The sequence below is a fragment of the Pezoporus flaviventris genome, unplaced genomic scaffold, assembly GCF_033815535.1.
Source record: "Pezoporus flaviventris isolate CSIRO_AGI_PZ_B2104156 unplaced genomic scaffold, CSIRO_AGI_Pfla_v1 ptg000009l, whole genome shotgun sequence".
In the NCBI taxonomy this organism is placed as follows: Eukaryota; Metazoa; Chordata; class Aves; order Psittaciformes; family Psittacidae; genus Pezoporus; species Pezoporus flaviventris.
In genome coordinates, this window is record NW_026892557.1 from 3,410,394 (window position 1) to 3,522,549 (window position 112,156).

At 46.8% G+C, this 112,156-nt stretch overlaps 5 protein-coding genes across 7 annotated transcripts; 3 read left to right on the plus strand and 2 right to left on the minus strand.

Moving 5' to 3' along the window:
- Positions 1-3,667: 3,667 nt before the first annotated feature.
- On the plus strand, positions 3,668-5,011 carry LOC133267726 (lysophosphatidic acid receptor 6-like). The gene has a single exon (XM_061450241.1). It carries the CDS (start codon positions 3,803-3,805, stop codon positions 4,871-4,873), a length of 1,071 nt encoding a protein of 356 aa, XP_061306225.1. The 5' UTR covers positions 3,668-3,802; the 3' UTR covers positions 4,874-5,011.
- A 2,178-nt stretch (positions 5,012-7,189) lies between these two features.
- On the minus strand, positions 7,190-19,527 carry INTS11 (integrator complex subunit 11). The gene is made up of 17 exons (XM_061450242.1): positions 19,485-19,527; positions 18,201-18,298; positions 16,387-16,460; positions 15,969-16,197; positions 15,752-15,850; positions 15,630-15,664; positions 14,970-15,108; positions 14,330-14,394; positions 13,530-13,719; positions 13,132-13,215; positions 11,632-11,721; positions 10,868-11,030; positions 9,867-9,974; positions 9,171-9,232; positions 8,777-8,919; positions 7,976-8,105; positions 7,190-7,376 (listed from the first exon to the last, which is right to left on the minus strand). Exons 1-17 carry the CDS (start codon positions 19,510-19,512, stop codon positions 7,311-7,313), a joined length of 1,803 nt encoding a protein of 600 aa, XP_061306226.1. The 5' UTR covers positions 19,513-19,527; the 3' UTR covers positions 7,190-7,310.
- Positions 19,528-19,811: 284 nt separating this feature from the next.
- Positions 19,812-20,605, plus strand: CPTP (ceramide-1-phosphate transfer protein). The gene is made up of 2 exons (XM_061450243.1): positions 19,812-19,966; positions 20,054-20,605. Exons 1-2 carry the CDS (start codon positions 19,848-19,850, stop codon positions 20,574-20,576), a joined length of 642 nt encoding a protein of 213 aa, XP_061306227.1. The 5' UTR covers positions 19,812-19,847; the 3' UTR covers positions 20,577-20,605.
- Positions 20,606-24,233: 3,628 nt separating this feature from the next.
- Positions 24,234-30,178, plus strand: TAS1R3 (taste 1 receptor member 3). The gene is given in 8 exon segments (XM_061450245.1): positions 24,234-24,346; positions 24,349-24,416; positions 24,418-24,644; positions 25,481-25,781; positions 26,488-27,267; positions 27,619-27,822; positions 28,126-28,243; positions 28,688-30,178. Coding segments are annotated over 8 exon segments (2,682 nt in total). The 5' UTR covers positions 24,234-24,327; the 3' UTR covers positions 29,653-30,178.
- A 3,814-nt stretch (positions 30,179-33,992) lies between these two features.
- DVL1 (dishevelled segment polarity protein 1) lies at positions 33,993-103,869 on the minus strand. Of its 3 annotated transcripts, XM_061450248.1 has the most exons (16): positions 103,361-103,869; positions 76,679-76,748; positions 70,602-70,723; positions 65,834-65,946; positions 55,698-55,836; positions 50,124-50,217; positions 48,687-48,756; positions 47,808-47,947; positions 47,444-47,520; positions 46,900-46,967; positions 45,742-45,891; positions 42,834-42,965; positions 41,946-42,113; positions 41,322-41,528; positions 39,991-40,037; positions 38,336-38,475 (listed from the first exon to the last, which is right to left on the minus strand). In XM_061450248.1, exons 1-15 carry the CDS (start codon positions 103,528-103,530, stop codon positions 40,027-40,029), a joined length of 1,731 nt encoding a protein of 576 aa, XP_061306232.1. In that variant the 5' UTR covers positions 103,531-103,869; the 3' UTR covers positions 38,336-38,475; positions 39,991-40,026. The 3 variants fall into 3 exon arrangements, with proteins under 3 accessions (XP_061306231.1, XP_061306230.1, XP_061306232.1); XM_061450247.1 differs by lacking the exon at positions 39,991-40,037 and having other exon boundaries at positions 33,993-38,475; positions 45,814-45,891; XM_061450246.1 differs by lacking the exon at positions 39,991-40,037 and having other exon boundaries at positions 33,993-38,475.
- Positions 103,870-112,156: the final 8,287 nt, after the last annotated feature.

Sequence of the window (112,156 nt, forward strand, 5' to 3'; positions counted from 1 at the left end):
TGAACTGTAGTGACTTTTACATTATCCTGGTACAGAGTGATGTCTGTTGCAGCGAGGATGTGGTGTGGTACAGACCAAAGTTCCTTTGAGGTCCCTTAAAACCTATTTTAATGGTCACAGCCTGGACTAGTAGCACAGGAACAACTCTATGAGCCTGACCATGAAATGAAACCTGTGTGGGACCAGGACCTAGAAGGTGGCTGCCACCGTTGCTAGCTTCAATTTGCTTGTTGCTTGCTACCTTCTGCTCTTTCAGAGCTGGTGAGCAGTGAGCAAAGGGTGGGTGAATCATGGTGTGGAGTACGGAGTAGAGAGATTTCTTTATTCCTTTTCCCCCCTTTTTCTTTCCAAACCACTTTAACCTCAGGTCTCGCCTGCTGGCTCAAGCAGTCGAACACACATTGGGTAACCTGTGGGTTGTTCTTCTCATAAAGGATACCAGAATCTGTTTTGGTTATACAATAACTGTTTTTAAAGTACCAGTTACAGGAAAGATGATGACGATTTTGACTTCTGAAGCTCAGAGAAGAAACAATACTTGGTGTAAGCACTCCACAGTGGAAACAATGTGCAGCTGAGGTGCCTGATACCACCATAACTGACCTCCCCTTTGTCCATGGGAGGAGGAGAGTTACAGAGCAGACAGCACAGTTGAGGACTCTGGAGTTTTGGGTCTCTTTGCTTGGTGGAAAGCCACAAGGTAAGCAGAGGAAAAGGCAGTGGTTCTTTTTGACCACTCTTAAGGCCACCCTTGCCTTGGTGATGGGGATTGAGTTAGTTGGTAGCCCTGATACAGAGCATGAGGACAGCCTGTTTCTGGGTGTCTCTTCATGAGAAGGGATTCATCTTTTTCCAGCTCTGTTCCAGGTAGCAGTTTTGCCAGAGACCTGCTTTTGACAGCATGGGAAGGAAAGGCAGGATACCTCCAGTTACCCTCCCTTCCCACAGAGGATGCCAGCTGGTAGCTGCTTTACTCCCACAGGGACCAACTCCCAAAGAAGACAACAGAACCTTGGGGGAGCTCTGGGGCTCCTCCATGGAAAAGGAGGGTTGAGGCCGCTCTGTTGATGGAGTGGTACCTGTTTGTGCTTTTCTGGCCCAGCCTTGCTGGGTAAGAAGCCAAAGGTGGGCATGCTGTAACACACTGCAGTGATTTTTTCCAACATAAGCCCAGCTCCAGACCTTAAATGCATCCATGTGGTTTTAGACAGTGATTTGCCTGAGCAAAGTCTTGCTCTTCCTCCCTTTGGAGGGAAGTGAGAGTGCAGCTCCAGGCCCATTTCAGATGTCTTGGACTGAAGCACTGGTGCTTGGTTCCACAAAGGCTGGAGGGTAGGATGGGTGGGAGGTGATGGGGGAGCTTTGTGTGGGAGCGTGGATATGTGGAGAGAACTAAAGCCCACACAGGTACTGGCCATGGGCTGTGCTCTCCTGGCTCCGGGAGTGGGGCCAGTGCTCTGCCTTGGAGCTGAGTGACAGCTCTTCATCTTTGCTTCCTGTGGTTTCTTTCTCTAGAGCAGAACGCAGCAGAGCTGTGCAGTGCATCTTGCAGGGCAGCACGCTCTGCTGTTACAGCCCCTACGCGGACGAGCTCAGCAGTGACCTCGCGGTTGTGAGGACTCTTTGGAGAGCCCAGCGTGCTCATGTGCAGCTTTGGTGTGAGAGGTGATCTGAGCTCTGGTAAGTCAACTTTCAAACTAAATCTATTCTAGGACAGAAAACCAAACCAAATCCTCCTGCTGTTTGGGTGTTAATGAAGCCAGCTGCTGCTACAGGCTCAGGTACAGCTGTTTTGTGATAGTCATGGTGCAAAAATCCCTGCTATGGGATGTGTCTGGAAACGTGTCCCAGCTTCTGGTTACAATAAAAACCTGTCACTCTTTGGGCTTGTTACCAAGTCCAGTGAGTGAGCAGCAGGCTCAGCTGTGGAGGCAGTGGCCCAGACACAGACTGGCTGACTCTGCAGTTAGCACAGCGCTGTTGTCAGCTCCTGCTTTGCTTTTTAAATCCCAGAGCTACTGTTAAAAATAACCTGAAGATGTTTAATTAAAGAACATGCTCTCTTTAGCATCACAGAATGTACCAGCAGTGGGGAACTTCTGTACAAACTCAGAGACATTTCTGTCATGTCCATCATTAATACTTGTGACTTGTGATTGAGGGGAATCCAGCATTCTTCTCCTTTTTATGTCGGTGCATTACTAATTCTATTCAGTTGATGCAATCTGGACATCCAGTCCAGGGGCAGATCTCTGTGTCTGATTGTTTGACAGTGATGCTTTAGAATTAAACCCAGAAAAACCTCACACTTGAGCAGAGTTCAAAGACTCAAGCTTGGGTTTTCTATGCAAACGTGTCTAATAATTTAATGCACTCAGGATCCAGTGGAAACTTTGATGTAGGCTTTTGTGTGGTTTTGTAAATCAAATAACTTTGTGCAGAAATAGTTCAGTGATGCTTTCTGGGTTGTCTGGAAGAAATAACAGCCCTCCCTGCCCCAAAAATCCAGACAAGCCCCACCAGAACCACGCTGAGGAGGCAAGGCTGGATTTGGGACTGATCAGAGTAGATTTTAACATGGTGGGTGAAGGGTACATTACAAGAAGAGGTGGAAGTGGCTGTGTACTTGGCAAATACATGCTTATTATAGACTCTGTCGCTTCTATTGCCTCTTACAGAGAGCAAAAGTGTTCTCAAACAGATGGATGTGCATGGTGGGGTCCTGCAGTGTGTATGTGACTGTTTGGGACAGGGTAGAAGAATGACTTGTAAATGACTTGTGCTTGACTTGTGGGGCGCAGCAGCCAACCCATCCCCTGGGCCTGTCCTGCCCCATTAATGGCTCCACAGACCACCTCTTTCCCTAGTTGCAAGGCTTTACTCTGGCACTAGACAAGATGGATGTTCAGTGGCTCTTGCTCTGGCAAAACCCAGGGATAAAGGTTGTTTCAAGCGCTGTGCTGCTTAAGTTACAGCTGACCTGTGCCTGGTTTTGTGTTCGTTTTCCTGTGTGTGCACAACCCCTTTGCTATGAGGTGCAAGACCTATGTAAGCACATACATAAAGTGAAACCTCATCTTTTCCCTTTCTGATCTTCCACATATTTTGGGTGCTTTTGACTTCACCAGATAAACAGCTCTTGGAAGGAAGTGTGATTTCAGAGTTTCCTTTGGAAAGCACCCAGCACCCTTTGTGGGTTTGTGCTGGCCATGGCTCAGTTTAGCAACATTGTGCGTACTGGAGCTGGGTTTAATGTCTCTGTTAGTGACATCTGTTCAGGTGTCTGTGTTTGGCTCAGTTACTGAAATGTCTTTTATATTTGATGGAGAGAAACTGCTCTGCTGGAGCAGCATTGCTTGCATGATGCGAGTGACCTGGATGAGGAGTCTGCTCATACAGCGCCTCCTTCCTGTATGTCAGACACACAAACCAGTCCTTACCCTACACCAACTACCTGTTTCTGTTCTGTGCTTTAAATACTGATTCTTAGCAGGAAGGTTCCACACATGCAGCACAAGGTAAAGCAGTTCAGCGTGGCTGCTTCTGGTGTTTCAGTGTTGCCACCTTGTGATGGTTTTAATGCCAGTGTCAAAGCAGAGTTGCTGCTGTGCAAACTTCAGATGCTTGTGGTTTAAATTAGTTCTTCTCTCTTCCAGCAACACCACCTCCCACCTGAACACACTGAGCAGAGACATCACCAAGGCTTCACATAGCTGTTGAGAGGCTTCAGCTCTTACCCACTCAAGATGAAATCACACACAAGAACCTCTTGAGGTAAGGGGTGGTTTAAGACTCATACCCCATGTTGGATGTCCCCCCAGCAGAAATCATGGCAGGCATTTCCTGGACTGAAGGAGTCTCCAATGAGACAGGTGCCAATTCCAGTGCAGAATTCCATTTGGAAGCAGACTTCCAGTATTCCTTGTTTACTGTCATCTACAGCTTCGTCTTCGTGCTGGGTCTGATAGAGAATGTGTTGGCTCTGTACCTGCTGTCCTGCAGGGCAAAGCACACTTCCCATTCCTATGTGTACATGATTAATCTAGTTCTGGTGGACACCTTGTTTGTGTGTGTGTTGCCTTTCAAAATTCATTACCACCTGAATGGGAACAACTGGATCTTTGGGGACGTAGCCTGTAGGATAACGGGGACTCTGTACTACATCAACATCTGCCTCAGCATCGCCTTTTTCACCTGCATCTGCGTGGACCGCTACATCGCGGTGTTGCACCCCTTCACGTACATCCAGATCAGGGTCATCCATTACGTGGTGGTGGTCGCAGTGCTCTGGGTGGTCGCTCTGAGCATCATGGTCCCACTCATCCTCGGAGGTCCCCTCCACAGCAGGGGTGTGGGGAACACAGTAGTATGTTTTGAGAACTTTGCCACCAGCAGCTGGACTTCCCGCATGACAACTTACAACATCCTGGCCTTGGTGTTCGGGTTTGTGATCCCATTTTCCATCATTCTGATCAGCTACCCTCTCATTGCCAAGAGGATCTCCCGCATCAAAAGCAGCATTCACAAGAGGAAGGCCCTGAGCACCATCTACATCATCCTGGTCATTTGTACTTTGTGCTTTCTCCCCTATCACCTCACTCACCTGCTCCACTTCCTGATGAGAACCCAGGTCATCCAGAACAAGGCATTTGCCAACTTGATCTACAAGATGCGGAAGGTCACCCTGGCCCTGGTGAGCTTCAACTGCTGCCTTAACCCACTCCTGTACTACTTCAACTCCTCCAGCAGGCAGTGGCACTTCAACTTCAAGCTCAGATCCAGGCCTCAAGTGGTGTTTACCATCTGCGACCAGAAACTTGGGGAGTTCTCCTATGTTTATAAACTTCATCAGAGAGACGGAGATGGAAAATAGAGATGGAATCAACTGAGCTGCTTGCAGTAAGTACACTGTTCATCTTTCGAACTGTCCCTTCAAAACCGAGCCTGTAACCCTACCCTTTCTTCATACAGGGCTGTTACATCCAAGGCCACACTGGAGGGAGGTGCCTAACAACTTAGTATTTGGATTAGCCAACCGGAGCTGTGTTCTTTGCAGTCCTGCCTAGCACACACTGTGTTTATGTACACTGATGTTTTGGTCTCCTTTTTATTTAACACTGGGTTGGTAGGAGAACACAAGGCTCTTCTGGAATGCCATGCAGCCCAGGAAAGGCTTATGTGAAAGAAACCAGCCTGCTGCTGGAGTGGATCAGGGCTGTCCTGCTTGGCTTTTCCCATTTTGGAGGGATCTTCCCTCCCGGGGGGCACACCAGAGCCAGCTGGGTTCACAGACTGCTTTCTGCTTACATTCCACAGCCAAATAAGGGCTTCTCATCCCTCCTTCCCAAGGAGGACAGGGTTTCCAGGGTTGTGCACCCGTGGGTTCAAGCTGGACATCTGTTAACACAGGTTTAGCTGATGGCAGATCCAAGCAGTTACCGGTCAGTTAACCCTGTGCAAGACCAGCAGTGAACAGGCTGCTCTGACCACATGGTCGTCAAGGGAAGGCCTCGATGCCAGCACAGCTCCTGCTGCAGTGCAGTCCTGTGCAGCCATCACAGTTTGTGATTATAAACCACAACACCTAACCTATCTATCTCCTCCCTTCTGTTAACAGCCACACAGCTTCTGAGAACTGCTGCGTTTTTTCCACCCTGTGAGACTGTGGAGAGAATGTATCATGTGGGGGTTTCAGAAGCACCAGGAACCCACTGGCCAGGCTGATAAACTGCTTAACAGCCAACAAGATTCTGAAGATGATGTTGATTTGGTAACAGATACAGACTGTGTGCTCTGTTCCTTCCCACGCCACTCCCAACTCTATGAAGTGTGTGTATGTACTGACTGCTGAGCGGAGGACTGCAAAGGGAAGGTGGCCTAGGGCCTGCTGACCAGGGCAGGAGGAGGGCCTAGCTCTGGCAATGGGCTGAATCCGTGTTTCCATTTCCAAATGTGCAGACTGCAGGTTGAAGGTGACACTTGGACCTGTGAATGTCACAACAAGCGTTGGGGTTCGTGGGTTATGCTGTGTTATTGGAACAGGAACTGCTGTGGACCTTAAAGGAGGGAGGGAGTGGGATCATGGGGCAGAATGGTGTGGGGAGATCAGTGATTGTATGTGTCTATATGATGTTGTAACTTCTCTTTCCACAATGGTTGCTCTGCCCATTCTCTGATGGCAGCTGCTACTCTGCTTCAGGTCAGAGGTAAGAGGGTTGGAAAATAAGCAGCATGGGTGTAGGGGTATGTTGGGGTCTTGGGTGATGGGAAACCATCCATGCACGATGGTGGTAAGCCAAGGGTCTTGCATTTGGAGGCTGTATTGATCAGCTAAAGCTGATCACTGAACCACTTCAGCAATAGAAGATGGATGCAGCAAGCAAACCAAGAACAGATGTGAAATCACTGTAATAGAGCTAAAGCTTTGTAACAAATGGCTTTTGTGGATGCATTTGTTGGGATGGGCCTGACTTGCATTAGTTATGAGTTATTGCTACCTGCAGTTTGAATCCCATAGAGTGGGTCTGTGTTTAATGATGGGTCAGTGACTGACCTCCCCCTTCCCGTGCTCTGCTTTTAGCCTGGAGGAATTATTAAGTATCAGTAGCAAACCTGCTCAAACTCTTCTAAAAAGCTGAGGATTCCTGACTTCCTGTGCTTGATGGGGTTGGAAAGACAAGTGCAAATCCTGGCACTTGGAAATGGAGCCGAGGAAAGCCTCCGTGGGAGTATTAGAACAAACTAATCCTTTACCTTTCATGAGAGACTGCTATTTTTGTCCCATTTATAGGCTATGGAGAAGCCTCCCAGCACTGGAGGGACTGTTCCTTCCACCTAAGCACAGTCTTTATGTTCTGCACAAAGGCAAAAACTAATTCTTAGCCTCCATCCAGAAGTGCAGCTTTCCTGCAGGCTGGCAGCTGCCATGGAGGGAAGTATGGGTAAGGAAATGTTACACTGCTGGGTAAAGAGCAGGGTTAGGGGGTTATTCTCTTGCCTCCATTATAGGGTGCATGTTAGTTGTGATGCTTTGAAAGCTCCTTGTTTCACTGCTGAGGGTTTAAGGGAAAGGAGCTTAAAGAGCATCTCTTACAGCGTGAGCAGCACTAAAGGTGTCCTCACGACTCTAAAGCTGCAGTGACCCCTGGCCCAGGTCTCCAGCGTGGTGCTGCTGAAGGGTGTAGGCAGGCACTGCACAAACACTGTAATTCCTTTACTAAAACAAAGCCATTAAAAAGCATTGACAGGGTAATAACCAAAATAAACCTGACTCTCTGAAGCACCCCTGAGAGTGGTGCCCTCGGGGGGGCTCACGCTGTGCTCTGGGGGAGTCCTTTCTTCAGAAGGGAGGTGAGATAGCTGCCCAGTTCTTCGTCCTAGAGAGAGCAGAGCAGAGAGAGACGGGATGAAAGCAGTCATCTGCTTGACTTGGCCCTGTGGGCAGTAAATTCAACTCTGGTACCTAGAAATAGACTGAAGGAGTTCTAATGTTAGCAGTGTTCATAAATGGAAGCAGTCTGGGCAGCACAGATGTATTTCTGGGTGTTCTTTCATAATAACAATGCAAAACTCCCTTTGGCAAAGCAGGTGTCTGGGCTTGAGGTACCCCTTTTGAGGAAAATGACCTTTTGTCTTGAAAAAGGATATAGAACCATTGATTTTTTTACCTTTTCCTTTTTTTGCCCTCAAGAAGGCAGCTCTTTGCTGTAAAAGCATCTAAAAATATAGCCTGAGAAGTACACTTTTGAAAGGAAGAAAGTTCAGACTACAGCTGATGTTACCACTGGTTTGTGTTATCCTGCTTTCTGCTTGTTGTTCACACCTAACAGATACAATGTCAAATACCTCCAAGCTATGGCAGTACTGGTGTAGTTCAGATTAGAAGCTGGGTACTGTAATGTCCTCAAACCACAGATATAATTGCAATTAACATGTAATTAAATAATTGGTTAAGTACATCTTGAAGAATTCCAACCTGGTAGGTCCAGGACACGAGCAGAACTTTGGTTCCTTGATCCTCGGAGTGTGCCGTGGCTTGGATAAGAATGGACTCCACTGTTATAGACCCATCAGGGAGATGCTGCACTGAGTAATCTTTCAGGACCCTGGTAAGAGAGAAGATAGAGGATTTAGTTTGGATGGGACATGTGTGCAGGCTGAAGGGTGGTCTCCCCTGTACCTCTGAATCCCCAACACCAATGTGTTCACAGTGGAGAATGGGGCTGATTTATAACTTATTTTGGTGCTTATATTAATCACGTAGCATTTCCTACAGAACTTATTTCTGGCTCTCATGATGTGTATGGCTCCAGGCTGAACCCTGTTCATCCAAGCAAGGGACTACTCAAAACTGACCAGCTGCCTGTAGGAAGTGTTTAAGGTTCATGTGCTGCAGCTACTGAATAGCTGTAAGAGGCGTCTTGACCCTGCACTTGACACTCTCTCTCTAAACAACTGTACTGACTTCAGGTAGAAGCAGCAGTGAGAGCAGCAAGGCAACAGGAACAAAGATTTGGGGTGTTCTGCCTATAGCCTGGTAAAGAGCAGGAGCTGGAAGTGACGACCAACCTCTGCCACTGCAGTGTATCCACTGCTCTGGTTATGGGATCTACACAGGCTCAAATCTAGAGCAGTTGAGTCTTTTGGGCTGCAGAGACTTTTCTCCTTGTAACTCAGGGGCAGAAAGGAGGGAGCATTTGAGCTTATCACTCTTAATACAGGTGGTATAAGTCCATGGCTAGCGGGGAGAACCACAGAGAGGTGAGGCTGGCCTCACCCTTTGAGGTGGTTGTACACACGCAGCACCGTCTCGTGCTCCTTCCGCGGGTCCTGGATGTGGACGCGGCAGGTGAAGCGCAGCTGATGTTCCGCCAGGCCCAGCTCCTTCAGAGCCTGCTCGGGGGAAAGCAGGCGGAAGCTCTGCAGAGGGAAAGCACAAACCATTACAGGGTGTTTGTGAAGCTCTGGTCCTCCTCGTGTCCGTCACTGGGAACCCCAGCAGGTACCATCGCTCCCTTTCAACCTCTCAAATGCCTCGGGCAGCAGTAACAGCGAGGCACGAGCCTATGACAGGCAGTGAAGGTAAAGGTAAGGTGGTGGCAGGATGTCCACCTAAAATGCCATATCAATTCTTTAGTTCCCAAAATTAATATAAGAATCTTTTTACTTACGTTATCCTTCATCATTAATGTGCCGTGCATGAGCTTTGGCTTCTTGACATCTGGTAGGAGACCTAAACCAAGGCCAAAGAAAGAGACCATGGTTAATGATGAAGTACTTACTTTTCAGACAGACACCTGCTATAGGACTTAACAGTTTGGATTTCTGAGTCTTGCTGAGGTTCAGAGACTAGTATTTTACATCTCTGTTCTCCTGTTAAAGTGCGTGGTGCTTATTAAACCATCATCAGAACTTCAGACACGGGAGAAGCCATGCTCAGCGATACAGACCTGCAGCCTCTTCCCACCTCACCTCCTGATCTGAGAGGTTTCAGATTTTTCTTAAATATATTTCCTTAACTTTACAAAATTTATCCAATTTTATAAACCTTATAAAAAGGTTTATCAAAGCAGTTCAGACCTAGCAAGTAAAAACTTGCATGGGTTTTGTTTCTTAGCAGTGGGCAATGAGCAGCAAACAAGGCAGTGTGTGTTAAACACTACTGATCACACATTCACAGCACAGTAGCTGCTGCGTGTCACAGGAAGCCCTCCCAACCTCTAAATGCTGATAAACCCTCTTCTTGTACAGGAAGCTCTGTTGTATGTCCTCATAGGTGTTCCCAATATGCAGCTATTGCCACCTAATACAAGTACAATACGGTGGCAGGGCCCAACAGATGAACTTCTTGGTTGAAAGTGTGTCACCTATGGCCGTTTCTCTCTTCAGGAGTCCCAGGGATATGTCCACGGGAATGCTGGGATTGGTGAATATTGTTGTGGTCTCTCCATTGGCAGGCATGTAGCAGCTGACATCTGCAATGTAAAGAACCAGGGTCAGAAGGACAGCGGCTGCTGCAGCCGTTCCAAACCCGGACCAGCGCTTCAGCCCTGAGCAGATGGAGCCGAGATTTATGGCAGAAGAATGTTGCAGCTCTCTGAAAGGGGCTGAAAAGCACAACTGCTGCTCAGGCACCTTTACCAGAGCCACCAAACCCCCTGTGAGCCCAGCTGGCCTGGGCAGAACAGACTGCACCAGAACTGCCTGCCCTCCGATGCTGACAGACTACTGCAAAGAAACCTGCAGGCAGTAAGTAATCATCCAACGTGAACTCTAGGCTTTCCCTACTCACTCCTTCCAAGGCAGTTGTTTCCAAGGAATTATTGCTTTTCCTGGAGCTCATTCCCCTTAACTAAAGTTGCCAAAGTTACAGTTTCAGATGTACCCTGCCTGCCTTGGCTTGTAATAGGATTATGAGCTTCTATGATTCTAATACAAATTCACTAAGTGAATAATGATAATAATGATAAGATATATATAATGATACAATAATGATAAGCTATAATGATACAAACATCACAGAGCAACTTACACTTCAAGTCCAAATGGGCATTAGAATTACATGGGCTTAACCTGTTAAATAAGATATGTTATGGATACTAGTTTCCTGAGGGTGACTGGTCCTATAAATTACATTATGCCTAATCCTGTGCTGAGGTCCAGTGGATTAAATTTAAAGCCAAGTTGGACACAGGGGCTTGGAGCAAGCTGCTCTAGGGGAAGGTGTCCCTGCCCGTGGCAGGGGTTGGAACTGGATGAGCTTTAAGGTCCCTTCCAACACAAACCAGGCTGGGATTCCATAAAACATGTGAACGTTCCTGCCTGCTTCCTGCCACCACTCCCTCTTCAGTACCAGCACCATACGTACGAAATTCCTGTTCTATTTTCTGCTTCAGAAACTCCATTTTCTTTGCTTCCCCGTGGACCAGGAGAACATTCCGAGGCTCAGCCTGGCGAATCAGCTGCATGATCCCCTTGGCATCTGCATGCGCACTGAAGGACATGTACTCCACCTGCATCTTCACTTCCAGCTGGGGAGGAGCAGAAAGCACTGACTTTGTGCATCTGGAACAGTGAGTGTAACACACACACACACAGACCCCAACTCCTACTGAATTTAGTTTAAAGAAGGAAACACAACTGAGTTTCCCAATGGACTGGGAATGAACCTCATTTCCCAATGAAGTGAGGTTGGAGTCAGAGCTGCTTGGCAGCAGATGCTGAATATGATGCTGCACAGAAAAGCTCTTAATGACTTAAAGGCTCAAAGTACCCAGTTTCAGAGCACAAGACTTGGAGCACGTTTGCCAAAACAAATGAATACTGAAGGACAGCTGGTATCAGTTTAATGCCACCTAAAAATGTATACTTTTTACCTGACTTAATGGGGCCTAATTATTAATTGGTATAAATATGCCCTGACAAAAGCTTATGGCAGAAAAAGACAAGCTGTTGGCAATGCAAAAATGCAAAAGGGAACCCCCCCAGTCCAATACCAAAGAAAATGTCCCTTGGGTGTTTTCAGTGCTGTATGTGGCATATTCCCAATACATGTACATGGTGTTTAACTACCACCTCCAGTTCTGAAGAACTTACTTCCCCCAAATGATCCTCTTTGAAAATCAAACCTACTATTTGTCTTCCTTCCATCTCCAGCTTGCGCTGCCCGCTCAGGATCTTGTGGCCTACGGTTCCCTGCACGCAGTAGCCAGGCATGATCACCTGAGGAGGAGAGCAGAAACACTCCAGACTCTACACATGGACTGTGTTGTTATCATAACCACATCAGCATTATGCATTTGTGGATGTAAGTTTGTGTCCTTCCTATCTCAGATGGGACCATCCTCTGCCCCCGGCTGGTTCTCTACAGGACTCACATCATGTAAAGAGGAAAAGCTTTCCTGCAACATTTGTTCTTATCACAACCACTCATATGATAATACATATGGTTTAATATATATATCATTATATATACCCATCATATCCTATTATAACATTAAATTATGATAGGTTACAATATGCCATTTTATATTATGATCTACAATAGGTTATAATATAATGAGATTATGTGATAGAATGTAACAGAATATAATAGCATATGATAGGATATATATTTAGAATATAACAAAATACAAGACTAGGATATATAATATGATAGGATATAATAGAATATGATATAGTATAATATACCACATTATATATCATATTCTATTAGATTGTTACATTCTATAATCTCATTATATCATATTCTAGTCTAGCGTATCATATCAATAAATTCATTTCATATTATATCATCATATATAATGTATGGTAAAAAATATATTCTGTTATATTTTGTTACATTCTATTAGATTCTATCATTCTGTAACATTCTATTACATTCTATTATATTCTATCAGATTGTTATATTCTTAAACATTAACATTATATTCTCTTACAAGCTATTATACTCTATCATATTCTATGACATTGTTACACTCTATCGTAATTATTATAATCTGTTTATATCCTATTAGAGTCTATCATATTCTGTAACATTCTAGCATATTCTGTTACATTGTTATATTCTAATGATATTCTGTTGGATTCTATCAGATTCTGTAACATTCAATTATATTTTGCTAGATTCTATCAGATTCTGTTACATTCGGTTATATTCTGTCAGATCCTATAATATTCTGTTGCATTATGAAAAGCTATTATATATTATGTGTATGTATATATTATATAACATTATATTCTGTTACATTTTATCAGATTCTGTTACATTCTACCATACTCTGTTATATTCTGTTACATTCTATTGCATTCTCTCATATTCTAGCATCTAGTTTGTTACATCCCATTATGTTACATTCCATCATATTCTGATATACTCTATTATCTTCTGTTATAGTCTATTACATTCTGTTGTATTCTGATAATATCTAATATGATACAATATAACATACCATGTAATATATATATAATATGACCTAGATATCTTGATATACCATGGCAAGGTGGTTGGAACTAGATGATCTCAAGTCCTTTCCAATGTATTCTATGATTCTCTATATAATATGATAACAGAATGCATATAATGTTATCACATTAATATAAAACATCACAGAAGGAAACAGGATTTCTCACCATATTCTTTTCATTCCCAGCCCACTTCCTGAAGATCTGAAGGGACTGTCCTGCATGGAGCATGCCAGGGGTTGCAAACACCACCTGCAATTCAAAGATACCTCAAGAATCACCACAGGAAACGGGGGGTTCCCCCATTATTTATAATATAGAAATACCCTGAAACTGTGGAGACTATCCAGTGATACCCATTGCAGCACATTAACTACACCTGTCACATCAATTCAGCTGCTTTTTAGGAGATTCTGTGAGCATCCACAGTGTGCTAACACCTTCAGATGGTTTTATCTTGGTCCTGTTCATGCTCAACAGATTCCTCTTTCAGCTGCTGCCTAAGACACGTGTCAGAAATAAAGCCAGTAATAAATCCTGTGTTGTAAAGGATCATGCCCACCTACCATAGGCCCTGGGTTGTCCGCAAAGGCCCGATCAAAGGCTTTGATGTGTTTGAATTCAAACATGTTCCTCTGCACAAAGGTTTTCCGAATCTTCTGGTTGGTCCAGGTGATGAAGAGCTTGTAGTAGTGATTGGCCTTCTCCGTCAGGCCCGTGGAGAAGTAAATTGGAGCCTTCAAGTTCATCCTTTCCCTGTAGGAAGAAGAGTTCCAGATATCAGTGAGGGACTAATTAGCATCCCAACGGTCCAATGCTGGAAGTCCATAAACATATAAGGTCTCCATAGGCTTTCTGCACATACCCTACTCTCAATGAGCTACATGATAAAACAACTGCATGCAAGTTATAACACTGCCACATCCCTGTGCATTCACTTACTATAAAGTAGCTTAAGTCTAATTTTCCTTCCACCCACTACAGCCACCTTCTTTCCATTACAAATATTAATCATTCTGCTAGGGCTTTTAATACCAAATGATAATGCTTATAATTACATGTTATAAGTTTCATATTCATCCCTCCTTCTGCTCCCTTAAAACCAGTTTTACAGTGCAGCAAAGATGCAATCCATGGTTTAAAGGACAGTAAACTGATCCAGAGTGTTTGGGGAGTAGTAGAGAATGACCAGGGAGAAGGAAATGGTTAACTTGCTGCTTAGAGTCAGGAACGCTGGGAAGTAAATGGAAAGAAGTAATTCCATAATCAATCTCCAGCGTGGGCTGACCTGCAGAGCCATCTTACGTCCTAAACAGACATGAAGAGGACAAAAAGGAGGTGGGAAATGCAAAGAGACCGCACTCACCAGAAGGTTTCCAACAAAATGCAAAGTTCCTGGGCACGTCCAAGGGCAAAAACAGGGATGAGAACCTGCAATTGAGGGATGATTTAATCTGTGAAAGCCAGACTGTGTGTAAATGGTTATCAGTCCTGAACAAGTCCCTCTCACTGTCTGACACTCTCTGTCCTTTCCACAACTGAGGTGCTGAAGCATCATTTACTAGGTGCTAAGTGTGTATCTTCCCTGCACTTGGAGGGGCTTATGGTAACAAAACAGTGCTGAACACCATGCAGCAGGATACTGAACAGACCTGGCTACACTGGAGGGCATTCCTGATCAAGTTTAAAAGCAGTAACTGAACAGTCAGTCTTAGTTCCTTCATTTACAGGACCAAGAGGATGGTTCAGGGTTCAGATGCAGACTAGTTTTGCCTTTATATCTGCAGACTAAGCACTGCATTTCCCTTCCTGCCTCACGAACTCAGTCTGGTTTCCTCTCGGTGTAGTTTAAGTGTTCAATAGTCTCTATTTTAAAATACAGATGGAGGATTACAGAAATGCCTTGTTTCAGGTGGTGGTCTCATGTAGGTGCCCAAGTTAATCAGTAGGCAACAAGAGCTTCACAAAGGAAAACCCGCCCCACTTAGGTTATCAACCCTCGGTACCTTTCCTCCTCTTTCCACAGTCTCATGAACTTTCTTCAGGAAGTCTCTTTCTCTGCAGCGTTTGGAGTCTCTGATGGTTGTGGCATAGGTGGATTCAGTGATAAGTAAATCTGGGCGACACTTATCGATCCAGGCAGCACTAGAACAAGAGCAATTCAAGCAAATGAAGAGCTGGTATCTGGCATTTCTGAGCCACGGAGAACGGCGCAGGCTCATCTGCAGACGAGAACAGGTACGCAGATGTGCATCAGCCTGCCCAGTCACAGAACAGACTTGCAAAGCCAGTCTTCTCCAGGCTATTACTTGCTTTAAATGCATTGAAATAATACTCTAAATATCACTAATAATATAAATCTCCCATATATAGCAGTAAAATTAAATGAACATCAAAGTTTGTGATTGGCACTCTAAAAACTAAACACATTTAGAAGACATCATGACCAGAAGTGTTTTAAACACAGAAGTCCAATTATTATGCAGCCTTAAAAATGTATTATGATGATGATACAGAAGAAGTTTACATTAAGGTCCTTGTGGAAGACTCAATGCAATCCGTTCACTAAATGTTCCAGTCTCCTAACAAAGAACCAGTGCTGAAAGCCCCTGGTATGAACAGAACACAGCAATACCCACAATTCAGCAACTCAGCTTCCTACTTACCCTAAATGTCTGTCTGGTGTCATGTTATAATCACCCTAATGGAAGAGGAGAAATCCATTAATATTCTCTAAGTAGTGACACAGGGCATTAGAAGGGCTCTGTATTTAGCTGTACATACTCACAGTGTACACGACTGACTCGCACCCAACCTTGATCTGGAACATGGCTGCTCCCAGCACGTGGCCTGCGTAGTAGGCCTTGATCTCCAGCTCCTCATCCACCTGCACCAGGAGGCAAACACTGTGTTAGTGCAAACACCTTGGAGAAACCCAAACCTTCCCTGCCTTCCCCAACCACCCAGCTGGTACGACTCGCGAGGGTGCAGAAGCCATCCCTCACCTGCACTGTCTGGTGCAGATGCACAGCAACCACTTTTTTCATGCAGTCTTTAATCATTTGGGAAGTGAAGAAGTTGGTTTCCCCTTTCTTGTCTACAGTAATTTTCCTGTAGTCCTCCAGCAGGATGGGGCAGATAGCCTTGGTAGGATGCGTCATGTAAATGGGCCCATCGTAACCCACCATCTCACTGAAATAGGGTAAAGCTCCACAGTGGTCCAGGTGGAAGTGGCTGCAAAAAGACACAGAGGATAAGGGGGATGCACAGGCACCCAGCCTGCCTGGCTCTTGGATCGCCAGGTTTTTAAATGGCCAAAAGTCAGTGATCAGCTCACAACACGCTTGGGTTGCTAGGGACAGTGCCCAAAGCTTTCCCATTTCCCATGTGAGCTCTGACAGGGAAGGGAGGCAGCTGTCTCACCTGATGATCACGCAGTCTAGGAAGTCCGTCAGCCTCCCATTCTGGGTGATGTAGGAGAAGTCAGGAAAGCGCCTCTGCAGAGACATGAAAAAACAGGTTATCCATTATAATACATTATAATGTATTATATCCATTATAATAATGTATTATATCCATTATAATACAAACCCAGCTACTACCACGTTACTAACCCAACACAACCACCACGTGTAACATGACTGGGTGTAACCCAACATGACTGGGTGTAACCCAACACAACAACCGTGTGTACCCCAACACGACTGTGTGTAACCCAACCCAATGACTATGCATAACCCAACACAACAACCATGTGTAACCCAACATGACTGTGTGTACCCCAACACAATGGCTGTGTGTACCCCAACACAATGACTGTGTGTAACCCAACACGACTTATGTGTACCCCAACACGACAACCGTGTGTACCCCAACACGACAACCGTGTGTACCCCAACATGATAACCGTGTACCCCAACATGACAACCGTGTGTACCCCAACACGACAACCGTGTGTACCCCAACACAATGACTGTGTGTACCCCAACACGACAACCGTGTACACCCCAACACAATGACTGTGTGTACCCCAACACGACAACCGTGTGTACCCCAACATGATAACCGTGTACCCCAACATGACAACCGTGTGTACCCCAACACGACAACCGTGTGTACCCCAACACGACAACCGTGTACACCCCAACACAATGACTGTGTGTACCCCAACACGACAACCGTGTGTACCCCAACATGATAACCGTGTACCCCAACACAACCGTGTGTACCCCAACACGACAACCGTGTGTACCCCAACACGATAACTGTGTGTACCCCAACATGACAACCGTGTGTACCCCAACACAATGACTGTGTGTACCCCAACATGACAACCGTGTGTACCCCAACACAATGACTGTGTGTACCCCAACACGACAACCGTGTGCACCCCAACACAATGACTGTGTGTACCCCAACATGACAACCATGTGTACCCCAACACGACAACCGTGTGAATGACCCGAAACACTGGGAACGTGCTCTATGGAGCATTTATGTGCAGAGAGAGTCAAAGAACAGGACAGGGGCGACCAGAGGAGAGACCTTGCAAACAAACAATCACAGCCAGGTTTATGTTCCAGGTAACAGAGGTGACCAATGCTTCAGCTCACCCATGGGCACTACGGCAGGAAGCCTCCAAACCTTGCCTATAGTGGCACAGTTGCTTTAACTCTATCTCACCTTACACAATAGTTTTGCCGTTATTCCAGGCAATACCAGCTGACCGAATATCAGGAGTTATTTCCTAGCTCTCTCTAAAGCATCAGAGATGGTGGTGCAGATCCCACAAGTAATTCACTGCCCATAACCAAGCATCATGTTAAGAGCAGTCTAACTACTGACAGCAGTAATGCTTTCAAGCATAGAAGATGCCTGCCCATTGTGAAATACAGAAAGACCCAAGCCACCTGGAACGCAGCATCCACAGCCCAGGGAAAGGGTGGCTGGATGGTGGCACTTCACAGCCCAGGAATACACGAGGGGATGCACCTCTTGCACAGAAGGTTCTGAAGGGGCAACAGTTCATTCTCTGCCATAACTCAGCTCCAGCAGTGGCTGGTAACAGCCCAGGGACACCCACCCTGCTCTTGTCACCCCTGTGTCACACCGGATGAGCCAGGCAGTGCTCAAGTAAAAGGGAATAACAGCAGAACACTGACCCAAGAGCTGGGAACGGGCAGGCACATGCACCTGGAGAGCAGCTCTCCACCTAATCCAGGCTTCTCAGTACTCACATCATCGTTGTAGCCCATGTGCATCCCGCAGTCCAGCATGACGTTCTTCCCGGCAATAGACACGAGGATGCAGCTGCGGCCCACATCCTGCCCAGCTCCTGGACCAGACACAAGTAAGAAACCTCTGCTGTAGCTGCAGTCACTTCAGGAAAGCAGCACTAAAGGCCCATGAAAACCTCGTGGCCCTTTCCCAGCGCAGGAAAAGGCTCCATCCCTTCTTCCAAGCAGCGGATCTGCCAGAGGGCAGCAAATGTGAACTGGTTTGTCCCATTTATCCCATGGACTCACAAGAGACCGCCCAGTTCCAAACCTGCAGTAAATGCAGACAGGGATCCAGCCCGGAGCAGTTCAATGCAGGACGTGGCTGCTCTCTGCCCACCGCTCACAGCTGCACCACTTCAAGAGCAGCGTTTAGGATGGAACTCGAGGCTCCCAGGGCTCTGCACCTCCCCAGGGACTCTGCTTCCCACCGCAAGCACCAGAGACCTTCATCAAGCTCCAGTTATGCCCATACCAAGCTGGAAAGCTGCCTGTGAGGATACAGCAGCACATCCTCTGCCCTCTCAGTACATGAATGCATCCCAACAGATTCCATGCAACCCATAAAGGAAAAAAGGTGGGGGGGGAAGAGAGCAATGTGCTTCCTGTGGATCTTCAGCACTGTTCAGTGACTGAATTACCTGTTCTGTACAACACATTGACTCCTTTCCTAGTGTGTATTAATCATAGAATAGTTCGGGTTGGAAAGGACCTTAAGATCATCCAGTTCCAACCCCCTGCCATGGGCAAGGACACCTCACACTAAACCATGTCACTCAAGGCCTTGTCCAACCTGGTCTTGAACACTGCCAGGGATGGAGCATTCACAACCTCCCTGGGCAACCCATTCCAGTGCCTCAGCACCCTCACAGGAAAGAATTTCCTCCTTAGATCCAATCTAAACTTCCCCTGTTTCAGTTTGAACCCGTTACCCCTTGTCCTGTCACTACAGTCCCTAATGAAGAGTCCCTCCCCAGCATCCCTATAGCCCCCCTTCAGATACTGGAAGCTGCTCTGAGCTCTCCACGCAGCCTTCTCTTCTCTTCTCCAGGCTGAACAGCCCCAACTCTCTCCCTGAACCCGGTAACTAGAACAGAGCCACCGGGCTGTTTGAGTCTTACTTGCTTGGGAGCCAGGAGGAGGGCAACGAGGCACTGCCAAGGCTCGGGCGGGCACACCGCACACCCGCACATTACACACGGTGCTGTGCACGGCCAGCCCCAGCGTCCCTGCCTCAGCACTTACCCAGAGGAGTCACTTTTATCTCAGGCATCTGAACAGGATTCACATCCCGGGCTGGGCGGCGCAAATCACCTCAGAAACGGCCACAAGCAGGCGACTTCACCGCCGCCATCTCAACGGCCCCTCAGCGCCAGGCCGCAGGCTCCCGGCTGCTTCCTGGAGGGGGAGAGAGGACGCAGCTGAGCGCCAGCCACGCACAGGCCACTGCCAGCCCCTCGGCTCCCGCCCCGCTCGGCTCCACCGTCCCCCGGAGGGCCCGGCCCGACCCGGTCCTTCCCTTCCCTTCCCTCACCCGTCCCGGCGGCTCGGGGTCCGTCTCCCCTGAGCGCAGGCGCGGCGCGGGCTCCGCCCCGAGGTGATGGGGCCATGGCGGCGCCGGCCGCGTTCAGCCTGCGGGAGGTGCTGGGCGCCTTCGAGGCCTGCGTGACGGAGCGGCGGGAGGTGCTGCTCGGGCCCTACCTGCGCGGCTGGCGGGGGCTCATCCGGTGAGTGCCGGCGGCGGCGGCTGCTGCGACCCCGGCCCCGCTGCTGCCGCCGCCGCCCGTAACGGGGGTGCGCTGTGTCCGCTGCAGGTTCCTGCACAGCCTGGGCGCCGTCTTCTCCTTCATCTCCAAGGACGCGGAGGCCAAGGTGCAGCTGATGGAGGGGTACTGCTGCGGCGAGCGGCGGGAGCGGTACGTGTCCCTGCAGTCCATGGTGCAGTACGAGCTGGCCGACGGCCTGGTGGACCTGCACAAGCGGTCGGGCCGGCCCGACTCCGGCTGCCGCACGGTGCTGCGGCTGCACCGCGCCCTGCGCTGGCTGCAGCTCTTCCTGGAGGGGCTGAGGACGGGCGGGGAGGACTCGCGGCCGTCCGCGATCTGCACGGACTCGTACAACGCCTCCCTGGCCGCCTTCCACCCCTGGGTCATCCGCAAGGCCGCCACCGTGGCCTTCTGCGCGCTGCCGCCGCGCAACGCCTTCCTGGAGACCATGAACGTGGGCTCGGCCGAGGAGGCCGTGGCCGTGCTGGGGGAGGCCTTGCCCCACATCAGCGACGTCTACAGCATCACCCAGGAGCTGTTCGCGGAGCACCGGCTGCTCGACCTGCCCTAGGGCTGCTCGGGAGCCGCGTCCCCGCGGGAGGAGGGTGGACGCGATGCTGGCACGGGCAGGCGGGGTCGGGGTCGCGTTCCCTTTCCTTTCCCAGTGTGGAGCTGGTGAAGCTATTCGGGATGCCTCACTTTGTAAGAGGACGCACACCTCCTGGTTTTATATATGTGTGTGTCTGTGTTGGCTCTGCAGGAAGAGAAACACAGCGTGCTCATGGGATAGAACAGCCTGGGGAGGAACTGACCTTAAAGATGCTCTGGGTCCAGCTCTCCCAGCAGGGCTGGGTTTGCTGCTTCTTTAAGCCAAACTCTGCAACTGCAGCAGCTTCTGTGCCCTTGCGTGGCAGCGCAGCTCCAGGAGCGGTGGCTGAGCACATCCGCTCCCCCTGAGCTCACCTTGTTTACAACCTGTTCCTTAACTGATCAGGGCGGGGGGGTTGCCCCTCTTTTGTTTTAGCCTTGGAAACAGAGCCCTGAGCGATGCATGGCTGAAAGGAAGCGCTTTTCCATGTGGTCAAAGACTCATTTGCTTACTGCTGCTCATCCTGTGTGCCCTAGAACTGAAGGAGGAAGGGGTGCTGTGTGGTGGTGCTCTGAGAGACCGTTCCTCTTGGTGCACGGAGCCATTCAGCAGGATCTTCCTTCCCTGTAGCTTCCCCTGCCCATTCATCTCTGCTTTATGCACCTTGCGATGTAGAACAGCTTTAGCAGGTACTGCTCAATCCTGCCCATCCGGCCACGCTCCTAAATGTGCTCTCATTAATTCTGCTTAATGAATGTGTCAAACACTCACAAACCAACTTCTCTTGCTTGGTTGGGGGCAAATCTGAACTGGAAATCACTGCTCTGGGAGGCTCCTATTGCAAATCACTGTATGTAGTCGCCAGTGTGTGTGCATATACACACCGCCAAGTATGTGAAATCGTTTGCTTCAGCTTTCTAAATGCTGGAAAAGCACTCCAGGATGTGAGGAATATCTGGGGGAGGAGGGGGAATCTCACAGGAGTTGATTGTATCTCAGTAGTGCCATTGTGGCCTGCTGGAACACCAAGGGATTCAGGAAATCGCGGTTACCTCATGGAGATTAAACTGACTGGACATTAAATTGTGGGAATCACACCGTGCGTCTGCAGTGTCCTTTCTAGGAGCGCTTGCTGGGTTCAGGGTGTTGGATGGAGCAAGACTTGGTGTTCCCCATTCAGGCCTTGTCCTTCACTAGCAGAGTCTGTTTCATTGGGTGGCCAGATGTGAGTCCGTCAGGAGTAACCCAGATGTGAATCTGTCAGGAGTAACCCAGGTGAAGCCAGATGCTGTGCACTGAGCTCCTGTTCTGACTGCTCACATCTGCCAATGCTGTCCTTTGCCTGAGCATAGGAAATGGAAGTTCCTTGTACGTCCTACCAGGAGGTTCAGTTGCTCTGCTGTGAACACACAAATACCATTCCCTTTCTGCTAAGACCACCTTAAAATGATTAAATAGCTCCATAGGATAAATCCATGTATTCAAATGGAGCAGTTCCACGGTACAGACTACAAAACGCTGGGCCTCCCATGCTGTCTGATAGAGATGCAGGTGGTATTTCACCTGTGTCATGTACTAAATGCCTTAAGTTATGTCAGCTAATGTCTGTCAAGTGAAAGAATGGTTCTGCTCTCTTTAGGTTTAGTGCAGAAATGGGAGTTATGGCCACATGGGAAAACTGCTTTTCCTCCCAACTGTTCCTCTTACGAGAGAAACAAACATTCATGTTCAGGATGGTTTCTGCCATTACCGAATCAAACTTGCTCAGCAGAGGAAAGAACTCAGTAGTTTACATCCAGTCATTCTGGGCAAAGGATGCTTCCAAGTAAAGCAGCTTTCCCTCAGCTCATTTACACAAGGCACTGCCTCGTGCTCATTCTGTTTCCCTGGTGCCCTGCCCTGTCTCCAAACAGAAACCTTTGTAACAGCCCCACTTTAGTCACCACTGAGTAGAACTGAGGGTCCTGCACTGGGCTTTGGGCAATTCAGTCTGGAGCTTTCATGAATGGGGCCAAATCCAGACGAGTAAAACCTTCCCCTACAGAGAGCAGTGTTACTCGAGAGCTGCAGCAAGGGACACATTCACTAGAGGGAGGTGGGATACCATGCACACAAATCCATCACATGAACTCTGTCCTTGCCACTTGATTCCACATGGAAGCACGGATGGCAGTAAATAATTCCCTGTGGCTTCTACACTTCCTTTTCTCTATGCAGCTGAATTTGTGTTAGAACCTTTTACAAGTGACACGGTTAAAGCTAATACTTAAATATCCCATTAAGGGGAAGATAACCTTAAAAGGATGTCACTATAAACTTACCTATAGAACATATATAAATGTATCCATGTAACATATAGAAGCATATCTATATAACGTATATGAACATATCCATATAACATATATGAACATATCCATATAACATATATGAACATATCCATATAACATATATGAACATATCCATATAACATACGAACATATCCATATAACATACCTGAACATATCCATATAACATACCTGAACATATCCATATAACATACCTGAACATATCTACATAAGATATATGAACATATTTATAACATATATGAACATACCTATATAACATGAACATACCCATATAACATATATGAACATATCCATATAACATATATAGGAACCTACAACTGTTGTTGCCTGCAGTACTCGTATACCCTTCATACATACTCTACCCTCGCAGCAGAAGAGGGCCATCACTTTGCCACTATCAGCAGGTTTTGTCATACAGTATAAATATACCATAAGCCAATAAAATGCAGCAAATGGAACTTTCCAGTTCAGAGCAAACCTGATACAATGCAAACCGTGACACAACCTGAATCACACCCTGTGCAGCCTGTACCCAAACCAAAGGGTTTCAGCTGAAGTTACCACCCCAGCTCAGTGTCAGAAAACTTCAGATGAGGCAACAACAGCTGCCTACAGGCAGCAGTAAGGCTGGGTAAGAGCTCACCTGCCTCGGAGTGCAGGGTCCTGCTCCAGATGAGTCCTTGCAGTGCTCCGAGGAAGGGCTGGTGATGCCCATGATGAGGTGACCTTGAATTAAACACAACAACAATAAAAGTGACTGCTGGGTAAGCCTCTCACCACCACCCTTTAGTTCACAGTGTATGCTGAGGTGCACTGAAAACCACATTATATGGCATTCTTTCAGTGCAGGCTGCTTGCAAGTAGCACACAAGAGCACACTCAGCTAACAGCAGGAAGCGATGCTGGTGAGCGATTCCTTCTCATCCTCCCTGTGTGTGATGCTTGTATGATGGTAACGGGCCCCATTCTCCTTGGCACACCTGGATTCTGCTCCTACCCAAGCTCATTCTCCTTGGCAATGCTTTTAGATGAGCAGCCCGCATGGATTAAGATCTGCTCCCACTGTTACACAAGTCCCAAACCCAGTTGTTTTGGAAAACCATCAACAGGGACAGCTTCTACAACCATATTCCATTCAAGATGATGCTTCTTGTTTGGCTGGGGCAATGGGAGTTAATACAAAGGCTGCGTGTCCTAACTAGGGTTTACCACCAACCTACAGCAGCCCAACGTCCAGAGCTGCAGCAGTGAATTCAGCAAGTCACTGCTCGAGTAAAGGCTACTCACTGAGTAAGGAAAACAGGATTAGGCCAGTGGTTTGCAACCACACTCACAGGGTACTGGTGCATATTTGACTATTGCCCACTAAGCAAGCAGTGACACACTTGATGCATTTTGCTAACCAAATCCTTCCCTGACATTTTCATCTCTCCAAGTTCTATTTAAAGAGACTGAACTGGAGCTGGGGAGATGGGATCCCCCTTCCCCACGTCTCTGTGATGGGTTTTCCCCAAACCAGACAAAGAATGGTCCTGGAGCTGCTGCTCTGCTTGAGCTTTGCCTGTGCAGCAGCCCTCGAACCCACGTGCCTCTCAGCTCAGTTAAGAAAGCCTGGTGATTATATCCTAGGAGGCTTGTTCCCGTTTGGAATGGACATCCTAAACCTGACGGCGCGGTCAGAGCCCTCCTTAGTTGTGTGTGAAAGGTAAGAGGAACAGCAGCTTCGTAAGTACACATTGTTTGGTCACTTGGGCTGGGAGGAGAAAGGGAAACAGTTCTGGTAGTGACTGATGGGCTCATAGCTGATCATTGAAGGGGAGATGGGAACAGAGGTGCTGGAGCTGTGCCTGTTCTGGACCATCCACTTCTGAGTCTGAACTGGGAAATGGGTTTGTGTCTGCTTGGTGCAGTCAGACTTACAAGCAGCACCAATCTGATGACAGCTTTTAGTGCACTGGCTTCCTTAGTGTTTGGAATCTAACACTTAAAGTTGCTTTTGCTTCCAGATGGAATGAGAAGCATTCACTGCACTCCGCAGGCAGATGCCACATGGTGAGATTGTGCTATTTATTGCCTTTTATGAGGCAAAGGACACTCAAGTACTGTGCACAAGGTCACAACATCACCTGGCTTGTAGGCTTGCTGCTGTGCAGTGTTTCCTGCTCAGTTACACCAAGGTGGTTCACACCATCACATTACAAGCTACTTACAGCTCTTACAGTGGGAAGCACTGGCTTCATGGCAGCACAGAAGGATAAGGGCAGCAGTAAACATACTACAGGTCTCTCTGTACCTCTGTTTCTCCTGTGAAGCACAGATGTCTTTGTGGACAGACAAGACTAATCAGCTGTGAAAGGCGCTCAGAGGCCCTCTACTCACAAGACAAGACTCACAAAGGCTGTGGGTACCAGGATGCTCTGACAGTGCCATGTACATCTGCCTTGGCAACAGGCAGGATGCTGAACCGTCAGTGTGGAATAAGCTGATCAGCACATTAACAGCCCTGATAAACCACGTAACTCCTGTCTCCTCTCACTGCAGGCTGTATGTAGACGGGCTAATATGGGCTCTAGGGATGAAGTTTGCCATCGACCAGATCAACAACTCCACTTCCCTTCTCCCGGGAGTGAAGCTGGGCTATGACATGTACGACACGTGCTTTGAGCCAGCCATGGCCCTGCAGCCCAGCCTGCTGTTCCTGACCCAGAACAGCACCACAGGCATCGGGGTCCTCTGCAACTACAGCGACTACCAGCCGCGAGTGACCGCTGTCATCGGGCCGTACAAGTCCGACCTCTGCCTGCTAACAGCCAAGCTGTTCAGCTTCTTCTGGATCCCACAGGTAAAGAAACGCCCTGGAGAAGCAAGAAATCCCCTTTTAGGTAGGCAAAGGGCTTGGATCAACAACTCTGTTGATGCTATTGGTCTCTACACTAGGACTGTTGAAGCAGGTTCCAGCCTTTCCTCTGCTAAAGATTGCCTGGATAAGTCATTAAGCTTCCCTCCTGGACACAGTCCAGTGTCTGACATCCCAGAGAGAGAAGAGGTATAACTCAGGTTGCTGTGTGATCCATGTAAAATGGGAGTAAGAGAGCTCCCAGCATAAACTGGGAGGATCCCATGCAAATACATCTGTGACTGCAAGTTCTCAGTTCCCACAATAGAGCCAGCTGGAATGGTCAGGTAAACGCAGCCCTGAGCCGAGATATTCCTGAATCCTGGCTGCATCCCCCTTTGCACAAAGCAGCAAATTACTGTTGTCATTAATGATAAGGGCTGGTGCTGTGATGATGGACACAAATGACAGCAGAAGGAGATGGCCATGTGGGACAGCGCTACCAGAGACAAGTGATGGACCAGTTTACGGTTCTCTTGGTAAAGGCAGCCATGGTGGATGTTATCCCTTTAGATGAGTTCTTCCTTCCCATCACTGTTTAGAATCTAGTGCACCAAGACTAAGCAAAGGAGGTGGAGAGTGATCTGGGCTGTGGACACTTCCCTTCACATTACTCTTTGCCTTGCTTTCCCTCTTACCCTCTAACTCACAGGTCAGCTACGGAGCCAGCAGTGAGAAGCTCAGCAACACCGAGCTGTACCCAACCTTCTACCGCACTGTTCCGGGTGTTAAGAACTTGGTGAAAGCTGTGGCCCTGCTGCTGACCAAGTTTGGGTGGAACTGGATTGCTGTCATTGGAAGCGACGATGAACACGGCCGAGGAGCCCAGGAGCAATTCCTAAACATCGCTGAAAACCACAGCATCTGCATTGCATTCGAGGGGATCATTCCTACAGACCTGGCAGACCCCAATGCCAAACAATACCTGGAATACACCATTAACTTAATTAACAGGACCCAAGTCAACATCATTGTCCTTTTCTCTCATAGTCTGTCAGCCCAGGCCTTGCTGGAGCTCAGCATCAAGATGGGACTGGGCAAGAAGGTCTGGATTGGCACTGAAAGCTGGCTGTTGTCTGACATAGCCGCCTCCATCCCGCATATCCAGAGCGTCGGGATAGTCTTAGGCTTCATTACGAAAACCAGCCCAGTCCCTGGCTTCCAGGAATACGTTGCTGACCTCTTCACCTCTGTCCAGCAGGAGGACTTCTGCCAGGAGTCCAGAGAACTCAACCAGCTCCTGAGCCCGGACACGCTGGGCGCGCGCTGCAAGCAGTGCAACCGCGTCTCGCTGCGGGCCGTGGCGTCCTCGCTGAGCCGAGCCCAGGTAGAGCCCGTGCACGTCGCCGTCTACGGCGTGGCCCATGCGCTGCACCGAGCCCTGGGGTGCAGCCAGCACGAGTGTCCCAGGGCACCCATCAGGCCTTGGCAGGTGAGGAAAGGGGAACGCTGCAGGTTTACACCCGGTCTGCACACAGGCAGATGGGGAAGGGACCTTAAAGCTCATCCAGCTCCAACCCCTGCCATGAAGAGGGACACCTTCTACCAGAGCAGCTTGCTCCAAGCCCCTGTGTCCAACCTGGCCTTGAACACTGCCAGGGGTGGGGCAGCCACAGTAAGGTTCTGGCTCCCACTAATCACACAGTTGGTAATGCAGGCAGAAGGCCCATAACCACCATCACAGCCCTCATAAGGGACAACTGATTTCAGCCAGACACCAGCTTGCTGCATTGTGAACATCACCTGTACCAGTATTTACTGTCTATTTTCATGTTCTCCTCAGCTGCTGCAGTTCATGGATAGCTTCCCCTTCGAGGTAAATGGCCAACAGTTCAGGTTTGATCAATCCCATGGCACGAGAACCGGCTACAAGCTTATATTCTGGTCCTGGGAAAACAACACCCTTCAGTATTTACCTTTGGGTGACTATGGAGAGTCCTTGTACATCAATGAGTCCCAGATGGAGCTTCACACTAAGGATTCAGAGGTAAAAACAGTGGGTAAAAGCACAAACAGTCACAAAGTGAAGTAACCCATTCTGCCGCTTCCATAGGACTGTTCACAAGGCGCTCTCTGCCTGCATGCTGCTCCCATAAGGTGTGTGTGGGACCCAGCTCCTGCTCCTCTGCAAACATGAAACCCACCTCCATTGTGCTGAACAAGGGAAAGTATTCCCAGAGCTGTCTGAATTTCAGCTATGGCTTGATCCCAGCACTGCCAGCTTCCAGTGTGTGGTGATAATAGTGCTTCTGAAAGCATCTGGCTGATGTGCGTTCTTCCTCTTGCCTAGGAGGCCACACAGTGCTTCAAACAGTGTAAACCAGGACAGGTCAGACAAACCAAAGGATTCCACCACTGCTGCTATGACTGTACAGACTGTCCAGAGAACACCTTCTGGAATGCTAAAGGTGAGGTCTGGGAAACTCAATGGATTTAACTGTATTATGTCTGTCTGCTGGTGGAGATCACAAAGGTGCACAGATCTTCAGTGGGGCACCTTCCTCTGCTGATCCCAAAGAGGATGTATAAGGGCAATACTATTACCTCAAGAGGTAGGAGACGGATATGATGAAATGCTGGGGTCAGAGGTAGAAGAGAGTCCTATGGTGAAATTTTGGGATCTTTTGGAAGTTGGTGATCCTGGGGAAGGGAAACAGAGCCAAGATGTATGTGGGTCCTTTTAGGGGGAGGGTGGAGGAGCAGAGGTGGGGGAAAGAGACTGAACTACCACAAGCTCTGGAGATCCCATACACTTAGGAAGGGGGCAAAGCAGCACCAAGTCCTGCCTGCCCCATCCTCAAGGGCAGCGCTCCCTGTGAGGTGGTCACCAGGTCCTCACTGCTGCTTTGCAGACAGCTCCACGTGCGCTCCCTGCCGCCAGGACCAGTGGTCCCCTGCCCAGAGCACGCGATGCTACAACCGCAGCGAGCGGTACCTGTTCTGGACCGAGCCCCTCGCCATTGCCTTGCTGACACTGATGTCCATCACCATGACCCTGGCCTGTCTGGCAGCAGTGCTCTTCCTAAAGAACCTCGAGACCCCCCTTGTGCAGGCCTCTGGAGGCAAACTGAGCCTCTTTGCCTTGCTCACGCTCCTCCTGCTGTGTCTCAGCTGCTGCCTCTACATAGGGAAGCCCAGCAGCAACATCTGTATGATCCAGCCCATGGTCTACACCCTGTGCCTCAGTGCTTGCTTCTCCACCTTCTTCATCAAGTCCCTTGAGATCACCCTTGTGACAGAGTTCCCCCACTGTGCCCCCACCTTCTTGCACTGGGTGACCCAGAGGAGGGCCTGGCTCCTCGTCGCCCTGTGCCTGCTGCCCGAGTGCTTGTTCTGCCTTGGCTACCTTCACTTGGGCCCTGACTACCTGGTGGTTGACTACAAGTCGCTGCCCACCGAAGTACTGCTCCTGTGTAATACCGAGTCCTGGTTTGCCTTTGCTCTGATGCACGGCTACAACGGCTGCTTAGGCTCTGCCTGCTTCCTGTGCACCTTCATGGTTCAGGCCTCTGGGAAGAAGTACAACTTTGCCAGAGGGATCACGTTTGCCTTCCTCATCTATTTCATCGTCTATATCTTCTTCGTTGCTGTATTTGTCACACTGAAATCAGTGCTGAGGGCTGTGGCGCAGATTGGTACCATGCTGATCATCAGCCTGGGTATCCTGGTGACCTACTATATCCCCAAATGCTACATCATTGTGCTTAAGCCTCACCTCAACACAGTGGATTACTTCCAGAATTCCATTGAAGAGGAGCCAGAGGACTCCTCAACAAGAGACAATAATCCAGATCCACCATCACCTGCTCCTCAATAGAAGCTGCCTGTATCTGAACGAGATAACGCTGTTTATGGTGACTCTATGGTCCCAGACACAATCACCAGACAAAATACAGCCTTATCCAGCGGGCTGGACACTAGGAGCAGAGCTTTTAAGTTGCAAAGCATAGGGCTTTACTCAATGAGCTAAAGCAAAACACCCCCAAGCAGAGCAGCATCCATCCTCTCTGTAGCTATCTGCTTGTTTCATCACTCACAAGCGTAGATAACTGCTCCAGATATATCCATGCATCCTTTCCCAGGCCTTAAAAGAACCTTCAAAGATATTCAACAGCACAGGAACTAGAACACCAAAAGGGAATCATCTGAAAAGGTGTGAGATTACAGACCATAAATAGAAATCCTTGTGATTAATGATACTAAGAGTACCTATCTACACAGCACCCTCTATAAAGATCTTCTCCTAGCAAACAACAGCAGAAAATACAGCTCCTGTGCAGGTCTGCTCCTCTTAGATACAGGAGGTAGATGAGGGGAGGGAACAGAACCAAAAGGTCCTGCACACTGCCGCTCTGTCCTTGCAATCTGTACATGTATCTAGTGTGTCTGTGCACCCACCTTATTAAATATGGAGTCAATGACATCCTAACAGCTCTGGGTCTCTTTTTTACCCTACAGTCAATGCAAATGGGCTGTGAAACTGGTTCTAGTGGCTACCAGGATCCCTGATACAACCGTCCCCACTGTCCCTGTAAATGAGATGCTGTGACAGGACACTGATCCTCTGGGCTGCCCTCTTGCTGCTATTTAAACAGCGGGGTCACACCTTCACAGTATGGTACTGAGGAAGTTCTGCTTATTTGGACTGAGGTTTAGAGGATACCTGGAAAGGTACATGGGAAGCTACGAACATAGAGGAGGACACAAAGAAACGGATGTGTCCTACACAAACTGAGGTACAGGGAAACAACCATGTTCAGACCAAGGAGCCTCTCTGGTTTTAAGATGGAAAGGCCAAGCAAAGCTTCTGATGATAACCACTGCTCATGTAGCTCATGATATCATCACTACCCCGCTGCAGCATATTCACTGGTCCTTACACATCACTGCCTATTGAAACAAAGCACAAGATGGAACCTGTATTTCTCAAGAGATTTCACAGTTTCATTCCAACTCAGAACAATTGTAGTTATTCAGGCCAGAATCCCAGTAAAACTGGGATGTTTGTCACCTAAATTATGCTGTACGAGCTTAGATACAGTAATATAAATCATTATCATCATTCACCTCTTCCAGTATGAAGTCCAGTTTGATATCTCTGCCATGACACAAAAAGCTGCACTTCCCAAACTCAATGCTCAAATTTGTGTCACGTTTTCCATGGAAAACAACTTCTTTTTGTGTTTCCTTGACTGCTTTGTCACAACAGGCACAGGAGCTGCGCTGCTCCGCACAGGCAGCTGCACGCACGAGATGAAGAGTACAGCACCCAGTCAAATTGCACTTCACCCACTGGTGCTTCATGAACGTGCGTTTGCAAAGAGCATGGAAATGAGGACGAGAGGCACGGAAACAAAGAGTGCAAAGCACACTATCCAAAGGCAGGGCACAAAGTTCCTCCCCTCTCTAAAACCACACAAAGATCAGCACAGAGGAGCAGCGATTACCCAGGGGGGCATTCCCCAAAATCAATCAATCACTTATTCCTCAAAGAAGAGTCATCACAAAGCACTTGTCAGCCTCACAGCTGCCGTGCCTTTGCTTTACTTGTCCACATTTTCTAGGTCTTGCAAAGCATTTATTAGGACTCATTAGAGCCTATGTGATGCAGCTGTGTACGCAGGTGATGGAGCTGATGGCCTGGGCCTGCTCTGCTCACCTTCACGACTGCAGGATCTTTATCCCTGCCTAACAAAGCCCAGCAGCAGCACCTTCCCTTTTGTCTTAGGTGTTTCCAGAGCCAACGAAGATGTTCACCAGTTTTGATCCTTATTATAACCTTCTCTTTAGTGTAATACACATGAATACACATTTATTACACACCTCTGCCCTTCCAAAAGGCTGGAGAGAAACCAGCCAGCCCAGAGCTTTGGCAGAGATCAAGTAAGAAAAGAGGAGATGGTCTGTTGGATTACACAGCATCACAGTACCAATCAGCATTGTCTCAATGTCTACTTATAAACCACAAGTACTACTGCAATAGGAGGTGGCTCATCAGGTACACTGTGCTACCAACTATCAGCCAACAGGTATTAAATATTAGCCATGTAGTGCCTCTTCATGTCAAGAAAGTGGCAGCCAGCGCTCAACCTTTACTTTTCCTAACAGTGCAGATGCAATACAGGAGAGGATTTATCTTTAATCATACTGAGAGGAATGATGACATCTCTCCTTCAGTTCAAAAGTAAAGGATACAACCTGATCCAACACTTTTTAACCAATACCACCATACTTATTCTTTCAAAGCACAATTAGGCTCCAACACAGTTGTTAAGAAGCTCATTGTGTGATACTGAAATGAAGCAACCAGCCAAGTGCTTCCTCCAAGTGAAACCAGAAATATCTTAGCAAAAGGCTCTTCACAGTAACTTTTTATCCTTTAAACAACCCTTATTCCACTCTCCTTCTGCACCAAGATGTGAAGTGGCAAACCATGCAAAGAGAAAATGGAGAAGCTGCACCATTATTCCACGTTGCTACCCAACAGCAGCAAGGCAATAATCAGGTCACATCACTGAGATCTTTTATCTTCCCCACTCACTTTGACAAGCAACTCTACTGCTCTTTTATTCCATACATTGAAGCTTTTCCATCTATGCACTACATGGTATTGGAAGTTTACTCATCAATTCAGCTCCATTAAGGAATCTGCAAATTCATCCAAACCAGGGAATATTCTCTTTGTTAAGTGAAGAGCTTTGTGGTGCACTGCAGAGCACTGCAGGCAGTTTTGTGGCCACCTGAAGATAAAACTCTCCTGATGTACTTGAGGAAAAACATGAGATATTTGACAAAAACAGTGCTCAGATTCATTCAAACCAGCAAAAATCTCACCTCAAGACTGGAAATCCTTGTTTCTGGAGACCTCAGCAAGTCTTCATGAGCACATTGTTGCACCCGAGGATCTCAGCAGTTCTCCTCACTCCAGTGCTGTGATTTCATAGCAGAGAAGCATTAAGTAGCTTTGGCTCATCATTCCAGAAATAGAGAAGGAAAAATGCCCTATTTAGCTCTATTGCTTCTTTCTGGCAGCAGAGCTACAGCCACCACAGACCGAGTTTTCCTTTAGGTGGAAGGGGAAGAGGAAGGAAGGGCAAAGCAGCTGATTAAAGTACTCAAGCAGTTGGAGACACCTGCAGACAATTCAAACCAGCTCAGCTGGAGTCCATTAGCCTCAGTAAAAGAACATGTCCAAAACTCTGATCATTTCATATTACCTGGGAAAATGCTGGCTAGAACTTTTTGTACCCTATGTAAATAAATATGGTTTCAGAAGGAGAAGATGGGGAATTCTTAAGGCTTTCTCATAGGCTCTTGCTATAAATCTGCTGCAGAACTGCACCATTTATAGTGGGTGCTTCCATAATAACTGCTGCTTTGTCCCTCCCTTTGCTGTTTGATCTCTACCAGCTAAGAAGAGGGAACGTGCCTCATCAAGCTGTTCTTTGTGCATGAACCACTCAGACTTTGTCCTTATGTTGCGTGACAAATACACTGATTTAAGGCTTACCAGTTAGTCTGCAAAGTGGTGTCCTAATGATCCTAGCTTGTCTCTGCTGGAGTGCATGTGCACAGTCCAGAAGAAGGGAATATTCACATGGAACAGCTGAATACACTGATGGGCTCTACCAGCAGATTCATCTCCTGGGTCTGCAGGCAGGAAAACATGTTCCAGCTCATGGTCTTTGTAACAGGATGTATCCTTTTACTTCCACAGACTTCCTCCAGCCTTTCCTGTACACCTACCCCTGCCAAGCTGTGAGAGGGAGAAGCTCAATATTAAGAAGGGCAATTCAAGAGGAAAGCACAAGCTCTGTGCCAGTGTATTAGTCATTAGCTCAGAGCTACAGCTCTGATGAACGGCAGGGCCTTGTGCCACAGGGCATTTAACCTGCATGGAAGAGCCAGGCCTCTGCACTTCAATCATCCGTGACCTGGTTTAGTGATGAACACTGATCAGGTTCCTGTCATGCTTTGAACTGGAAGCACTTCCAAAGTACCCTGGAATCCCAGAACTCCCAGTTGGTAGCTCCTGAGCATCATCTCCTGTGAAGCTTCAGTGTGGCAGGGAAAAAAGAGCAAGATTCAACCAGTATTTCATCATTCTGGTATAAAAGATAATGCAGTAGTGCAAAGAACTGAAGACATACACTGTGGTTATCACATAAAATTAAAAGCTTTTTAGTGTTTAAAATAGCATTTACACATAAGCAGCTATATATTAACTATACAGACACTTGGGTTTTAATACAATATCTACAAAAAAGAATTCAATTATGCAATAGACATTTAACAGGAACAGTGCAGTCCATGCTAATAAGAGGTCACTCTTTGAGTAGAACCAATTCTAGAATAGGCAATAGTCTGGGGTTTCAGTATTTAAAATCAGGTAACTTTGTTCCTCTACTGTACAGAAAATTCTTTACATGGATTTCTAATCACTGATTAGAATTAATAATTTTAAGTCAATCTCATTACAATCCAGTTAAATGCAAACCAAAAACAATTACATCAACTCATGAGCTGTCAAGTCTCCAGATGGGACTGCCCATTTCAACAGAACAAAAATAACAGCAAAAGTCAATGTCTGTGCATCATTGCTTGCCATCCAATAGACCTTTGGATAAAGTGTCCAGGGGATTCTTACCTTGGAGAAGTAGATTTATTAACAGGAGGTAAAAGACAATTGCAGTGCTTTTAAGACTATTTGCCAAAACACCTTACTCCTCAGAGTTAATACACTGGGTGGGTACCACTACCCCTATAGCACTACCTCCTCTGGACAGGAGACATCAGCCCAAAGTGTTTTCTCACCCTCTTCTATGATCTTCCAAACATACCTGTTAGTCCTTGTGAAGTTATTGGCATCAACACATGCAGAGCACAGGCAGGTGGGGAGGGTCTCGCTTCCAGAACAAGAATGGCAACTATTTAAGGCTCCTGTTTTGAGGCTCTTTCAGTGCCCTGTACAGCAAACCCACAACTCCTCACTGTGGTTAGAAGGCACAGGTAAAATTCTAGTGCCCAGCCAGCGCCAGTTACTTGACATTAAAAGAGTAAAGTTTTAGGTCCTGGTGAGAGAAACAGTTCTGCAGGATGCCAGCCCTCTAACTCCCTTCCACCTGGCTCAGTGCTTCCTGTTGTGAGTAGCTTCATGGGCATCAGTGGCACTTTCTTCTATAGGTAGTACTGTACCCAATAGGAGAAACTTGCACAGTTAAGCCCCCTTGTTGCAAAGACACGTGCACATGCATCGAAAGCCAAGGGTGGGATTTGGGATATCTCCTGTCTCCGTTCACTTCTGAACATTAAGAGCTAGCAATGGTTCAGGCCTAACCTTCCATTCACTCAAACCAGCCTCTCCACTATACACTACAGGGCAGGGAAATCAAGCTTCTGTTTTACACACAGTGGCCATTCTGTATTGCACTGTTCACAGGAGGGTCATTTACATACTCCTACTGCTCTCTGTAAATGGCAGGTTCTACACACTATACAGTATTACCCAACCAGCAGATCTGTCAGTACATTCAGAGCACCCAGCATTTGCCTGAAATGGATTCCTGCTTGTGGGTGAAGCTATTCCAGGCTGGATTTAGCAGCCTGATGTCCTCAGCTTTCCCACACCTATGTTAGGGACTGTCAGCCTCATCCCAGAGTTACCCACAAACACACAGGTATATAACACAGTCGTTTCAACGTAGCAGCATAGACCAGCAAGACACAGAAGAGATTCTGCCAACAGCATAACAAGAAGAAGACAAATAAAACCCCAGGAGGTGTGTAAACTCTTGCAAAGACATAAGGAAATTAAATAGGTTTCTTCCATGGGTGAAAGCTCAGCCCCCAGCTTTAATCCCTTCTGGAAACAGCTTACTAAAGAATGACACTTTTCCCCCAGCCCTGGAAGTTCTGCCTGAAGACAAAGTGGGCCAGAAACATCCTAATATAGAAGAGATGAGAGAAGTTGAAATTCATTTAAGAGTAGAACCACAAGTGATTGTCAGTAAAGTCACAGACTCCTTAACAGTGCCTCCTGGAGACACAGCACATTACAGGACTCTTTCACCCTGATTTATTCCATTGCTTTAAGCGTCAATCTGTCCGAACAACTTACTGAGTGCAGTCAGCATCTTTGCTGTGTTATTGGGAGGAGGAAGGGAAAAGAAGGATCCTGTTGCCCAGTCAAGCTTTAGGTAGCGTCATTCTTTTGAAGAAGCCACCACCACCTCTGCAGTCTGCGTTAGCACCATTTTCAGGAACATGATGTAGCTTTTGTAAAGCAAACTGCCCCCAAACCACTCAGCTCGTTTAGAAGTAACCGCAGTACCCGGCCTGAGTGCCAACAGCTTCCCAAACGCCTAGATCCCTCTGGAAGTCAGACATCAGTCTCCAGAGACATGTGAAACTGTTACTCTGACTCTTGTAAAAGGGATGGGTTTACACACAGACCTGTAGTAAGAAAAGAAGCAGTGAAAAACGTAACATACCAAATGGACAGGTGGAAGAGTGAAAGGTGAAAACCTCCATGCATGAAAGCTCCATGTACATAGTGAGAGAGACACGTTCTCTTCTGACATGCACATCGGATAGTCACACTACCCATAAAGCATGGAACAGAACAAAAAGAAGCTTCTTACCAGTGAAGAAAAGGCTTATATACAGTAAAGACTGAATTAAAAGCACCTGCCCTAAAACCTGCCAGAAGCAGGTATCTCACAAAAGAGGATTTAACTGAGGCACGGCCCCATGGTCAAATGCCACTAAATGCAGCTTAACACACAGTTCCCATTAGATGAGCCACTGGAACAGTGTGGGTGTGCTCTCACCATGCCCTCATCCAGATACTTGAGAAAGGCTTCTTAAACATCAGTGAAAGCTCCTGAACATCCTTTATCAAGCATCCATAGCCTTAGAGTGAAAAACAGAGTAATGGGGATATACAACAGCAGCTGCTTAAGTCGGAGCTTCCCAGCAGGAGCTTTAGCATGGGGCTCACTCTGTGTCAGGTATAAAGGTTCATTCATTGTACCATTTATGAACTGTTCTCAAAACACCCTCTCACCTCACTGCTAACATCTATAGCCCCCATCCCTTGGGTAACACTGCCATTGGGATTAGACATCTCCAGGTTCCTATGTCAAACAAAAAGAGAAGGATAGATACTGCTCAGAAACGAAGAGGAGAAAAAGAGGTGATCAAAATGAATAGCCATGTCCCAGTGGGAGCCAGGATTTACCTGCGTCTCTGCTAGAGTGGGATAAATGTCTGCCTTCAAAAGGGAAAAGCTGCAGCTACACTGAGAATCGTGTAGCTGCAATTGTCCTGTCGGTGTGGAAACAACTTCTACAACCTGTAAGCAAGTGCATAATATGACCAGAAGAAACAGGCACATCTGTCAGCAGGGATGTGTCTGAAATGCCCAGACTGCAGCTACAAAGTCACTATCAGGATACTCAATGAGATAACTTTACAAGTTCTGCACAATGAACACATACAGTAGCAAGACTCCAGCACTCCCTTGATAAGAGTATCTAAAACAACCCCAAAGAAAACCAAAGGAAGATCGATTTATACTCCCTAGTGAGCAGAAGAAGGTAGCCACAACTTTGCCTTCTGCTAGGAATCGGTTTGAGCCTGCTCCTTTCCAAGCACGTGTTGTCTTGCGGGTGCCACGGCTGCGTAGAGTGCTGATGTGCATCCAAGAGCGAGCATGACAAGGCAGTATCACAGATACCAGCCAGCGGTCAGTTTTTGCCTTGTAAGAGGAAAAAGCAGGGAAAAATAAAAGTGCTCCTATGCATTACTGGAAATTTAGAAGTCATGGGAAAGAAGAGTCTTTGAATCAGCCCAAAAGATACACTAATTGCATCGAAGTAGGTGCCACAATTACCAAAGCTCATTAAGATGTGAATATACACCAGCCATTCACAACCAAAAACAAGGGGGAGGGGGGGGAACAAACCCAGGATGAAGAACAGATGCCATCGATTTGCTGGTATTTAGCAATCCCAGGAGATACTGTTGTTGCTGTTGTTCCTTTTGGTGGGGATTTTGTGTGGTTTGCTGATGTTTCTGCAACACAACTGCAACCCAGGAAGGGGCGACATGCAAGACAGCCAAGGTCCTTCCATCACGCGTTCGACAATGACCAGATTGCCCACCCAGCCCCAAAATAATCCCCCATCCCACCCCAAACAAGCCCTTCCCCAAGCAGAGTCTGAAGGCACTTCCTCTCACATGATGTCAACAAAGAATTCACAAGGGTTGCCCATAGCCTTCTGGAAGGACTGCCGGCTCCCCGTCAGCTCCGGAGGCACGGAGCTCAGTTCCCTTACGGGGGGCCCTCCGGGGGGACCGCTTGTCCCATAGACTTTGGAGCCCAGCTTGGGGAGGTTGTAGAGGGGTGGCACTCCTGGAGGCCCATAGGAGTGGTGGCTTCTCTCGCTGTGGGTGGCAGAGCCGTGGCTCCGGTGGCTGAGCTGGCTGAGGGGCCGCTCGCGCCGCACGCCGCTGGCGCCGCTGCGGGCGGTGTGGTCGGACTCGCTGCCGCTGCCGTTGGACTTGCGGTCCTTGTCCCTGCCAAGAGCCCTCCTGCTGGTCTCGCTGGTGCTTCGGTTCGAGCCGCTGCTTTTGCTTCCTAAAGGCCCCGGGTGAGAAGGGATACATGGAAAAGGAGGAATTAGCTCACGTTCGCTGGCGGCTCCTGCATCAACCGATGCGGGTACGAGCATCGTGATGGCAACAGTGATGACAAAACCAGGTCCGAACGTGCTGCTGGTGGCTTAGGGGATTCAGCAATGACAGCTGGTAGAACAAAGCTGACAAGGTGGTGCCATGCACAGGTACACGTAGACACCTCAGAGCTTGCACAGTGAAAGCAGCAGCTAGCCCAGAACCAGAACTGAAAGCCATCTGCTCTGCTGCCTCCCCACTGACTGCAGGGACGGGAGGAGCAGAAACAGAAAGGAGAAGCAGGCATTTGGGTTTTGACTCAAGCCAACAAGGGTCAGTGTAGTTGTAACTGTCTCTGGTACCTTCTATGGGCAAAAGCTCCCCAAAAAGAAACTCATTTGCCTTCTCTACCATCCTTGGTCATAGCAGGGACAGACCACCTGCGGTTAACTGATGTCCTGTCAAATCATAGAATCCAGGTTGGAAGGGACCTCAAGGATCATCTGGTCCAATCTATCTTAGCAAAGTATGACTTCTGTTGGCTTCATTGGAGATCTTAATATGGATTCAGCTGCCTCCACTACAAAGATTCATTAAGGTGAGCTTTCTGAAGAGGTAAGGTGCTCCCTGAGCTGTCATTTCAAATGTCTCATAACAATCTCGTACTAACAATGAAGAGAGGAGAAACTACCTGTTAGCAGGTCAACTGGTACAGCCTGGCTCCAAAGAACAACACAGAGATCACCTCCAAGAAGGATCTCTGTAAGCTCAGTGTGGCACATGTTCACAGTGGAAGAAAATGGACAGCTTAACCCTTCCACAGCAAATATAGCCTCTATCTTTGTCTCCTGATGCGTTCTGTTGCCAAACACTGTGTTAATCTCAAAACATATGACATCCAGTGGGCTCTGGAGCAGGGCTCTTGTTCACCAGATGCATTCAGCTATGATCTAACGTGGCACATAGAAGCGAGAGTCCAGAAGAAACCCAATTCTAACACTCTGTATTGAGAGTGCCCAATGCAGTCTCATGTCCCAGTACTCTTAATACCTGCCTGAGACACCTGGGCAGTGCTCAAGTGCCTTTCAGTATATGGAGCAGTGGAAGGGCACTCATAGATAAATGCAATCCATACGGACAACATCACTAATAAATCAGGAGCTGGGATTATTCATTTATTCATTGTATGAAGGGCAGTGAGGAGAGTGGTGATGGGATATTCCCATCTCACTGACAGATGAGGTACCTGATGCCATTCCCTCTGCAGCTGCTGCAGCACAGTCACACAGGGGCCAGACAGGTTGACAGGCTAATGCCACGCTATTGGACTATTGTATTGAGACAGGTTGAGGGTCCAAGACAAGTAAAAAGGGAAAAATAAAGAATAAATAAGAAAAAAAAATACAGCTAAACATTTGGGTCACAAGAATCTAAATGATCATGCTGTGAATTCATTGTTATGGAGGCATTTGAAGCTTACCAATCCCCTAGAGTCAGCCATTCCTCTATGAATCCTTCAGTCTAACGCTTGCTCAGGACAAAACAAGGGAATAACAGTTACAGACAAGAAACAACACAGAAGTGTAGTTTCCAAAGAAGAACAAGTGTTGAAACCCTTCAAAACTGAACACCTTGGTGCCTTTCACAAGGCTCTCTTTGGCCAGTAACACAGATTGCATGGATGAAATACCAAACCTTTCCTATTCCAGCAGCAGAGATCTCATGATCCCTCAGAAACACATCATCACAGTCTTCCCAGTACAAGCAGCTTGCAGATCTGAAAGCTTTGGATACCCCTGTGAGCTTCCTCACAGACACTTCTTAGTCTGAGATAAGGTGGGCTCAATAGGCCTAAAAGTTCCTGTTAGGGAACTGTTTTGCAGCACCTAACCGGCTGTGGTTAACAAGAAGAAGCTGCATCCAAATTACTGGATGTTCACCACAAAAACACACAGAATCCTCACCCTTGCTTTAATGGCAGCATTTCCAAAAGCAAACTCACTCTGGAGATGATTTTAAACCCCCCCAGACCATCTGTACAGACAAAAACCACATCATTTTTATTTAGTGAGGTTTAAAATGAACCCAAAGTTATCCTAGGGCAGGAAAGGAGGAGGTCAGGTTTTTAATCCATGCAGTATTACCTTTTTTGCCCTGTCATGTATTACAAAAGAGACTCTCCTCCCTGTGAGCAGTGTTTCAGCCCTGTAAACCATCTGCTGGCCACCTCATGCTTGTCTCACACAAGAAAAGGGAGTGATTTTCCTTTTGTACTGAGCACTGACATGAAAGCAAAGAGCCCCTTGGTTCTAATCCCTGCTCCATCAGCAACAAAATGGCCTAATTTCTAGCAACATCAAGTGCCCCACCGTTAGCAATGGCTCTGACCTCTAAAAGGGGGGCAACAGTTTACCTGTTTTAACAGGGTGGACAACTGAGTCATTAATGTTGGCCTGATCAGCATTACCCAAGCAGTAGTTTAACATGTGGTGCTGTTGGGTAGGAAAAGAACAGATACCCATGCTACCAGCTTGGCTCTAGCTCCCACAGGCATTTTGCATGGGGTTCAGAATTCCAGCACAACTATAACGAGCATCTTTTCCATCCTATTCTGTTCTGCTGACTCGCTTAAAGCATCGCTGGCGGTTTCAATACAGAGCTGAAAGGCTAACTCACTCCATCACATACACAGAATCCATGCAGGTAGCACACAAATCCACAAGACAGGAGCACAGACAGCACAAAGGACCTCAAGCAAATGGTTAGGGGTAATGACAGCTGTAGGAATAAATCCCAGATGAATCAGCTTACCTTCACTTTGCTGGCTCCCTGCACTGCCGCTTCCATAGCTAAAGCCTGGGTCTTGGTACGCTGGCGGAAAACACGGAGGGGGCAGAGGATACTGATAGGGGTATCCTTGGCCTAATGGCCAGGGAGCAGCAGGATGTGGAAGTGGAGCAAGGGTATCCTGATCCGAGGCTCCGCTGGAACCATTGTTAAGGTTCAGTGCAGCCATATCTGGAAAAGAGAGAAAAGGTGAAGGCTCTGTCCTTACCCAGCAGCTGGCTCCTGCACATTAACAGCATCAACAGGGACCAGAGGGACTCAGCCCCCAGGGATCACTCAAAAAACTGCTAGACATTAGTATCTACCACTGGTACCAAGGTATCTTTCCAGCATTTCCATCATGAGGAATCATCCCCGTTTTACAGCTCGGAACTGGAGTCTGACTGACAAGCAGGAAGTCTGTGGCATCACCAGAAATAAATCCTGCTTTCTTGAGCCTCAGTGCAATGCCCTGTTTGCTAAGTTCATCCTCTTCCAAGTGGTCCTCTTGTCCTGTAGCTTCAGAACACCCATTTGTGGATTCCCTCTCTGTGCATCCTATGAGCAGACCACACACACCTCTTTGCCCTTTACAGACGAGGAACTTACTGCCACAGAGGTCTCCAAAGACATAATAGCACTGTTCTGAGAAGGTGATTTTGTTCACAGTGTGCCTGAGGTAGCCGTGTTTTAACATGCTGCTGGCGTATTTGCGTGCCTCTCGTCGGTCTTTGAAGCCTTCCACGTGCGTGTAAAGCCAGTCAACCACATCTGCTCCTAAAATGGGAAGACAAAGAGGAGACCCAGGATCAGCAGAGGCAAATCAAGCTTTATGGGTTTCTAATGTTCACATTATCACACAGACCCCTAGGACTGAATAAAAACATGAACAGGCAGCAATCTTGTTGCAAAGAGCTTAAAAGATCAAAGACTCAGCCTGAGTGCTGAAGTAGTTACACCAAACATCAATAAAGCAAGCAAAGAATCATCTCGCATCCATTTGAACACTACATTAACAGTGACACCAAATAAGCACACAGAAAATGCTACAGTTTCATTGTTCAACCCCTTCTGAGCTGCAGTAATGAAAATGACACAGGATTTACTGAACAAAAGTGACCGGAGAGTCATCTTCCTTCAAAGACCTGGATTTTCCTCTTTCTCAGCAAAGGGTAACTACAACCCAGACTAAATGGCAGCACTTCAGGTCACAGGGCAAAGAGAATCAAAGGCAGACCTGTGGTAATTTAATTAAGATGCTTTATTAGGGCTGTGTGGCTGCCTGGAGCATGCAGTAGCCTTGGCTGTCCAGGCTCAAACATGACCTGTTAGTTCTCTTCTGTCTTGCTTAAGAGCTGCTCACAAATCCTAAGTCAAGGGCATATAAGAGGTCACAGACAGGCAAAAAGAAGTTAATCTAAAGATAGCCCCTTCAGCCTACTTCCTAAACCCCACTGATTTCTTCCCCCCCCCCCAGCATCCCTTTGAGCTGCTTACCTATCACTGCATTGGAGATGGTAATTTTCAACCACATCCTGTCCCGAATTTCAAGGCCTGAGTCTGGTAGCTGCATCACCTTGACAATAGTAGCCATGTCACTCTTCACAGTTAAGGGAGATTCTTCTAATTCTAAAAGAGAGAAAGGTCACATGCTTCCTTGAAATGAAACGAGTCCTAAAACAACTTCTCAGCTCCCGGTTTGGATGACACGTTTCCAGTTCACCACCAGATGCAAAACCAGACCCAAAGGTTCCCAAATGCACCCTCATCAATTGTAAACTTCACACCAATTCTTCACAGATTGTGCTCAGTGTAACCAGTTCAGTCACTGAGATGCTGAGTCCCTGCACGTCTTAACTTCAGGTCAGTGCTGCACTCCTTCAACCCATGAAGGCCATGGACAGCCTCTGCCCACCCAACAGTTCAGTGCACTGAATGCAAAACTCTGCAGGATAAGGTTTTCTGGCTTGTTGTTTAGCTTTTGAGTTAACAGTCGGGACCAATGCCCATCTGCATGGAGAAAGATGACAACCACGTCTCAATCAATGTCCATTTGGGTATTTAAGAGTTGGACATCAGCATAACTGGGGAGTGTTGAAACTGGAACAGAAAGCTTCCATCATCAGGGTAAAGGCTAGGGGTTTCCTTCAAAATACAGCTTCCAGGATGCCAATGGTGGCAGCTTTACAAGGTAACAACTCACTCAGTGCAGCATTACTTTGCTCTGCACCTTTCTTGCAGAACACTTCAAATACTGCTACCCCCAACTGCAGTCATCACTGCTCAATCCATACTTCACACACTCTTGAGGCAGAGCAGCCTCACCAGGGGCTTCGTACTTGGCTTATTGATTGTCAGAACAGAACCAGAACAGGGCTGAGATTCACCCTGCTCAACTCAGGTGCCTCCCAGAGGAGTCTAGTTCCTTTAGAAACTCCTCTACCATACAAAGTGGCACCTATCTTGAAAGCCCAGTGGGATGAATCTGGGATCAACAGCCCACGAGCCTTGTGTTCTGCACAGTACTCAATCATCCTGACTATGTTCTTTGGATACAGCACCTCCTTCCTGCTCCCATCTTCTCAGCCCAGCAAAACTCATGTTTTCATGACTTGAGCACATGTACCCTGTGTTTTCAGACCGTTCCAGCAGGAATTCAGAAGCCCTCCTCCCCTCGCTTCTCCCAGCTCCCACATCACCCACCTTTCAAGGCACAAGGGAACCGATTTTGTTCTTTTCCAGCAACCCCAAACTTTGATAAGAGGCACAAGAAGCGTGAAGCAACGAGAGCTGAAAATGCTTCTTTCAGTATGTGTGCTGCTAAAGTGCACGTAAACATCCCAGAGCATCTCTGCACGCAGTTTCGGTACTTCCAAAGCTTGAATAAACAGAGTTTGCTTTTGCTTTAAGTTAGTTTGGTTAGTGGCAAAAAGCAACATGTTTGTCTGGGGGTGGAAAAAGCCCAATACACCAATATTCAAGTAAAGAATGTGGGAAGCAATAGATTGTATTTTCTTGGAGACCTGTGATCTACATATAAAGAACAACACTGGCCAAGGCAGAGTTCAACACTCACAACCCACTGCAAGAGAACATTCTCCTGCATCAGCCAGAACACTGCTGAGAAATAAGGTATTCTTGAAGCAATAATGAAACACCTCAGTCTGCCTTGGTTTGCATAGTCCTGTTTCTGAACAAAACACAGAGCTAGCACAGAGCGATTCCTACTGGGTGGTGGTGATTTGTACAGCCCCAGAATCCCAGCTGCTTTAATCACTAGCATCAATGTGATGGTGGCTGTGCAAAGGCTTCAGGTGTAACTTCACTTTGGCTCTGGAAGCTGGAGAGCAAAAGAATGCCAATCAGAAGGGAAGCAGTCCTTTAGTCCATTTGCATTACCCTGGCCTTGCTAGACAAAGTAAAACAGGAGACGTTCACAGTGCTTAAAACAAGGACCCATGAAACAGGCTTCTCTAGGATGACTCTATTAATTCACTGCCTCCCCTTTCACAGCCAGACACTGTAGAACAGACAGGCTATTTGTTTCAAACACCAGTGACTCTGGCCTCAGAGGATCTGAAACAGAGACTTCTGAACACAAAAAGCAAGAACCTCCATGCTGAAGGAAGCTCTTGGTTCTCTGAGGTATCAGTGCACAGCCTCTCCTCTCCTCCTCCATTCCTCCCCAGCTCTGTCTTTCCTGTCAAAAACAACAGGTACACTTTGTACCTGGGGCTCTGAGGTGCTGCCTGCCCTGTTCTGGGGGGTAACAGGACTGAACTGTGTTAAGCAGAGGGTCACAATAAAGGCCAGGGGTCCTCTGCATTTTCTTGCATTCAGGAAAGGAAGCGCCGTCAGTCACTGGCATAGAAATGAGAAGCTGTCTCCAGAAATGTGGTTCTGCTCCCAGATAACCTTTATTTTAAAAGTAGGATTGAGGGGCACATTACATTTGGTTTTTCCTTATTCAATTAATTGTAGAAGTATAAAAAAGTATAAAAGAAGGCTACGTGAATAGCAGTGGAAGATTTCCTATGTGCTACACCGCTACCATCATTATCCAGTGACATCTACCGGAAGTAAATCATGTCAATTCATTAAAAACCAAATGCAAGGAGGAAGCTCTCACGTTCACCTAAGGGGAATAAAGGTGGAGACCTGCCTTGTAACTTTAAAAGGGACCAGAAACCACCTCTTCCTGAACGTGAACCACTGGGTTAACTTCTGACCTTCAGAGAAAGGCTTTATACTCCCCCTAAGAATCACAGATTTAAGAAAGCATTCAAGAGTTGTGTGGTGCTGTCGTTTTCATGGTGCCTGTGGCCGGGGTTGGGTTGTGCACAGCTCTGCACTGCTGGCCCCGAGCAGAAGGCACCTGCCCTGTGCTGGCCGCAGTGTGACTTACTTTCCGAATCGGGAATTGAGCTTGTTAGTGAGGAGCTGGTAGATGTGGTGATGCTCATGGAGGGGCTCATACCGTAACGGGGGTACGCTCCCGTCATGGCTGTGGTATGAGAGATCCACGCTGCAGGATCAATTGGCCTCACTGGTTCAGCTGCAAGACAACCAGGAAGGGAGAAAGAGAGACATGGAATCAGGTCGGCAATAAACACAGAGACCTAGAGTAGAAGGAATGGTTTAGGGTACACAAGTCCTGACAGTACAACTAAGATCGTCCCAGCATAAGGGAACAAAAAGCACCTTGCCAGCAGTAGCTGGATTCCTCTAGCAATTGGATATAACACAGTAGGATAAAACCATGACATTCCTGTTCCTGTAGCTGCAGTAGGAGGTATTCCCCTGTGTGGGAAAGAAGCTATGAGTCCAGTACTAATCTCTCACTATTATTCCATACAATGAGATAGAGAGTCTCATTTCGCCATGACACAAAGTATGACCAAATGCTTTGCCCCAGGTGATGGGAAGTTCTCTCCCTACTTCTAAGGGTCTTGGATCCAAAATAACCACTCAGAAGGTGAATCAGAACAGCAGCTTTAGAGCTCTGTATTTGCAGAGATGAAGCATCACGGACTTTTCCCCTCAATGTTTTCAGCAGCCACAATGAAACCTTTTAGGACTGGCATAGTCTTTCAAGATAAACAGGTAAGACATATAAAGACCAGCTGAAGAGACCAGTGTCAGTGAAAATTACACTCAGGCCTTAAGAAGAGCACATAGCAGGTCATTTATCAAGCTGGGATTTTCCTTACGATTCCTAAGGACTTAACTGGGTGAGCTCCCACAGTCTGCACCAGGCCATTGCACTAATTTCAATGGACAATACTATCCTCATCTTCTTGGAAGGACTGGTAACACCCTGGTTTCAGTATCCTAAGCAGAGCACTCACCAGTAGGAGGCATCTGTGTGTTTGACACACGAGCATAGATGTTTTATAGCTACTGAAAGGATCTCAAACCCCTGCCTCCCAAAAAAAACACAACCCAACTTAAAAGCACCAAACTTGCAGGGAATGGCAATCTGTTAGAGGCCAAAATAGCTGAAAATACCCTGGACCTTGAGGGCTCCACAGGAACCCAGCAAAGAGCACAAGTATGTACTCACCCCTGGGGATGGTGAAATAACTCCTGGGAGTAGGGTCCCAGCATTTGGCTACTGTTAGGCTGATAGGTCTAGGAAGAAAGAAAACAAGGGTGACTCTCAACTCTCCCTACAGAGGTTGTAACTGCTACAATGAGCTCTCTAAAACGAACGTATTCCTACCCAACAGCTGCCAAGTACATTCTCAGACTGCTTTTGAGATGCTTGTCCAAGTATTTTCAGTATGAACAGGTACCAGGATGGTGGTGGTTTTGCACAGATCATGAGCACTGCTGCTGAAATCTGGTCAAACGATCAGCTCTTGAGCTATTAAAACACCCATCGCATAAACAAATAGTGCTACTGAAACCAGGCAACTCCTAGGTTGTGTTGGCTTTGGCTGGCACCTTGGAACTAGTCTCACCTACTCATCAGTTACACCAAGATGTTCAGAGTTGAGATAAGCTGGTTGCTTATTGAGCTCCAAATGCTGATTTTTCTGAGGCTTGCCCAACACCAACAACTGCAGATGGAGGAGAAGCAACGAGAGATTTGGGAAGATGCTCACCCTGGTTTGGAGACTATTTCCCGTAACACCCGAACTGCATCATCGTTGCTCATGTTCTCAAAATTGACATCATTCACCTGCAATGTTGCAGAAAGCAGAGGTCAGAAAGTGAAAGACACTTTCATTACCTCTTTCCAATGTTATCTGCCTTATAACTGTTCCCATTCCTCTGAGCAGCTGCAGAAATGCTGCTTCTCAGAGCTCACAAAGAATTAGAGTTCAGTGATAACAGTCTTTGTGCCACATTTCTCTGAGTATGACTGACTGCTGTTAACTGATCCCGAAGCCCATTGATCTGGTGGGATGTCTGAGCAGAGCCACCAGTGTACAAGCCCTCAGCATGTATGTTTGGACATGGACCAACCTGCAGAAGCATGTCTCCTGGCTCGATTCGGCCATCTGCTGCCACGGCCCCTCCTTTCATAATAGAGCCAATGTATATGCCACCATCACCCCGGTCATTGCTCTGTCCTACAATGCTGATTCCCAGGAAGTTGTACTTTTCTAAACAGATAGAAAGTGGAGGGGAGGGGGGGGGAAAGCAAACAAAGTGATTGATAGTGAATAGATAACATCATGCTACTTCAGGTTTGAAAACTCGGTTCTCTCAAAACATCAGCAAGGGTCCTGTCTGACTCACAATTAGGCTGCCCTATTGGCATGTGTCTGCCTGGCACGTTCACGGAAAGGCAGCAGGAAAACACTGCTGAAGACATTATTTTTCCATACGGGACACTGAAAAGTTACTTTCAAAACATCACCAGGAGAAACGACATTGAAAAGACATGTCTACACCTAGAAATTAGGCACCCCATCAGCATTAGGCAATTTTTTCTCCACACCTCAAAGTGGCTGGAAGGATTTGGTGTTACTGAAAGGTGCTGAGTTGGCAGCTCTGCACAATGAAATGTGTGAGCAGCAGAAATGCAAACCTTCTACTCTTGCTCTTAAATGCCTGACTCCTTACCCTTCCTAGAAACAAGAGCAGAGCTCCATATCCTGGAATTCCAGCTCCTTCCCTGGGCTTCTTGGAAACAATATTAATCTGTTTGTGCAAACAGCTCAGAGGTATCCAGTACTGGACTGGGAATTCAGTACCAACTCTCATCTGCCATTCCCTTTAGTCCAGTTGGCATCCTTTCCAATGAAGGAGCCTTCTACTGGCTCCACAGGCCACTACATAACAAAATACATCTGTGTCACTTGAAATTCATCATCAAAAAAACATTGCTTATGCTCTTACCCATGTTGAGTGTGACAGTGATGATGTTTAGGGACATAGTGGAATCAGTGATGCTGCTGAACGAAGACGACTGCAAAATACAACAAAAAATCTCAAGGTTTTAAATGGCTCAGAATAAAGACACCAAAAATAACCATTGAGGATGAATTCAGTGGGCACTGATTTATAGGTTACCACCTGGAAAGTATCCAGAAACCACTGTTCTTCATTTACAAGCTGTAAGGAAAGAAAGCTGGACATAATATGCACGTTCTCCAAAGATTTGTTTAAATACGCACAGAGCAAGTTCCTGCATTCGGGTTTCTCAAGTGCACTTCCCATTGCATCATTTCTGCTTCCTCACTCCATGACTGAGAGGCAGGCATTTAAATAGCTAAGTGCCCAGTATAGTGTGAATTATTACATCCACAGTTCCTCCCTTAACAGAGGAGTGAGCAACACATGATCCTTCAGGCACTGAGAGGACAGACACTCCCTCCCTCCAAAATGAAATATAAATGTGCTTATCAAATACCTTCTAAAATCAGATCTTGTGATAAAATGCATATATACCAATTCTTTCATCTGTAAACACTGATATTTATAGGAGAACAGAACAGTTACTTCAAGCTTGTCATTTGGACCATCCTCATTCTGTTACCATAGGACTAGCCCAGGAAAGGGCAAGAAAAGAGATCTGTGATTTCCTATAAACTTATTTCTCCTTCCAGCAGAGTGCAAGTCTCAGCAATTTATACATTTAAAACCACAGACATAGCATAATGGAGGTTCTCCTGCAGAGGCTGGTTTTGGAAGAGACAACAAGAAATGTGATCACTTAACAGTAAGAGCAGAAAGGGAGAGGAGAAATGAGTCTTGACCCTAGTGCTGCAGAGCTTCAAATGTTAGAGATTTAACCTAGGATTGACTGGAGCCAAAGGGAGCATGTCCAATGAATTCAACAGGGCACAAACCTCTTCTGGACCATAGAATCATAGAACGGTTAGGGTTGGAAAGGACCTTAAGATCATCTAGTTCCCACCCCCCTGCCATGGGCTCACACTAAACCATGGCACCCAAGGCTTTGTCCAACCTGGCCTTGAACACTGCCAGGGATGGAGCATTCACAACCTCCCTGGGCAACCCATTCCAGTGCCTCACCACCCTCACAGGAAAGAATTTCCTCCTTAGATCCAATCTAAACTTCCTCTGTTTCAGTTTGAACCCATTACCCCTTGTCCTGTCACTACAGTCCCTAATGAAGAGTCCCTCCCCAGCATCCCTATAGCCCCCCTTCAGATACTGGAAGGCTGCTCTGAGGTCTCCATGCAGCCTTCTCTTCTCCAGGCTGAACAGCCTCAACTCTCTCAGCCTGTCTTCATAGGATCCCTTCCCAATTCCCATGCTACACTCACAGATCACAGTTCACCTCCTTGAAAATGATGATGCCAACCTTACCCTGTCAATTTGCCGCATCCTTTGTTTCCTCCTCCTGCGTTTATGCTTCCGGATGAGGCGGGATGAAGTACTTTGCTCCGTGGAGCTACTCAACCTGAGAAAAATTGAGAGTAAATGTCAACTCTGTCAAGCTGAGCCATTTGATGCCTCTGCACCCTGCTGAAAGAAGGCCGCTTCCTAAGAAAGCAGGAGAAAGCAAACCAGACAAGAGACCATCAGCCAGCTCACAAGGTATTGCTGTGCTTGTTGCTGGCTTGCTGCTCAGCCCCGGTGTGCTGTGCCTTAGCCTCCGCCTAGGAGTGCAGAGAAGAAACCAGCTGAACTACAGCAGGGATTAGAGAGCATAATTCACTGACTTACTTTCTTTTGAGAGCAAGACTGAGTGCAACCCACAGCTCAAGAGGCAGGCATCACCCTGATTTAACCGCCCAAAGGGCAGACGTCGCCACCTTCCACTACTTGAAAGGTGGTCCCGAGTCCAGGCCCAAAGGAAAGGGCACACTAAGAACAGCCATACATTAAACACTGATTTTATCTCTGCTCTGAGAGGACAACATGAAGAATCTACCCTGTCAATGGGAACTTAAAGTAAGGGCTTGATTTCAATGAAATAAAGCAGCAGTTGCTAATAGCTACTACCAAATAGTGACAGGAATAGTGAGTAGGATTTACCTTTACATATTCTGCCAGGTTTATTTTGTTGTGGGTTATTTTTCAGGCTCTTTGAACTTGTAGAACCTCAATGTGCCACATTCTACAGAGAAATGCTTAAGATCCCCCTAAGAGTTAGGAATGTTAATCACTCTCATTTCGCAGATAGAGGACCGAGACACAGAAAAGACATAAATGGATTTGCCCAAATTCATTTCAGAAGCCTGGAACAAAGCCTAGATTTCAGATATGTAACACCACAGAGACAGCTCTATCTATTATGTTACAAATAGCAAAACAAAGGCACAGTAATGCTCCATCATTAGCTAAGGTTAAAAAATACCCACCCCTATGTAACACAACCGAACTGGCACTGTCACAAAGCAAACAGTGCCAGTCTTTTTCCTTAGTCTCCATGTCCTTGTCTTCAAAGGTCGAGCCACGTGCAGGAATGTGAGAATACCTCAAGCAAAACTGGGTACCAGCAACTTCAAAAAGAAGAAGACAACCCAGCACACCGGGAAACCCATCCTGCATCAGAGAGGCGTGTTTTAGCCAAGCGGAATGTTTCAGATGATGGAACTGCTCAGAGGGTGTGAATCTCCTGCCATTCCCTTTGTGCTCACTAAACTATTTCAGGCATGTTAACCTCACACACTCCTTTTTCCCCCTCCCAGCAAGGCAAATTAAAGAGCCAAGAGGTGGTATTTTCAAGAGAGATCAACAAGTTGATAGTCCTCCATCCGTGCAAGCAGCTCACAGCACCTGGTTTGCTGAGGTTTCACCTTCTCAAGAGGAAAAATACAGAGCTCCCTGAGGCAGGGATCCCAAAACTGGATTTCTTCAGCATTCACCACTCATCTTGAAAGCACTGGCAAAGACTGACACAAACCCCTCCTCCTATGGTTTATTATCAATATTCTCCCTATTCCTATCTCCTCTCCGATTGCATTCTCTTCCTCTTCTCTCCCAGCATGTCTCATCAGTAGGATTCAGGTAAAGCTTCCCAGCACACACCAGTTGAGGGGAATGTGAAGACAGGAATGTGGCTCACCACACTGAACCTGCCTGCTTTTGGACAGCAAAAAGGAAAGGAGGCCAAAGACTGGGGGAGCTTTTCTGCATAAGCCCAAGTCAAACAACAGAATACCTTCAAAGGCTTTGGGGAGACGGGATATTTTTTGGCTTTATCCCAGTGTGCATCACTCCAGGAATATGCAATACTTCCTGTCACCAACCCTTCTAGAATGGCATCCTCTAATGGTTACTGTGGATAAAGAGGATTTATTAAATTCATACATTAGTTTACTCCTCCATTAATATTCTTCCTGATCCCAGAGAGCACAGATTGCTGCCTGCCAAGGCAGACTGGCTATGCCAACTCCTTCCTGCTGCTCCAGTGCACAATATGGCATTGCTCAGAAGAAAAAAGAACCTTTATTTCCAGCTTTTAGTCTGAGGTAGCACTGAGCATAGGTAGAAGTTAGGACTGCTGTCTGACTCCGAGTCCTTAGAAGGGGTAGTTTAATCTATCATCAAGTACAGGACATGAAACTATTTTCATTACTATCTTTAGAGAGATAATCAGGGTTGAGCTGCAAAAGGTGGACTGGAAAGGGAGAAGAAAAGTCTAAGGACACTGCAGAAAGGCAGAGAGAGCACATCTGACGTGCTGAAGGGGTGAACAACGCTAATATCAGCATCTTGTTCCTTCACTTTTGCCCTCCCTATTTGGCTACTTGGGGGTCAGCCTACTCGATCCATTCCATTTCGATACATGACTGATAGTTCAGTTTCCTCCAAGCAGGAAACATTTGGGCTGTTTCTTTTAAACTGAATCAACAAACCCCGAGTTCATCGGCAAACCCCTGCAGGTCTGTTACCAGGTGATGACATGTGAGAAGGGAAGGTCTCTCTGCGGTATTATTTCCATTCTACTCAGTGTTAGGCTGGAGGAATGGGAATCGGTTCCTTAGGAAAGCCACAGCTCAGGTTTAGTCCAAGGGGACACACAATGCTTCAGAGAAGAAACTCCTCCAGCTAAAACAGCCTCTCACATTAGTTGCACAAAATTGATGATCAGAAGGCACTGCAGAAACATGGGTTTGGTGCTTATATCTGTTTCCATGTAGCTACAGTACACTCCATCATCCCTTCTTGTAATTCCATAGCCTTTATGCTTCCTGGCTGAATCCCACATAAGCACCGCATAGCTTGTTTTCTAGGCTTACCTGGATGCTGAACAGCAGCTCAAGCCTATTCTCATGAGGAATAAGATTTGATCTCTGAAGTATCCCCAGAAATGAGTTTAAAGTTATTATTACAATTTGATGAACAAAACACTATGGTCTATTTGAGCTTTTGGGATACATCAAGCGCAAAGCTGGAAAACAAATCTGGAGTAAGAACTGTGATCTCCCTGTGCTTGCTACTGGCTAATAAATCCCAGAGAATTTTAGAACAAATAATGGGAATTTGTCCAATCCACATTCCCCAAAGGAAGTTACAAAGGTAACAATTTGCTAAAGAAAGCTCATATAGTCTAAAAAGAACCAATGTTAATTTCTTAAATGATAAATGGAAACAATTACTTTAGTTACATCGAACCAACAATACTAACTGCAAGTTGCTGACAATAATCCTACAGCTCCAGATGTCAGAGCTGCCAGACCTTTATTTGTTTAACAGAAGCCAGTAATAAGACTCTTACTGTAACGTTCACCATGAGCTCCCTACATCAACCTGCACTCAAAAGCCCATCTGCTTCCTACACATAGCACTAACGTTCAGATACATCATACATGAAAACAAAGCAAAGAAATCATTGCACTCACAGCACTCGAAGGGTTCTGTGCTCTCCTGTAAGATCTGTGAACAGTCACTCACTGAAACAAAGAGTGCTTCCCAACAACATCCAACAGGATTGGGCTGGAAGTTACCCATTCTGCTGACTGCTCCCAATTAGCAATAAAATAAACCCAGATCAAACACACGCCGTTAGAAAAGCATCCTCATCCTTGCAGCCTCTTCACTTCCAAGACAGTAACATCCTTTACACCCCGTTTCTTCTCTCAGTGACCTCCTCCACGTACCATCTCCTTTACAAGGCAGGTTCTGCCACCAGAATTCACCCGCTATTATCAAACAAACTTACCCCCTTCAAGCTCTTTTTCCCCAGGCTGCTGTCTCCAGCAGGTCTGGAGCATGCTCCATTTTCTATTTGGCTGTATTTGTCTCTACAGAAAACTTCGCCCTGCCAGCACAATACCTCATCTGCTTGAGAACAGCATCACAACAGCATACCTCGGAGCATTCCATTTAGTTGTTCTTCCTGACTAGCTGGCCTGGCAGCTATTCCATGTGCCAAAAGCTTCTGCCCTCACCTAGAAAGGAAAAGGCCTGCACAGCAGCTTCGAAGAGTCTCTTTCTTCTCAGGTCAGATGCAGGAAGCTTCACTTTATTAATATAGAAAGATTTAGCTGGGTCTGGCATAATGTGCTTCAAAGGCCACCCTGACTGTGCTAATCCTGCCCTACTGCATATCTTGCTGCCATGGAAATGATTCATTTATGTACAAGAAACTCAATGAGCTGCAGGCTTGTTGTTGTTTTTGTGGGCTTGATATTTTAGGGAGGGAAGGAGGGTTAGAAGCCCTAGAGGCTTTAGGAAGGCTTAGAGTACATTCAGGTTAACTATTGATCTCGCCAACTCTTCATGCACATGAACATTCAGGTGAAGTACAAAGCATTCAGAAAGGCAATTTTCTGTATCTTCAGGTGTGGGCAACTTCACTGTAACTGCAAAATCAGCTCTTGAAACTAACTCGGGACCATTTGGTTGCACTCTCAACCCTTTGGAAGTACCCAGGCTTTAAAGAGAATTTGAAGGGACTGATGTTCTTCAGCAGGTTTTTAAGCTATGACTGTCTGCAAGACCAAACAGATCCACTGAGATCAACAGGCTAAATAATCTGTTAGTAAACACAGCAAGTGTTTTGAACTATCTCCAGAACCAGTTGTTCTTCACTGTTTCAATTCTACCTACAATTTAAGAACATCACCTTGCACCTTACTTGCTTTAGCTACAGATCTCTCTGAACCACCAGAGAACTGTAATCTTCTTGTTCTCTGACAATAGGGATCTGTAATGGGTTTTCACAGCTCACTTTGATGAACAACATAGAGACAGTGTTCAGGGAACACTGTCACTGCTGCCAGGAAAGGGAAGAATATTCATTTTGATTGAGTTTACATCCTTACAAAGGTATTTTGATCTTATTAACCTTTTATGGAATGACAAAGAGTATCTTTAGATATTAACATGGATGTCTTGACATGCAGAGCTTTTTTTATTGTAAAAAGCAAGGAATAATTCACATTCTGCCTGCACAAAAAGAAAACAGTAATGAAGAAGTCATAAACACGCGGCATCCCAGCCTGCCTTTGCAATGGCATTAACTTGGATGAGTTCCTGTACTGCTCATAGGCCTCAGACTATGCAATTACATAGGAACTCCTTTAGCATTCAGCTTTAGTGAAGGGTGTACTTATTAGGAATCTCTGCTGAAGGTGTTTTGTTACAATATTCACACCCTCACTTTATAAATAGGCAGACAGTTGCACATGGCTTTGATCTTAAAATCTGATCATTCTTGCTATTAAAAGGAAAGACCAGGAACAGAGTTTTCCTCTTAATGGCAGCTTAGAGAGTGACCCCAATAACTTAACTGGTTTCTCAGAGCAGTGACTGCATACGACATGATGCTACTGGTGAAATTATCTGTGCTCAGATCATACGCAGCAGGAATAAAAAAGGAAACATCCATCAGCGTGTTTCAGGAAAGCTGTCAGGAAACACAGCAGAATGGCTGGGAAGCAAATGCAAACCATGTTTAACAGCTCAGCCACTGTGCCAATGCCCTACCTGCTTGTGTTGTCATCATCATCAGAGTCGATGAAGCTGCTGGATTCCAGCTCGCTGCTCATCATGGTCGAAGAGCTGTCATAGCCAGGAGGGTGCTCACGGTGCCGGTCCAGTTTCGGATGGCCATTGATCCGAGGGACTGGAAAACAAAACCAATGGAGTTTTACCAGGGAAAGAGGAAGAGCAAGGAAGAGGTGGCCCTGTGAGTAACACAGCACTCACACTGCCAGCTCCAGACAGCTCTGCAGAATGATTCTTATGCTGGAACCAAGCTCTTCGCAGACCCTGGTTTCATTCAGCAGCTGGAAAGCTTACTGCCCTGCCTACCTTCCTTTTTCATTTGCCTATGGCTCAGTTCATGGGCAAACCATAAACAGATCAAGGAAGAAGCAGCAAGTATGAACAAGTACTGAAATGGTATCAGCACATCAACTGGAATGGCCATGGGAGGTTGATATCATATGAAGACCTTGGAAAAGCAGCAGATAACTCAGTTTAAGTTTGGTATGGACAGGCCTAGCAGCAGAGAAAACATTAAATAACACTCCTTGGTGAAGTCTATTAATATCTCACCCACAAAACCACTTATCCCTCAACCTGTGCTTCGTGTTCCTGTCCTACACCACCTTGTCTGGGCAGTACAGCTATACCAAAGTCACACTGTCTTGACCATTCCACACGCATAAGATGCTTCAGAACAATTTCTTACTGATCCCAGACACACAAACATAATGCAGATATCCCCCTCAGTAAGAACGCTATTTACTTGAAGGCAGCAGTGATTCATCCTTTTCTGGAGGTATTTTATGTACTTCCCTCTGCAAAGCAAACTCCTCTGCCTGCCTCCTTCCAGGGACCTCTCATTAGAAGAGCCATAATCTCTAAGTGCTCAATGTTGCCAAGAATTCCTTTCCCTGAACCAAGAAAGGCTCAGTTTGATAAGGCACCTGGTCAGGAAATAGACATAACAGACTTCAAAGACAGGCTGATATCCCTGAATGTTCAACCCCAGCTGCTCATCCAGGCTGTCCCCCAGGGAATTCAGTATTATCTCTGAGGACTCACGTGGCTGGAACACTGCAAACTGTGCTGTAAAACTCACTCAAGGGCCTACAGAACAACAGTGCTGAGGACAACAGAGATGTAAGGTCCCAGTTCCGTATGGTAACAGAGCTTGTGCCCAAGAAATCAAGGACAGAGTCAGCACTGCAGCCTATAAATCCCAAGGAACACTCAAGAGTAATGGATCCAACAAGGCAGAAGAGGAGCATCCAGCTGAGGATCTTCTCAACACTATAATACATCAGTATGGACATAAGGTCCCCAAACCCAGTAACAACCACTCAAACTTTCACATGCCCTTTCCATCCAGTGTGTGTTACCTCATTCTTACACCAAGTACCTGAGTTTCCCTGCACAAAATAAGGCACTGACCGCTTAGAAACTTCAGCTGAAATGAGTGTTAATACCTACAGCGATACACGAGGGGCTGTGCTTCTGGATAGCATCTGACTGGTTCCAATGGCCTCATCGGGGAGTGAGGCCACTTGGGACAGTATCTCCTATGGGCAGTGGGTCTCGGAGGGGACCGCTGCTGTGAGTGGAGCTCCTGTTGCCTCTCCTGCTGTGGCTGGCTCCTACCAAAACACTTCAACAACGTGGGAGTGACCATTCTCCTGCCCACTCCGTGCCCACTTAAAGAGGCTCAGGGCTCTGCTGGGACACTGGAAAATTGCATTCCTGAAGACTCAAAGCCTATGAAAAACATGTATTTTAGCATGCTTTTCCTCCAGGACATAGTCCCATGGAAGCCTGTGCCCAAGAGGCAGCGCATCTTGTGAGCATCTTGAAGGACTAGGGAAACAGGACAAAAATCACTGCATTGACTGTGCCATTTCCACAACACACTTTGTAACCATATCCGCTGGGTACAAGGCACCCTCCTGCATGGATCAGTTCTCAAAAGCCAAGCATTTTATAGCCACATTTTAATGGGATCCTGTAATAGGACATAGCTCTCTTTAGCCCAATAAACCACACATAGAGAGACCTTTGAAATTTGTATAATAACCTTTTAGAATGGAGTCAGACTAGTAGAGATTATACTGATTTGGGGTTTCTTTTAGATTATCTCTTAATGTATTACAGAAATGGATCTCAGATCCTAATACCTGGGCTTACAGCCATTAAATTCCTCTTTTTTTTTTTTTGAGATAGAATTGAAGGAATTTCTCACCCAAGAATAAAAACCCCTGGTTCTTTGGGAGCAGCACAACCCAAATGCAATATGCCATTAATTTGTTAAGACAGGACATGTACAAAGATAATCCTTCCAAGCGGTATTACAATGGTGCCATAAACCTTTTCCAACTCCCTGTTTCCCTGGGAGTTTTCCATTAGCGTTTCTTGAGTTGTTCCTCACAAGCCCAAGGGATTAAGATGATGATGCTTCGTCTAAATGAGTGTTTGCTTTTAGCGTCATTAACAGCAGCCAGGTTTAATATTACAATGGTCTCAGCATTCTCATGTGGTGTTACCACAGATGCTAACTTAGCACCTCAAATAGCTACATTTAATACAGATTTACCACATTTGGTCAAGATTTTGACCTGAGCTCTTCAAAAAGTCAATAAGAACTTTACCCAGGTCAGTCTGGTCACCCGACTCAGAGGCTGTCTTGGTTATTACGGATTGCTTTGGTATAAATGTGGTTTATAGCACGTCTCTATGAAGTGTAATGCTTCACAGGGAGCAGCATGTTGACCATGTACCTTTGCTCCTGGCAGAGTTCATCACCCTAATGTCAAATGATGTTCACCCCGTCCCTCCCCACACCACGGTCAGCTTCAGCCTCACAGAAACCCTTTTGATCCTCCAGTGAATAAAACTTTGTCCCATCACATCTAATGGGGAAGGAAAGCGACTTCTCTCATGTAAAGCACTGCCAGAGAAATCAGACCACAGCAGTGGGTGTCATACACTGCTGAGAAGACAAGACACAAGTTTATATGGTATTTCAGACAGCCCTTGGATTCTTCACAACTATTAGGTATAACAAAAGCGAAAGGCAGGGGCAAGCTGGAGCACGGCAGCAGTGACTATGGTCTGTCTGCCTGTCTGCCGTGGCTCAGTCTGACCCGCGTTCTCCCTGCCTGTACCTGAACGCTGCTGCCGGGTCCAAATACCACGTCAGCAGAAACTCCCTGGCACCTTTCAAGCCCGTTCCAAAGAGCCAAAGCAACACCCAAACCACTGCTGATGGATTTAGAGAGGGAAATGGAACAGGACCCTACGCCTGCGCCTTCTGAGACACGGCTTGGTACATCCAAGCAACCAAACTCAGTCCTGCTACAGAGATGCAAAAAGACCCCAACAAAGGGAAACCCAGATCTAAATCCCTCCCTTTTCCTCCTTAACTCTTTTCTATAGAGACTTAATTAAACATACTACCATAATTATGTCATTAGAATTACATACATTTATTGTACAAAGATATGTATTTAAAGGCTTCTGATCAGCAATGTGTTGGCCTACACACATAAATCAAAACCTTCACTTTATGGCTTTTCTTCTATCAGTCAATCTAAACCAAGAATGGAAGTGAATTCCTCTTTGAGCACTCCCAAAGCCAGTGCACAGCTGGATTCAGCTGGAACCAGAATGGGTGAACAGATGTGAAGGGCTTTTAGTCTCACTTTGCAGATGTGAAGAGGCACTGATAGTTGAGATCAACATCCATATTTTTAGATATTCCAACTAAACCACAGCTGGCTTCCGCACTGGATGAGAAGAGCTCTCTATACTGATAACACCTCCTGTTTACATTTTTCCCTTCCCTTCTTACAGCTACATCTTCTCTGTTCAACTTTAAACAGAAACAACTGGGTTCAACTCCATGTGTCCTGCAGGAACTAAATCTTCTCAGATGCAAACACACTTCAGTTTGAGCAATGTTTTATACCTCCCAAACAGCACCAGGTAACCTTGAAGTCACAGGGAAGGCTTCCTGTGTACTTAAGGTGCACATTTAAATCCATAAAGTTTTGTCTTCTCTCTACCCAATTAAAATCCCTGTTTCTAAGCTTTTTTCCCTTAGTTTAGCCAACACTGTTTTGGGGGTTAGGGATCAGGACCCATTATAATGGAGTGAGTACTTCTACAAACCATGATTGTAAGGGGTTTATTCATAAAACACTCCCAGGTATGCAAGTCCTAGGTCTAAACAAGAATCATTCTCTGCTCTGATTCAATGCCTGATGCACTAATAACCAGTGATTCCCTGCCTGCTGACCCCTGTTCCTGTTTCTTCATTAGAGGATGACAGAGTTCACTGAGGGCATCTGACAAAAGCCTTTCAATGTGTCACAGAGATTAGAATAAAGCATAGCCTAGGAGGGTAAAACGTGTCCTCCTTGACTTTTATCAACAGCACAGTAGGCCCTGCCTGAGGGACAAAAGCACATCAAAGTGTTAAATCAAATAAGCCTTGAGAGTGGAAGAGAGCGGAGCAGCATCTGCTCAGGGAAGCTGTAAAGAGGGTTCCGTGACACTGCCGAGAACAAAGGTGAGAGCATCGAGGGAAGAAGTCACAGCCAAGCTCCCAGTTAACAGAGACAACAACAGAGCTTCCAATCCCCACCAGTGCAAAAAGGCTTTCCTGGTTATTAACAGGAAACACGTTACTGAAAACCCCATCTGTGCACTCGCTGTTGTGTGCAGGGCCAGAGTCCCCGCTATGTGAACAGGGAAGGATGATGAGTATGACACTGTCCACTCCTGCTTTATGCTCATACCCACCCATGTGCTGCACCCCTATATCCTCATTTGTGTTTGAAGTTCTGAGGAGCCCTTAAACAGCCTCGCTGCTCACACTGCAGTGCTACTGGAGAGGCTTCTAGACACTGCCATAGGACAGACAGATCATAGAAGCATCACAGAATGGTTTGGGCTGAAGGGACCTTAAAGCTCATCCAGTTCTAACCTCCTGCCACAGGGTTCCTAATACCTAATCTAAATCTCCCCTCTTTCAGTTTCAGATGACAACCAGTAACAAAGCTCCTGCTCTCACAGGCACCCAGCTGCATGCTGCCAGCATCCCATGCACAGCCACCCGGTCCACTTCAAACCTCCAGGCTCTCACCAACCACCTCACAGTTGTTCATACATGACAGAGTCTGTAAAGAGCAACAACTGCAGAGAACTATATTTTCAGCCACCACCACCAGCACTCCCATTGCAGTCGTTTTGCAGTCCCAGCCCTTTTTGTTCACAGTCCTTGGCACACACATCCCACAGCAAGGACTGGAAGCTGGCAACAGCTCCTCTTCCCAAACATTCAGGGATCTACAAGTGTGTCCACATTAAAAGCTTCTCAAAACATGGGGCATTATCCAGCATTTTTCAGTGCCTGCACAACAGTGACGTTCCCCCCACAGCACACTCAAGTGTTGAAACACTGCTGCCGACACTTGACACCTGCAGGCTTGTCAGAATCCAACCAGTAGCTATAAAACATCCTCCAATGCCAAAGAAAAGTTGTCCCTTAATTACATCCCTAATTAGAGCCTCCACAACCCCCTTCCCCACTCCTCCTTGCGATGCTGATGTGGGAGCTTTGTTCCCCACAGCAAGGGTCCCAGGAACATGTGCCAAGCAGACCTCCCACCTTTCTAATCGAGATCCTCACTCCACGCTTACTTCATAGGACTTTGCCAACCTTCCAAAGCAATGAGGACTGTTATGGTGCAGCTCCATCATTCTGACAGCTCAGCTCTTTCAGACTGGTTTTATAGGAAGCTAATGCCAGGGAGAGATTTGCTCTGTAGGTGTGAAAGTTGATCAGGAAAAGACAAATCCCCCAATTCATACAAAAGCATCTTCAGATACAAAGCCTCTCCAAAAAGAAACCAAGCCAAGAACCCCCCCCCCAGTCATTTCTCTGCATATGCAGCTTCCACAGTATAAATCATTATACCTTAAAATATATATATACACACACACACATAGAGAAGGTAACTTTGTTCATGCTGCCCTCACGGGGCTCATCCTTCTCAACTAGCTCACTTTATTAACCTCCATGAGAATATAACAGCAGTGTCAGAGCAAAAATCCCTCTCCACTTGCACTCCTGGTGTGAAACCTCTTGCTTTAAGTAGGAGAATAATGCAGAGGATTTAAATTTAGGCAATTCCCCGGGGAAAATCCCATCTCTGCTTGTTGAGCCTTCATTGTTCCCCCAGCTTTAGTGAGCATCTGCGGATGGGAATTAGGGTGTGCCTTGCAGAAGGGATATCATGCACCCGTTCTGGTTCCCATTAGCAGAGAATGGTCTATTAAAACCTACTGAAAAGGAACACAGTAAAAGGAGAAGCTGGAGACCCTGCAGACCAAGTGTTCTTGTACAGGTAGCACATGGGTGCACAAATAACCAAAGCTCTGGCAGAGGAAGGACCTAAGTGTAAAGCTTTCCTTAGATTTCAGGCAGCTGTAAATCAGGTCCTGGAGCAAAGTCCAGGAAGCAGCTTCCCCTAGCACCTACTAGGCATTTGAGTTCAATTTGAGCACATACTTCAACTCCATAATTGAGGTTAACCCAAATCACTCGGATTTGAGCACACTTCCTTTAAGTTAAGCAGGTGCTTAAGTGATGAAAGAGCTAACAACATACCCAAGAGCATTCCATGGCTGATGAGGCCGGCTCTGCTGATGCTGTGTGTTTGGACATCTGCAGTAGGAAAGGAAGGAAATTCCAGAGGGATTGATGCCTGCCCCTCTGGCAAGCCTTCCTCCCATTCTCCATGGACAAGGACAACTCATGCTAGGCCAAATCACTTGTGATTGTTCCTTGATGCCATCAGCTGTATAATGCTCCCAAAGACAGACTTCTGGACACTGGCATGGGACAGATTAACACCAGATACAAAGTTCCTCCTCTCTCTCAAGTAGATTAAGATCCAGGGTGATAATTCCTTTGAAACAACACCCCTACTCATTTTATTCCCTATCTCCAGCAGACAGCTCACCAAGAAAATGCTAAATGTACTTTAAGTTTTCCAGATCAGTCTCTCTTATGATTTTCTTAGTGCTTGCACCTGGAATGTCATGTACCTCCAACTACAGATGGCTGAATGGAGTTTCATTATGTGCCTGAACCCATCACATTACATTCTCTTTATGGGTATATTTTTGAAGCCAGAGCAGATACAAACACAAAAGCATCCACAGCTATTCACTGCCTCTGCATATAGCAGCATAACTTATGGGAAATGGGTGGAAGAGCTTGCAAATTCCCTTGCCTCTGTTGTTATCACAGCAAATCCCAGCTCTAGTAAATCACAGCCTCTCCGCTGCAAAATCCTTTTGTATTTTTAATGGCAAGAGGTGTGAAAACCCTGTCAGATTACCAGGTGTGTCCCACATCTTCTTGCCTGCAGTTTGCCATCAATATTCACAATGGCTTTTGTGTGTATGTCTCTAATTGCCCATTAGCAATTCAGCAGAAAGAGTATTCCTGTGATGAGTAATCCTGCAACAATGAAGCAAAGCACACAGGCTAGCATTTGTGAACCATCCTCCCATGGTAGCACTGTTAATCACCAGCCATCACAGAGTCTGGTTAGTTTACTGTCACCTACACTCTTCAGATCAAAACTCAATGACTCAATCAAATCCAAAGTGAATCAAAATGGAATGAGCTCAGTTACAAACACGGTACATGCTGTTGTACAGTTGGGGAGTTGACTGCACGGCACATATGCCTTGGTTACTCTGTTCCTATGGAACAAACCAATGAGTAAAGCAGTACTCCAACGAAGATCCCTCATCCTGCCTCTCTGGGAGCTGTGGGAGCTGTAATTTTGGTGTTATTTAAGCAAGTCTCTGGAGGATAAGATCAAACACATTTCCTTCTGCAGGGGAAGGCAGGGTTACCCCTGTTTCATGATGACAAGGGAGCACACAGCTTCTGCCCCTGAAACGCCTGTGAACTGGGTGTCACAACCTTGCTGCCCTTCTTCCACCCTTGTCCCTATAACTGTGCCCCTATTTTACATCCAGCTGTGCTCCAGACAAAGAAAACATGAAGGCTCAAGAAACCAATAGCCCTGCTAATGTGTGATGTTGAAAAGGCCTTAAAATCCTTCTCTAGGATGAGGTTATTTCACTTCTAATCCTTTTCAGTGGCAGTTCAGGACATAGTGCTGAGCTGTGCACTTAGGAGACATGCTTTTGACTGAAAATAACACACTGGGGGTTTGGGGCTTTAAGTAAAGTATTATTATGACCACAGAAACACTATGGGCATGAAATAATACATTTCATGAGACCAAAATGCTCCAGCAGTTGTCCTTGCTTTACTCACGTTAACAAAACTCACTTATGCCCATACACATAGCCTGTTTCAGGTAGGAGGCCTAAATTGTTTGGAGAACAGGTAATGTTTGTGTTACCAAGAGACATGTTCTTGCCTGAGCACAGCTTAGGCTGAGAGAAGAAAGAGTATTTCTCTCTAAAGGGAAAAGTATGAACTAGTTTGAGTCCTGGTTTTCTAGAACTGGCCTTGTGGTTTCCAAAAGGCAGAAACTCCTGTGCTCAAACAGTTCCATATGAGCAATCCACACTAGGGTCTTAGACCAGCAGCTCAACAACCAGCTCTTTTGTCCATGGTAAAACCTGCACTGGCACTAGTTTAGTGTTAAAAACAAATCACCTTTCCACATTCTTCCTGTAACCAGTGTTTAACACACCACCATTAGAAGATTCTGTCTCTTTCTATGACTTCCCAAAGGAATCTGAAGTCAGGATCATGCAAAGGCAGCTCTGCTCCACCCACTGAGCAACTTCCATTCATTCTGAGCCAGTTACAGGTTGGAAAGGGTTAAATGAACAGACAGACCCCTGCTTCTAACCCACAGTATATGTATGACTTCTGGTTTTCTAACTGGAGGCAAATACTTTGGTGGGTGGAGAATAAAGCCTGCGATGGCATCTCCTGGGCGCAAGCATTCCATATTCTGGACCATTTTAAACTCAATGGGTGGCACCTATTAATTCTTCATTAAGCCTAGAAATTCCTGTCTGGCAACAAATGAAAAGACCAAGATTACTTTGATGTACAGACTAGAGGCAAGAGATGGAGTTCTGTATTTACCTGGGTGCTTTGGGTCTAAAAAGATCCTCAGAGCCAATGTGCTGTAGTTCCACCAGTATAAAACACTCCTGCTGATTCAAGCCTAGAGAACTGTCCTGGGTTCAGCTTAAACCACGACAAGAATCAACTGGAATTATTGCAGAGGATTTTGGCCCAGCCCTTGCAATGTTAAAATACCAAGACTCAAACTGCCCACACTGCAAACTCCCAACACATCCTACAGATAATCTGTTCTACCTTTACATGAGCAAACTTCAGCAACAGAGACAGCCCAGCCATGAGAGTAGTGGACTCAGCACTGGGTGATGTTTTCCCTCTCTGAGCTAATCATCTTAGAATCACAGAATAGTTCGGGTTGGAAAGGACCTTAAGATCATCCAGTTCCAACCCCCCTGCCATGGGCAAGGACACCTCACACTAAACCATATCACCCAAGGCCTCGTCCAACCTGCTCTTGAACACTCCCAGGGATGGAGCATTCACAACCTCCCTGGGCAACCCGTTCCAGTGCCTCACCACCCTAACAGGAAAGAATTTCGTCCTTAGATCCAATCTAAACTTCCCCTGTTTCAGTTTGAACCCGTTACCCCTTGTCCTACCACTACAGTCCCTAATGAAGAGTCCCTCCCCAGCATCCCTGTAGGCCCCCTTTCAGATATGGAAGGCTGCTATGAGGTCTCCATGCAGCCTTCTCTTCTCCAGGCTGAACAGCCCCAACTTTCTCAGCCTAAAATCTTCTAGCATCTTCTAATGCTACAGAATGCATATTGGGAAAAAGAATCTCTCTGCCATTTTACTGTAGGTTGTTCAGACCTCTTAGAAAACACTGAGCTTCAAAGCAATTATCTAACTGTGCCATTCAACTGGTAACAGCACGACTGCAGACACAGCTCTGCAGCATTCATGCAGAAGCAGTTGTTGCTCTGAAAGATCACCATCAAAATCGTTCTTTCTATAGGAAAAAGAGGGGAAATGGGACAGGACTCACCATCCTCGTGCCCTTCTCTGTTTCTCCGCCGATGCCTCTCTCGTCGGTGGCTGATAACTGACTCTGTTCCTGTTTCATTGTCCAGGCCGTCCCGGCTGCTGGCAGCATTGGGGCTGTTAGAGAACAAAGAGGAAGAACCACCGGAGTCATCTCTTCTTTTCTTTCCGATACAAACTGTTGCAGTCGTGAGCAGACTGAAGCCACAAACCCATGACACAGGTCAGCTGCAGTCCTGCCGCAGCACTGCTCTGCTCACCCCAAAACCACCTGAAGGGTGAACACACAGGTCAGGATCAATGCTCTGAGACACAGGTAGTGTCAGCATGACATTGAAAAGGCTGCCACAAGACTGTTGCATGAAACTTCCATAGGGAAAAGCCTGCTTATGGGCTAAGAGAAGGGATCGTTTTAACATGTGCTGAGGTGACAACTGACTACAAGACAGCTTCAGCTGCTAATACAGCACAGTCCCAAATTCATGCTATTAAAGCTATTTTAATAGCATAAATTTGCAGCTTATCTGCCTAACCCAGGAACAAGCAGGGTTTGGAAGAACAAACACTGGTGTTTGGAAGAACAAACCTTATTGATCCTCACACCCATCTCAGCCTCCAAAACACCCCAGGTTCCTGTGCATCAATCAAACCCTCCCATGCTCAACCTTAAGATCACAGAGCCAAGAAATACATATGTGTATGTGCTCTTCTAGTAATGCCAAGAGACAACATGCTCTATCAGGCGTTATTCTCCAGCCTGTGAATTGAACTGCCTTTTCTATAACAACCCATACCAGTGCCAGTGTTTCAACTCACTTCCTTAAGTGCTTGCTCACCTCAAGCAGCTTTGCTTTCCTGACAATAACCCAAGCTGGCTATGCAGCCAAAGGGCAGAAGCTATAGCTCACCATGGCTACTTCTAATAGAGAGCACTGACCTTCAAGGTTGAAGTCCTACAAGTCCCAGCAAAGCTCAGAACAATTTAAGTGCATGTCTGCGAAATGCACAAATCAACCCCAAGTCCTTTCCTCCTGTTCTCAACATGTGAAAGCCACACAGATACACCAGCATGGTATTAAGGTAGTAGTGAAGGGCTGTTATGAGCAAGTGAGCTTTGGGCACTGCAAGATCTTGACGACAAACTCAGTGGACACATCTCTTCCATGAAGGATTCCTTCTCTGTGAGGGCTCTCCTGAGGGTCACCTTCTCACTACTATAATCAAGAACAAAAGGTTTCAAGGAGGCAGCAGGGAATTTGTTCCTGTGGTTTAGGGCCACGTTCTGCTATGAATCCAAACAAACAGCAAGGACTGCTCCGTATTCCTGAACTTCCAAGCACTGAGGAAGGGCCACCACTGCTCAGTTCATATAAACCAGAGTGCCTTTCACTTCCAATTCCAGGAGTCGAGGCAGCTAACCACGAGCAGTGGCTGTAACACAGAACACTGAATATGTGTGAACACTTACCTGCAACCATCTGCTTCAACATCTCTGCTGAGGAAAAAACCCCAGTCATGTTAAAGCAGAGCTGGCTGGAGGAAAGGGGAAGATGGAGATGCTCTTTTTCCACCCCATTGAACAGAACTACCTCAGCTATTTAGTCTTCCCCTCAGGCTCAATCTGTGCTATGTATCTCTGCTGTTCTGACACTGAATAAGCTACCTTGGAGGAAGTAAGAGAAGCCTCTTGCAGTTCTGGCAAAGGCCACAGCTCATTTTAATGGACTAAATAGTGGAAACTGATTTAAAGCTCCTGAATATATAACAGTGCATGACCTGACACAGGCAGATGCTCTGCTGTGAAAGATCTCCTTTATAAAGGAGAGCTGCTTTACAAAGTATTGCTGGTCATACTCTTCCCATTTAAAAGGGAGTCCCAATTCACTTTTAGTTACGCCTGGCATGTCCTACTTCTGCACATAGAGTGCACAATGGCACATCATACTTACACCAAAGCACCAGAGTCATTAATGTATCTGTCCTAGAGCTCCAGGAGGCTGGAGTATGCTGCCATGCATGTTTTACACAGGGAATTCAACTACCAACTGGTCCCATGGGCTTCTGTGGAAGCTGGTCCCAGAACTGGTCTATGTGTAAGCACATGTGTCTAGTGTTATGTGGCAGAGGTGCTGAAAAGCCTTCACACACCCACACTCTTCCTTTGCACCGATGAGATGCACTGACATGCCCACCACAGCACTTAAGAAATCCTGGTTGGTTTTGACTGCATATTTTAGGCCCCAATGAAGCTACAAAAATACCAGTATTTAAGTGTTGTCATTTCTTGTTTCAGTCCTGTACAACTGAAAGAGGAGTGACAGCTTCTTCCTAAGGTCACCCTGCCAGGCTCTCGGGCATCTCAACAGCACCACCTGGTGACTAGCTGATCCCGTCCACTGCTTCCTAGGCTAAACCCGCCTACCAAAGGTGCTTTATACCCTAACAAAGGGGGCAAAGGAACCTCACAGCATCCTTGTTTCCCCTCTCCTTGCTGAGCCAAAGTGAATTCAATTTTAGTGCACATTCCCAAGAGCTGTGTAGGAAAGAGTGGGGAGGACACTCCACTCTCTCGTCCACATCCACCACTAAACCAGGGCCAGCCTCACCCATTCTGATGAACATGGATTTAGCCAGCACTAAACAGAAGGAGTGGAGCATGAAACACAGGATGAGGTTCAGAACCCTCATTGAGGGAGGGGGAGAAGTAAATTTGCTCTGGATTTACTCAATGATGAAAGAAAACATTAATGCTGTCAGGCAGTAGTTGAGATTACTGCTTAACCTCAGGTAAGGATCTCATTGCCTTGGATGGTGCTGACCTGTCTGCTTCATCTGTTCCTTGTATTCCTTGTTGTCCAGCAGCATTTCTGCTTGTACAATCAGACAGCAGCCAGCTCAGCTGGAGCTTCTTCTATAAATAAGCCCTGTATCACCACTGAAGGAGGACATGAGATGATAGATCTCTGGTAGTTTGAACAGCATTTAAAACCATCAGGGGGTGAGGAACCAAGAAGGTAAATCACACTGACAGAAGGGGAGGTAACGTGTGAGTATACAGCAATGCTGAAGTGACAGCTGTTCAAGTTACAGGGTTGCACAATGAAAAGACTTGAGGAGCTCAACTTATTTAGTTTATCCAAAAGAAACAACTCATTTCAGGTAACAGTGGGTTCTGTATCACTTGGAATCTTTAAACCTTGAGCAGATGTTAAATTCTAACAGCAAAACAGCATAAAGGGCTTCATGCAGAGTAACTGAGATCCTCTGCCTCCGTGCCATGGAAATAAACCTGGGGGATCATTAGGCTCTCTTCTGGATTGAAAAAACAAAACACAACACAACAAACCACAGCAAAACGTGAAGTCATTCAACTGGGAGCCTTCACAATTGTCATCAGTTCTGCCTGGCATGTCCTGCATGTCCATGGCATGTCCGTATGTCCTGGCATGTCCTATTATACACTGAGGGAGAACAAGTTTTAAAGCAGATCTCCCCACAAGGCAGATTCCCTATGGCAGTTCAAAACAAGGAAGAAAAAAGGGGTGAAGAAGAGAGAGAAGGAAGGAAGGTGGTTTATCTAGGAAAGAGAACACAAGCCAGAAAGCATAACCTCCTGTGTGGCTGCTCCTGACTCAGCATGACCTGTGTAAGTTACTTCACCCCCTGAGGAGTCCCAGATTTGCTGTGTTCTGCGAAGAGCCCATCACTTGCAGCTCTGACTGATGCCATGAGGATACAGACAAGGTCTTTGGAATACCGGGGAGAAGAGCAGGTGCATGAGCAGAGCACAGCTTCGACTCCATCAGCCTGAGCACATCAGTCGATAGCAGCGAGTGGCTCCACAAAGCCAGGCTGGTGCCTACCTGACAATGCAATGATATTTTTGACTGAAGCTTGATTTTACAGCTGTTAATGTAGGTGTAGGTCAGGGAGACAAAGAACTACTTCTATTTGCAGCCACGTGACAGCACTCACAGGCCTCTCCCAGGCAGCAGAAAGCAGTTGCTGAACGCAGGAGGGCAGTAAAGCCTTTGCAAGACAAAGTGTTTGGCAGGGTTAGTATTTCCCAAGATTGCTGGTCCCCTGTAGAAGGCATTTATCTGTAAAAGACTCATTCACAACACTAAGGGCTCCTCCGGGCAATAGACAGCCCAGAAAGCAATGGACAGGCACTCCCACCAGGCAAATCAAGACCACGTTTCCTTCTCCAAACATCTACCAAGATCACAGCTAGAACCAGGCCCTGCTTTAAATCAGTCCTCTGTGTGTAAATTCAGAGGGTCTCCCTGAAAAGGAAGGTATTCCAAGGATATACATTGGTTCTGTACACGTACCAGGAAATGACAAGGCTACCATTACATCAGATTACTCCCAGTCTGGCTATCTGCAGGTCAAGCTGCACATGGAAGAGGCATTATTCCTTACGTAAATGCTTTGTTTTGAGATCAGTCTTGTGCTGGCTCTGCACACTACACCATTATACATAACACAGTAATTAGAAGTTATCATCTGTACACCACAAAAAGCATTTTGGGCTTCCTGTCTACTTAATTCTTCCACAGTGGGTTTCAAATGAGATCTATAGATTTCATTGTAACAATGACAGGTTGGGGTTTTTCTCATCTCCTCTTTAATTCCCCAGTTCTAACAAGCATACAATACTAATAAACAGCTGCTTTGCAGCAGCAGGGAGAAATGGGGGATAGGAACAGGCAGGAATTGCATTTCTGGCTTTAAAATGAAATGAAATAGAGATGACAACTTGCTCTTACTGGAAAGAGGGAGGCCGGGAGTCTCCAATGCCGCCGGTTCTCTCAATGGGAGGAGGAAGGTCTGTGTGGCTCTCGGTGCACTGGGAGCCTGTGTCAGAGTGGGAGCTTTCAGCCAGGACCAGCTGTCAATAGAGAGAAGAGAATTAACAGTGGATAAAGAGGTTTCTGACCATTGCCAACAGAAGTTAGACTTCAGCTAGTGACCTAGAGGCGAGGAAGGTGTATATGCTATTACCAATCCCAATTAGCCATCTAAGTCTCTTTAAATAATATGATTATAAGGTCTTTAATTAAATAAATGCTCAAATAATTATACAGATTATTACCTTTCACTGAAAGGCAACTACGTGTCAGCTTCCCTCTATTTTTAGCTGTGGGAGAGCCAGCCCTATATAAGAGACTCCAACTGTAACTGGTTAATTTATCAAGGACTAATTCTAATACAAGCATCACACAGATGGCAGCTGGTAAAGAACAGGATGGAGAAGGAGAGGGGACAGCATAGGAGGGGATCCTATCCTTGAGGATACAGTATATTAACTCCTAAGAGTATATTACACCATGAATGTGAGAAGGCAAACACACAGAGACTGTCAAAAAGGAACTGCCTGCAGACAGAACAGTTCCGCAGCACCACATGGAGCCAGCTGCATTATTCAAACTCTTATCACCAAAGCAAGAGTGACAGAGGAAACACCAAAGGGGAAAAGAACATGAGCTTTCCTAATAACTTGGTAATTAAAGCTTCTTTCCTCCTTTCAGGTGGGGAAGTTGACAGGAGATGGTTAGAAAACATGTGGATATTGGTTCTTTAGTGCTTCCCTGCTCCTGGAGGAAGCCTCAGCAATGCAGGACCTATTATGAAGGCAAACCCACCATACTGATGTAGGCTGCAGATCATCTCGGGAGTGCTGCTGAAAAGCAAAATCCAGTGCAACAAAGCAACTCCTTTGTGAATACTGCCCCTGGGCTGTGATTTCCTGAAGGATAAAGCACTGGGTACCCACTTCTTATTGATCTTCAGTGGGATTAGAGTCCCAAACAGCCTCAGACTACACCATTACCATTATAAAGGGAAGAGGGCTGCAGAAAGTATCCATACTAATCCATCAGGTGCATTCAGGAAACACACCACTTTAAACTTGGATCAGTTCACTACCAGATACAGTGAACGTGAGATACAGTCAAACACAAGATAAGATACCAGCAGTATCTCCCGTTTCCAAGTAGCTTGTTAATCCTAGACAAAGGTATTTCAGGTTGCAAGTGTAAATCCTAAGCACAACAGCCCTGATAATGCAGTGGCCAGTGCAGAACTTGTGGTGCTCGCCAAGTGAACACAAACACCACGAAGAGAACCCGTGCAGTAGAAGATGGCACATGCAGCAGGATTGTTAAGCAGGATGCCAGGCTGGCTCTTCCCCAGCATCAGAAGGATCAGAAAGGCAGCGTAACAGCTCACAGTGGAATTCCAGACTCAGCTGGAGCTTCATAATGAGTTAGCAGCTCTGCCTCTTTCCAGCACCTCACAAAACACCTCCGATTTGATGAAGGTTTGACAGAAGAGGAGTTAATTCTGGGGGTGCACACTTACTGACACAATACACATGTCACTGCCGTGGCTACATGTGCGGGTATACACCATTCCTGCTCCCTGCTTTGCTGCGCTAGCAGGAGCTCCCCATTTCCTCCAACAAGGAGGATATGTAATGATTTACATCATGTAGCCCATCAGCTTTGAGATAACTTGTGTCCTTTTCCTTGACGAGCTATGCTAGGAGTAAACCACCCCAATGTTACATCACTGAATGGAGCAGATAATGCACTGCCACATTCCAGCCTTCTCCCTGTGTTTCCATGAGAAAAGCAGTGTTAACCCCAGCTCCCTGGCCAGGAGCCAGCCTGATCACTGCGTTTCACCCCCCAGCTTCCCTGCAGTTTTGACTGGCAGCAGCGCTGTAATCCATTCCTTGCACTGGGCTGGTGCTGTGTGTGCTGTTCAGGAGCGTGCCTGGGGCTGGAAACCAGCTGCTGGGTTCCACCCCACTGCATTTCAGTGGGAAATGTGGACGTCTTCTTTGTGGCACACATGGAGGAGCTTAATAAAGAAGTGGGGAACTAATTGCAAGTGTTGATTCAGTTCATTCCATCACCCCAAACGCTGTTTGTTTTCTCAACTGAGGTCCTACCATCAACATTCCCTACTAAATCTTGCCGAGGAAGTGGAGAAAGCGCATCAGCCCTGGCATGTTGGAGAGGAATCCTATGTTCTTCTGATGTACCCAGCGATTCCCACACAGCCACTTCCAGTTCACAACAGCACAAACAGCAGTTTTGTGCTGCGGGAGCAGAACGTGCAGCCTGTTCATGGTGCAAAAGTGCCTGCTGCCTTCTGGATTACACAGGGAATGCTGCCCAGCACTGCCACGGATCTGCTAAGGAACAGTTATCCTGGAACTCACTTGCAGAAAGAAGCGTTCAGTTCATTGTGTCAACACTGCTCACTTCAGCAATTGGACTTCTGATGTGAAACCCTAGCACAGGAACAGCAGTAAACTTCACACCAGCCCATTCTGCTTATTGTAAGCAAATCCAAGGGATGGAAGGGCAATTAGGAAGGGGATGGATCTCAAACACAGGCCAGATTGAAGCTCCTCAGTCAGAGCCTAACAGTGGCACCAAGCTAGAGAACCCTCAGAGTGTCAGAAGAGCTTTGATGTCTTCCCATTACTGCACCTGATCTCCAGCAAGTCCTCACATCCGTAGCTCAAAGGGGAGACTGAGATGAGCTCTTAGGCAGAAGCTCTTCCCTGTGAGGGTGCTGAGGCGCTGGCACAGGGTTCCCAGAGAAGCTGTGGCTGCCCCATCCCTGGCAGTGCTCAAGGCCAGGTTGGACACAGGGCCTTGGAGCAAGCTGCTCTAGTGGAAGGGGTCCCTGCCCGTGGCAGGGGTTGGAGCTGGAGGAGCTTTAAGGCCCCTTCCAACCCAGACCAGTCTGGGATGCTATGAATCATAGCAAGAACTGCCTTTTACAGGGCTCACAGACATCTCAACAGCTCACAGGCATTAGGCCAGCTCCAGGAACCAGTCTGTTCAACATGGATGGCTGAAGGCACCAGCCAACAAGCACCAGTCTGGGAAAGGGAAAGAGCAAACATTGGTACATTCTGCTCTCACAGTCTCGTCTGGCTAAACACTTATTAGTCTATCAGCATGAAAACTACAATATGTAAATGCTGTTACTGAGAGCAGCAGCAGCTCTTGGTATCTCTCATACAGCCACTAAAGAAATAGCTCCAAAAGCCATTTGTATCTTTGACAGCAACTTCACAACAGCCACATTCATCTCCAAGTTGAAAGTCATTATTCCCTATAAAGGCACAGCCATCTCAAATCCCAAGTCAAAGCTTCAGAGCCATTATCCACTTCCCATTAGCCACACGAGGGCTGCTCCCGAAGGCCCAATTGCACTAAAAGACTTACTGATGAGGCTCTTTGTTCCATGAGGAATTCTGTCAAAAGACAACAGGACTCCACGTTGCTGGAAGGGCTTCGAGAGCCTATTGGGAATGTGCTGTTTATTTTAATAACAAGGAATTATCTACGCCAGGTAGATCAGGCTTCCCCCTTTTATCCTGCACCTTGCCTGTACAGTTGTTTGGGGTTTGCTCCAACCACGGACCAGGATCAACCTCCCACAGCCTGAAAGTCAGAAGCTAAAAGGCTTTAAGAAGCCTGTGGCTGCCAGGTAAAGGGTGACCCACTTCAGTGTTCCGAGATGGAAAGATGCAGACTGGGTTTCCAAATCAAACTGCACCTGTACACGGCACAAGGGGAAAGAGGTGGAAGGTGTCCCTGCCCCTGGCAGGGGGTTGGAAGTGGATGATCTCGTGGTCCTTTCCAAGCCAAACCATTCCATGATTCTACGATTCTATATCCTCCTTCATAAAAAAAAGGATGCATTTTCATGCTTCCTATTATTTAAGGAGCTGAGCAAAGAATACAGTTCTCAGCTTGAGATCAAATGACCTCAGGTTTTTGGTTGGGAGGGGGAAGAAGGAAAAGGTTAAAGAACTGGGATGTAAATGGGAATGAAATAATCCATATCCTTATCCATGTGGAACAGTTTGGGGTCAGGGAATTTGGCTTTGCTTAATCTCCAAGAACACTGAGGCTTGTGGGAACAACTGGAGTCATATTTTGCTGCACACAAGAGCCCCAATAGTGTGCAGAAGTTCAGAATGAATCATCCAAGCATGGAACCACCAATGCAGAAGATCAGCCTTTAACTAGACCACACAGATAAAAACAAACACCACCATGCTCCTGAGTGCATTGGGAGGAAGAAGCTCAGCTCAGGGATGTAGCAGGCAAGCTGAAACCCAGAAGCCTGGGTTTTGAATTCATATCAGTTCAAATGCATGGGAGAAAGGGGGAAGAAACAGGGAGGGAATGACACTGAGGAATAAACACAGTCCAATTGTTACATACTAAGAAGCAGGAAGAGAGTTCTCAGGATTAATTTGCTCCTCTGATAAGAGCTACTGCTCATTCTACCCCTTTGCTTTCAAAACAGACGCTGCTCTCACGCTATGGCAACATAAGTGACATCTTTATAGCCTTTATTATGTGAAGCTTTCAGGATGCTCTCTTCAGCTTGTTAATTACACAGGAGATCCCTTTTTGTACCATCTATTCCCATCCCATCAGAAAGCCATGCTATAGCCCACTTATCCTTGGGCTGAATGCAAACCCACCATCACCAAGATTCAGAGCTCAAGCAGAGCCTGAAAGTAGCATACTCAGCAGGATTGAGCCCTTCAGCCATCTCCAGCTCCTCAGAGGATTAAGGGCCTCACACCACACCAGTGGCCATTAGCACCTATGTTCTGCCATGGCTGCAGTGAACCCCATCACATGTCCAATTCCTGCACAAGAACTGACATAAGCCAGAACCTCATTAAGAAAGAGCCTTGTGCTGTCTCCCACAGTATTCAAGTGACCATCAGGTCTCAAAGGCCATGGCTGTTTGTCTCTATAGTTAAGCATTATTTCATTCTCTAATGAAGATATTTTATCCTAGAGAATGAACACTTCTAACAACCACTTTACTCCTCAATGGAGCACAATACACAGGGATCAACCCCTCTTTGGGAAGGCAAGTAGGCAGATCCCTGTTCTTCCCTTGAGCACTGCCCAGCAGCACAGGTCTCTATCAGCGTTAACTGTGCTTTGAAACCCTCATTGATTTTCAAATCAAGGCCTTTAGATACTTGACACCCACTGGCTGAATGGAAATACACAGCTCTGGAAGTCACCCTGGTTATTAGTCAGCTATTGCTATTGAGTCAAAAGGTTGGGGCCCAAAGGCCAAAGAAGTACCTTTTCCATCTGGATGCATTTCCCAGTGACGAAACAGGTAGCTTTCAAAAGAGCACAAACCAAAGGGAAAACTTTATCCCAAGTTTTTAAGACCTCAATTTCATATAAAACCTAGTAAGCACTTCATACTCTGTACACCTTTGGGTGCGCAGGAGGACTAAGGTTAAGCCCATGCATTACAAAGCTCTGGCTCTACTTGCCTAATACTGACAACCTGTTGGGACTACCCAGCTGCCAGAGTCCGAGTGCCTTAAGATTAAAAGCAGTCAATAGAGCAGAAAGCAGTTGATCATATTAAATGATAAAGCTGAGCTCAATTCATCTGCCAGCCCTTGCCCTCACATCAGCAACATTTTCAGCTGCTTAGAACCCAGCAGGGGCTGTACGTGATGAACCACACGGCATCATTACTTAAGAACACTCTCCCAGTCAAACTGATGTTTCAAAGATACATTGCACTATCCTTACATAATAGTAGCATGCACACGTGCACTCTACTGTGAGCAGCAGCATGCAATCAATACTGTATTTGATTGCACAGGGAAGGCACATGTAATCCTCATGTAAAATGTAAGCCTTTGCTTCCGTTGAGACTCAAGACACTTCTAACAATCAGGATGCATGGAACCAGCTACCCTGCCACTGTGCCCACGGTATCAAACCACATATACACACAGACACAGGAACCAACATACCCAGGACACCACTCTTCCATTGAAGCAAGGGAGCTTTGCGTTGTCGTCCGAGATCTCCTCCTTTACCACCCTGGAAAAAGAAACAGGAAGACAATGAAGAGTTTGCAATGACATCAGCTCAGAAGGGGCAGTGGTTTCTTAAATGGGCCAGGAAAACACTAGGTTTTGATGCCATTTTGCTATCAGCAAATCTTCTATCTTTAAAGAACAAATACTCTACAGACTTGCTGATAGCAAGATGTTTATTATGTGTATGAGCTAACAAATAGTCACCCAACTGCAAAAACACCAGGTTTGCTCTTCAGTACAAGGCTTCACTACTACACACTGATGTGACATTCTTTCTGTTACCTAAGGGCTCCAACCAGCATTGGGAACAAGGAAGCACAGAGGAAAGCTCTTCAGATGGGGACTGTCTAAAATGGGCAGAGAGGGGAATGCAGTGGTGTTTATACCAGGTCAAACAGGAGATCTGTAGCAGAAACACTCTGGCCTCAAGTCCCTGCACAGAACAGGGACAATTTGGTTTTTACCATCTCGAAGCTTGAAGGAGAAAGCCGACCTGAACGAGTCAAACCTAGTGAAAATGTGTGGTTCCACAACCACATTTTCCTTTATTTATGTTGTTGTGTTTCTTGTTGCTGTGTAAAAAACCCACAATAGCCACAAAGCAACTGACTATGCATGAACCAGTGGCATACTGGGGGGGGGGGGGGGGGGGGGGGGGGGGGAACTGGTTATGAAGGAGAAGAGAGGAGAGCAAACAGACAAGTTTCCATCCTACTTTTGGTAAAGGAGGAGTAACTCCCAGCACCAGCAATACCTGCATTTGCACTAAAAGAAGGAATGAACATTCTCTTCTGTCTCCACATGGATTTGCATTGTTAATAGCTAGCAGCACAGCCTTCACCCCTTTCCTACTATTGGAAAGAAAAACAGTTTGAATATTCATTTAATTCCCAATGCATCTGTCCTGCCTTCACCTTTTGGCACCAGGAAACACATCGTATGATGCCATTACTGGTTCTAGTCATTTATACCTAGACTCTGAAGAGGCAATTAAAGTAAACTCCATTGAAATCAAGCTTTCAAAACCTTTGACAAGCCAACGAAGCTCTCAGACCTGTAATTCTGGAGCTGCAAACGCTGCGTGCAGACAGAGATTTCCACATTTGCTTGGATCTCCAGCTCCAATGCATCGACTTGGATTCAGACATTCCCTTTTGTGTTTCAGGGAGCCCTGGAGAGAACACTCAGCACAGATCCAACTGCAGAACCAGCAAAGAGAAATGCTGCAATAACACTGTCTTGTCAGCTCTATGTTTTAAATGACAGCATCTTCCCTGTCCACCCCATAAGGAAACATCACTTACTGCATCCCAGGGATCACATGTAATTCTGCATCGAGCTCTAAGAGTGAGGCAAAGCTCCAGCATTAAAACCATATTGATTTTGAGGCTCTCTGCAGAGGAAAGGCCTGGTGGGGGGGGTGTCTTTCTAGCCCCAACACATACAGTGGTAGTCCAGACAGCCCTGCAGTACTGCCCAGACTGGTTCAGTTGTCTTCGCTGTGGAAGACAAGCGCGCTGAAGTCACCGCTTCCAAAGCGATGTGCTCTATCACAGCATTAGCCTTCTGCTAAAGGGAACAACTTCCAGATCTGTTGCAACTTGAACTACTAAATATAGCCTTGAGCTATGAGGCAAGAGAATGACTGACGGTAATTCCCAGCTTGCTTTGGGTAGCAATCAACAGTGCCAAGAACATCAAAGACAGCAGCAGCCACCAATTTCAAATATCACTGTTTTACAAATCATTACTTGTAGTAAAGAGGCAGCTCCTTTCAATTCTCAGGCAGAAACAGAAAGGAATATATATGAATGGTTGCAGCCATAGACTGCAGTTTGAGGACAACTTGTATTCAAGAAGATGTGTTTTGCTCTAGAAGAACCCAGAAGCAAGGGCAGAGGGAGACCCATGTCACTGCTCATGGAACACACATGGTCCATTAGGAACTAATACAGCAGCTTAAGACCAGGGTGGATAAGGACTTAAATAATGGATTCACAACCTGGAACCAATCTAGCATGGCAAGGAAGAAGAGGTGATGGGTTTCATTTGCCAGAGACCTCCTAGTGAGATGAAGTACTGGTATTGGATGTGGTCCACTGTGGGATACCAGTGCTCTCAAATACAAGTTAATGGACTTACTGCTTGATAATAAGAACAAAGACCATCTGATACCAAGAAACACATCATAGAATTAAAGCTTCCCTTCAGAAGAGGGGATATTTGTTTCCTAGGTCACATCCTGCCTCCTGGCAGCACTGTGCCTCTGTAATTGCTGGCAGGGCTGGAACACATACGGTCTCCATCCCAGCACACGCAATCTTCCACTTAACCTGGGTTATGAACCACCCTGAGAAAGAGAAAAGAGCAAATAAACACCTATCCCCAAAGCCCTTTCAAAGCTGCCACTCAATGAACACCAACAGTAACAGAACAAACCAGTCATTTCCAGGCTCATTCGGGTCATGATACCTCCCAGCAGCAGGTCTGCCCCTACTGCCATGATGTGTTCGGGCTGTACATAACTCCCTTTTGCAAAGGGGAGGGAGGGGAGACTCTGCCAGCACACCAACAATTCACCTGAAGACTTTTCTTCACCATAAAATCCTGATGGATGTGATATTAGACCCTTTATTTCACCCCTTAAATGCATCTACCAGGTAAAAGAGCAACACAGGGGAACAACTCACCGAGGGCCACAGAGTTCATCAGTGATAGACCATAAAGAAGACCCCACACTCTTGAATACCCCCAGGTACCTGCTCTACATCACCAGCAAGCCCTCACCATCAAACCTCTCATCACCACAGTGTGCACTTAGGGAGAGTATGTGCAAGAAAGGGTGTGGATGCGCGGGGAAGGGGGAGGAGGGACCAGTTCTCAGCAGCTCACATCCTCTGCTTTATTTGACTTAGAGGAGATGTAAGAACTAATTACCAAATGAAACAATCCCTGCTGGTAAGAGCCCCTCCTTCCTCTCGCTTCCTGGAATTGTGTCTGGCTCCTCTGGCTTTGCTTCCACCCTGCTCTGCACAAATAGGTGTTTCTGCGTTCACCAGGCCCAGTCCTGCTCACTGTCTCACACCTCACCTGCTTCTACAACAGGTTTACATTCCCAGTCACCCTCCCAGTATCCTTACTTCTTGTTTTCCTCCAAAGAGGATTTCAGCCAAGGATTTAGCCTTACCCTCACTCTCATCCCACTCCCAAGCCGTTTGCTGCCTCAGAATATAAGCTGACTGCCCATTAAGAACACCGAGTGAACCCCACAAGCCTCTAATGACTCTGATTCATAAGCATTTAGGCAATTGGATATTAAACATGGGGTTGATAGCGTTGCACACACTTGCACTCTGATTGCATCATACGTGCCTGTGAGACTCAATCGCCAGAATTAGCCAGAAGATTTCTGGTTTCTGCTCAGAAGAATGAGGTTAACAAGGGAATTCTCTGCTTCATTCACCAGTTGCAAGCCCAAACCTCCAAGGCCCCATGCATGGGAAATGCAGGGTTGAGACAGCAGCGTGGCCCCTACTGATTCACTCCAGGTTCATGTGTACCATGCCACAAAGTGCTCATCCTAATGTACATTAATCCCTTCTTGTCACTGTGATCATACTCAAAACTTGCCTTAATTTTCTTATTGTCCTTTACTGATGGGGGAAAGGGGAGGGGAGCTTCATTCCCTGCTTCTTATAACTTGCTTGGAGATCCCTATAGAGAGAAGGCAAAGTAATTCAGCCATTTGTTCTATACATGATCTTCAATGACTCCCATCACCATAGAGGCAGATAAGAAATTATTCACATCTTAGTTCTGACTCACAGAATCACGTAGGTTAGAAGAGAAATCCAGGGATCACCTAATGAACCTCCTGCTCGCAGCAGGTTTAGGCTACTCAGGGCCAAGTCCAGTCTAGCTTTGAGTACCTCTGGGGATGGAGGTTCCACAACCTCTTCAGGCTCCTTGTGAAGCATCACTTTCCCCCAAAGCTGTTTAAATTAGTAAACCCATAAGTAATCCTAATTGCAACAACTTAACTGGAAGCCAAAGCTGCAGCTCTAAAAATAGCCTTTCTGGGGCTGATTAACATTTCAGTCTGAATCTTTAATGCAGAATTAAACCTTCAGGCTTCTCCTAGCTGAGGTCACAAGAGAGCCTTTAGCCAGCCTTCCAGCCCAGAGAAATGAGTGAAAATAAAGCCAGCCACTGGATTTGCAGGTGAGGCTTGGCAAGGATGTAAGGTTTATTCTGGAAATAGGGAAGAGAGGAGCAGAAATCCTTTTGCAGAGCAGATAAACACCACAGTGCAGTGCAGCACAGAAGGGCTCTGCTCAACACAAATGATCCAGAGCCTCCTGTGATGGCTGCAAGCCTCAGATCTTGCCTGCACCCCACTGAGCTGGTGAGCAGGGAATGATGCTGAAGCATTCCGAGGCAGAGCTACGGTGCTTCCCTGCGCAAGGCTCGTGCCAATCACTCCTCAACATACCACAGGGTCAGAGCAGAACCAGTGCTCTCCTTTTTAGGCTGCTATTCCCAAACAACACTGACAATGCTCTGCCTTTCCATATATGCACTTGGGTACAGCAAATGCCACATAAACCTGTCAGAAATGACTACAAACACGCTGCCCACAGTTATGATATCAGTGACACACCCAACCACGGAACAAACCCCTCCTCACACAAAGAAGAGGCAAGAAACCATGTGCAGTTGGTGCTAGGGAAGTCATCTCGTCCTGCATAGGTGATAAATGCACTGAGAAACACTCTCTTCTTCTTCTTTTCATGTATTAATCAGCTGCTCTGCCCCACATTATTCTTATGACTTAAAAATCAAAGCACACAGTGGTAGTGATTCTGGCTGCAGTTAACAGTGAATGCATTCATGTATTTATATATACACCAGTTATCTTCTGCCACATCTCATCTTTATCATCACCACACTAAATACTTTTGCCCACATAACTGCCTCTTCCCTGTTTTTTTCCACTCCACCTTGATTCCTGGAGGCACAGCCAGTAGTTTTCCATGCCAGGCTTCAAGAACTGCAAGGATCATTTATCACCTTGCAGGAGAACTGCAGGAGACTGGAAACGCTTTGGTACTTGGATCCTATACCAGATACTGACCTAAGCTTCAGCACATGAATGAAGAACCACTGCATTCCCCAGCAGAGAATCGGCCTCAATCTGTTCTTCATTTCAAACATAAAGCTGCACTTTTAATAGCCATGAGCTGGGATTCAAGGCCAACTCCATCTGTTTAGGCTCTACTCTGGCACCAACCCACTGTATGACCTTGAGGAGGCCAGTTGGCCTATTACACCCTGTCTTACTGCAAGGAATTTATGGGACCTTCATGCTTAGAAGCTCCTCGATGACTGTTTAAGATAGGCACTGGAGCAACAGAAATCCTCATTACTCGGTTAGAGAGGTCCAGAATTCTGCTTAAGCAAGATCCCTGCACATGAACCCAAAAAGAACAACAAGAGCATGGAAGGGAGGGAGGAAAGCAGAGATTCCAGACTGTAAACAGGGGAATTTTGATCTCCAGCAATCCAGTTTAGCCATCTGCATCACACTGAAAGCACTTTTAAGGGCCCATCAGTCATTACCAAGTGCAACAGGCTGACACAGTGACTCATACTAAAAGGTTTCACGTGTTTTGAACCAACTGGTACTTGGGCTCCCAGCCCAGATCTGTCTCATCCTTCCATTTCAGTCCAGTGCAGCTCGGTTTAGCTTGTGCTGGGCTACAGACCCTCGCCCATTATCTTGAAAGGGTCTCCAAATATAGTGCACTTTGGAGCATCCCTGAGGAACAGCTTCCAATGAAGTGCTTTCAAATATTAATGACTGACTGTTACAGAGCAATGGCATCCAGGGAATAGGATTTGCTTCTCTACTCCTTAAATAACAATATTTCATGGGTTGTGCAGATGCTGAGGGTGTGAAAACCCCACTGAAATGCAAGGATTTATGGCGTTATAAGTTGACATCTACAGAAATCAGTCTATTTTAGCACTGATAAGCCCAGCTGTGCACAGTGTTTTCCTCCACTCCATGACCACCTAACCTAGCAGAAAAAAGGTTAACCATGTGCATAAGGAAGCAAAGCAAATGGTTGACTTTTGGAGTTGTAAGACCTTACCATTTGTTTCCATCAATACCATATACACCCTTAGAAAGCGTTTGGAAAAGAACAGGCCAAACTGTCCATAACAAGCACAGCATTTTAGCCACACTGACAGTCTTCTGCCTTTTCTATTATTCCCCTTTTTCCTCCACTAAATTATGTATGGGACTATATTACAATCTCACAGGTGTTAATGAATCTATTCTTGCAACTGTCCCAAGGGGCAGCTACAAATCACTGCCTCTGCCACAAAGACAAGCAAGTCACAATGCAAAGGGACAGGTCAACATAATGCTGACCTGAACCCCCATTTCCAAGTCCCAGTCCAATGTCTTAGCTACAGAACAATAAATATTAACAAGCCCTCCATTAAAATTAAGGAGTTCTTGAAAACAACCTAGGAAAAAGAGTGTCAGAGAGACTGCTGCCAGCAGTGGGTTGGTTGTGGGATGCCCATTTCAAACAGCTGGCTCTGAATTGCTTTCCCCAGGGTGCAATTAGCTTCAGAACTCCAATGCAGGAGACTCAAAATAGCACTTTGAGGTGACATTCACACAGAGCCAAGGCAGGGATGCAGCCTGTTGAAAACCCAAGCCTCTGCAGGCTGAAGTCAGGTCATGACCTGGCACACGGAGAGCTACATACCAAGTCATTGAGCTGGTTTCTAATGCACAGTCCAAGGGGCATTCTCCAAGCCAGGACTGAAGCTGGGAATTGAAAGGGAAGGTTCGTGATGCTTTTAGATGATCAGTGACAAACAGCAAGAGAGGCTGCACCATTTGTAAGTTTATTGCCTGCTCCACCCACCAGATACTACCACTAAACCCTCTATTTTGTGCAAAGGGAGCAGTGATTTTGGTAATACAGCCTCCCTCAGCACAAACTGACTCTTAGCCATGCTTCCAGTCCTTTTGAAGCTACCTGGGAAGCATTAAGAGCCTAAGATTTCACATCCTCCCTAAGGCTGTTTTGGGATAACATAACCTCAATTCATCAACATGCAAAAAGCATCACTTGCAGCCAGTGCTCTTGGACCTCCAGCCTGAAGTGTGGATGCCTCAGCTTAGGCCTGAAATTCATCTGCTCAGTGTCAAAAGGGACAGAGAAGCAATTCAAGGTACTAAACCCAAGTTAGTTTTCCCACAGCAAGCAGTGACAACAGCAGTAATGGAGTTACAAGGTTCACTACAGGCCACAGATTACACCAGGGACACAGGTACTTCCTCTGGCTGCCAGACCACACTTAAGCCTCCCACCACTAATTATTCCAAGGGCTTCCCACACTGATAGGATTCAAATGAAGACAGAGACACTCTTTGCTATCACACATCCAAAATGGCATGTAGGCAGCCCCTTGTCCCAGTGCTGAGGTTTCCAGAGTGTGCAAGTCAACCAGATGCTTCATTACAGGAGTGGGTCTGAGCCAGGCAGAGCTGACAAAGGAGGGTAATTTGGAGGAAGAGCACCATAAATACTTCAGAAGGATGCTATGAAAATATAATGAGCAATATCCAGCCCATTGTGTCATAGGTCCTGTGCCCAAATCCCACAAGACTACTTTGCAACATCCCATTATTCTTATTCAAATGATGAACCCCCAATCAGACGGAGCCCACAGGCACCAGATGTCTCTTATCTTGGTGTACTTGCACACATTTCACCATGGCCAAGGCAGTTATTTCTGCCCCAGGTTAAGACCCTGTTTCATAGCAAGATTAACAGTAAATGTGCAACGTGCACGCTCTCTGGGGACAGAGTCTTTTCAGTGTAAAGGCTGACATTTACATACAGCAGCCACAGAAGGAAGGGACCACAAGAACAGCCGGCGCTGGAAGGACAGGCAGACGTGGCAACCCCAATCCCATCACGTGTGGGTATCTATAAAAGCAAATAAATGAGGCAAGTAATGCCAGAGAGCACAGTGAGGGTTTGTGCTGAAGCACAATCACATGTGCTTCCACTGCCTTCACAATTCAGCAGCAGAAAACAGCTTCCCAACTCAAGACTCCTGCCAGCACCCTCTATTTGTGTTACCAGATGACAAGCAGCCCATTTGCAAAGGCAATGCCACCAATCCTGTCTTGTAACCTTAGGAATTGATTTTCTGTCTTAAAGGGACAAACAATGTACATGTACAGAAACGTGTTACTCCCACCTCAGCACGATCCGGCCCCTGTCACTGCTGATGCTGGCAGGATCACACAGACCAGAGCATTCCACTTCACCAGCGCAACTGTTCTGGCATCAGTGGTACCAGCAGAGCTCACAGAACGTGGTAAAAGAGAAGAAAGCACGGTATTTGCCCTTTAAAAATGCGACAGGTTTTCTGTATCATTTCTCCACCCAAACACCATGTTAAAGATAACTGCATTTTCGCCTAAACCCCAAGTCTCTGCATACCAATGAGCGGCACAACAAAACCCCACATACAGCCAGGTCCTCAGTGTAGGAAATGAGTAACTGTGTATATTCCTTTTGCAGCTATTTAGAGGTCCACCTTCAGCATGTGCCATGGTAAGGAGAGAGGTGCCCATTCTGCTGCTGGAAGAAGGGAGGAGAACAAGGGCTCTTCCTTTGACGATCAGGTGCAATGTTAAACTACTGAAGGATGACCCTGGCAGAGCTATCCTTTAGGAATCAATTCCACAGCAAGAAACTCCAGGAACAAGCCAAAGGACCCCAATCCCACACATGCCATCAAGTCCACCACTCAAAATGGAACAGAGCACCTTTCTGGTGTCCAACCTCTCAATCTTTCAATGAGAATGACTTCCAGTCCTCCAGAAGGAAAGCAAGAAACGAGTTCAACACAGTGCCTTAGAGCATAGAGCATTCTTCCTAACCAGCCACAAGTAAAGGGAGTTTATTTCTACCCTTCTAAGTAACCAATGGACCTCTTAACACAACTACCCAATTAGTTTTCAATAAAGGCATCGCACAGCCAGGACAGATGCAGTGCCAGCTGCCAAACAACACAAACCAAGAAATGTTAAACACACAGCAGAGCACCCAAGATAAGAATCAATCCCTACCCCTCTGTGAAATGTTCCTCTTGTGCTCTCTTAAAAGCACTCCATTAGAATAATAAAGGTAGGTCAGAAAGTAGCCACAAGTGTTCACCCATACAGAAATATCATTTACAGGCAGGTTAAACAATTGCTAAGCAAGAGGTGAATGCCAATCACAGGAGAAACAACCATGTCATCCAGCAGTGGTACAGTCCTCCAGGACTCCAGGTACTTGGGAGAGAAAAGAAGTTATTCCTAAATGCATTTAGCATGATCCCTATGCAGAAACCTCAAATGCTTACTACAGATAGCATCTCTCTCCCTCTAGGTTATTTGTCTAGACATATTTTAATGAAATGGCATAATTCCGGTCACTGATGTGGTGCAAATTATTTGGTTTGTTTTAATAAGGTCTTTTGGTCTACACCACTCCAGCTTCCAGAAGGATAACTCACAGCCCATGCATGACAAGTCAGACCTACGCCGCAAATGAATGCGATAGCGCCTCTTGCCTCCAGACCTGTATAAAACCCAGGCACAAAGGCGGAGGCTGCCACCTCTCTTACCTTCAAAGCACATGCAAAATGTCAGCTCTCCCACAGGATTACACAGAAATCCCTAAAGGACCACGCATCCTTATTTCTTCCTTGTGGGAAACCACCGGAAGCCTCCACTAGGCAGTTCTTTGTACAAGATTCAAGTGTTCTGCATCACACGGAGATCAGTTTAGTTCACAGTTCCTAGAACCTTTTGAGTCTCAAAGATGAACCCATTTCAGCTGCTCAACACAGCCTCTGTGGACAAATCCAGATCACAACATAAAGTTGTCCTTGTCTACACCCCTTCAAAGTTTAGTCTCCAGTGAGGAACAACATGCTACTGGCGTAGGGGATGCACAGACACAGCCTCTAATGCTTCACACTGCAAGACTATATGTAACATAATGAAAAGCTGGGTTCAGACCTTCTGCATTCAGACCTGGCAATAAATTCCACCCACACTTCATCTTCAAAGTAAAACTGGACCTACAAGTTTGGTTAGGCACTGAAAGCCAGATTTCCAGCTTGTCAGAAAATCCCAAGTCACAAGAAACAGGCAGTCTTTGGATACATGCCCATATGGGATGCTGATAGTGCTGAAGATTTGCACCCCAATGCCTCAGAAAGCTTTCTTTTCACCATTGAAAAGGTGTTCCAGTGGAGAAATGAATCATAGAAACAAGTTCCGGATAGCAAGCACAACCCTCAGCCCCATGCTGGCGTTTAGACCTGAGCTTGCTCTTGTTGTGTGGGGCATCCTTATCTCAATGTACAGCAGGACTGAAGGACACAGGTTTGATCAAACAAAACACTGCAATGAAAGAACCCCAATGCTGTATTTCACCATTTCCCTACACTGCATTCCATCACAGATTCCAAAGCCATCGCAGGCTTTCCCATCAGATCACCCAGTCCCTGTTCCTCATGAAGACAGCAAGAAGCATTTGCCCACAGCTCTTGAGGCCATTCCTATAAGGCAAATAAAAATGAGATGGGTCTCAAACACTGAACCATTCAGCAACGGTGCCCTTCGAAAGCCAGGAGCAAGCCTGCCAAGAAGTGACACGCATGCAGGATGGAATGGTGCTCCTCAAACACTGCCCTTGTGCAACTACAACCTGCACAAAGGGCGGCTGTGCCGGGAAGGGTCACTGTTCATTCGGGAGGTTCTTGCTTTGTACCTGCCCAGCTCTGCCTGTTTGGTTCCCATCTCCCACTCCCACTGAAGAGGTGTTTCAGCATCCTCAGAGGCTGCTCAGAGAAACAGTTCACATAAAAGGTGTTCAGATTTTATGCATCACAAGGAGAGAACTGAACCTTTTCCATATGCAAAGGGAGAGCAAGCAAAATGCAAACCCTTCATTCCCAACCTGCACAGCCCAAGAACATTTGACTTCTAAATGAGTATTTGTAGGTTTAAGTGCAGAATCCAACAGAACCTCTGCCTGACTTTACCAGTGTATTAGTGTGGAAAAGAGAAGGGAAACATGGCTAAAGCCAGCATTTAAAGCCCTTCAGTGCATCAATATCACTAGAGTTACATCATCCATCTCTCATCAAACTCCCTGTTTTCCTACCATGGGAGCTTCATAAGCCACTGGGGCCTCTGACTACAAAAAGACCTCCCCTGCAGAGCTTTCTGCCCTCTCCCTAGAGAACACACAGGGCAGCAGGAACAACCTGTGCTGGAAAGGCAGATGCAGCCAGACTCTGTGTTTGTATATGGCTATGTAATACTCAGCCTGCAACACACTGCAGGACTGTGATGTCTTCCAAATCCTGTTAGAGAAGCAAAAGCTGTTTGCCCCATCAAGTTCAAACTAATGAGAAGAGCCCAAATTCACATCACAGTGTTCACAAGCACCACAATCCTATGCACTTCCTGAGCTCCAATCCAGAAGTTAAGCAGTTTTTCACAGCTCAGGCTTTCAATTGCCTCAGCATCAACAGAAGGTAACACTGAAGAGGTAAAGTCTGATTCTGTTGCTGCTTTTGTTACACACTAAAGGGTGGCTGAAGAGCTCCAACTCAACCAATTCACACTGTAAATCCTGCATAGCTTCTTGAGCTTTCCAAATCCTATTTCAGCAGAAGGATACCAATAGCATCTCTCAAGAGGACCACTCCACTTTGTCACTTCCTAATTTTTGTTTCACTGAGACATATATCCTGCTGTTTGGCAGAGCCAGATAAGAAGAGACCCAATCCCAGTGGGTTCGTAATCTGCCCATTCTATTACAGCTGTGCTCCTATCTTTACTCATTTGCTGTCAGAGACTCGGGTAGAGCAGCAGCTCTGTTACTGCAGCAGTTTGCCAATGGTGATCCAAGCAGCCAGAGGCTGATTTCTTAATTACTGATCCCTGGAGTCTGAAGAGAGGAAAAGAAGCTCTTAAATAAAGGAGACAGCGTGGATGAGAAGAGGGGCAGCAGGGACGGGCATTACACTTTGAAACATAGATTAGGTGCTTAAATTTGCCCAGACACATGCTGAGTACATACAGGTAAAGGTCTGGCCGTCGCTTTTAGGACCAGCATCCAATAAGCCACTAAAAACCCTTTCAAAAGTCAGTCTGTCTGGTGGGGGAATCAGAAACACACATAGAATCAGAGAATAGTTAGGGTTGGAAAGGCCCGTGAAGCAACTGTTTCTCTTGAAGAACCTCACAGAGGGATGACAGCTTCCAACACCATAGCAGATCTCTGTTATAACTTCCTACCACAGACACAACCTTCTGACCATGTCCCAAGTGAAAGAAAACCTGTCCATAAGAAAACACAGGGACAAAGGAGATGCTGTCAGGTAGTTCCTTCCCTTTGCCCCAGCAGGCACTGTTCTCCAGCAGCACTGTGCCTCGAGCCCAGGAGCCAGCTTCCTTTGAGAGCACAGGTTCAACTTTGGTACCCTGCCTGCGCAGAACACTTTTGGAATGCTCTCTGCCATCTGCACTTGCAGTGGAACACTCGGGAGAGTGAATCACATTAGGAAAGGAATAACAGATTGCAGAGCTGGTTTTGGTTTGCGTTTAGATTTCTATACTTATTATCCTTAGAGAAAAGCATCTTTAAGAGTCCCTGAGCTGACAGATCTGCAGGTCTCTATTGAGCTGATTTATTCTACCTGACTGCTGTTAAAGTATTTTAAAGCACAAGAATATATGAAGGTGAGAAAGCAACAGTCTTGGCAAGAAAAAGTCAAAGCAGTTCTGTGGCTACTTACAATAGGTTTTTAAGAGCTAATGCAATTTTAGGAGCCAGGTTTTTCATGAGCAGCTACAGAGAGCTGGTAACATCCAGTACTTACACCCAACGGCCTAAGATTTAAGGAGTTAAAGAACCAAATTCAGTTGTTAAGAGGGAAATATTTGAGGCAAACTCTTAGAATAACTGCTGAAAATCAGAAACACATTTCTTCAACACATGCAGCACTGGACACGTCTGTCCCACACATCCTTCTTTGGATGCATGGAGGACTGCTAAGTTGAGGTCAATGTGACATCCAGTGTCCTCTGAGGACAAAACAGCCACGAGGTATTGACTGGAAGGAATGAAGGAGACTTTCCAGGGAGGAGAAGAAGGAAAAAGTTGGGGTTGTTCAGCCTGGAGAAGAGAAGGCTGCATGGAGACCTCAGAGCAGCCTTCCAGTACCTGAAGGGAGCCTATAGGGATGCTGGGAAGGGACTCTTCATTAGGGACTGTAGTGACAGGACAAGGGGGAACGGGCTCAAACTGAAACAGGGGAAGTTTAGATTGGATCTAAGGAGGAAATTCTTTCCTGTGAGGGTGCTGAGGCACTGGAATGGGTTGCCCAGGGAGGTTGTGAATGCTCCATCCCTGGCAGTGTTTAAGGCCAGGTTGGACGAAGCCTTGGGTGGGATGGTTTAGTGTGAAGTGTCCCTGCCCATGGCAGGGGGGTTGGAACTGGATGAGCTTAAGGTCCTTTCCAACCCGAACTATTCTGATTCTAACTCCAAGAAAGCTTAAATGTACTCCTGACTCTGGAGAAACCTCCATGAGTCAATCCTTAACCCTCAGAAGAACCTCTGGCTGCCAACAGAGAGGTTTTGCCCAGAGAAGCTGTGGCTGCCCCATCCCTGGCAGCGTCCAAGGCCAGGCTGGATACAGGAGCTTGGAGCAAGCTGCTCTAGTGGAAGGTGTCCCTGCCCGTGGCAGGGGTTGGAGCTGGATGAGCTTTAAGCTCCCTTACAACACAGACCATCCTATGATTCTCTGATTCTATGTTTTCAGAGACCAAGTCAACCTTTGCCTCTCTGTTGGGCCTTTCAACAGGGCAAGGGACAGTGGTGGTCTGTCTGCTACTCAATTCCCAGGCACTGGAAGCTGAACCAACTGCTCAAACACCCACATCGTTGTTTCCTACCCAAAAGCCACCATCAGATCCCTGAGGTCATGAAGGTTCACGAGCATGTCCCATTTCTGCAGAGCTATAAAGCCATTGCTTGATTTGTCTGACATAGGAATAAAACAAATAGAGCTCTAACGCTCCATTGCTGATATTCAATCTGCTGCTGAGAGTTCACAGCACCCCAATTATTAACTGACATATTGTAAAGCTTCTTGTCAGCCTGGAATCCAGAGACAAATCACCACTGCTACTGCTCCTAGAAGCCCTCAGGATAAAAGGAGAAAGGAACAATAAGGCCCAAGAGTTTCTGGGCCTCTAAAAGGGAAGAAAGGTCTTATTTTGCTTAATTTGAAGCAACACATTTTATTGGAATGACAGTGATAGACTCAGGGTTGTCAAAACCAATTGCATCCAGAAGCACTCGCTGGAAGCAGCCCTTAGTCACTTTGCCAGGCTTCGCTGGGTAATTACGCCATGAATTTGTTCCTGTATCCAGTATCCCAGGCCACAGTCCCAGGATAGATTATATTTTCTATTCACTTGTTTTCTGTTACTTCCACTTCTATTTCATGTAAAGGAAAGAGCAAGACTCTTCTTTAAAAAGGATACATCTGTAACACCTTAAAGGCTTTCCCTCCTCCCTGACATCTTGTTACCTTGTGTGCGTGAGGAGGGGATGTATTCCCATTGAGTACATCAAGACTGCAAAACTCATATTCCAGAGAGCACTGGGATGTTATCCAGCACTAGTACAATACACTAATCCCTGCCCCTAAATACATTAGGCTGGGCTTGGTTCTCTAGACTGCCCTCACCCTGCTCAAAAGCTTCACTAGTGCTCAGTGGTTATCAATGGAAACGAGAGCACAGTGGCACTTCCTCGCTCACTAGATGAGAAAAATGAGGGTTAGTCCAAGTGCTTTATGTACAAGCTGACACCACATCTGTGTCTCCATGATAATTACAACAGCCTGACAAAGCTTGGAGCAAATAGGAGCCAAACTGCCAAGCACAGGAAGAGGTTCTGCCTAACGCATCCCTTTCTCTATGGCCGTCAGGAGTAGGAATGCAAAGTACAACAGCACAGCTGAGCCTGCTCTCAGAGTGCCTGATTCACAATCACAGGGATACACTCAGAGGACAAGGCCAAGGCAGAGCAGCCATAGATGTCCCCCAAAAAAGAACCTGTCAGGGAGATGCCTCCTCAAGCTTCAACACCCATGAGCCCTTCCTGTCAGGAATGAAGCTCCCAGTTCTTTTTGCAGTGCCTGGTTTCAGTCGCAGGAACCAGAGTCACTTCGGCACTCCACATGCGAAGCTGCCCTGCAGCAAAGGAGAATTCACAGCAGCATTATCTGCAATTCACTGGCTCAGTGTTCATCGGGTCTGAAGGGGAGGTGGGGGGAGCAAAGCAAAGACAAAACTCGGCAGATGACAAATTTGCTTATTAACTACATTGAATAAGAGATGGATTAAAAAAACATAAGGAGGGAGGGGGGATGAAAAGCAGGATGTGAAAGAGGCAGGAGCTGGAACAGCATGGCTAATGTCAACCATGAAATGGAACCCCTGCTGGGACAAGCTGAAAGACAGGCAGGCAGGCTTCCGAACGTTAACTGTTTGATTGCCCTGCCTCAGATGCATCTACCCAGTATCATGTGAGGAAGAGGATTTCCATCTCCACTACAGGCAATCCTTACAAGCTAGAGACTCTAGCACAAGCTGAAACAGCTCTGAGAGCAGCAAATGAATTCACTCTGCATTGACAACTGTTATTACCTTCACTCCAAGCTGATCAGGACACACTGTGCAAGAGTCATCATGAATCAAGTAACACAAAAGGCAATCACACAAGCTTCAGGGCCATCACTTACGTTCCCTTCATTCCAGCTCCCCAAAGCTCTTTGGAAGGTACATTCTGTACCATTTCAGGATTAGTTTCTAGTCCCACTGAAGCCAGTGAGGATTTTTGCATAGACTGAAATGGGGAACTTGTCAAGCACGTCTGCAAGCGCTGCACTTGCTCAACCATCTCCAGTGACTAAGTATCCCTGCACGTCTCCCCATGACATCAGAAATCCAACCTCTCCCTTGAATCCAGCAGTTTAACTGGCACCTCTGGTTAGAAACAGCACGGTTGGTCCAGAGAGTCCTGCATATTCATGTTTCTGCAGCACTCGTACCTTGCCATCACTTGCTACCACTGGGCCGCTTTCTTCCTCAGCAAGAGCAAGATGTAATTACAGTCAGACACCTCTTTGCATATTCTCTTTCACATAAAGCTTGTCCTGCATCCTTCCTCCGTCCTCATCTCTGTACCAGGCAAGTCTCTGGCCTCAATCAGTTTTCTCCCATTCACCTTTTTTCAGTCTAAAACTGAAAAGGTCATAAAATACAGCTGGAAATGAATCGATTTGAAGAGCAGCCCCCAAAGCCCTGCAAGCCCACTCTTTCGGTGCTTCCATTCTTTGTGCATTGGCAAATCATTTTTGTTTGTTTATAGGATTTAAAGAACTCAAACACAACAGTAAGCTCAATGGAAAATATTACGCAGGTACAAGTGGAACAATCACTGAAGCTGGTCATGGCAAAGAACTTCTACTGCAATCAGTGCCAAAACGTGATGGGCAGGGAGGGGAGAAAGAGCCTCTCCTGGACTCAGCACAACAAAAGGAAAGAGAAATGTGATGGAGAGCCCTTGCACTTGCAGTGGCACGCTTGTGCAAGTGCAAGCTCTCAGCATTTATGCCAGTGTGCAGCAAGGCTGAGCTTTACTGTGATCTACAGCTCAGAGCTGAAGGCCCAAATGAGAGCCCCTATTTACAAGTTTCCCAGGCATGTAATTTTAACATGTTTACAGTCTCCTCCAGAGGCACAGCTCATGTCCATAAATTAAACGAGGCACAAGTTGAACTGGTTGTAGTATCAGAGACTAGATCACTTACTCAAGGTCAAATACAGAGTAGCTGGAAGAGGGAGAATTGGACTCGGAGCTCAAATCCCAAACCAGTGCTTCAACCCACGCAGTCATTCTTCTGCTCACATTCCAGAGGGAAGGCGGAGAAAATCCATTTAAATATCCCTGGTTACAGACAGGATTTAACTAACAAAACTCTTACTCTGAGACAATTTCAGTATCTGTTCCCCTTAAACTTGATGCGATGAATGCTTGGTTTTAACAGCCGGAGAGTGGTTAAAACACGAGCTCTTGTCCCGGTTCCCCACGGTAAGATAGCTGTTAACAAACAGTGTTTGCACACTTACTTACTAAGGATTTTCCAAATGCATCAACTTCTATACCTCAGAAGTGCAAAGGGAGGTTAAAAATAAAGAAGTAACTCAAAATCTGAGAGTCCCTTTTAGGGCTGCTCCTCACAAATTGCTCAACAACCCCTATAACACATTTCTTCCAAAGTCAGAGATACCTTAAAAGCAGAATTACCCAAACCCAGCAGCTTTCCATGGCACTGGATGGACTCCACACCTTGGTCATTACAACTCAAAAATGCCATCCTTATAAGATTCGAGGGGCCTCAGGATCCACCTCCTCTATCACAGCCCTAAGGCACATTCCATTTAGTAAGCAGCTGATGGACCACCAGCATCACCCTCTGCCTGCAGCAGACACACACACATCCCATGCAGATCAGTTCTCACACTGATCAGGCACGCACGGTCTGCACCAATTCTGTTATTGACAAAGCCAAGGATGGCAACCTCACTTTACCTGTTGGTACTTTTCAGCAAGGAGATGTTATCTTCTTCAGGAATGAAGAAACAGGGAAAAGTAAACCCAAGAGCCAAGTGATCCATAGCAAGTCAATGGCGTAATCATAGATCATGGACTGGTTTGTGTTGGAAGGGAACTTAAAGCTCCTCCAGCTCCAACCCCTGCCACAGGCATGGACCCCTTCCACTACAGCAGCTTGCTCCAAGCCCCTGTGTCCAACCTGGCCTTGAACACTGCCAGGGATGGGGCAGCCACAGCTTCTCTGGGCACCCTGTGCCAGTGTCCCACCCTCATAGTGGTGAGATGAAGGGGTTCTCTTATTACCTTCAAGTGTTTCATTCCAACAACTGAATGGAAAATACCATGGTTTGTATGCTTTGAATATCTTCTTTTCATGCTTTACCAAGGCCAGTGAAATAACCAAAAATGATCATTATTCCCTCAGTTACATTTCACATGGAAATAAGCCACAACACAATCATAAGGCAACTATTTAGGTCCCTCCTTCCTCAAGCACTGTAAATTCCTCTGTATTTGCTCAGCAGCTTGTCTCAACTGATTAACCTCCACAGCAGAAACTGGAGTTCAAGCCTGCAGTAGCCTCCTCTTAGGACTGGGACCCTGAAACAGCATCAGCAAAATCACCAGTGACATCCTTCCCCAAAACACTCATTAAACCATGAGCTGGTGCTTAATTACATCAGAAAATGGCATCGTGGTGGCAGTGGCAGTCCAAGGGGTGTCTTTCAGCTCAAGGTTACTATCAAGTTTGGGAAAACAAGCAGGATTTAGTAGCTAAAGGGATCTTCTCGGGAGATAGCTGGATGCAGCCCCTGGACGGGCAGGTTTCTGGACAGCAGAATGACCTCTTCATTGTTTTCCTCCAGAAGAGGATCATTCTGCCAGCATTTGGAGGGTGTGTGAGGAAAGGAATTTTCTGTATACTCTCAAAGTAAAAGAAGGTCAGAAAACAGTGGGAGCTGCCATGAACTCGAGCGGAAAAGCCCGAACTATCAGATGTTACTGCAACAGATGCTGCTTCCTTGAGACGCTGTTAGGAGTTCACCTTTTTAACACGTTGATTTTCAGGCCAACTACAATCGTGATGAGAAAACAGCTTCCAAAAGACTTTAACTGGCTGTTGATGGGCTACATCTAAGGCAGTTCTGTACCGTGTAGAAGATAAAGTAAGTCTCTGTATCATGCCCCTGTAGCACACACAAGTAAAGGATTAGGCTTTTATTCATGCTAATATAGAGCTGATTCTTTTCCAGTTCTGCTTCTTCACAGGGCCCATTGCATCAGGGAAAGGACCGCACCACAACAGGTCCAGGGAACGCTTACCTGGCACCACCTCAAGTCACTCTCCACAAGAGTACTTTGGACAATGAATCACAGCATGGTTTGGGTTGAAAGGGACCTTAAAGCTCACCCAGTTCCCAGCCCAGCTTGTTTCATAACCACCACCTTGTCAACCTGTCCCCCTAACACCGTGGCACAGCACTTGAAATAGGTGCTTAGAGCTCCTCAGTGACTCCCTGACAGTACTAATCAGTAACTACCCAGCTTGCACACAGTTGTGGTGGCTCATAGCAGGCTGCATTTAAAGCAGAATCTGAATTGCAAGCAAAAATGCTTGCTTGTGCTTAGAGGTGAGCACAATCCAAGTGAAGGAGCTGCTGTGCTGAGCTCAAACATACCATGGAAATCTCTGCAGGCTTTAATACTGTATGTAAATTAATGCCTTCATTCCAAATTTTCATCTATTCCATAGCTATGTGGGGCTGGTTTCAAAGCACTGAGCATGGATCTCCTCCCTGTGCATCTGGATCTCCTCTGGCTGCTACTCACTCTCCTGTGACAGGCCAGAATGGTGACAGTCTTTCAAAAACTATTATTATTAAATAAATCCCATTTAATTCAAACTAATTCATGGGCAAACTCTGATCAGAGCTACAGCAAGCCCATACATACGTTGCTGCACACGAATCCTGTAGAGATGGTTAATGTTTCCAGCAGCTGCACAGTCTGTTGCGTATTCTCAAGCCAAAACAAGTCTACCTGAGCACTGGAAAGAAGAGGAGGAACAAAACTGTGCATACACTACGTGGAGGTGCTCATTAACTGAACAGTAGGAAACTTGTTTTTCTAACTTGTCCCACTGCAGATCACCAGCCACAGGAAGCAGCCCAAACCTGATGTATCCCTTTAGCATGTTTTCATAGCATTAGCTTTTAATAAATAGAACATGCTCCACCCTGAGAGCAGAGCAGTGCTCAGGTTCCAGCAGAAAACAGGGGTTGTTTGAAATATTTAGATTACATTACAGCTGGGACGTTCAAATAAGCAGTGACTTGTACTGCAGACAGCTATCAGAATCAGCTTGGCAAGGTATGTCTGAGCCAACCTAGTGTGGTTACAAAGTATGAGCTCTGAGGTCTCTCAGGCTGGTGTTCTTAGACACATTATTGATGCTACAATAGTGCTTTCTGATGTCAGCAAACAGAAAAGCAGCAGTGCTTGATGTTGTATAAACAGCAGAACAAGAGGCACAGTCTGCAGGTTTATAAGCTTCAACATGGAAAATGGGGAAAAGCTGGGAGAAATAGAGGCTATGCTCATCAGGCAAGGGGCTAACACAGGCCTTGGTTCAGCACTTCACTGGCTCCAAGCACTTTGCTGGTCCAAGCCTAAATCTGTAGCTGAATCCATTTTATTTGCTATTTCCCAAGTCTCAATGCAGTGCTTTAATATGAAAGCCTCCATTTGCTTCCACTGGGTAACAGGGCTGCAGCTTTCTGCAGGTATTAATGAAAGCTCCCTTCCAGCCTTAAGAATTCTGCTTCTCCTGGAAGGCCTCTATGTGGTTGCTGATCCAGATACTTGGGTTGAGGATCTCCTCTTAGTAATCATAAATCCTGGAATGGTTTGGATTGAGGGGACTTTAAAGCTCCAATCCCTGCCACGGGCAGGGACACCTTCCACGAGAGCGGGCTGCTCCAAGCCTCTGTGTCCAGCCTGGCCTTAAGCACTTCCCTATTTTCAGAACATAATTCCAAGTTTATTTGATTGAATCAAGCTGAAATTTGGGAACTTAGGGACACTTGAGGACATGGTTTAGTGGTGGACTTGGCAGTGCCAGGTTAAGGGTTGGGCTCAGTAACCTAGAAGGTCTTTTCCAACCTAACTGGTTCTGTGATTTAAGTGTGCAACAGACCATGCTAAGTGGGATGAGAGCTGGGAAGAACCATCACTAACCCACTGAACTGTAAAGCCAGAGTCACAACACTCAGTTTTATTACCTGTCTCAAAGGACTAATAACAACCCAAGCATCTTCTCTTCTCAACCTACTTCACCATCGTGGGTTTATGGGGAAAGCATCCTCCCACTGCACTCACAGCGAGTCCCACATCCCAACCAGGACCGTTCACGTGACAGAACAGTTCAGCAAGAAACTGGCTCAAGATGCAGTGCATTTCAGAGACAGAGTCTCAGTGACTTCACCAGGCTTTGGATCAGTCCCAATGAGAGCTTCAGTGCTGCCACACACCCTGCTACAGCCTCCCAGAGCAAAGCTGGCAGCAGCAGGAGAGAAGGGTCATGAATCTCAGCCATGGGCTGGAGCATGCCTTGCATGCATTTCCTTGGTCAGCCATGCCTGTTTACATCAGAGCTGTCCCAGCCTGACCTGCAGGCAGCTCTGACTCTTACACAATCATTCCTTTCTAGCCTACAGACAGGCAAACCTGGCCAAAAAGGGTACAGGATAAGAAACATCTCTAAAAGAAACCTAACTGTTGCTCCCATCTATTCAAGCACACTTGCTATCCAATAGTTATGTTCAGTAAACAGGGCACAGGCATTTGCAAGGATCTATATGGTGAAATATGTGAATTATCAGCAGTAATTGCCAACCCTTTTTAAGCTTGTGTCCAAGTAAACTGCTGGCTTTTTCTCAGTCTGACTGTATTTCAGATCTCTGGGTATCTATTGACTGATGAAGCAGCCTGAGATAACAGAAAATACAGAGGGTTAACACTGCAAGGACACAGATCTTCCTGCTTCCATCAGCTCTACCCTCACAGAATTACTTCCTTACTCATTCACCCCTCCTAAAAACACCCTGTTCCCTCAGTAACACTGAGGGTAAAAGAGACTAAACAGGAAGGAGACAGAGATGCACATGGGAAAACCAGTACACAGATCCTATATGGCTGCTTTGTAAAGATCACCTTGGTTATATTTCAAGGCCTAGAGTTATATGGCACACCTCTTCCTATCTGTTCATCATTTAAGTCACTAACCTGCACATCATCCTGAATCCTGTGAGTGCTTTCTAGACCTTCACATCCACCCTACATCTTGGTCTTGCAGTCTGTGGAGTATTCCTGACTCTCCATTCACACAGCTAGTTTCCTCAATGTCCCCTTGCCTAGTTCTGATCCATACAGACTGTGGGCATCAGTCCTTGTCACAGAGCTGCAAAGATCATTTTCCTAAGCTGCTATTTTTAGCCCCCTCTGCACATGAATCTACCAGCTCCATATCTGCTAATGCAAATACAAATCACTTGCCTTCATTTTATTCTGCTTCAAAAAAGACAAATTCCTACCTGTAACTGACCTATATGAGCCTCTGTCACCTGCTTGTTCAGCTCTCAAACAAGTATGGAGGTGGGCATCCTTTCATGCTGCTCTTTAGTCTTGAGGGGATCTCCTTAAAAACACCGGCAAAAATACCTCATTAAAATCCTGTTTGCAATAACTACCAAAAAACCCCATCCCAAAACTATGCTCTTACTACTCCACAGCACAGCAGTCCTCCTAAGAGGCACAATCCTACCCTCTTGTACAGGGTGCTGCCTTATTCCTGAATAAGAATGGAAACATGTTTTCCAAGCACAGAACTCAACCCCAAACCTTCTCCATAGCAAGACACTTGTCACTTAGGATTCCTTGCTTCACAGTTAGGGCTACTCTTAAGGCAAGGGTGAGAACAGAGACGGTACACTGCCTGCAGGAGAAAAGACACAAAGCAGTGCTTCTCATGCTCCTCTTGTATCAGAGATTGCCACATTCAGCTCATAATCCCAAACCTGATTCCTGCTGCTTTAAATCCCATTTTGCTCGCCAGCTTTCAGCACATGGAATACCAAGCAAATCAAGTCCTGCACAAGGAACAACTGCACCTAAAAGTGCAGTTTAAAAGGAAGTTCTTTTGCTGATACCAAAGGAATGCCTAAAAAGCCACTCCTCAAAGTACTCCCTAAAGAAGTATAATCAAAAGAGTATTAGTTCACACAATGGAAAGAATGAGGACTTGAACCTCACCCAGGAGGATGGCAGAACAGACTGTGGTGGTTGATGGATAAAGACTGCAGAGCCTAAGATTGACTTGCTCTTCCCATCCCACGGTACTGAAAGACACCATCAGCAGTTCCTTCCCTGGTGATACATCAACTGAACAGATCATATACATTGATACTTTGGCATTTTTGGAAGTTTGTGATAGTGTTTTACATGAAAAGCTCTGCAAATAACAAATGTTTAAGAGCAGACAGTCAGAAATTCCTCTTATAGAGGATTAATAACCTCACACAGATTCATTTTGTATCATTTGGATCCAACAGTTTATGTATTTATGTTCCAGTCTGAGAGCCCAAACTATAGCTTTATTTCTAGTGTCATTTTGCCATCAAAGAACCAGCAGAACTGCATTATGCATTACTGTATTATGCATTACTGCAGGGCTGTGTGTGGCTGCAACCCCAGAATCAACAGTTCCAGTGATGGGAAGTGACCCCTGAGCTCTTCCCCTGAGAGGAAGGAATGAGTTGCTGCAAGCAACTGAACAACTGATGACACAGCTCCTTGTCTAGAAAACACATATCACAAATGTCACCTCTCCTCAGTGTCATTGCTGGTGGATGCTGTCACATCAGTGGGTCTGATCCTATAATGTCCCTGCTTAATTTCCCACTGACTAGAAAAGAACAGAAGCTACAAAGCACTTCCAAGGGTTAAGCTTTCAAGTCAGAACCCAGTTGGACATCCTGCATCTTAAAAACATCATCATATCTCCACGTGGAGTTCAGTAGGAAACATGGGCTTGCAGAATCAAGACAGGTCCATTCCAACAAGTGTTAGTGTACCCTTGAGAATGAAATGGCAGAGGGAAAAGTGGGCTTATGTCAAAGCAATGCTACCAGGAAAATCAAGACGAAGCTTCCCCACTGGGTCTATTTTCCACAGCTTTACGGATAGTGTAACACTAAGACTGAAAGGCAGAGCAGTAAATTAAACCATAACAGAAATCCAGAAGGAAATATACCACTCCTACACCTCTCTTCTCCTGCACCTTCTGAGAAGCAAAGCTGAAAGCAGGCTGGTTGCTCAGCCCCAGGCACACAAAACATAACTGCTTCATTTCAGAATACAGCTTGACGTGGCTCCACATCCTCAACCCAACTCCATCCCAACCCTTCGCAGCTCTACCTTTCACAGCTAGAAACAAATCAACACATCCACTGCTTTTGAACACTATTATTAATGACATTATTCCAGGGTCCAGGAAAGGAAGCCTTAATTACAACAACACGTGCAGCACTGCAAAGTCAGTTCCCGATCACTGGCTTCTCAAGGAGGCTCCACATCTCCAGGAAAACATTTGCTCTCTTAACACAAGAAGTACTTTTCACTCCACAGCGGGATCGACAAACCACGCTGCCAAGCAGCGGTCACCATGCCAAGTCATAGCTCCACACAGCCATAGAGCAGCAACGGGAGACCAGAACTGTGCAGCACTGCCTTTCAAACCAAACCATTACCGTTGCTCACGCTCAAGGACCACTTAGAGAACACACAGAAAGGAATTTCTCTGGAGGACATTTCCAGGCACAGGAGTAGAAATCAGACACACGATTTTGTTATGGTTACTGGCAACGGCATCCCCTCTTACCTATCTTGAAGATAAGATGATGAAAAGGAACCCTTCTTTACTATGAACACCTGCTGAGACAGCCAAGATTCAGGTGAGTTTTCTGCTAATTCCCTGGTTTTCAGCAGTATTTAGGATTCAGAGAGGAACACAAATGTGGTTGACACACAAAAGCAACAATAAGCTGCCTGACAGCTCATTGACTTGCAAGAGTCACCACGTGCAGTTCTACCTGTCTCAAGACAGCGCATCACCACCCTGATGCATTCAGCACCTGTATTTGAGATTACAGTTTCAATAAGAGATACAGAACGCACAGGTCCTAATCCTCATCACCCACTTGCAGCCCTGCACCTTCCCCCATCTCCATTTCCAAGGAAATACATGAACAACAGCCAATTTTCATCCCGGTTTCAAGACTAGAAGAGAATTCACCATAGGACTACCCTGTTCCCTGGGCAAAGCTTAGGAACAGCCCAAAGGCATTAGAGAAGCTCCTAGTGTGCGCCACGTGTTGATGTTTCCTAGCACCAGATCTCTGCAGCAGCGGCACTGAAGGCACGACAACCCCAACACCCTTTATTGAGGCTGCACCACACCAACTGCAGAGCTTGACTGGCCACGACCACAGCGGGGTCCGTGTCCCGGCCACTGGAGGAGGAAGGGGAAGAACTGACGGAGAGGCAGTTTCCCAGCCCTCATTCTGCAAGCAGTTTGTGCAGCTGCATCCCAGGAAACTTGTCTGCACAACCCAGAAGAACAAGAAGCCGATCCGTGAACAACTCCTGCAGCACCACGCCAACACCACCAGCTCGCCACAGCAGAAAGACATGTCAACAAACAATAGCTGCTTTCCACCACGGATAAGAACACAATTAACATGAAAGGCTTGGAGTCTCAGGGGTAAGACAGAGGCTACACAAGGTGTAAAAGGCTGTTGGGGCTCTATCTCACCGAACATAAACCCCACACCTCAGCCACAGCGTTATGTTAGTCAGGGCTGCATTAGTGTCCCACAAACCTGCTCTTTTTCACTGACAAGGCACTTACATATGTAAAACAGCCTGGCCAGTGACGGATGTGAGTACAAAATGCTTTGCTGCAAGAGGATTAATACATTTGGAGGTGACAGGCCAGCTGTCAAACGCATTTGTATTGCTCTACTTTATGAGGGCTGTACCTAAGCCCAGTGGCACACAACCCACATCGGTGTGCGGGGATGAGATCCATGGCAAATATCCCGAGCTCCAGCCGGGAATGTGGCCTACAGGGTCACAGAGGTCGTTTGAAAGCCCGGCCCTCGTCTCCTCCTGCTCCCCCCCAGCAGCAAAACACCTCGGTGGTGGTGTCAAGAAGCGGTGGTTCCGCTCAGCACCCAAGAGAACAACCCGCCGCCCGCACCGGCCCCTCCGCTCCCCTTCCAGCGCTTCTGCAGCCCGACCTTCCAGAGCCCCCCTCCCGGCTCAAACCCTCCGGGCCTCACCCACACCGTACCAGCTTCGGCCGCTCACCCCCCGCTCGCCGCGGTCGAAGAGCGGCCGGGGGGGGCAGCACAAGCCGAGAGGCCTCGGGGAGGCTCCGGCCGCGCTGTCAGCCCCCGGTGCGACCGCGGGGTGAGGCGGCGGCGGCGGCAGGGGCCGGGCCGGGCCGGGCCGCCATGTTAGCGGCGGCCCTGCCGGCTTGCCCGGGTGCCGGTGGCCGGGGCCTAGCGCCGAGCGTGCAGGGCCGCACCCGGCGGGGAGCGGGGAGCCCGGAGCCCGGCCCCGCGCTGCAGCCGAGCCGCCGGCAGCGAAGCAGGTGCCGAGGGAGGCGGAGAGACCTCCCCTCGGGCTGTCAGCGGGAAGGGGCGCGGGGAAGGGGGGCCAGAGGAGGGGCAGGGCCCGGGTCCGCTCACCCGAAATCCTGGTCCATGGACTTGAAGAAGAACTTGTAGCTGTGCACGGGCCGGTTGCTGAGCACATTCTTGAAATCGGCCAGAGTGACTTTCTCCGGCGGCACCGGCAGCTTCACCAGGTACGGCGTCTCCTCCTCGTCTATGTGGTAGATGATCTTAGTCTCCGCCATGGGAGAAGGAGGAGGGGAGCAGCGGTCGGGAGCCGGCCCGGGCCTCCGCCGCCGCTCGGCTCCTCTCACGGCCTCCGGCCCAGAGCCGCTCCCGACAGGAAGGGAGCTGCTCCGCCGCCGCCGCCGCCGCCGCTGCTGCTGCCGCCGCGCTGCTCGGGCTCCTCGGCCGGGATTCCGCTCCCTGCACTGCTCTCTAGCTGCCCGCCCCGGGAACGGCAGCCCGCTGCCGCCCGCCCCGCCTGCATCCTGCGGCCGCCGCCGCTCCCCCCCGCGCCGCTCGGCCGCGGGGCGCCGCGAACCCGGGTCCCCGTGAGGAGGGCGAGGAGGAGGCGGCGGGCGGGGGGGAAGGGGGGGGGGAGAAGAGAGAAGGGGGAGGCGGGGGCGCTCGCCCTCCTCCCGCCACCGCCACCGCGCTGCCCGCGGGACCCCCGCGCTTACTGCCCCCTGCTGGCGCGGCGGGACCGAAGGGGCTCAGTCAATGCTCCCTCCTGTTTTGCCTTAAAACCCACGTTTCGCACCCAAACCTCGCAGGTGAGCGGGGCTCGGGTGCTTCTGATGGCGGCGGTGATCTATCCGAGCACGCGAGATGCTCTGTTTGTATGAGCAGCCCAGAAAACCGCTCAGCATCCCTGTCAGTACTCCCAATAGGTCACATAAACACCGTCTGGTCCCTGCAGCTCTCTCCTGACCTTCTCCCGTTAGGAAGTCATAAAAGCTTTCTCAGTGCAGACCTCTCAGCATCGTACAAACTCCTCTGTATCCTCCAGCATCCCTATTCACATGACAGGAGGGAAAGGGAGGCACGTTACTATGCACATACCCAGTTAGGACAGCTCTCCCATCTAAGACAGTGCCTGCAGCCCTGCCCTGGGCAGCCTGTTCCGATGCCTGAGCACCCTTTGGGGCAGGAATTGTTCCTCAGCTCCATCTAAACTGCCCTGGTGCAGCTTGAGGCCGGTTCCTCTTGTCCCATCCCTTGGGAGCAGAGAGCAGCCCCTTCCTAGCTCCATCCTCCTGTCAGGCAGTTGTGGCTGCTGGTGAGCAGATCACTGTGTTCTGGATATCTATAACCCCCTGAATTCCACAGACAACAAGAGTCTATATTCCAGGTGAGATAGGTGTGCTTTGGAGCACATAGTCTAGAGCAAACTCTTTGGAGCACCATGTTCTGCAGGTGATGTACTTGGGAAGAGTTCCCCTTTCTTTCTAGAAATGCCCCAAAATGCCCACCAGCAAATGCAGGTCTCGGAACAGCACACTCGGGTCTCAAGGAATCCTTTGTTCATTCAACAGGCCTTCTCCAGGAAAATCCCAAGCTAATGACATTCTTTTTCCCTTTCAATGAAAGAGGACATTCATTCTCTCTACGTTCAGCGGCTTTCTGTGAAGGGGTAAACCACAGCTCAGTGGCTGCATTACCTGTGGCACTGCAATGATTCTTCTACCAGCATGAAGCAAGAAAGCCATGAGGAGGGGCTGCCAAAAGGTCTGTTAACATCATTGCTACCTATTATTATCCATTTATTTACCCCTATCAAGTTTAATCATTACCAGTGGCCAGATCCCACCAGCACTCCCACAGGACACTGTGATGCCACTACCAGAGCCAAACTCCCCTATGCAGAACCGGATCTGGTAACACTGTTAATCCACAGCTCAACAAGGATGAACAATACTGAGACATGAAAACATCACCCACTACCTGCTGTCATTCCTGGTACAGAGAAGCTATGGCATTCACTGGGGTTCTCCAACTCCAGGGATTTGCCCATCTGCTGACATTGCCACCACTCATCACTTCACTGCTGGAATTGAATGCTTTTGTGATCATCAGGCAGGGTAAGATCAACAGAAGAGTAAAGGTATGGCCTTAGTCTTCATCAGTAACTACTGATTTGGTACTACTTTAAGTCAGGAATGACCAGCTTGGTACACTTCAAACCGTAGCCACTGATGGTTAATCACTCTCACTCCTTCCTTTTTGGAGTCCTAATAGAGTAAGGCATAAAGTATTGTAGTTTTCTCTAAAACCATGCACTCAGCTTTGTCCTGCTATGGTTCTGCAAGCACCTGCGAGCACTCGGTACGGAAAGAATGCCATTAATCCATCAATTCTACCCCACACAAGGATCTCTGAGCCAGAAAGGGGAAGGCTTCCTTTGGCAGGACTGTGAGATAACCCCAGTACAAGCTGTACTTTCTGAGATACTGAGCTTTATGTAGTTTTATGCAATATGAAGCTCAGGCACGATATTAACATCCAGCCCTTTGGTCTCTTCAGTTCATACTTAATGACCTCCTCAGTTCCTCAGGGACCCAGGTGGTAGCCACACAAAGGTTGAACCTGCAGAGAGCTCTGCTCTTGCTCTATTAGCTCTGCTTTTACTTTTGACAACAGAAAAGATAATGAGTTGTATAATTGTCAGATGACTACCTTGGAACAGACACAGTAAGACTGGATCATGACTCACAAAAAGCTTTCTGTGTCCCCGTAAAGCACAGAAGAGAGCAGATAACCCACTTTCATGTCCCAGTCAAACCCCAAGCTAATCCAATTAAAGAGTGGACATGGGAATGCAGAATACAGCACCTTCACTGGGCCATCAGGGCTAATACCTTGCTTCTTGTGGAGCTCAGGCCTTAACACTTCAGTGGAAAATAAATAGAAGGCATAAAATCTCTTGTTATTAGAGCTGTGCTCTCCATGACAGAGCAAATACGTCTTGCTGACCCCTGCAGGGAGCAGGTAGTGTCCTGAGGCATAAAAGCTGCTCACCCTTTTCTTCATGTACAGAGCAGTGCACTTCATTACCACGCAGAGAATGAGCAAGCTCTTTTTAGACACCATCCTTTGAATTGCACTGATGGTTGTTGCTTGTCTCAGTGAATTCAAAAAGCCCATCACACTCTGGGGATTATTTTGTCTCAAGAGTCAGTCGCTGGCAGGTTTGCTGCTCAAGACAATGCAAACAGGCTTGAGAGGGGTGCTTCCATTTGGATAGTCAACCCTGGGAAGTGAAGACCTGTTCTCATTTGTTTCAGCAACACAGCAGGATCAATGTGGGCAGCAGCACTGCAGGCTTCCCACCCTTTACTGTCAGTATCCCACCCTTCACTGCCACTTGTAGGACTGATGGTACCTACAAGGAAGCCAGTAGTAAGGATGTATTAGAAACTAAACTGACAACAGCCATTAGCCAGGGAAGGTTCCTCCCAGACTGAGATTGCAGCAGTAACCTAGAGACATAAAATCAGGGTTGGCAAAGCACTGAGCCCCATCGGTTCATTCCATCCTTATATTTCTTCAGTATTTCCTCCAAAATCACCACTGTTTGAAAATGGAAGGAGAAATGGATTTGGGACTTTTATCACTGAAGGGACGTGGCAGGAGCTGGTGTCTGAACGAACAGCACAGGAAATGTTAGCCAGCCTGTTCTTCCTCTTCAGACATCCTAAGTTTCCCCACACTGTGAAGACTTTCAGCACATTCAGAAAACAAGTTCTGCAGCTACTCTTCACCCCCGGGGCAAAGATCCCATTGCATTCCACCAATTCACACAGGCATCATCAGCATCACTGCAGAATTAAGAGCTACACATGGAAACAATCCTAAAAGAGAGAACTGCAACCACCCGGTTTGGATATGCTTAACATGAAGATGCTGGGCTGGCTCCTGACGTGGTACATGTCAGCAGGATGCAGTCCAAGTCAGTTTATGCTACCCATGGATCTGGTCTGAAAGACCTGCAAGGTTTATTTCCTTTTATTCTTCCTCTCTGCAGCCCTTGGGCACAGTCAGGTCATGGCAGAGCTCAAGACTGTATAGCTTAGAAGAAAATAAAGACATTAAACACTAGAGGGAAGCAAAAGACTCGCAGTGCAGCAGTCTGCTCTCCAGGCTCCTGGGGGTTTTCACTGCCACCGGATTCAAATACACATAAACCTGGGGGGATTTTTAGTGACATTTCCAAAACCCTCTGCACTGAGGAATGTGTGTTACGGAGAGATATTGTCCTACAGGTCTGCAGGAATGAGGCACTGTGTAGGGAATAGAGGACAACATTCATGTTGGTGCTCCACAGGGACTACTAAGAAGACATTAGAAGCATGTAATGGAAAACATGAAGCAATGTTGTCAGCAGATGGGCACGGCTTATGGGATTCATAGGAAGGAAGAGTGTCTCCTCCAGTTCCAAGTCTCTTTTTCATCTAACTTGAGTTTACTGATGACTGTTCCATTACTGATACCGAAATCTGCTGTATCTCACTTCTGTTACAGTGTGATCCTGTAGTACATTTATACTCACAATGTTCCTGTCCTTTCAAGGTCTCCCAGCAACAGCAAATCTCAAGTGCAAATCCGATACTCATACAGAATGGCATCAACCTCCCTAATCCTGCTGCAGAAATGCTCCTAACTTCTGTCTTGGCACTCACCCCTACTTCAAAGCAACAATCAAAACAGTGGAGATGAGTCTGGAGAGATGGGAGATGTATTGCAAAAGGCAAGGGGTTGAGCACTTCGAATCACTGAGTGGCATCAGGGTGGTTCTGATGGAACCACCTTTTCTAAGGTTTAAACCTCAGAAAAACGCTGTTGCATCAGATGTTCCCAGTGGGACTGGCACCAGCTCCAGGATGACCTCACTTTGCCCAGAGGATCTTTTCTGCTAGTTCTCCTTTGGCTTCTCCTCACCGCAACCGAGTCTCACTTAGAGGTTATAGCAGTGGCTGACCAGTAAGGTCCCACCACAGTAACAGTAAAGGGTCCTTTGGATGAGATCTTCATTGTATATGGCCCCATCTGCTCAAGAACCTATCATTCGTTCTCAGAAGAGCCCAAGGAGAAGGAACTACTCCCCATGCACTTCTCAGTGTTTAACTCCAACCCTTTTAACCTGTTTTTCTTTCTTTTTCCCCCCTTTGGTATCTAAGAAAACACAAGCAGCCTCCACAGCATGGAGGTGGTATGAAGTGGCCGGAGACCAGTTGTAGTATGATTTCCAACCAGGTAAGAGAGAAAATGCTACTTTCTGCAGAGCTAGACAAGCTGGTTGGTAATCTCAGCTTGCTAAATGCAGTTCTTTGCCACTTCTTACTTTTGTAACCTGCTCTGATTGCACCTGCAGCCTGCAGTTTCCATCCAAGCAGCAACACAAGCTGTTTCCACCCATGTCCCTGGAAGAACTCTGTCATGCCACCTGGGATACTACTTAGTGGGTGGAAGCCCTCCAAGAGCAGAATGTGCAGCAAGGTGTTAGTTCTGCAAGGAAAAGAGGAATTTGGGCTGCGCAGTTAACTATTCCAGCAGGATGTGTTATCTTTCATTCTGGGCCTGCAGAATGATGTGCTAGGAAGGAGCTGCCAGCCTTCATCTCAGATAGATGGTCTGAACTCCATTTACAGCTGCAGATCTGGTCATTAAATGACACTTTTAGAAGGGTAAAATTTGTCTGTGAGCCCCCTGACCAAGGCACATGATGACATCCCATGTGGAAACCATACTGAAATCCCTGGAATAACTGACTGCATCCCATCTGCACTTTGTCAAGCACCTTCGGATGCTCCGAGATGAAACACAGTGCACAGCTATCGGGAAGAATGAGCTAATGCTGGCTAATAGCTTAGAGCAAGAAAGAAAAATCAGCCTCAACTTGAAACTCCTTTCTCCTTTATTTCTTAAGTGTCAGGAGAGTTACACAGCAATGATAAATGGTAAAAGTTAAGTAACAATAATAATGAGGATTAATTCTATTACAACAAAAACCCAACCTTATGGAACAAGTCCGCTCAGTCTTGAGAGGAAGCAGAGCGTGCACAGGGCTGGAAAGAGGGGGCTCTAGTTCTAGTCTCAGTTTTAACCCCTTTTAAGGTCACTGCCACACACCCTTTCCTTGTCCCACAAGAAGGGCTTACAGTCCATGCATTACCCTAATAGAGACTTCCATTTCTCTGCCCATAGAGTACTCGCTGAGAAGGAACTGGTATGAAACTATGAGGGCTTGTTCTTAGTATTTTAACTAACTGAACATAAAATGCATGTCTCAGGAAACCAAGGAGACCACAATGAGGCAAAGCCTGCCAAGAGCCTGCAAAGTGATGGGTAAAGAAGTCTATCAAGATGTAGCATTCCATTAGCACGGTGAGAAGATGACTTTGGATAACTCAAAGCACATCTACCAAAGTGCTGCACATACCTAAGGATTGTTTCTCCATGAGAGGCAAGTTACTGACCCATGCTAGAAAAAGAAAGGCTGAGATGAGAGAAAGGGAGAGAAAACCAACCTGTCTGGACTTGCACTGAGCCTGTGGCAGAGTGGGAGCAGAAAAGAGGGGTCCTGCCCTCATCTAGTGCTTAACTGCAAGTCGAGTCTTCTGTTCTCACGTAAGATCAGCTTCAAGGCAATGCCAGAGCTGACAGAATACAAAGTGCATATGTAAAGGACCTAAATGGCTTCTCACCTGTATGTAAGGGCAAACAGCCTTTGACACTTCCTCTGTGTTAAGGAATAAACACACAAAACTCTTCAGTTTAGTGTTCAGTTTCCTCCCTCTCTCTTTGCAGCAGTTTGGAACCACAGCTTCTATCCAGCAGCCCTCCTGGCCCTCTCTCAGCCACAGTTTTAACATGCTAAATTGCATACAGGATGTGGCAGGCTGCTTCTGAAACCCACTGCTCTCATCATCACTCCAATCACACAAAGCAAAAAGGGCCAGAATCTCAGCTTGGACTCTCATCTTGACCAGGCTAGGGTTACACTGGCGTGTCTGCCCATTACCCAAACTCAAAGCAGTCATCAAAGCAGGGATGAGGAACTCATAAAGCTCTTCCTAGTACTTGTTTCAGAGAACACATTAATTTCTTTCCCTTAAGCTATTTTGCAGCCTAGAAGTCAAATCAAATATTGAAATGCCTTTGGAGTTTATGAGTAACCCCACTTGGGGCTGGTGTCCATATGAGCTGTGCTAAGCAATGTGAACTGGCAAGTAAAGATCTCTAACCTTCGACTCACAGACATGAAAGGGAGGGGGAAAGACATTACTGACAATTACTTGAGACTGTGCCACCCTGATGGAATAACCAGTGCAGCCTTACACACCTGCAGGAATGTGCCTGGGATTTCAATCACATCCAGCCAAAGGCAGCCTAGAAGATCAGGATCTGCCCAGGAATTCTCACCTCCACCTCTCCTGTTATTTTCTATTAGTAATATTTGAAGGCATTAAAATTAAGGGTCCCCAATATATTTATTCTTTCACAGACAGAAGTATCAATATCTATGTAAAATGCCATGGTCTGTTTTCCACTCCTATAAAAGGTGTGCATTGAACAGGACTGATATCCCAGCTTCTAAATAGACAACTCGGTTCCTCCTGGTACACAGGAGGTCTTACCCCGTGCTTCTGACAGAGCTGGGAGCTGAGCTCAGCTCCAGTGTAACTCACAGCCATCACACCCACTAGTAAACCTCTGCATTGCCAAGAGCCTAAGTGAGCCCTGTCACACAACAGCTGAGATCAGTGGTGTTTGGGGGAGGAGGGAGACAGGGTCCGAAATGAGATTTAGGTGTCTAAGAACAACAGCCAAGACACATAGGAGGCTGCAGGTCATATTCCCCATTGTCCACTGTTAGACTGGGATGCTTTCCTTGGACCACAGCTACTTCATCATCTACAAAGATTTTCCATCCCCAGGAAGAAATCCACAGAGATACCAGGCACTTGAAGACTGAAGCCACACCATCACCCTCACGTCCTCCCTCACCCTCACAGTAGTTCCACACAAGGTCCTCTTCACGCTTCCACCACTCACATCATCCTGGAGACCTTCCCCAGTCCCATTCAGTCAAGGGCCCATGCACGGTCCCTCCCTCTGCCACTCTCCTCAGACCAGAGTAGAGGTAGTGGCAATCCTTGGCCACTTTCACCCTTACACAACAAGAACACAAGCCGCTGTCATCAACAGTAGGAAAGAGCTTTTCTTCCGTGCTCCAAGGACCACAGGAGTGCCTAGTTTGGGAACAGTGCCACAGAATATCCCAAGTAGTAGAGGAGCTGTGCAGAACTGTTAATATTCTGCAGCTTTCCTGATGTTTTAACTTGCTGGGATTACAACACTGAATTACTGACTTCTGATCTATTGACATCCCCACCTGACACAGTGTCCAAATGTAGAACTCCCCTTCAGCCCACAGCCCCACTATCTCAGGTATCTGCTCCCCAAAACAAGCCAAAATTCATAAGAAGGAATTCCTCTCCCTCCTCAACTCCCCTCCTGAGACCCTGGCCCATGAACATTCCTGACAGGCTCTTGAGTGCAGAGTCTTGGTACTCTTGCTCCTTATGGTCTGCTCACGGGAAGCTATTCCTTTTATCTGTCTACCTGTGCTGTAATCATACCTTGGTTTTGATGTGCACACAAGCTCTGTGTGGCCTGGATCCACCCAAGGACTGCAGGAAAATCACATTCCAGATTTCCACACAGGAGTTTAGCCCTCTCCATAACATTCCTGGTCCTGATCTAACTGAGACTGGCTTTACAGCACTGTAACTCCATCACCTTCAGCTGAATGTGTCTGCTCCTGCCAAATTTGATTGGGTTTGCACTGAAACAAAAACAAATCAA

Excerpts from the sequence above, each read along its gene's own strand:
- LOC133267726 (XM_061450241.1), top strand. The coding sequence starts at position 3,803 with ATGTTGGATGTCCCCCCAGCAGAAATCATGGCAGGCATTTCCTGGACT.
- INTS11 (XM_061450242.1), bottom strand. The coding sequence starts at position 19,512 with ATGCCTGAGATAAAAGTGACTCCTCTGG. Across the intron at positions 14,395-14,969 it reads CTGTGGAAAGAGGAGGAAAG|GTTCTCATCCCTGTTTTTGC; the intron begins GTACCGAGGGTT and ends CCTCAATTGCAG. Across the intron at positions 9,233-9,866 it reads GAAGAGAGAAACGGCCATAG|GTCTCCTACCAGATGTCAAG; the intron begins GTGACACACTTT and ends GCCTTGGTTTAG.
- DVL1 (XM_061450246.1), bottom strand. The coding sequence starts at position 103,530 with ATGGCGGAGACTAAGATCATCTACCACATAGACGAGGAGGAGACGCCG. Across the intron at positions 55,837-65,833 it reads CAGAGAAGGGCACGAGGATG|TCCCTCGGATCAATGGCCAT; the intron begins GTGAGTCCTGTC and ends TTTGTTTTCCAG. Across the intron at positions 50,218-55,697 it reads GATGATGACAACACAAGCAG|GTTGAGTAGCTCCACGGAGC; the intron begins GTAGGGCATTGG and ends AATTTTTCTCAG.
- CPTP (XM_061450243.1), top strand. The coding sequence starts at position 19,848 with ATGGCGGCGCCGGCCGCGTTCAGCCTGCGGGAGGTGCTGGGCGCCTTC. Across the intron at positions 19,967-20,053 it reads GGCTGGCGGGGGCTCATCCG|GTTCCTGCACAGCCTGGGCG; the intron begins GTGAGTGCCGGC and ends TGTCCGCTGCAG.